The 144,179-nt window shown below is 44.9% G+C and overlaps 1 protein-coding gene and 1 long non-coding RNA gene across 2 annotated transcripts; one reads left to right on the forward strand and one right to left on the reverse strand.

The window, feature by feature from the left end:
• Positions 1–2,680: 2,680 nt before the first annotated feature.
• LUZP1 (leucine zipper protein 1) lies at positions 2,681–115,859 on the reverse strand. The gene is made up of 4 exons (XM_033955193.1): positions 115,694–115,859; positions 21,553–26,057; positions 8,463–8,656; positions 2,681–5,358 (listed from the first exon to the last, which is right to left on the reverse strand). The coding sequence occupies exons 2-3, from the start codon at positions 25,930–25,932 to the stop codon at positions 8,474–8,476; spliced, it is 4,563 nt and encodes a 1,520-aa protein (XP_033811084.1). The 5' UTR covers positions 25,933–26,057; positions 115,694–115,859; the 3' UTR covers positions 2,681–5,358; positions 8,463–8,473.
• Positions 115,860–115,953: 94 nt separating this feature from the next.
• Positions 115,954–117,716, forward strand: LOC117365163. Its single transcript, XR_004540369.1, has 2 exons — positions 115,954–116,102; positions 117,672–117,716. It is a non-coding gene; the product is annotated as an uncharacterized LOC117365163 (long non-coding RNA).
• The last annotated feature ends 26,463 nt before the right edge of the window (positions 117,717–144,179 follow it).

Raw genomic sequence — 144,179 nt, forward strand, 5'->3', positions numbered from 1 at the left:
GTTCTAGTTCTAGAATGTTGACCGAGTTCAAGTTTGGTTGAAGATGCAGCCCAGGCTGCAGGTGGTGGTACCCCTGGTTGCTATGAGGTAAACCTGAGATGTAAGACAGGCAAACCAGGATCTTAAGTTAGTAAGGACTGAAGAGAAAAAGGTTGACCGATAGGGGGATGTGGAAGGTGCTATATGGAATTCTGAGCTGCTGGGAACAGGATGCCGGCTAGCAAGGAGGTAGAGAGGCAAGCTGCTTGGTTGCAAGGAGGTCAAGTACAGAATGGTAGGAGGTAGCAAGTAGGATGCTGGTTTAGTACAAGATGGCGTACAGAGTGGTGAATTGCTACAAAGTGGCAAAAAAAATTGCTGAAGTTGTAGTGTAGGACATAGTGTGACAACATAACAGGATGGTGATCTGGGCGGGAGGGTTGTACAGCACCGCTTCCGATAGCCACAACAAATATGCATCTTATTACAAAGAAGCTATTTAAGAAATATAATCATTCTTTATTATAGCAACATTTCTTTTAAATTTTTGAACAGTCCAGCCCAAGTTCAAAATTTTAAGTCCATGGTTGAAAGTTAAGTTCAAAATTTAAATCAACTATTTGGAGTGAGATCTGTTGAAGCAAGATTGCTAAAAGATTTGGAGAGAAGAAACTTTGGAAACAAGGACAGTAATCTTGGCTTTTCAGCTGATATTTAGAGCAAGCTTGTGCAATGAACTCAGATATCTTTTGAGGAAAGTGGTGAGGGGAAAGGGTTCCACGGGCGTGTGAGATTTTATTGGTTTTCTATGTATGTATGAATAAAATGTTGATTTATATTTGTTAAATAGCTTCTTTCTAATAAGAATGTACTGATTTAATTGAGGCTATATGTGAAATATGCCTGTCCTGTAATTGTGTTATTTGGTCAACAAATATGCATGAGCTGTGCCGATGTTGTGTCCATTTCAAATACCTGTTATGCCCATTCATTGCAGATATTCTGAAAACCTGGCTGACAAGTGTTCCTCACAGATTACCAATATACAGGGATGCTGGGCTGGTAGAAGGTGGGGGAGAAGGATGCTCCATTGGTAGGAAGTAGAAAGCAAGATGCTAGTCTAGTGGGGGAAAAAACTGCAAGCCCAGGTTAGTGTATAATAAATAGAGCCGAGGCACATGATTATTGCTGGATGGTTAGGAGTGTTTATTGGTGAATGAGGATTAAGCACTACCCTTGATCTACATCAGGCCCACTTAAGAGATGAGAAGCTGGGAGGGTTTGCTACCACTAAGAACTCCATTTAACTATAGATTGCACGTTGTAAGTCGCAATTTTTTCTGTGAAGTTGGCACTGCAGGGCAACGCCGGGGTTCATGTTGGCACTTTGTTTAAAATCTGCTTGTAACTTGCTATTTCTGATGACATTTGATGAACAAGAAACCTTTGATTAAAAAATAAATCTCTCTTACATTCACGACAGTCTACTGGCTCTAATATCTATAAAAAGGCATTTGGAGGGGAAAGAAGCCTGAAGAGTTGTAATTCTTCTCCGGGATGGCGCTAAACAAAGTGAGCAGGGACCACAATCCCCTGACACCAAGCCATGGCTGGACATCTGGGGGAGATGGAGAGGGTGCTTCTGCTTCCACTTTGCTGAGATGCAAATATGGGGGTATGGATGGCAGATGATTCTTTCACCGCTCCAGGAAGACTTGGGATCTGGTGCTGCAGACTAGAGAGTGACAAAATTCATCACCATTTCCGTGAATAACTGCGGGAAACCAACCCCCATCTCATTTTTTAAGGAAAGAGGGAAGAATCAGAGTCTGAATGGGAAGAGCCACTGACCCCTCAAGCCTTGGTAGAGATAGACACTAAAGACTGACAGTCTCTGGTAAGCCAGAGCTGATACGGTGATGTCATAATGCTTCATTCTACCAATGAGAGCTAACCTCATCAGTGATGTCACAATAGCTTGATTGTCCTATACTTGGCTCACCTAAGAATCGGAGTATGAAGGGGCTCAGCCACTGACCCTCAAGCCTTGCATTGAAGAATGCTGGTGTAGAAGGACTGAGGTTGAGATAGACACCAAAGAATGACTCGGGATTGTTTCCCACAGTTATCCACAGAGGCAGGAACGGTGATGAATGTTGTATCACCGTGTCATTCGCTATTGCAGACCCTTTGGAACCCCCCCACCCCAGTGCAGACTCTAAAACTCTCCTGAGATCTGTTACTGCAATTGTTGCATGCTGCCACATAAAAGATCGGGGTTTGATTCCCGGCCACCCCCCCACATACACACACAGCTATAGATACGTGGCCTTGTCACAGCCTTTACTGCAAATTATGCCAAGGAAGATAAAGGGGACTTTGCATTTCATTGTTGTGAAGGTCAATTACACCTTAGCCAGGGCACATCCAAAGACTGCCATTATTGGGACATCATCATCAAGTGTTTTTTATGCAGCATGGGCAGGTAAAATACTGTAAGAGTGTCAAGTGTGTCAAGAACAGCAAGAGATTGCATCCAATTAATTATATACTGTACCTACATATGTTTCAAGCAATTGCAAATCAAAGTCACGACTTATTCTTTCATCCAGCATAGTCATTTCAATGGCACTTAAGGAACTTTCCAAATAATCTGCTCCACAACTGGCTCTCAGCATCATCTTGTGGTCTTCTTCCAAGGTTCCCCTTGCTTTTCTGTCACAGAGTTTGGTTCCTAGTTTTTTTTTTTTGGTATTAAACGTATGCAACGCCCTTGGAACAAGCACTGCGTTCTCCCTTTCCTTTTGCTGAACCTCTTTTTTCAGTTTTGCAGGCTGCATTTCTACTTTGCACAGATTATGAGGCCGGGCTGTGAAGGATCACTACAGCAGCATCACAAATGGTTCCCGTTCGTGAACTATGGGGTGCGGCAAACAAGGGGAGGCCTCCAAAATCTTTGAGCAGTGCTTGGAGAGACCCCTCCCCCCTCCTCCAGTCTGATTTTCAGAATGTCCAACAATGACTAATTACTAGGAAGAGCCTGGAAATTCAGCAGGCTGGCTTCGCCCCAGCAATTCAATGAAAGCAGATGAAATGGAGCTTATAGATTCTGTGTTGTTTAAATCACCCTTGTCTCCTCAGACCCCATTGACACTTTTCTACAGGCCTCCCCTCCCCCAACTACTACAGAAGGCATCTCCAAAAGGGTCAGCTGGTTTGTATCGTGACAGAAATGGAATCTCATCTTTTAAGTCAAGGATATGTTTCCAGCTCATGGTAGGAAGCTCCCTGGAGTGATATTACCTCAATTTCTTATTCTGTTTCGGGGCGATCCTGATCCCGTTTTAACATGATTTAAATGTTATACAGTGCAAAATTCTTAGCTCTAGTGCATAAAGAAAAGGCCCTGTTTAGTACATGAAAGAAGAAACTGAAACAGCTTGCTTCACTCTGTGCAATCCACAAAGACAGTACCCCCCTGGCATTATACTATTACTGCATTAGGAAAAATGGCATTCATAGAAAGCACAGCAAGGTTTCTATAGACAGAAAGAAGGAAAAGGGGGAGAGGGGTCTTTATCTAAAATATATCTTAATTTAAAACTGATCAAGACCTATTGTTCTGATTTAAAAAGTCCATTTTAGGAGTGTTCTGCTTTGATACTATGTACAGAAACATGATGGCAGATAAAGGCCCTGCCCTAGAGGTGACTTGCTCACTCAGCGTTTCTTATGGAAGTACCACTCTTATTAGAATCCTTGTAACACATTTTCCACAGCGTCAACCCCACCTCCCACGATATGTTCCTCCTTACTAAAAGGAGGGTCTTTTGTTATGAGACCTTTCTGCTTCATCATTTCAAGGTCCCAGTGCTTGCCCATCCGCGGATGGAGGTACTCAGATGACGACCACCTTCTTAAAATTAAATCAGTGCCAAAGGTCTGGTTTTAGGAGAGGAATACATCGTATGGGAAAAGGGGTCTATAAGTTAAAACATCTGCCTTAAATTCCCCACTTCTTTGAAGAGCGGATGAATCTTCCTGCGAAGAACATACGTAAAAGCACCTGCAATAACTTCACCAATCGTATTCCACTCGGCTTCCCAATCTGCCGCAAAGCCTTTAAGAGCCAAGATGGGCTCCGAGGCTGCTACTTCTTCCTCAAAAACAACTCCGACAGGAGCGACGGGCCATCATGGTTTCAGAGTATGCCTCTAGTATCATCTATTAATCATGTATCAGGTACATAATGGATTTTCCCCAGCCGATTGCACATTTGTCTAATGTAGTCACTGTGGCACTGGGTTGTAAGCAATTGAGACTTGTCCAGAAACACTGGTTTCCTGATCTCCTTTCCATGCTTGCAGAAAAAAAAAAAAGAGCTAAGTTGTAATGTCTTTAGCTGCAAATGACCTTGACGGTTTATAAAGATGACAAAGTGGACTTCAGCCTTGAAAGCTCAGGCCTCAATAAATTGGGTAGTCTCTTAAGGTGTCACCTGCCTCTGTCAAAAATGCACCTGATACATCTGCCCTGTACATAACATAAGCAATTTAAGCATTTGGCCTGTCACATCGTGAAGAATGCTTGCATGAAACTTTAACAGAAGAAAGATCAGGAAGCTTAAAAAGTCTCAGAAACTAAAAATAATTTAAAAATATATATTTATATATATATATATATATATTTATATATATCCCAGTCTTCTTCAGTGGGTTGTCTGAAGTACTGTCCTATGTTATCTTCCTATACTTTCACGTTTGGGGCTGTCTCTTTGCCCCCTTTTTTTTTTTTTTTTTTTAAGACGTGCTGCTGGCAAATGATGCATCTTCATTCTGGAATGACGAAAGTTGGATATGAGCAAGAAGGCGACGCACAAAACCTGAGCATTCGAAAGGTCAAGGCGTCACGTTTTTGAGAGAGACTCGCGGGAAACAAGACTAAGCTTCTCACGCCGACGTCACATCCACGATAAATTAAAATGGTTCGTAAAGTTCTCTCTTTTGCTCTCTGTGGCGTCTGCCAAGGCCAGAAAAAAAATTGCCCCAAATGCTTTTACTACCACGGAACACGATGGTCCTTCCTTTGGAATGAACAGCAGCCAATTCCGTCGCCAGCCACCTGGTAGAACCATGAGAGGTGGGCTCATGTGTCACCCTGAGTATCGCTCATACACTTTCTCTCCTTTACATGTTCAGGCAATGTGCCGGAAAAGCTACCAAAAGGCAAAAAAAGTGTTTAAGAAGATATTTACAACGTATGAAAATGGATTCCTGGAGGTTCTTGTCCTTCTTTCAGGCAAGTGGAATGGAGTGTAGCTTTTACCAGAACACCAGGAGCCCATCTTTTTGGTTCACTCCGTAGCCAGCCATCAGTTCTCTGGAAGAAAAAAAGGGTCAATGAACTGATTTGTGCCGACAACTCAGGCTCTTCCTTTGAATAAACAGATGTCATAAGCAGATCATATAAACCCCAAAAGTGCTCTGAAAATTAACATAAAAAGAAACACATACGAAGGCTGCTATATCAATGCTTTACAAACCAGGTCCTCGAGGAACCGCAGCCAATCGGGTTGTCAGGATGTCCACCATGAAAGCACTCCCTCCACTGTACACAAATCTGTCTCAAGAATAATCATTGATTAAACGTCATACAAAAAAAGCTATTCACATAAATCGTGCAAAAATTTTTATATCATTTTATTTAAATAATTTATCAATAATATTATCACCATTTGACAAACCACATCACGTTTCATATATACTTCACATAAACAGAGTCCCCCCTCCAGTTCAACCAAATCACTAAAATCTTAACTTATAAAAGCCCATGAAATGTTCACCCATATAAATAGGTACAGTCCTCTCCCGAAATTCGCTGAGGTTCCATTCCAGGAACCCCCACGAATTTAAAAGGTAGGGGAGGCTGGAGAGGGCACTTGGAGCGCCGGCGGGTGAAGAAAATCACTCATGGTCTGCTCCGACCGCCTCTTCCTGCAGTAAAGTCGGGCTACACCAATCAGGAGCTGCTTTGACACGCAGCTCCTGATTGGTGTAGCCTGACTTTACTGCAGGAAGAGGCGGTCGGAGCAGATCACCAATGAGTGAGTCCGCGAACCGCGAATTTGCGGGGGGGAACACTGTATAGCAATAACCAGCAAAACTTGTGCTTGAACTACTAAATCTTCATTGTTACATAAATTCTCAGATCACTTCAATTTCTATGTATCCAGTTGTTCTCTATTTAGCAACGAAAAGTGTTCACATCATTGTAAGCTGCTTTTACATATTGTGTATAATGAATAGCAAATATGTTTAGATCAGTGGTCTCAAACTCGCATCCCAGGGGCCACAAGCGGCCCGCCAGGTTCTATTTTGAGGCCCTCAGTATGTTTATCATAATCACAAAAGTAAAATAAAACAGTTTCTTGATCATATGTCTCTTTAGCTATAAATTACAATATTATTATTAAGACTTAGCCATAAGAAAAGATTTATAAACTATAAAGAGTTTTACCACATGCAAAATTGTCATTTCTTCAATAAGACATTAACTATTTTTTTCTGAGGCCCTCCAAGTACCGACAAATCCAAAATGTGGCCCTGCAAAGGGTTTGAGACCACTGAGTTAGATGAAGCGGAGCCGTGACCAGTTGAAGCTCCTGAAGACGCCTACTGGCGAAACACGGAACTGTGTCGGGCTTGACTAATTTGGACGATGTGGACACTTTTTGTTGTTGAGGAACAATAGAGAGCAACTGGATGCATGGAAATTGAAGTGATCTGAGAATTTATACAACAATGGGTGAACATTTCATGGGTTTTTATAAGTTAAGATTTTAGTGATTTGGTTGAATTGGGAGGGGGGCTCTGTTTATGTGAAGTATGTATGAAACGTGATGTGGTTTGTCAAATGGTGATAATATTATTGATAAATTGATTATTTAAATAAAATTATATCAAATTTTTTGTAAGATTTATGTGAATAGCTTTTTTGTATGAAGTTTAATTACTTAATTATTTGGAGCTATTGAATGTCTTTGATAAATCCTGGTGGGGTTTGTTAATTGGTTGTCAAGAATAATCATTGTGGATATCCTGAAAACCTGACTAAGACTAAGGTGCGTTAGGGCCTTAATGCGTGGAATAGCGCGCGCTAGACCTTAACGCCATCATTGAGCTGGCGTTATTCTAGAAGCGTAACACACGGTAATTTTGTGCGTGCGCTAAAAACGCTAGCGCACCTTAGTAAAAGCCCCAGCACTGAACTTTAACTACCTAGAAATTTCAGGTGTGCCCCGCGTGACTCTGGGGAGAAGGAGAGGCACCGGTGCTGACTGCCCACAGGAAGTGGCTCTCGCGGCGAGAGGCACCTCCTGCACAGGCAATCAGCCTGCGCCAGTGCTGCTCCTCTCCCCGCATCTTCCCTGCCAGCACCCTCCACTGGCGACTCGGGGCCCTTCTAGAGGGCCTTCGCGCATGCGGAAACGTTGATGCGATGACATCACGCGTGTGCGTGATGACACTGCATCGGTGTCACGCACTTCCGGGATGCCTCGAGCCGCAGCCCAACAAAGTGTGCAGGACACTGGGATAAGAGGTAGATGCAGTCTCCTACCACACCCTGCCATTTCAATCCTAGCCAATATTTTTGTGTTCTTTCTTTTTGCTCACTTCTTACAGGTCTTACTCTATTTGTTGATCTACTTGCTATCACATCATTTCTAGGAACTCAACTTGCAACCCAAAAGGTCCCTGGAGGGAGCAAGCAATTCCCTTACAAGCAACAACGTGCACATTCAGGAGAATAACCTTAATGTATTTAAATAGGGAATGGTTTCTTTTCAGTGGTTGCAGGGAATGGAAAGACAGAAATTTTTATTAGGCCTTCCTCCTTCTATCAGATCTGCAAGGTTATACAAATTTCACAGTAATAGTTTCTCTTATCGAGTAGCATCTACATGAAATTTTTTTCCCAGTCTCTTTAAGACAAGAATCTTTTTTCCTGTGTTTTGTAAATTGGTAAAAATTTGTGCTAGGATTAGTTAGATAATGGATTTGATGGAATTCCTGATGATTGTTCAGGCTTTCTTTGGTTAACCGCTTTGAACTCTAGCTGGTATTATGCGGGTTACAAATTTCTTATAATAATAATCCGTTTTGGTTTTGGTTTTTACCAGATTAAATAGAATTTATTTTTATTGAACTATACAATTAGCTTGCATGTTTTAATGTTACCTCTTATTTTTTTACTAGCAGAAAGAGCTCGTTGTTGACTAGATTTTTGCATAAGAAACAAGTTTGGTTTTCTGTGTGCCACACCCATTCTAAGGTGTCTGGGCCCTTCCCAAGACACAGAACGCAATGTAAAGTCTGCAGAGCTCTCTGCTTTCGGTTCCCATTCAGAGCCTGTAATCCGCATACTTAAGTGTCAGTAAATTATGGCATACTGAGTCACATGACCACTCCCAGAAAGGCTCTTACCGCACAGCGGTCTATTTCTCCTCCAGATAATGGTTGAGCTGCCGCACCCTCTCCTCCACCTTGGTACCCTTTGGGTAGGAGTCCGACTGGAGTGCAGATCTGGAGGACGATCTCTTCCCTGCAAGGTCCAGCCTCTGAGCCCGGTCTCTGTCGCGTCTCCTTTTGGAGCTGGTGAACAGGTCTGAGCTGCTCTCCTGCACCAGCAAACACAATGATCTCTCAGCATAGCAATGTAACAATCGGCCACATAGTATCTTTTACTGTGGCACGGTCACAAGTACAGCACATTCGCATGGTCAAAGACAGTGAAATAAAGACTGAGCTGGGCTATATTCCGCCCAGGTAAATGGTGAGGGTTTTCACCACGCTCCAAATGGGGGTTCATAGACAACGGCGCGAAAGACAAAAGCGCGCGCCGACAATTGAGCGCAGCGCGCGCTGCCGCGCCGCTCTAAATTACAGTTTTTAGGGGCTCCGACGGGGGGTTTTGTTGGGGAACCCCCCCCAGGTTACTTAATAGACATCGCGCCGGCGTTATGGGGGGTTGTAACCCTCCACAGTTTACTGTAAACTGAACTTTTTCCCTAAAAACAGGGAAAAAGTGAAGTTTTCAGTAAAATGTGGGGGGGTTACAACCCCCCACAACGCGGCGCGATGTCTATTAAGTAAAGTGGGGGTCCCCCCCAATACCCCCCCATACCCCCCCGTGCCCCCCCATCAGAGCGCTAAAAACAGTAATTTAGAGCGGCGCGCGCTACGCTCAATTGTCTGGGCACGCCTTTGTCCCAGCGCGCTTTTGACCTGACACCCCAAATGGGTTACCATATTTTTCTGAACCTACCCTATTCCGCCTCCAATCCCCCCCCCCCACCCCCCAAGCCTCCTCTCTTCTTCTGAACGAGCTCCAGCCGCGTCTGGAGTGCCTGGAGCACGCGCGGATGTGTGTGATGTCACCTGCAAATGCTCAGAGGCCCTCCAGACGCGGCCGGAGCTCGTCCGTGAAGGAGCCCGGACAGTCCTCTAAAAAGAGGATACGTCTGGGTAGCCCTAGGGTACCCCTTCCCTTTGTTCAGGGCTGTAATAACTTCTTACAACTCCCCAAATGACAAACTACTGTATTATAAAGCAATGCTGCAATATATCTAGTCATTACCTAACGTGGATTACTAACAACTGACTTGGTAGAGCATACACTATGCAGAATGGAAGAACTTTTCTAGAAGTGAAGAGGGATCTCAGTCAGTGAGGGCCAGTGTTCTGTCTGTGACATCAGTATGACCTCCTCTCCTAATTCCCCCCCCCCCATCTTCCCCCGGATATTATGCGTGACCTTGTCTCTTTTCCCCTCCCCCCAGAATTTCTAGCTTTCGCTCTCCATTTTAACCCTTTCAGGACCATAAGGATCGTAGGCCAATTTTTGTGGTTTTGACGACATTTTTATGGTAAAAAGGGCTTGCAGATGCCAAAAAATTGATTTTTTTTGTGAAATATCATTATTTAAAAAAAAAAAAAAAAAAATCACACTTCTGGCTTATGGACAGTGTGGCAAGTGAATCTTCTCGTCAATCTGGCAACGACGCTAATGAATGAATGTCGGAACCAGTTTGTTTACATAAAGGCAGTATCCTATGGAATCCGTACATATCAAATTTAGAACTGTAGACTATCCCAATCAAAATTTATAGGATTTTAAAGTTATGGGACAAATAGGTCCCTTGGTCCTGAAAGGGTTAACGTCCTACCAAACGATCCTAGCTTAACGAACAATGCATGCCATGAGGTTTGGTTTTTTGTTTTTTTTTAAAGGACCCAACAGGCGTCAATTGGTAATACATGGATCCTTAAAAACCTTTGTGTTTTTATTTTATTTCGCTTCTTTATCTAATTTTAATAACTTGTGTGCAACTGATTTTTTTAATTATGGGCAAAAATATTTTTTTTTAAATTGTGATTGTAGACTAATTTCGGCTTCACATCACAATAATGTTTGTAGCCTAATGTCTGTAAGTGAGCACAAAGGCCATACAGCAGAACAACAGAAAACCAAAAACTAAGCAGGATTGTGCTCACTTTGCAACAAATGTTGCCCTGAATTCACTGGCAATCTTTCATGTGAAACAAGGTAAACCACTGATGGAGAAAAATCAATAAGCTGCTGAGTGAAAGAAAAAAAAAAAAATGACTTAGCTTTAAAGCTTCAAAAGGCAGCTCAAACGCTTTCATTAAACTCCAAGTTTATTCGGGTTTTTGATTAAACGCTTGTTCAAAATGCAAAGCGACTTACAAAATATTTAAAAAATAACATAAAAGAGCATGGCCAAATCGCTGTAAGGACAACAGATCCTAATCGGCTACTTCAAGGTATTTTGTTCGCCTCTGCATTTCGCTCGGATTGTACGGCATGGCATGCATTGTTTATAAAGCTAGGACTAGCTTACGTTTTCGCTTTTTTGTAATATTGTTTGAGTCTCCAGTTTAACGTCCCCATAAGGTATGGCCAGTCATGAAAGACGGCAACCTTTGGCAGAACACCTGTGCTTTGCTAGATCGCTACCGAGCTGTACACAGCACTGTACACATGCATAGGAGTGAGAGCAGCCGGAAGCCCGAGGTCATAATGCCACTGTACAGAACCATGGTGAGACCTCATCTGGAATACTGTGTGCAATTCTGGAGGCCACACTACCGAAAAGATGTACTGAGAGTCGAGTCGGTTCAGCGTATGGCCACCAGGATGGTCTCAGGGCTCAAGGATCTCTCGTACGAGGAGAGGCTGAATAAATTGCGTCTGTACTCTCTCGAAGAACGTAGGGAGAGGGGAGACATGATTGAGACGTTTAAGTATATCACCGGTCATTATCGAGGAGGAAGAAGATATTTTCTTTCTTAAAGGACCCTCGGCCACAAGAGGGCATCCGCTGAAAATCAGAGGCGGGAAATTTCATGGCGACATCAGGAAGTACTTCTTCACCGAAAGAGTGGTTGATCAATGGAATAGACTTCCTGTGCAGGTGGTCAAGGCCAGCAGCGTGCCAGATTTTAAGAATAAATGGGATGCGCATGTGGGATCTCTAAAGAGGGTAAAAGTGGGGGGGAGGGTCACCAGAATAGGCAGACTTGACGAGATATAGGATATCTGGGAGGATAAATTTAGGGAAAGGGATCTTTAGTGTGGGTAGACTTGATGGGCAATGGCCCTTTTCTGCCGTCATTTTTCTATGTTTCTATGTTTATAATAATAATAATAATAATAACTTTATTCTTATATACCGCCACAATCTTGCGACTTCTAGGCGGTTTACAATGAAGAGAACTGTACAGACAGCGAATTACAGAGTATAGCATTGAACATCTAGTGATAGTAACAGGAGAGTTATAGGGTCTGTGTATTACACGGTTTCACAATGAGTAGCATTATACAGTCGACGATATTCAGAGCATAAGTAGGAGAAGAGAAAGGAGATTGCGCTTTGAGTTACAAGACTGCGAAGGTGAAAAAGATAACATAAGATGTTGATGAGAAGTAAGTTGTTAACTTGGTACATTTGAACGAAGGACGGGCACCAGTGGGGAAAACTGGTAACAATTAAAGATAGAAATTTTGGCAGAAGAGGGTAGACGGACTCCTTGGGATGGGAGGAGGCTCCGATTTTAGGGGAGAAGTCTGGTTAGGTTATAAATTTCTTAAACAAGGTGGTTTTTAGTTCTTTCCTAAAGATACTATACGATTCTCTGGCGGCATCAGTGAAGTAACCTTTATCATGGGTTCCTGTGAGCACCTATTAACCAAGACCCTGTTAGCACTGCCTGCTGATGTTACCCTGCCAAATCCAGCAGCTTTCCTTGCTTCAGAAGCTAAGAGGAACACAGGGTGAATCAAAGGAAGGAGGAAGAAGGCAGTGGGCAGTCAAAGGTGAATGAGGAGTATTTTATGTGTTCATGTGATGAAAGGAGGAAAGGGAAGAACTTCTTGCTATTAAAAATCTCAGTTCCTAGTAGAGAATGACATGGGGAAAAAATTTGTCCCTGTCTCCGCCCCATCAAGCTCCATCCCCATCCTATCCCCACGAGCTTGGACCCTATCCCATCCCCACAAACCATCTGATCCCATCCACACAAGCTTCGAATAGTTTTATACTGAACTTATTTTTATTAAAGTATTCTGTATAATTGTCATTTTATAAATCAAAGTTTTGGCTTCCGAACTAGAGAAAGAGATCTTCAGAAGGCAGGGCTTTATTTATAAATATTTATCAACACAACTGATATACTACTTTATCCTAAAGCAAAAAAAAAAAAAAAAAGAAATAGAATTTTTTTTTCTACATTTTTTGTCTGGTTTCTTCATTCAATTCCTTCATCCACTGTCTGCCTTCTCTCTGCCTCTTCCATATGCTCTGTTACTGTGCCTCTCCCTTCCATCTTACCCCCCTCCCCCATTGGTCTGGCACCCATCTTCTTCCCTCTACTCCATCCGTGTCTTCTTTCCTTCCCTCCCCAGGTGGTTTTTAGCATCTCTCTCCTCCTTTCCTCCCCTCAGATCTGGTATCTGTCTCCTCAATCCAACATGTGCCTTTTTTCTTTATTCCCTCTTTCCATCCAGTTCCTTTCAGTGTCTGTTCCACTCTCTCTTCCCCATTTCCGTCTTCTCCCCACTCTCTCTATCCCATTTCCATCTTCTCCCCATTTCCCTTCAGTGTCTGTTCCTCTCCACCTCCCTTCAGCACCCTTCACACGGTCCATCAGCTCCCTCCCTCCTGCTCGCCGCGGTCCAAGCATCTCTCTCCCTTCCCCTTCCCTTTGCTGCCTTATTTTAATTTTCTCTTAACAAGCAGCCAGAGCCTTGAAGTCACGTGCGGCTGCCAGAAAGTTCTCCTCTGATGCAACTGGAAACAGGAAGTTGCATCAAAGGAGAACTTTCCGGCAGCTGCACACGACTTCAAGGCTCTGGCAGCTTGTTAAGAAAAAATTAAAATATGCCAGTAAGGGGAAGGGAAGGAGGGAAGGAGATGCCCGGACCACGATTGGAAGGAAGGAGGGAGGGGGCTGCTGGACCATGCGATCAGAGATTTTTTGCCCATTTCCTCAGTTAACTGTGAGGACAAGGCTATTCGCCACTCCATGGGGCAGTGAATGGCCTTGTCCCCGTACCCGCAGCGACCAGGTTTTTATGTCCCTGTTTCAGTGGGTAACAATCACCATGTCATTCTCTAGTTCCTAGTCAAATCCTGAGTCAGATGTATATAGAAGCAGCGTTCACAGCCTGGGACAGAGTCAGTTAGTCAGTCACCGCTTAAAAGTGACTCTTAGAGTAAAAGCTTATCCATTTCAAAAGGCATTTAATTGCATAATTGAGGCTTGAAATTTAGGAAGTTATAAGGCTTTATAGTGATTTATGGCGATGACTGTTAGGGTAGTTTTTGGGTTTTAGGGGTGGTTTTATGGGTCGGATCTTTCCTTTAATTTAATAGAGATCCTTTCCTAATTCTTTCATTTTTATTGTAAACCACATCAATTTACTATTTATTGGAACTTTGCAGTAAAGGCAGTCCCCAGGTTAAGAACGAGTTCCCCAGGTTAAGAACGGTTTTTTTAAAACCGTTCTTAAGTTGAATTTGTACGTAGCTCAGATCCCAGTCTATAAAAACATGAAACATTAAAAAAACAGTTCTCAAAACAGAATACTGTAGTTTAAATAGAAAGAAAAGATAGGAGGTCTGCATTTACTTTTGTTCTTCATCTGTCCCACTGTTCCCTCTCTACCAGCACATCCAACATTTCTCCCGCTCATAAGAACATAAGAATTGCCGCTACTGGGTCAGACCAGTGGTCCATCATGCCCAGAAGTCTGCTCAAGCAGCGGCCCTTAGGTCAAAGACCAGTGCCCTAACTGAGACTAGCCTTACCTGCGTACGTTCTGGTTCAGCAGGAACTTGTCTAACTTTGTCTTGAATTTCTGGAGGGTGTTTTCCCCTATAACAGACTCCGGAAGAGCTTTCCAGTTTTCTACCTCTCTCTGGGTGAAGAACTTCCCTACGTTTGTACGGGATCTATCCCCTTTTAACTTTAGAGAGTGCCCTCTCGTTCTCCCTACCTTGGAGAGGGTGAACCACCTGCCTTTATCTACTAAGTCTATTCCCTTCATTATCTTGAATGTTTTGATCATGTCCCCTCTGTCTCCTCTTTTCAAGGGAGAAGAGGCCCAGTTTCTCTAATCTCTCACTGTACGGCAACTCCTTAACCATTTTAGTTGCTCTTCTCTGGACCCTTTCGAGTAGTACCGTGTCCAACTTTATGTACGACGACCAATGCTGGACGCAGTATTCCAGGTGAGGGCGTACCATGGCCCAGTACAGAGGCATGATAACCTTCTCCGATCTATTCGTGATCCCCTTCTTAATCATTCTCAGCATTCTGTTCGCCCTTTTCGCCACCACTGCGCATTGCGCGGATGGCTTCATTGACTTGTCGACCAGTCCTCCCAAGTCTCTTTCCTGGGGGGTCTCTCCAAGTACTGCACCGGACATCCTGTATTCCATCTCTCTGTTCCCCGCAATTTTGGCACGTCACCATACCTCATATCTCTCCCACCATGTCCAATATTTTTTTCTCCCTCCCTATGCCCAACAATTTACCTCTTTCGTCATTTCCCCATGTGCACTGTCTCTCTTTCCCTCTCACTCAGACACTCATGCCCAACAATTCTCCCTTCCTTTTCCCTCCCCCACCTCAGCATCTCTTTCCCTCTATTGTTCTATCCTATCTCCCAAGTTCATGCTCCCTCCCTCCCTTCTTTTTTCCTTCCTTTCATCCAAAGTTTGTGCTCTCTCCCTTCCTTCCTTCTTTCTATGCCCCATCGTGCCCCTTCTTCCTCCCTTCCTGTCAAAATGCAACCCTCCTCTTCCCTTTGCACCCCTCATCATCTTTCTCTCTTTTCGACGTCCCAAATTTGTGCCTCCCGCGTTAGTTTACCTCTTCTGACTGGCTCTATCCCCAGTGGCACTTTCTTTGCAAAGCCGCAGCCGCTGGTTCCTGCATGCGGCTCTCGGCTGACCCGGAAGCCTTTGCCTCTGACATGAAGTGAAGGCTTCCGGGTCAACCGCGAGCCTCGTGCTGGAACCAGCGGCCACAGCTTTGCAAACAGCAGTGCCACTGGGAGGAGAAAGATGGCCAGAGGAAGTAGATGTTTCTGTATATTCAATTACATATGTATTACTTGAATGTTGCCAAGAATTTTTAGATCGTATGGACTACTAATAGACCACGGGAAACTGCTGCAATGCCTAGATGCCATTGGTATCAGGGACGAGGTGCTGAATTGGTTCCGTGGCTTCCTTATGTCCCGCACTTATCAAGTACGTTTTAATTATGAACTTTCAGATACCTGGAGCAATCCATTCAGTATGCCACAAGGATCTCCGCTATCTCCATTGCTCTTCAACGTCTACATGTCCTCACTAGGCACGCAGCTAACCCAGTTAGGGATAAAACTATTTAGTTATGCAGATGATTTTACGATCATCATCCCATTTGTTAATTCTATCTCTCAAACTATTCCTAAAGCTTCAGAAGCCATAAACGTGATGGAGCACTGGATGACAACCTTTAGGCTCAAACTTAATTCAGAAAAGACAACTTTCTTCGTTGCTTCGCCACATCCGCTTGACACCAAATCACCTATCAATCATCTTAATTACCTATCCAACCTACCATAAAGATACTAGGTGTAACTTTGGATCAGTGCCTAACCATGAGAGACCAGGTGGACTCCTTGATGAGAAAGGGATTTTTCACTCTCTGGAAACTCAGATCCATTAAAGCTTATTTCGATACATCGGCATTCAGAACCCTAGTCCAATCCCTCGTACTGAGTCTACTTGACTACTGCAACATCGCCTATTTAGCAATTTCCCAAAAGAATATGCAGCGTTTACAATTGATGCAAAATGCAGCGGTCAAACTGATCTTTGGGCTGAGCAAGTTTGACCACGTGACACCCTACTACCGGCAGCTGCATTGGCTGCCAATGGAGGCGCGCGTAAAGTTTAAATTTGCCTGCTTCTGCTTCAAAGCCCCTAAATATATAACTGACCTTTTCGTCTTCTCAGCCAACAGACACAAGAGAAGCTCACATTCCAACTTCGTTTCCCCCCCCCCCCCAGTGAGAGGTTGTAAACTGAAAAAACACCATGAACATCTTCTCTCGCACCAAGCAGCATCATGGGGTAAAGACCTAGAACAATTGCTTTCGCCCACTACTTATGAGGAATTTAGGAAACGTCTGAAAACACACCTGTTCCTAAAGTATCCAGACAACTGATCCTCTCTTCTCTCTCCCCTCTATAGCGATTAACTTGTTCTATTGATCACTCTCCCCTCAAAAATGGATTTCCTGTCCTATTAACCCTCTTTCTTCCTCCCCTCTTAAAGTCAATCAATTTGTACCTTTGCTTAATCTTTGTAAACCGCATAGAACTTCACGGTATTGCGGTATATAAGCTGTTATTATTATTATTATTATTATTATTATTATTATTAATAGTTTAAATAAATAAACTAGACAAAGAATAAAATTATATTTAATTGTAATATTTTTGAAAAAGCCAAAATTTCAAATAATCTTGCTCTAATCTAAGCTCAATAGGCAACGCATTCCAGAATAAGACCGCTGTAAAAGAAAACAATTTCTTACAAGATAACCATCGCCTCAAAAAGGATGAAAAAGGAACCGGAAGTTTATTTTTATGGATCAACTTACATGAACTTTGACTTCTTCTAAATGAAACTAAAGAAATCAAGTACCGTATATACTCGAATATAAACTGAGATTTGTGGGCCCAAAAATGGGGTTCTCAGATTATATTCGGGTCAGCGCTGACCCACCCCCTCCTAAACCTGTTGCAGGCCTTTGCCGGGCCTGCGGTAGGACCTCATGGTCCAGCGGTGGGTCGGGACAGGAGCGATCCCTCTCGTCTCCTGCCCCAGCCAACTTTAACAATGTTTATCTCCCTCCTGCCACCTCCCCCTCCCCTCCTGCCATGGTTCACTGCTGGACCACCAGGGACTTAACAGGTACGCAAAGGGGGCAGGAGGGAGACAAAAGTTGTTTAAAGTTGGCCGGGGCAGGAGACTGAAGGAATCCCTCCTGCTCTGGACCACTGGGGATTTAAAAGACATGCCCGGGGGGTGGGGGGGGGAGGGGGGGTAAGGGTGGCAAGAATTGTTAAAGTTGGCTAGGGCAGGAGACGGGACAGATCCTTCCTGTCCTGGCCCACCAGGACTTATGGTAGGCCCAGTGGAGCCCTGTAAGGCATCAGGAAGGAAGGGGGACATGGTACAGAACCTGGCAGGGCAGGATGGAGGGGAGCTGGGTACAGAGACTGGCAGGGGAAGGAATGAGGGAGGGGGCTGGAAGCAGAGCCTGTCAAGGCAGGATACTGCACTTGAATATTAACACCCCCCCCCCCCCCCCCGGTTTATATTCAAGTCAAATTTTTTTCCCCTCACCTCGGTTTATATTCGGATCAGTTTATATTCGAGTATATACGGTAACCAGGACATTTATCATTTGAGAGGGGGGATCCATTATATTCCTATGGGTGTCTTTAATACCTAGTACCCTCATTATTTAATAAACTAAACAAGAAGTTTTAAATTCTATCCTGGCTAGTATGGGAAGCCAAGGTGAAGCTTTAAGTAGCGGTGTTACCCTGTCAAATTTGGATTTATAAAGCAACATTGAGGGGGGGAATTTATCAAGGAGCGTTAGGGCCTTAATTTGCATTAACGGAATTAGTGTGCACTAAATGCTAAAAACCCACAGGCGTAGGAATGAGCTCTGGCGGCAGCTAAGAATGCAAATAGAATGTTAAGAAAGGAATGGAAAACAAAGATGAAAGTGTTATATTGCCTTTGGATGGCTCTATGGTGCGACAGCACCTTGAATACAATGTGCAATTCTGATCAACACGTCCCAAAAAAGATATAGTGGAATTAGAAAAGGTACCGAGAAAGGCGATGAAAATGATAAAACGGATGGAGCAACTTCCCTATGAAGAAGGGCTAAAGAAGCTTCGGCCTGGAGAAGAGAAAGCTCAGGGGTGATATGATAGGGGGGTCTATAAAAATACTAAGTGGAGTGAAAAGGGTAGATGCGAATTGTTTGTTTACTCTTTCCAAAAATACTAGGACTAGGAGAGCATGTAGTGAAGCTTTTAAGCAGCAGATTTCAAACATAGAAACATAGAAATAGACGGCAGATAAGGGCCACGGCCCATCCAGTCTGCCCACCCTAATGGCCCACCCCCCCTAACTACCTCCATGAAGAGATCCCACATGCCAAATAGAAACATTAACATAGAAACATAGAAACATAGAAATAGACGGCAGATAAGGGCCCACGGCCCATCCAGTCTGCCCACCTTAATGTCCCTCCCCTACCTTTGCCCTGTGAATAGATCCCATGTGCCGATCCCATTTGGCCTTAAAATCAGGCACGCTGCTGGCCTCAATCACCTGTAGTGGAAGACTATTCCAGCGATCAACCACTCTTTCAGTGAAAAAGAATTTCCTGGTGTCACCTCGTAGTTTCCCGCCCCTGATTTTCAACGGATGCCCTCTTGTTGTCGTGGGACCCTTGAAAAAGAAGATATCTTCCTCCGCCTCGATGCGGCCCGTAAGATACTTGAACGTCTCGATCATGTCCCCCCTCTCTCTGCGCTCCTCGAGCGAGTATAGCTGTAATTTGTCAAGCCGTTTTTCGTATGGTAGATCCTTGAGTTCCGAGACCATCCGGGTGGCCATTCTCTGCACCGACTCCAGTCTCAGCACATCCTTGCGATAATGCGGCCTCCAGAATTGCACACAGTATTCCAGATGGGGCCTCACCATGGATCTATACAATGGCATAATGACTTCCGCCAAACAAACAAGAGAAAATATTTCTTCACTCAATGTGTAACTAAACTTGGAACTCAATGCCAGAGAAAGTGAATGAAAGCAATTAGCTTAGCAAGGTTTTAAAAAGGTTTGGATATCTTCCTAAAAGAGAAGTCCATTAAGTCATTATTAAGATGGATTTGGGGGAAATCCACTGCTTATTCCTAGGATAAGCAACATAAAATATGTTTTTACTGTTTGGGATCTTGCCAGGTACTTGTGATGTGGTTTGGTTAGAAACAGGATATTGAGCTTGATGGACCTGCGGTCTGTTCCAGTATGGCAGCTCTTATGTTCTAAGGCCATAATGTCCCTTGATGAATTCCGCCCTAAGTGTGGAAAATGAACATACTGGCTTCTTGTTCTGAGAAGGAGAGGGCTCCTTGTTAAAATACTGGTGCAGCATAATTAAAATTCCTAACCAACTTCTCTTTTCCAAAGTTTCAAGTTCAAGTTTATTTCAGTTTGAAACGCTGCCTAAATGTACGGTTTACATAACATTTAGCTAAAATATAAAGGGATACTAACACAGACTATTAAAAATAATGAGGAAGACAGTAAGGGTTACATTATATAAAAAAAAAAAAAAAAAAAAAATGGGAGCACAGAAGAGATGATATGATGCTGAAATCAGAGTCTCCAAAATCACAGGCCTCTGGAACGATCTCATTTTCCCGCTGCGGAACCTGGGCTCCCTTCAATTATTCCGCAAACAATTGAAAACCTGGCTCTTTTCTATCGTAAAACCTTTTACTCTCCTGTTTATACTCCCTCTGTTCATATACTCTTGTAAATCTTTCTCCTCTCTTCTTATATTTTTAAGCTTCGTAAACCGTGCCGAGCTCCACTTCCGTGGAGATGATGCGGGATATAAACTTAAGGCTTAGTTTAGTTTAGTCTGGACCTAAACTTCAAAGACGTCTTTAAAAAGAAAGGTTTTAAGGCCTGATTTAAATTTGGAGGCGCAAGTTTCTTGTCTAAGATTCATAGGGAGGGAGTTCCACAGTGACCAAGAAAATTGTTTTAAGAGTCGTGTCATAGACTATCTGCCGAATAGAGGGAATTGAAGAAGGTTTTGCTGAGTTGATCAGAGTAACCTTGGGGTCGTGAATGAAAGCAGAAGTCTATCGAATGGACTACTTTTACTTTAAAGATAAGAAATAATATTTTAAATGCAATCCTATGGGGTAGCCAGTGAGCGTTTTTTTAAGAGGGGGGGGGGGGACATGATCATATTACCATATATGAAACTACATACTTTTGCATGCAGAAGTTTTTTTCAACCTTTTCCAGCACATGTTAACACGCACACAAAAAAAAGCTGCTTACCCATGCAGCCTGACAAAGACTTTGTACTTTGCTTTCACCTAAGTTTAATGGTCACCATTAAACACCCAGATTGCCTGCCAGTGTCTGATTTTCTACCAACATATAGTAGTACGTTGATCTGACTGTGATCTGCGGCCAGGTTGCCAGCTAGGAGATCTGGTTTGATTTCTAAGCCTGTCTCTAAAGGTTGCACATTTGTTCGGTTCTCTAGTATCTGGTTTTCCAAGCTGGGAGGGCTTGGGATTTGAACCCACCCCTTCCCAGCTTCAATTCCAGGATTCCACCATGGAGCTAAAAGAGCAACACCCCTGTACGAACTAAAAGGGATCTGAGACAAGTGAACTGAAGGTTTTTGGGACACTTTAATCGTATTTTCCCCCAAAACTTAAATCTGGGAGAATGTTATAAGAAACGGCAGCATTTTTCTGCCCACCAGATTTAAAAAAAAAATCATTAAGAATAACACAAGATAATAAAAGGTAAGGAGTGTAACATACGCAGTAAAATTGCTCATGTGTAGTCAAAAGATGTGCACCTCTCTGTCCATTTGTTAGGTCTGGATTTAGACTTAATTAGTTGCTTTCCAGATCTAAGCAGATGCAACTAGAATTGGTTTTGCATTTCACTAATTTTACTCAGGTCATCATTCCCCGATGACAGCGTCCGGTCAAGATCTGAAGTGTCAGCTGTAATGGGTTAATAACCCCCCTCCCCCTTTTGTTTCTTTTTTCATAAATTAAATGTTGTGCTCAGAGGTGGCTCACATTATATAATCCCTGCTTAAGCAAATAACCACTACACCAAAACGAGGAGTCTCACTTACCCAGAGTCGAGGCTTATCCCAGGAAAGCAGAGATGAGGAGAATAGAAAGTCAGGGTTATAGCTCCTCCGATTTCCAATCTCTGAAGCACTCAGGCTGCTTTTGCTTCTTCTAGAAACTAATTCTGGAGTGTTACAGGAATTAACTATAGCACTGGTCCTTCTAGAATACGCTTCTCGTGTCTTCCCTGGCTTTGCCTCTAGGTCCAACAGGGATGGGCGATTCCACTTGGCCGAGGCTGACGTGTCGACGGACTCCTTGCTTCTATCGACTTTGTCATCCAGCTCTTCTAAAGAATTTAAGACGCGCCGTGTCCGCCAGGAGCTTCCAGCTTGGGCACTTTTCGCCTCCGCAGGATCCGATTCTACAGAATGGCTTTTCCAGCTAATATTCTCCACAAGGGCTTGGTTGTCGTCGTCCTTTTTCTCAGCAGGGTCCAGGGGCTTTATTGTAATACTGCTTCTGGAGATGACGATGTCAGCCTTGTTCTTAGGGCTCAAGTCCCCCGACTTTTCTAGCTCAGAAACTTTTACGCTAACATCACTTTTATTAATAGAGATCTCAAAAGGTGTGTTAATACTGTTCGTCACCACCGGTAACTCATTTGGGATTATTCTGATATTACTTGTGGAAGTATGTCTCTCTCTGGGACTCTCGCCAGTCCTGGTCCTTGCTGAAGCAGTTTCCATGTTTGTGGGCATGTCTCTTCCTCTGCCACCTTCACGAGTGTTTGTTTTTGCAGTGGCAATCTCTGAGTTTTCAGAGTTATCTCTTCTAGGAGTCTCAGCCACACCGGTTCTTGCAGTAATAATTGTTTCCGAGTACACTGGGTTCCTTCTCTCTCTGAGGTTCTCGGCTGCGCTGGTCCTTATAGATATGTCTGAATCTTCAGAGATGGCTCTTTCTCTGCCTCTCTCTCTAGTGCTGGCTCTTGCCGAGACAGTGTTAGAATTTTCAGAAGTCTCTCTTTCTCTGGCTGTCTCAGCGGTGCTGGTCACAGTATCTGAGTTTTCCACGGTCTCTCTCTCTCTGGCACTTTCAGCTTGGCTGGTCCTCACAGTGGAAGAGGACGAGTATATAGAGGTTTTTCTCCCTTTGGAGCTCTCCCACGTATTGATCCTTGACGTAGTAATAGTCTCTGAGTAAAGAGGGATCTTCTTTCTTCTTCTGGAGTTATCAGCTGAAGTGGTTCTTGCAACAGCAGTCTCTGAGTTTTCAGCTCTCTCTCTTTGCTTAGCTCTCTCACTAATCCTATCAGAGAGACTGTCTAATATTTTGGTGGTCTCTTGATCTCTGGTGCTCCCACCATTGCTGGTCCTTGCAGTAGCAGTGTTTGAGTTTTCAGAGGTCTCTCTCTCTCTATAGTTCTCACCCGTACTGACCTTTCCAGTCACGGAGTCTCTGTTTGAAGAGGTCTTTCTTTCCCGTTTGCTCTCACCTATAGTAGCCCTTGTAGAGCCAATGCCTGAGTTTTCAGAGGTCTGTCTGTCTATGGCTATCTCTTCAGTGCTGGTCCTTGCAGTAACAATGTCTGAGTTTTCAGAAGTCTCTCTGAGGCTATCACTCATGTTGGGCCTTGTCGTGACAGTCTCTGAGTTTTCAGACGTTCTCTTTCCTCCGCTTCTCTCACCAGTGCTGGCCCTCACCGGGAATGAATCTTTGTACACGGAGGTCGTCCTTCCTCTGCCATTCTCAGCCACAGTGATCCTAGCAGTGACAGTCTCTGAGTTTTCAGAGGTGTCCCTTTCTCTGGCTCTCCTATTACAGCTGGTGCTAGCAACGATTGGGTCTGAGTTTTCAGAGGTCTCTTTCTCTCTGGCACTGTTCTCGGTACTCTTGGTCCTTGGAGTAACTACTTCTGATGGATAGATGATAATGCTGCTCGTCATTTTGTTGGACTCGGTTCTGGAGGATCGTTTTACTTTTTCTGACCACCCATCAGATCCAGCCCCACCCATTAATTCTTTTATGTCTCTTTCGATAATAGCGGGCTTAATGATGGCTTTGGTCTGCAAGGATTCTCTGGGACTAAAAGGTCTTTTTGATTTGCTTGTGAGATAATGAGAAGGGTCTTCTTTTTTCATGGTATTCAGATGTGCTTTTAGGGGTCTTTCCACTTCTTCCTCTGCCCCACGTTCTGTTTTATCACTTTGAAAGTCAGCAGTCCTTCCTGTCCCTTTGGCCCTTAAACCTACTCTGGGGCTGGATGGCATCTTGTTCTCCATGCCTGGTTGAGCAAAAGTATTTCCTTTTTCTTCGTTCAAGTTGATAGTGTTGCCCAGGCATCGGTTAGATGCAGCGTCAGTATTAAGTTTTTCACTGTCAACTGGTTTAGTGGCTATTTTTGGCTTCATACCACCCTTCCTGTTGACCTGTGAATTCAGACCTCGTTCCGATTGAGTGATGATGCAGGTGTCATCATTTGCTGAACCTTTGGGCTCCTCGAGTGTTGCTGTGTTGGGCGTTTGCAAGGTCTGCTCTTGAGTCCTTGAATAGCGTGAATAGTTTGTCCCCCGAGCGTCAAAGTCTGACGGCTCCCCGTCTTCGGAATTTTCTGCTGCCCCGAGAGGTTTTTCTTCAAAAGAGCCTCTCCGAGATGAACCCAAGGACTCCACTACTGCCGAAGAACTGCCGGAATCGCTTCCCAAACTCAGATGGGCTACAAGTGATGTTGGACCCGATTCATCAGAGGGATCATCAACATTCCCGACAGAGGTCTTCTCCAAAGAAGGATTAAGACTCTCTAAACGACTTATTTGAGCCTCTTTCTCAGTTGCCTTTGAAGCAGGTATTGCCCCATTCATGTCACCATCATATGCAACAGTATTACTGGATGAAGCATCACCATAGGCCCTTAGTGTTTTTTCCCCTTTATTACCCAGTCTTGTAGTAACCTTCCAGGATTTCTGAGTGTGCTGCTCCTGGGCTGCAGGTGGGTAACGGCTTAGAACTGATGGTTGCTCTCTGGATTTCTTTATCTCAGATGGCATGGAGACTGTCTCTTTAGTGGACAATACCACTTTCTCTCCTGTTCTTTTTACATCATTCTCTGCATCTGTGAGAGAAGATGATTTTGCTGTCCTCCTGTTGGCAACACTGGAGTTCAAGGACTGTCTGGTGCCGAGGGGATTACCATCCGATGTCAGATAGATGTCCTTGTGTTGGGGCCGGTCTCGCCCCTGCTGGGGTGACAGCTCTTGAGACCTATGCTTTGCAGTAGGAGATTCAGCAGTAGTGCCTCTTTTCTTGGCTTGGTCATGTCGAAACTTCTCGTGCGAGAGGATTTCCTCGCATTCGGCCTCACCGTTTTCCATTTCTTTCTGCTTCTTCACGTGCATTGTCAACTCTTGAACCTGGTCATTTAAAATTCTGGCTTTGTTCTGCTCACTCACATACCTCTCTTGTAGCTCATCATTTTTTGTTTGCATTTTCTCCAGCTCCTCTTCCACTGCTTCAAATTGCTTGAGCTGAATTTTGAGTTTCTCAATTTCTTGATTGAGCTCTTTGATTTTATTGTCCTCCTGATTCTTATTCTTCTCATTTTCAGTTTTGTTGGTTTCATTGTCCAGCAGCTTCAGATAATCGAAGCTCCTTTTCCTTCTGCCTTCTCGGGGAATCAAATCACCTTCAATCTTCAGATCATTTCTCTCCGTGAAAGCATCCGATGACCTTTCTAGGCGATTGTGTGCCTTCCTTGTTTGATCATCTGTGTTGCTTTTGTTAATTTGCTCTAACTTCTGTGTCAGCTCCTCAATTAGCTTCTCACTCTGCTTCTCTTTCTCCATCAAGCCTTTCCTCTCACTAGCAAAACTCAAAGTTAGAGATTTTAGCTTCTCTAACTCACTTGCCAGCTGTTGCTCAATTTTATCTAATCTGCTCTCTGACGACTCCAGCTCCTTCACTTTCACTCGAAGCATCTCTAGCTCAGTAGACAGCTTTTTGGTTAAGTTTTTTTCCTCATTCAGGCTAAGACAAAGTTGCATGCAGTCACTCTTGCTCCTGCTGAAGGCCTCTTCCAGTTTCTCCAGGTCAGCTATCTGCTTCTGCAGCTGCTCAACATCAGATCTAAGCTGCCTGGAGATATTTTCCTCCTCTTCTAGTTTCTCTTTCACCTGCCTACAAAGTTCTTCTGCTTTTCTGATCTCCTCATCCTTCCCTTCGATCTTCAGCACCCTCTTCCTCAGGGTCTCTACATCCGCCAGCATGCTAGAATTGCTGCCTTCTGCTTGGATGATCTTGTCCTGCAGATCCAGCACCTCCTCCTCTGCTTTCTGCAGGTTTCTAGTAGCTTCTTCCAGATCATCAAGGCGTCGAGAGAGGCTCTGCAGTTTAAACCGCAGGTGGCGATTCGAAGGCTCTCTGAAACTCGTCACCTCCGTCATCTTAAGCTCTTAAGGTCTGGAGTACAAGGCTCCTGTGAGTTCCACCAGGTCTCCACTTAGTTCTGCTGTTATCCTTTGGCCTTCTGCCGCGCAGAAATCATTCGGACACCACAGACCATCTTAACCTAAAACAAAACATAAGAAGATTATAAGCAAAAGGAATATTTTCACTTCTCCTTTACCCACAATTGCACAACCCATTGGTTTTACAATATTTGCCTACACATATGACATTCAAATTCTTCACCCAATTGATCTTACCAATGCTCAAGAGATACAGGATATCAATATTAAACTCCAAGAGATCTCTTCGTGGATTTATACAAATCACCTATCTTTAAATCCTTAAAAATCTACAGCATTATTATTTACAACAAAAGCAGAACTATCACTTCCAGTTCCATTAATACTTTCAAAAGTTCGTATTCAACTATCATCTACATTAAAGATTCTTGGAGTTATTTCTAACTCAAAACTAACCTTTCAAAAGCAGGTTTCTACAGTATTAACAGAATAGCTCCTTCCGTGACCCCCGCGCCACATTCGTGCCCTCCCTCTCCCCCCCCCCAATACCTTTTTAAATGTTCCCCAGCACCAGCAGCTTCTCCGGCCTGCTTTCATCGGCTTTGGCTTTTCCTCTGATGTCATTTCCTTGGCCCCGCGAGCAAGAAGTGATTTCAGAGGGGAGCCAGGCTGGTGCAAACAGCAGGATGGAGAAGCTGTTTGCTTTGGTGAAGATTTAAAGAGGTACCGGGGGGAGGGGTGGGGGAGGCATGGGTGGGGGCAGAGAGGTGCTGGTGCTCTCCCTAAGAGGGCACCCAGGGCAGTTTGCCCTCCCCCCCCCCCCCCACTACGCCACTGTTCCCAAGGAACATTATCCCTATAAATTAAAAACCAGGACCTGTCCTACAAGAACCCAAAGTGGTATACAAAAAAAAAAAAAAAGCAACGCAGCCTCTATAGGTTCAAACCTTAATTATCTTTCTAATTTCTAAAGCAATTTAAATGACCAGGAGAGGCTCTCTGTCACTTGAATTGCCTGTCAAGGCCTAACCAGGTATATATCTGGTTAGCACCTAAGCTTGAATTGGGAATGTTGGGGGCCGAGTCAACACTTAACCAGATAAATAGATAAGCATTACCTGGCTATGTATAACCAACTATTCCATGCCAGGGCAAGACCCAACACTGAATATCTGGGGATACTGCCAGCAACAACTAAAAAATGCTGACCGCCACCAGCTGAATATTGACCCTATACTTTTTTTGATAAGTATTTATATAGAAATGGAGCCGGTATTCTGTGCTATTTAGCTGACTGGGAATAGCTCCTGGTTGGTTAAATAGCAGAGTGAATGTCCTGTTCCGAGACGTAGCCAGTCACCACCAATATTCAGCATCTCAAGAGGCTTGGCCAAATAGACCCCACCTAAAAAGTGGGTCTAACTTTGGCCTCTAGACCTTAGTCAGCCAGCCAGCCGATGAATATCAACTTAAGACCTCTAGGCCCTAGTCAGCCGGACGATGAAGTTCAACTTAAACTTTTAGGCCCTAGCCAGCCAGAAGATGAATATCAGCTTAGCAAACTATGTCTTGGTTGACCATAAACCTCCCTCCCCCCAAAAATTCAATGCTAAAGCATCAGCACTGCATTTCCAGATTCGTCTCCAACCATGGGAGCCAGCTGTCTCCAGCAGTCTAAATATCAAGCGGAAATATCTTTTACATTGCTCCAATCTGTGCTGATAGAACATTATCAACGGTACCATCAGATTGCTCCAACCACCGACAAGTTGTGGCAGCTCCCTGGAACAGAGCTTTGTACCTGAATTCTAATTATGCAGTAGGCCACCTTGAGCATCATATGCAAAGGTGAGCCAACAATCCAAAAAAATCTATTCTTAGATCAATAAGAAAAGTGTTACTTACATCTTTAATGCCGACCTGTAATTCCAGACATCCAAGCAATATCACATGGCAATTAAACCACTTTATCTACCATCTAAAAAAATTCACAGACTTTAAATATGTTAACAACCCTGAACATGTCTGCAAGGACCTTAGCTTGTCTGGTTTTTGGGTTTGTCTGTTTTTTTTTGGGGGGGGAGAGGAGGGGGATAGGAGGGCTTACAGATATACATTATGAAACAGTATCTGAGTCATAGAGTATGACGGCAGAAAAGGGCCGTCGGCCCAACAAGAGCCCTCCCCTTAAAAGAACCTACCCCATAAAAGAACTCTCCCCCTAAGCATTTCCTCGGAGTGAACCCACATGTTTATCCCATCGTCTCTTGAAGTCGAGCATGTTGCCGGCCTCGACTAGCTGACGTGGAAGACCATTCCAACGATCAACCACCCTTTCGGTGAAGAAGTACTTCCTGATGTCACCATGAAGCCTCCCATCCTTGAGTTTGAGCGGATGCCCTCTTGTTGCTGTGGGACCTGTAAGGAAAAAGATATCTTCCTCCACCTCAGTAAGGCCTGTAAGATATTTGAACATCTCTATCATGTCTCCCCTCTCTCTGCATTCTTCAATAGAATATAACTGCATTCTGCTTAGATGGTCTTCATATGGGAGATCCTTGAGTCCTGATACCATCTTAGTGGCCATTTGCTGAACCGATTCCATTCTCTTCACATCCTTTTGATAATGAGGCCTCCAAAAATGAAAGCAGTATTCCAGATGAGGTCTCATCATGGACCTGTACAACGGCATTATATCTTCAGGCTTTCGGCAGAAGTTTCAGCCTTTTGGCTGAAGTTTGCATTTTGTGCTTAGCTGAAAATATTCGTGACTGCAGCCTAGGGTGTTCTACAAAACCAATTCCAGAGACACAACGTGACTCTGGAGTTTGGAAAGGGGGAGGCTTCAAGCTCGTTCTGGTATTTTTGACCCCTTTACTGGTATGTTCTTGTTGCAAATAAAAGAACAAGAACCATCACAAAGCATCGGGATAAAAATACAGGACTGTTTTGTTTTTTTTAATAAATCTTTATTAATTTTCAAATGTTAACAGTGCCATACAATAAATTTAAACATAAACACTACACAGAACGCACTTTAAATACACAAATAATTCAAAAAACAATAATTTTCTCCCCCCTCCTTCCCATAATTAATAGAAGTACATATTTAATTTCAATAATATAGATAATTAAGTTTAGCAAACAATAATACATTCTCCTCCCCCCACCCAGGATGTGTAAGGAAGTCAAATAAAAGGAAAGGTACACGACAGTTATTGTGACTCAATAAATGCAGTCAATGGGCTCCACACCATTTTGAATAAGTTACTATATCCCAAACATTCCGCTTTCATTCTTTCATACTTGTAACTGGAACATAGGTTTGCCCACCAGAAAGTGTAATTCAGTCGATCATAACTCTTTCAGTTATGTGTAACCATCTGGATGGCTATTCCCATCATTATCAAGAAAAGCCGGCTTTTATGTCAAACCAAAGGTTTAATATGTAATAGAGTACCACAAATTATGGCTTCATAAGTCATTGGTATCGATGACCCAAGTACAACATTGATTTGTCCCCAAATTGACTTCCAAAAATTAAGTATCAATGGACAATAGAACAACAGATGATCCAATGTCCCTGTATTAACATAGGTCTAAAGTTTGGCTTAAAGAAATGGATCATGTTGGAGAGAGTTTTCAGCTCTCCATCACAACCGCCAAGCCCAATCACATCCTCCAGCTCTTCTATACTGTTTTTCCTGCCTCCTGCGGTTGCACACTCCTACGGTGGGTTTGTGTACAATTGCCAGCTGCCTCCAGATTTTCAGGAAAAAGCCTATCCAGTCTTGGTTTTACCTCAAGGCTTGCATCAAGCTGCAGTCTAACTTTTTTTTTTTTTTAAATCAATGACCCAAAACTACATAGAACCATGATGGCAAATACAGGCCAGATGGCCCATCCAGTCTGCCCATCCACTCTCTCCTCCTCTCCCTATAGGCTGAAGCTCTTTACACCTGCATTGTGAGGTCATAGAGTATTATGGTTATAGAAACACGAAGGCAGATGAAGGCCAAATGGTCCATCCAGTCTGTCCATCCGCAGCATCCACTATCTCCTCCTTTCCCTAAGAGATCCCATGTGCCTGTCCCATGCTTTCTTGAATTCCGACACAGTCTTTGTCATCACCACCTCTACCAAGAAACTACTCCATGCATCTACCACCTTTTCTGCCAAAAATATTTCCGTAGATTACTCCTGAGCCTATCACCTCTTAACTTCATCCTATGCCCTCTCATTCCAGAGCTTCCTTTCAAATGAAAGAGATTTGCCTCATGCATATTTATGCCATGCAGGTATTTATATATTTCTATCATATTTATCCTATCTCGCATTTCCTCCAAAATATACCTATTGAGATCTTTAAGTCCACTGACCATTTTAGTAGCCTTCCTCTGGAAAGACTCCATCCTGTTTATATCTTTTTGAAGGATATTCTAAATGAGGTTCCAACAGAGTCTTATTCAGGGCACCAATACCCCCTTTTTTCCTACTGGCCTTACCTCTACCTATGCACCCTAGCATCCCTCTAGCTTTTGCTACTTAACAAGGACATACGCTGGTAGGGCTAGTCTCAGTTAGGGCGCTGGTCTTTGACCAAAAGGGCCACCGCGTGAGCAGACTGCTAGGCATGATGGACCACTGGTCTGACCCAGCAGCAGCATTTCTTATGTTCTTATGCCTTTTCAGCTCCTCACGAACATAATCCTCTGAAAATCGATCAGGGTCTACCACACCTCCAACTTATTTGTGTTTGCCATCTGTGATCTCACTCCCGGCACGTCAGCTGCCCCCCCCCCCCCCCCCATTTTAACGTGTCGGCTGTTTTTCCTTCCATTTGCATCTTTGCTTTCCTAACTAGGTGACCAGCCTCCCTTAACTTTTCCAGATATTTTTGCCCGTCTTCCTCTTTCTGGAATCTTTTGCAGTTTATGAAAGCTAACCTCTTAGTCCTTACTTTCTTTTCCTCTTACTTTTACTTAATTTCCTTGAATTTCCTTACAAAATGGTTTGTTGGCCTTATGGTTTAGTTTTATTTAATATACCGCCCTTCCCTTCGGCAATAACAGCGCAGTTCACAAATTACAATAGAAACATAAAACTAGAAAGGAACCATAAAATTGAATTTAAAAGGAAATTAAAAGCAAAAGCAAAAAAAAAAAAAAATACAATGTAGATTTCACCATTAGTAGACCCTCACAACGCCAAAGGCATTTAGCTGAATAGAAAACGCTTTTTCAAAAAGATATATCTTCAGCAAGGTTCTGAATTTCAAATATATTGATTCAAGGTGAACTATACTAGGGAGTGAATTCCAGAATTCCTTTCAGTTTTGCCCACTGCTTTCCTAATTCTTCCAGATCAAGCCCAGTAGCCCATTCTCACGGTGGCGAATCCAGGTCACTAGTACCTGGCCAAAACCCAAGGAGTAGCAACATTCCAGCATCTCAAAGAATAGCAAGATTCCGGAACCCCAATGAGAGGCAACATTCCAGAGCTGAGATTGTGATGTCATAATGCCTCATTCCACAGTGCCTCAGAGCCAACCTCATCAGTGATGTTACAATGACTTAATTGTCCTATACTTGGCAGAGCCATACTGGGTCAGACCAATGGTCCATCTAGCCCTGTAGCCCCTTCTCACGATGGCCAGTCCAGGTCATTAGTACCTGGCTAAAACCAAAGGAGTAGCAATATTCCATTCAGCAGAAGAACAGCAAGATTCCAGAATTCCAAAGAGTAACAAAAGATTCTGGAATCTGAAGTAGTAAGAACATTCCATGCTATTGATCCAGGGCAAGCAGTGGCTTCCCCCATGTCTTTCTCAATAACACACTATGGACTCTTCCTCCAGGAAATTGTCCAAACCTTTCTTAAAACCAGCTACGCTATCTGAACAAAGTTAAGTTTTTTAAAAAAAAATCTAGAACTTTTACTTTTTAATGAGCCCTCTCTACACCTGTCTTAATATTAAATCACACAAATACAGTGATCACTGGATGCCAGATGATCACCCACTGTAACATCAGAAACACTTTCTCCAATTCTAAGCGCTAAGCCAAGTAGGGCCCCATCCCGGTGGGTTCCATTACCAACTGCTGGAACAGTTCTCCTTGGTGAGAATCCAGGATCTCTCTACTTCTAGAAGACCCCACTGTAGGGATACCCCAATCCACATCTGGCATGTTAAAATCACCTATTAGGAAAACTTCCCCTCTTTTAGATATATTCCGAATGTCTACTATAAAATTTCTGTCCACTTCTTCTGTCATTAGTGGGGGTTGGATGCATTGAAATGGGGGAGGAATGGTAACAGGCTTACGAAGTCCGCTACCCTCATTAAAATCTCAGCTCAGGTGGCTTTTATTTATTTATTTTAATAATTTATATTCCGCCTATCCTACAATTCTATGTGGATTACAAATTATTCAGGTACTCAAGCGTTTTTCCGTAACTGTCCTGGTGGGATCCCACTCTAACTAATGTATCTGGGGCAATGGGGATTAAATTACTTGCCCGGGGTCACAAGGAGCAGTGCGGGATTTGAACCCACAACCTCCGGGTGCCACGGCTGTAGCTCTAACCACTGCACCACAGGCTTATGTGAAATAAGACTGTGGTCTTAATTAAGTTTCAGGAGCTCTAGTACAAGTGGGAGGCATTTTGCATTTACCTCACACCTTTTTCAGTTATAGCTGAAGGTTAAGTTATAATTAGGTACGGTGGGCTTCCCTCCATCTCTGGAGGATACCCACTTACAGTGTAAGTTTCTACCTGGAGGCAAAGGCGGGTTAAGTGAGTGGGTTTTGAACCCAGGCCTCCCTGGTCTCAGCCCACTGCTCTAAACATTGGGCCAGTGCCAACCAATCTCTCTGCAGCCCCAACCCCAATTCGTGAGGTTACAGAAAGCACATGACTCCCCATTGACACCCTCCCAATGAAAACATGGGGATTGCAGGCCTGTTCGGGGTCCTGACTCACCTGTTCTGGAAGCTCCGCATTGGGCTACTCCTACAGTCTGTGAATACTTGCACACCTCCCCACTCGAGTGCGACAAGGACGTGAACAGCTACTGTGTGTGTCATCCCAACAACGAGATCCGCAAGATCGCCATTCAATGCTCCATGAACAAACGGAGAGAACCAGCACGTGCTGATCTTACCAGAGGTGAAGGCAATGACAGAAGTTGTTCTCCGGAATGGGTGGAGCCGTCTAATCCATTCATCTCTGTTCCTACAGACCTCTCATATACTGACAGACTGAAAAGGCTGGGGCTTTTCTCCCTGGAAAAGCGGAGACTTAGAGGGGACATGATAGAAACCTTCAAAATCATGAAGGGTGTAGAAAAAGTAGATAGGGACAGATTTTTCAAATTGTGGGGAACTACAAGTACAAGGGGGCACTCGGAGAAATTGAAAGGGGGAAGGTTTAGAACAAACTCCAGGAAGTTCTTTTTCACACAGAGGGTGGTGGATACATGGAACGCACTACCAGAAGAAGTGATAAGCAGGAGCACGCTACAGGGCTTCAAAGAAGGTTTGGATAGGTACCTAGAGGACCAAGGGATTGAGGGGTACAGATAGGAGTAGAGGTAGGTTATAAGGATAGGATTAGAGGTAAGTTACAAAATTAGTCTGGGACTACTGTTCAGGTGATAGGCCTGATGGGCCGCCGCGTGAGCGGACTGCTGGGCAAGATGGACCTCTGGTCTGTCCCAGCGGAGGCACCTTCTTATGTTCTTATGTACAGCAGTGCAGAGTTTCAAGTTTATTTAGAATTTCTTATACCGCCCAATCAGTCTTCTAGGCGGTGTACAAATTTGTAAAAACAAAGGACAAACTTTAAATAAAATAAAAGTTTGAAGTGACACTACGTCACCAAACTCTAACTATAGAAACTTTTAAAAACTATTAAAAACACAGACAAACAAGAGCATAGGGTAAAAGGCAAGAACTACATGAGGCAAAGTAAAAGAAAACAATTAACATAGAAACATAGAAATAGACGGCAGATAAGGGCCACGGCCCATCAAGTCTGCCCACTCTAATGACCCTCCCTATTTATCTTTGCGGATAGATCCCACATGTCTATCCCATCTGGCCTTAAAATCTGGCACGCTGCTGGCCTCAATAACCTGAAGTGGAAGACTATTCCAGCGATCAGCCACCCTTTCAGTGAAGAAGAACTTCCTGGTGTCACCGTGCAGTTTCCCGCCCCTGATTTTCCACGGATGCCCCCTTGTTGCCGCGGGACCCTTGAAAAAGAAGATGTCTTCCTCCACCTCGATGCGGCCTATGAGATACTTGAATGTCTCGATCATATCTCCCCTCTCTCTACGTTCCTCGAGTGAGTACAGCTGCAACTTCCCTAACCGCTCCTCGTATGGGAGCTCCTTGAGTCCCGAGACCATGCTGGTGGGCTGCTGTATGCTCAGTAGTATATTCACTCAATTGCCCTTAAAAGGACAGTTAGGCCTCAAAGGCATCATGGAAGAGAAATGTTTTTAGCTTCAACTTAAAGTTATTAAGATTTGATTCTTCGCGTAAATAATTTGGAATACTATTCCAAAGAGAGGGGGCAGTGGCAGAGAAGATGGTAGATCTCATTGTGTATATAAACTTCAGTGACGGAATAGAGAAAAGGTTATTAGCTCCTTAACCTCTAAAAACGACTCCACCCCGCTCCCCTCTTCTCCGTCAGCTGATGTTCTAGCAAAATTCTTCTATGAAAAGGTTACTTCTCTAAGATGCTCCTTCCCGCCTACTGTCTCCTACAACTCCCTGGCGCCCACCGATTCCATCCCTACACTACCTATCTCCAACCCCAACCCAGCTGACAGATCTTGGACTGCCTTTGAGCTCGTCTCTGAATCACAGGTCTCTAAACTCTTTCTCAAACTAAAAACTTGCAACTGTACCTTGGACCCATTCCCCTCCTACCTATTCGAGAAAATTCCCACACAGGCCATCGCATCCCTCACCAAACTTATAAACTCTGCCCTTCTATCGGGCCTATTCTCTTTTGAAATGGGAAACATTGCTTTGACCCCACTCCTGAAAAAATCTGATCTAGACCCCTCCACTCCATCCAGCTATCGTCCAATAGCAAATATCCCTCTCCTAACCAAGATGCTAGAGTCTATCATAACTTCCCAACTCTCATCCTACTTAGAAAGATTCTCTATTCTCCTTCCTTACCAATATGGATTCAGACCCAATTTCAGCACCTAATCCCTATTGGCTTCACTCATCTCTAAGGTTCAACAACTTCATTCTCGTAATAAGTTCGCTGTTCTACAATTTGACCTTTCTGCTGCTTTTGACGTAGTCCATCATGATATTCTAGTCTTCCAACTCTCCAAGATAGGTATTAACTCCACAGTACTAGACTGGTTCTCAAAATTCTTAAGTTCCCGTTCTTACACCGTTAGCATGAACGGCACCTCATCCTCCCCCTAGAAACCGACATGTGGAGTCCCGCAAGGTTCATCTCTATCTCCTATTCTTTTCATATCTATATGTCCTCTCTGAAACTCCTCCATCTATTCCCCCTTGAAACACTTTACACTTATGCTGATGACATCCTTGTCCTCCTCAAGACCGACTCGAACCTCACTAACCTCTCCGAGAACATATCCTCATGTATATCGAACCTCCAAAACTGGGCCCTCACTGTTCAGATGAAACTAAACGAGTCCAAAACAAAACTACTTTGGCTCGGTCCAATATAAGACCATTTACCCACCTCCATTCCACTGTCCTCCGGCCCCACACTACAGCTTGAGTTCTCAAGCAAAGTTCTGGGCATCATCGTGGACTCCTCACTATCCTTCAATGACCACCTCCACTCCCTGGTAAAAAAAAAATGCTTCTTTAGCCTTCATATGCTGAGGAAAGTGAGATCCTGTTTCCATCAAAAACACTTTACCGTCCTTATACAATCCATCATCCTTTCCAGATTATACTATTGCAACTCTATCTACTTAAGCCTAACTAAGAAAAGCCTCCTCAGACTCCAACAGATTCAGAATGCTACGGCTAAGCTCATTTTCGCAAAAAGTAAATTTGATCACGTCTCACCACTTCTGTCCAAGCTTCACTGGCTTCCAATAATCTCCAGGGTCCACTTCAAATGTGCCTTCCTAACTTTCAAGATCCTTCAAGGCATTCTTCCTCCCGTTATTCCACTATCTTGGAATTCCTCTAATCCCAATTACACCAGATCCTCCCAAAAATTAAAACTATTCTTCCTGTCTATAAAAGGTATATCCCATGCTGGGAGACTAGGGACATCCCTCCCCTTTAGAATCACCGAGCTCTGGAACAACCTTACATCCCCTCTCCGAAATTTGAGCTCCCTCCAACTCTTCCGAAAACATCTGAAAACTTGGCTTTTCTTAAAAATGTAACACCTCCCCCCTTTCTGGTACCTAAACCCTCTATTCCTCCTTTACTCTTAATCCACAATCATCCTTTGGAGTTCCATTCTATCTTAGTCCTGTAAACCGTGCCGAGCTCTACGATCGTGGAGAAGATGCGGTATACAAGCCTAAGGTTTAGTTTATTAGGGACCTAGAGAGGTGATGATACCCAGTGCAGCATCTTTCCAGTGCCTCCAACGGCAGTTACGTCACATGGCAGGTTCTCTTATTACTCAGAGCTGCTTCGGAGCCAGGACACCTGCCAGGTGATATCTGTATTGGTTTCCACAGCAGCCCAACAAGGAACAGGTGAGTTTCAAGCTGGGACCAGCTGCTGCTTCAGAATTCTTAACAAAGAATGTTTTGCCAGCACTGAACACTAGGTGTCGCTATCTGAGCAGCCAAGATGGCTACTTCTAAATCCCAAAGAACCCATAGGAAGAGGAACTGAGATAGTGCCAGTGCCCTATTCAGCAGTTCAGAGCAGTACTGCTACTATTTAGTATTTATCATTTCTAAAGAGCTGAAAGGTGTATGCAGCATTGTATATTTAACATTTAATAGACGTAGGTTTACCATATGGCTCCAGAAAAAGGAGGCCAGATTGAGACATCCAGGTTTTATTTCCATTGAAAGCAATGGAAGTAAAACCCAGATGTCTCAATCAGTCCTCTTATCCAGTCGGGTTTTCAGGATTTCCCCAATGAATATGAATGAGATCTATTAGCATACAATGAAAGCAGTGCATGCAAATAGATCTCATGCATATTCATTGGGGAAATCCTGAAAACCCAACTGGATTGTGGCCCTCAAGGACCAACATTTGACACCCCTGCGTTTAAAGAGATGCACTCGGTGTCAGTAATGAAGTTGAACCATGACCTTGATCTGTTGGAGGACTCTGGATAGAGTTACCATATGGCTCCAGAAAAAAGGAGGGCGGATCGAGACATCCAGATTTTACTTCCATTGAAAGCAATGGAAGTAAAACCCTGGATGGCTCAATCCGTCCTCCTTTTTCTGGAGCCATATGGTAACCCCTAACCTTTGGAGGAAAAGTCGACAGTGCATTTTCCTACCCACCCCCCTCTAGGTGCCAGCCACAGGAGAGAAGAGCAAATGTGACCGATACCCCATCGAGAGAGCATACAAAACACTCAAGAGAGTGCGTTACTGAGAAGTGGAGAACAGAAAAGGTACGTCATGCGGAGGAGCTGCTGGAACCAGTTGAGGTGGCAGAGTTCTAGGCATGAGAAACAGAGATATATCCTACCTGGAGGAAGGGCTCAGCTCTGCAGGACATAGAAAAAAAAAAAATCCCAAGACAAAGCAGAGACAGCCAGAGTATGCATTCCTACTTGCTTTATACTAGGGGTTCTCAGTCCAGTTTTTTTTTTTTTAATGATACCCACAATGAATGTGCATGAGAGATATTTGCATATAATGGAAACAGGCCATGCAAATTTATTCATGCATATTCATCGTGGCTATCCTGAAAACCAGATCTGGCTTCACATTTCCTGAGGACTGGGTTGACAGCCCCTGGTATATATGAATGCAGAGAGACCAAGTGAACCACAGGGCATACCTGATGTTAGTTTCATGTTTTTGGTGGTGTAGCTCACTGGTATGGGCTGATCCTCTTGATTCAGTATTCTTGTTTGGTATGGTAGTGTTTACCAAATTGCTCCAGAAAATCCAGAAAAAAAAAAAAAAAAAGAGGACGGTTTGAGATAGCTGGGTTTTACTTCCATTGAAAGCAATGGAAATAAAACCCGAATGTCTCAATCCATCCTCCTTTTTCTGGAGCCATATGGTAACTCTTGTATGGTGCAGGCCAGGATTGGCACAAATGCCAGAAGTCTGGTTCAGTGATGAGCTAAATGGGTCATCCAACCCATCAGCCCTCGAGGACCGCAACCCAGATTTCCACAATGAATATGCATGACATATAGTGGCACTAGAAAAGGTTCAAAGAAGAGCGACCAAGATGATAAAGGGGATGGAACTCCTCTCGTATGAGGAAAGACTAAAAAAAGTTAGAGCTCTTCAGCTTGGAGAAGAGACGGCTGAGGGGAAATATGACTGAAGTCTACAAAATCCTGAGTGGAGTAGAACGGGTACAAGTGGATCGATTTTTCACTCCGTCAAAAATTACAAAGACTAGGGGACACTCGGTGAAGTTACAGGGAAATATTTTTTCAGTCAGAGAATAGTTAAGCTCTGGAACGCGTTGCCAGAGGTTGTGGTAAGAGCGGATGGCGGAGCTGGTTTCAAGAAAGGTTTGGACAAGGAGTTGCAACATTCCGTGCTACCGATCCAGGGCAAGCAGAGGCTTCTCCCATGTCTTAATAACAGAGTATGGACTTTTCCTCCAGGAATTTGTACAAATAGGGGACAGTGTGGTACAGTTTTTAAGGCTACATCCTCAGCACCCTGAGGTTGTGGGTTCAAACCCACACTGCTCCTTGTGCCCCAGGTACATTAGATAGATTGTGAGCCCACTGTGACAGACAGGGCCTTTACGAGTACCTGAATAAATTCATGTAAACTGTGTCTGAGCTCCCTTGCGAAAACAGTATAGAAAGTTGAATGAATAAATAAATACACGTGAAGCCATGAAACTTACAAGATATTCCACACTTTTCTTGACATTTTTCATTTCAATGAGGCAAATGCATCTAGTAAATGGACACAAGAATAGAGAAACCAAAACCACTGTGACATCACCAATGAGGCTGGCTCTCAGGCACTGGTGGAATGAAGCATTATGACATCATAATACAAGGAGCTGCTGAAAAGTTCTCAGCCCAACCAAGAAAAGAATGGGGAGGGTGTGGAACAGTAGTTAGAGCTACAGCCCCAGCAGCCTGAGGTTGCGGGTTCAAACCCACACTGCTCCTTGTGACCCTGGGCAGTCACTTAATCCCCTCATTGCCCCAGGTACATTTGATTGTGAGCCTGTTGGGACAGACAGGGAAAAATGCTTAAGTACCTGAATAAATTTATGTAAACTGTCCTGAGTTCACCTAGGAGAACAGTATAGAAAATCCTATATAATAAAACTCTATGCGCCGCCTGCGCACTTAAGAGTTTCGTGTTCCCTGCCGCTGTGGTGTGTGATCAGTGTCCAGTGCAGGCCAATGGGGTTCCTGGGCAGCTGAACGCAGTCTCCAGGCAGCCGCAGCCTCAGCAAACACCGGTCTTCCTCCCAGCTCGGGTCCAGAGCCTTTCCAGTGTGGTCGTCTTCACCCCCCCTCCCCGGAGCATCCGATCGTCGGCTGCACTTCAGCGGTAGTGGCGGGGGGGGGGGGGGAGATGGAAACATGCTGCTTTCAAGGGTTCTTCTGCACAGGGGAATGGGAGGGAGGGTTAGGAAAATGATAGGTTCTACTGTACAGGGGGGTTGGGAGGGAGGCAGGCAGGCTGGCTGGCTTTGGGGGTGGGGGGGCACTGAGGGCACTAAAGACATAGAAGGCACTAAGGACATAGGAAGGTGGCACTGGGGGCACTAAGGACATAGGAGGCACTAAGGGCACTAAGGACATAAGAGGCACTGAGAGCACTAAGGACATAGGAAGGAGGCACTGAAGGCACTAAGGACATAGAATGGGACACTAAGGACATAGGAAGAAGGCACTGAGGACATAGGATGGGACACTAAAGACAGGAAGGAGGCACTGAGAGCACTAAAGACAAGATGGGACACTAAGGACATAGGAAAGGGGTCACAGAGAGTCAGACAGGCATGGCACAACAGAGAAATACAGGCAGACAGGGGCCCAGGGAGACAGAGACAGAAAGAAAGACAGACAGGGGGACAGGGAGAGACACAGACAGAAAGAATGACAGACAGCGTACACGGAGAGAGAGAGAGAGAGAGAGAGAAAAAGAAAAAAAAAAAGATAGACAGACATCTACTCTAGCACCCGTTAATGTAACGGGCTTAAACACTAGTTTAATAAATAAATAGTGTGAAGAGTTTCAGCCTCTGATAACCAGATCTGGTATTGTGACATCATAATGCCTCATTCCACCAATGCCTAAGAGCCAACCTCATCAGTGATGTCACAATGGCTCGACTGTCCTATACTTGGCTCACTTCTGCTACATTTTGATTTCTAGAGTGGCGCAGTGATTAAAGCTACAGCCTCAACATCCTGCAGTTGTGGGTTCAAACCCATGCTGCTCCTTGTGACCCTGGGCAAGTCACTTAATCCCACCATTGCCCCAGTACATTAGATAGATTATGAGCCCACTGAGACAAGACACGGAAAAATGCTCATGTCCTGAATAAATCCATGTAAACCGTTTCGAACTCTCCTGGGAGAACAGTATAGAAAATTGAATAAATAAAAATTAAAAAGAGAATGCATATCTAATGGACACAGAACAAAACAAAGAGAATCAAAGCAAAACCAGAAATGAGTACAGGGAAAATAGCAGGAGATAAAGAGTGTACAAATGTTTACCACTTTCTACCAGTTTTTATGTCTTATCCACCCCACTACTGGTACACTAGAATTTAGCCCTCGCAGCCAGCTCCTCCAGTTTATATAACCGGGTCACTGCAACACATTTGCAAAAGCATGCCGGTCATTCCTGTTCACTCTCCCCAGACAGGCTCCATTTCCACTTCTCCAACTTATGCACTGAACGACTTTCAACTTTTACGTCTAGGCCAATCCTCTTTCATCTTGTTTCTAAGCGCAATCCTGCACCACAGGCACGGTTTCTGCTCACAGATCCAGTGCCAGAAAGGAACTGGGAATGTTCAGTAATTCCCACAGGGTTAGGGACGTCGGTGAGAGAAGACAGCTCCAACACCGTTTCACCGTCGTGCCAATGAACATAAGAACATAAGAAGTTGCCTCCACCGGGATCAGACCAGAGGTCCATCGCACCCAGCGGTCCGCACCCGCGGCGGCCCATCAGGTCCATGACCTGTCAAGTGTTCCCTGCCCTAAAAAAAACCTATCCTTACTTCTATCTGTATCCCTCAATCCCCTTTTCCTTCAAGAATTTATCCAAACCTTCTTTGAATCCCTGTAGTGTCTTCTGCCCCACCACGACCTCCGGGAGTGCGTTCCATGTGTCCACCACTCTCTGGGTGAAGAAGAACTTCCTGGCATTGGTTCTAAACCTATCCCCTTTCAGTTTCTCCGAGTGCCCCCTTGTACTTGTTGTTCCCCACAGTCTGAAGAATCTGTCCCTGTCTACCTTATCTATGCCTTTCACAAACTTTCAAGATCCTGAAAGGCATAGATAAGGTAGACAGGGACAGATTCTTCAGACTGTGGGGAACAACAAGTACAAGGGGGCACTCGGAGAAACTGAAAGGGGATAGGTTTAGAACCAATGCCAGGAAGTTCTTCTTCACCCAGAGAGTGGTGGACACATGGAACGCACTCCCGGAGGTCGTGGTGGGGCAGAAGACACTACAGGGATTCAAAGAAGGTTTGGATAAATTCTTGAAGGAAAAGGGGATTGAGGGATACAGATCCTAGAATGCAAATCCCTGAAAACATAGAGCGGTGGTCTCAAAACTTGCGGCCCACCAGGTACTATTTTGAGGGCCTCGGTATGTTTATCATAATCACAAAAGTAAAATCAAACAGTTTCTCGATCACGTCTCTTTAGCTATAAATGGCAATATTATTATTAAGACTTAGCTAAAAGGAAAGATTTATAAACTAGAAAGAGTTTTACCCCATGCAAAATTGTCATTTCTTTAACAAGACATTAGCTATTTTTTCTGAGGCCCTCCAAGTCCCTACAAATCCAAAATGTGGCCCTGAAAAGTGTTTGAGTTTGAGACCACTGATTTAGAGGGACCTTACTGTACTCAAATGCCCTGGAAAGGGTGCACCTGGGGATTATGATCAACAGTTCAAAATCAGGGAGAGATATGAAGGGGGAGCAGCCAAAATCAAGATCATACATCACCCTCATCCCCGGGCCAGAATACCGTATTTTCACGCAAATAATGCGCACCCGTGTAAAACGCGCACACGGGTATAGCACGCGAAAAACACAAATTTATGTACAGAAATTTTTATATACCACACACACCCGTATACCGCGCATGCTGCCCGACTCTCCTTTCGCCCGCCCCGACTCTCCTCTGGAGACCCCGACTCTCTTTTCGGTCGCCCCGTCTCTCCTTTCCCCCTTGAAGTCCTGTCCCTACCCTGAAAGCCTGATGCCCCCCCCCCCCCCGATGTCCGATTCACCCCCCACCCCGCAGGACCGCTCGCACCCCCACCCCGAAGGACCGCTCGCACGCACCCGCACCCTGAAGGACCACTCGCACCCCCACCCCGAAAGAGCGCTCGCACTCCCATCCCGAAGGACCGCTTGCACCCCCACCCGAAGGACCGCTCGCACCCCCACAGCCTCCCCCCCCCTCCCCCATGGAGAAGCTGTCTACCTTGTTTCCGGATGCCAGCGAGCCCAGGTGTTTCCTCTGCCGGCGGTCCCGCCCCTTCTCTGAGCCCTGTGCTGCGCTGCTTCCTCTTCCGGCGGTCCCGCCCTTTCTCTGATGTCAGAGAAAGGGCGGGACCGCCTGAAGCGGAAGCAGCGCAGCACAGGGCTCTGAGAAGGAGCAGGACCGCCGGCAGAGGAAGCAGCTGGGCTGGCATCCGGAAACAAGGTAGACAGCTTCTCCATGGGGGAGGGGGGGGAGGCTGTGGGGGTGCGAGCGGTCCTTCGGGTGGGGGTGCAAGCGGTCCTTCGGGGTGGGAGTGCGAGCGCTCCTTCCGGGTGATGAATCGGGCGTCGGAGGGGAAACTATGTAAAAAAAATTTTATACAACGCGCTCACGCATATAACATGCAAGGGTATGCGCGGTTTGTAAAAACCACGTATAACGCGCGTGTTATATGCGAGAAAATACGGTACTGCTTATCTCAGGTCACAGGACCGACTATGGAGCTGATACAGTAAGCCCTTTGGCAGAGCTAAGTGTGGATGGCTAAAACACGTGGCCTCTACTGTGAGCTTAAAACTGCACCAAACAGATATTTCTATGCAAATATTATACAAGCAGAACGCATTCACTGATTGGGGAAGCTTGAGTCGCTTGTTTACTCTTTCCAAAAATAACTAGGACTAGGGGCATGTAATGAAGTAGTAGATTTAAAACAGAAGAAAAAGTTTCTTCACTCAATGTGTAACTGGACTCTGCAATTCGTCGTCAGAGAATGTGGTGAAAGCAGTTAGCTTAGCAGGGTTTAAAAAAGGGTTCTGATAACTTCCTAAAAGAGAAGTGCATAAGCCATTACTATGATGGATGTGGGAAATCCACTGCTTATTCCAAGGATAAGCAGCATAAAATATGTTTTACTCTTAGAGATCTTGCCAGGTTGTGGAGGAGTGTGATGTACAGCCTCTGCACCCTGAAGTTGTGGCTTCAAACCCTGTGGCTGCTCCTTGTGACCCTGGGCAAGTCACTTAATCCTCCACTACCCCAGGTATATTATGTAGATTGTGAGCCAACTGGGACAGGTAGGGAAAATGTTTGAAGTACTTGTAAAATTACAAAAAGGTGGTATGCACCCCTACTTGTAACAAGGGTTGATCATTGTTGGAAACACGATAATGGGCTTGATGGACCTTTGGTCTGTCCCAGTATGGCAGCTCTTATGTTCTCATGTGAGCCAAATATAGGATAATCTAGCCATTGTGACATCACTGCTGAGGTTGGCTCTTAGACATTGGTGGAATGAGGCATCATGACATCACAATCTCAGCTCTGGAATGTTGCTACTTTCAGTTTCTGCCATGTACTTGGGACCTGGGTTGGCCACTGTTGGAAACAGGATACTGGGCTTGATGGACCTTCAGCCTATCTCAGTAAGGCAGCTCTTATGTGAGCCAAGTATAGGACAATCAAGCCATTGTGACATCACTGATGAGGTCGGCTCTTAGGCATTGGTGGAATGAGGTATTATGATGTCACAATCTCAGCTCTGGAATGTTGCTACTCTTTCAGTTTCTGCCAGGTACTTGGGACCTGGGTTGGCCACTGTTGGAAACAGGATACTGGGCTTGATGGACCTTCAGCCTGTCTCAGTAAGGCAGCTCTTATGTGAGCCAAGTATAGGACAATCAAGCCATTGTGACATCACTGATGAGGTCGGCTCTTAGGCACTGGTGGAATGAGGCATTATGATGTCACAATCTCAGCTCTGGAATGTTGCTACTCTTTCAGTTTCTGCCAGGTACTTGGGACCTGGGTTGGCCACTGTTGGAAACAGGATACTGGGCTTGATGGACCTTTGGTCTGTCCCAGTATGGCAGCTCTTATGTTCTCATGTGAGCCAAATATAGGATAATCTAGCCATTGTGACATCACTGCTGAGGTTGGCTCTTAGACATTGGTGGAATGAGGCATCATGACATCACAATCTCAGCTCTGGAATGTTGCTACTTTCAGTTTCTGCCATGTACTTGGGACCTGGGTTGGCCACTGTTGGAAACAGGATACTGGGCTTGATGGACCATCAGTCTGTCCCAGTTTAGCAGCTGTTATGTGAGCCAAGTATAGGACAATCAAGCCATTGTGACATCACCGATGAGGATGGCTCTTAGGCATTAGTAGAATGAGACATTATGACATCACAATCTCAGCTCTGGAATGTTGCTTCTATTTGGGTTTCTGCCTGGTACTTGGGACCTGGGTTGTCCACTGTTGGGAACAGGATACTGGGCTTGATGGACCTGCAATCTGTCCCAGTATGGCAGCTCTTAAGTTGAGCTGTAAATGCAGCTTCTTGGTACTCTCATTTTCTTGGACATGCATCTGCAGCCTAGATATTAGTCTTGTAAATATTTCCTGCTTCTGAAATTTTTGCAAAATTACACGTGGGACAACTGCTGCAGAGGGGTGCTGGCACTTTCGTTCACACTTTATTGCTACTATATCTGTGATTTAAAAGTTGCAGATACTGTTCTGGCTGGAGAAAAAAAAAACCGAGGCATTATAAATCACAAAAAGGGCCGTGAAATTTTCTCAATGAACCCTTCAGCGTTGCCCTGGACCTAGTAAAGAAATTCTTGCATTGTGTGCACTGTCAAAAGCCAGTGTTTCCTTCTGTGCATCGCAGAAGGATACTTAATAACCTCATTATCGTTCATTTTAATGCTTCAAGTTGCTTTATATTTGATATACCGTTTATCAAACAGGTATCTAAACGGTTTATAATAAAATGAAATTTTTAAGAATAATTTTTAAAATTAAAAGATATAATATATCTAGAGTTAAAAGTAAGGATAAAAAAATATAATACAAGAGACTTAAATAGTTGGAACCTAAGCACAGTACCGGGCAGAGCTTTGGATTGTTGCCCAGAAATAGCTAAGAAGAAGAAAAAAAAATTAAATTGAATCAGGTTGGGCAGACTGGATGGACCATTCAGCTCTTTATCTGCCGTCATCTACTATGTTACTATGAACGGACTGACGTACACGAAACGAGGAGGAGGATGAAATAGGTAAGTTAATAAATACATCAAGAATGAAAATAAAAATAAAAGTGGAAAGAGGGGAGTTACATTATGGTAGGGCTCGCTTCAAAAGAAGCGTTTTTTTCCAATGAATTATTTGAAAGAGATGAGTTTAGAGATCGTAGGCATCTTTAAAAAGAAAAGTCTTTGAGTTTAGACTTGAATTTTTGCGAACCCATGTTTTCCACAGGAGTTAACACCTGCGCTCGACCCCTCTCCGCATTGCTGAGTGAGTAACGTGTGCGTCTAACAAGCACGCAATTAAGCTCAAGGCAGCATTCTATATGAAACCCTAAGTCCATACCACACATCCAGTGGCACAGTGAGGGTGAATGGCGCCTGGGGCGGTGATTCCCCTCCCCGCCGCACGCGCCCCTTCCCCGGTACCTTTTTATAATTTCAGCACGAGCAGCCACCAGCTGGCTGCCCGCGTCGGCTTTGGTGCAGGCCCCGGAAGCGACGTCAAAGAGAGCGTGCCAAAGCCGATGGGGACGGCAAGTTGGTTGCTGGTCTCATCAGAGTTAAAAACGTACAAGGGAAGGGGACGCGCCTGTGGCAGGGGGGAGGAGTGGGAAGGGGGAGCAGGACCCCCCCCCCTCCACTTTACTATGCTACTGCACACAGCTGCCTATCTCCCTGCAACGATCCTTCTCCAAGGCAAAGAGCCCGAGCAGTACCAGGTCATGCAACTGTCCATTTTCAGTTCAAAGTAACAGACATCGGCCAGCTAGACAGCCAGAAAGCTGCCTCTCTCCATACCACACGGCTCATCTTCCGGCCAAACAACAATCCATAGCACTGACTATGTCAAGACCAGACAACCGCCCATCTCAGCAACACAGATACGGCCACCTCTGGATTTTATACCACATTCAGATCGTTTGGGTACAGGTCTTACCTATTTCGAGGGGGGGGGGGGAGCTAACATCTTATACTGAAAGTTCGCAAATAAAACAAATAATTACTAGTTTGTTGCCTTGAGAATGAATGCAACCGCTGGGCAAACAGGATGGACCACACAGGTCTTTTATCTGCCGTCATCTACTATGTTCCTGATATGCCCAGGCCACCCTACTTTTCCACCGCCAGACAGAAAATCTCGTCCTGCCTAACTTGTAGCAAATGCTGAAACTGATTCTGGAGGTTGATACTGCAGCGAAGCCTGGAGCTTAAATGAATGATGCCGCTTTGTAATTACAGACCTGGGTGGGGGGGGGGGGAGGGCAGCAGAGAAGCATTTTTATCCTACATGTTCATATGATTACATAAGTAGACTAGCACAGACTCGATGGACAGCATTTTAATTATTTGAACCTTATAAGCAACCTGTGCCGTTGTTATTATAATGTAGGTCACAATGGACGCCGTTCTAAGTGAAGCAGGGCAGACTCATTTGTGCTCTCTGCCCTCTGGCACCTACGTATCTCGTACACACAGAGGCATGGCACAAATTTACAAAGCAGCCACATTTATTTGGTTCATTTTATATCCCGTCCTCAGAACGGGTTACAAGGTTGACGTTCATAATGCGTAGACAAACAGGCTATAAATTAACATGTGTACGGTATAGATTGATCTTCTTAGGTTGGCATACACAGAGAGTCAAGTTTAGCATACATAGTGGGGAATGTGTGGCACAGTGGTTAGGAGCTACAGCCTCGGCACCCCAAGGTTGTGGGTTCAAATCCCACGCTGCTCCTTATGACCCTGGGAAAGTCACTTAATTCCCCCCATTGCCCTAGGTAAAGTCTGAGCCCACCAGGACAGACAGGGGAAAATGCTTGAGTACCTGAATGTAAACCACTTAGGCTATAGGTGGTATATAAAAAATAAAATAATAAAAATTAATTTGATCATCTAAGAGATAGGGCAGGATTTTCAAAAACTCACGTTAAAAAGTGACAGTCTGCTACTGCAGCCATTTTCATACTGAATTAAAAAACCCGAGATATTCTTTAAAAAAATCGTGCATGCAAATAAGATTGTTAGACAGTAGCGAAGATTTCCTGCATTTGCACGTGCCCATCGGTGATGGGCACATGCGCAGAAAAATGCCATTAAAAAACAAAACAAAACCCCAAAACACTCTCCTGCTGCACTATTGGATAAATGGAAGGGAGAGGAGGGGAGAAGCAACGCTGACTTTTTTCAATTAAGTTTCAAGTTTATTTCAAAGTTTGATTGCATCGCAAACTCACAATCCAATGCAATTAACAAGTAATAATAAAATCAGGCTTACCCCCCCCCCCCATTGAATGAAAACTGGACAATTAATACAACTGTTGACAAAATAAGACAAAAGTAAGATATGATTAAATACAATTCATAAAGAAAAAAAGGGCAAAGGTGAAAAACAATAGTATGGGAAAGGGTCACCTGCTTAATTTTCAATTAAAAGACGTCAGAGAAAGGGCGGGACCGCCGGAAGAGGAAGCAGTGCAGACGCAGGGCTCAGAGAAGGTGCGGGACTGCCGGCAGAGGAAGCAGCAGGACAACGGTAGGCAGCTTCTCCTTGATGGGGGGGGGGGGAGGCTGTGGGAGTGCGAGCAGTCCTTCGGGGGGGGGGTGCGGGTGCAAGTGCGAGCGGTCCTTCGGGGTGGGGGTGCGAGTGGTCCTGCGGGGGAGTGAATCGGACGTCGGGGTGGGGGGCATCAGGGTTTCAGAGTGGGGATAGGACTTCAAGGGGGGACAGCACTTCAAGGGGGAGAGGAGAGTCGGGGCGGGCGAAAGGAGAGTCGGGGCAGCCAGAGGAGAGTCGGGGCGGGCGAAAGGAGAGTCGGGGCGGCATGCGCGGTATATAAAAATTTATTTACATAAATTACAGTTTCCCGCGCGCTATACCCGTGTGCGCGTTTTACACGGGTGCGCGGTATATGAGTGAAAATACGGTAGTCCACTATAGAAGGTCCTAATTATGTAGAATTCAGACAACTCAGTTAAAAGCAACCTCAAAAAGCCAGCTTTTCAGAAGACTTTTGAACTTACTAAGAGATTTTTCTTCCCTTATGTAAATTGGAAGCAAGTTCCAGATTTGAGGTGCCGTGACAGAGAAGATCGTGTCCCTCCTTGAATAAATGACTCTTAGGGCTATGGGGGTTAGCGCGTCAGACATGTCCAGTTCTTCTTTATTGTAAACCGCCTCGAACTACTTTGGCTTTGGCGGTATATAAACAATAAATTATTATTAAATTATTATTTCATCACGCGCTAACCCCCGCGGCAGCCTCAAATCCTAACGCCTCGTCAATGGAGGCATTAGGTACTAGCGTGGCAGGCGGTTTTGGGCCCAAGGTGCTAATCGCCCAAAGTCGAAGACATCCAAAGTCCATTCTCGAAAAAAATACGTCCAAAATATTATTTTTTCGAGAATCGTCAATATTTCATGTTAACCTCCTGACCTTTATCGCTGCCCTAAATCTGCCCCTGTTGTTACTCGTTTTTTTTATGCTTGTAAATTTAAGTTTGGTGAAATTACAAGGTACGACTCCCCCCCAGTAAATTTTCAAAGAGGCTAATTGATGAGCATAACTCTCAAAGGACTTCTATAACTAAGGTGCACTAACAGATTTAGCACATGCTAAATGCCACTTAGCACATTATATTGCTATGGGCATTTGAGCAATTGGCATGCACTAAATCCATCAGCGCACCTTGGGGCCCAAAGTTGGGAGCATAAATCCTTTGGATATTGGACTCAAAGGAGGAAATTCTGTTCATGGCGTCTAAAAAAAAAAATAGACGCCTATTACAGAATCGCAATTGACCAGTCCGGGTCTCATTCTATCAACAGTGCTTAGAGTAGGTGCCACTAAATTCCACGCGCCACCCAAATTGAATTCAACAAGCTTAATTGGCATGATAATTGATTATGCCATTGATCTGTAATTTAAATTTAAAAAAAAAAAAAAAAAAATCAATCATAGTTGTGCGCGGAATTTCATGCTACACTTGGTGAACCTTGACGGTGATGTCGACCGTCAAGGTGGCTTCCAGCATCTAACAACACCTACCTGAAAAGTAGGCAGAGAGTAGGTATGGGTTGACTTAGGTGTCCCCAGATGTCCAAATTCGGCACTGGTAAATTAAGCCAGGTACAGCGCCTACGGTCTGGGATGCCTAAGAAAGCCTAGGCGCGATTCTAGGGACGCCTAGCAATTCACAACCACGCGGAGCGGCGCCTACAATATATGCGTGCTTAGGCGCCATTTGTAGGATCAGGCCCCGTGTGTCCAAAAGGCCTACTTAGAACCTCCACATGAATTTCATACCACTCTGCACCCTGGGGCTGCCAAAAGTCCTGGTTTTCTTTCAGCCCCATCAACCACTGCAATGATTACCGCCGTGGCTAGCACACAAGCCCCATCTGGGACACGCTGAACCAGTCCTGGTTCTACACCGGTAGCATCTCTTGGGACTTGCTCCAATTTCTCTGACACAGGTAGGGCTATAAGCACAGAACTAGTTCAGCTGTGCCTTACTAAGCATAGCTTACTGGAAAACCCAATTAAAAGCCTTGATCTGGGGAAATTCTGGCATTTTGGGAATTCCATTATTCCTGGTGCTGGGACAAGGAGCAGGCCCTCATTCCCTTTAGCCCTTTCCCAGGTTACTGGAGTGGCTAAAGGAAGGCATGGCACACAGGAAACAGAGAGAGGCCTGGGTTGGAGTGCTGTCTGCATATTTCTTTCTTTACTCAGCCTTGTTCTGTAAGTGATTAATTTCCGGCCGTATCATGTCAGAAACAGAGGGCTGTGCACGGAGACTCCTACAGAAACTGCTAACATTCGGGAAATGCACAAGCCAAGACTCAGAAAGGGAAATATTTTCCCTGTGGCTTCAAAAGGATTTTTTTTTAACCACCGAGGCCCCAAATGCTCTACACTTACCGCGTCTTGAATGTTCTTCGCTAAGCCAGTTCTAACCGGTTTTGGCGCACAAGCATTTTAGCTTCTGATGCATAAAATGGCTCTGCACGGTCTCTTCCGTTCCCCGTCGCTTCCTCCGAAAATAGAATGGAAATGAACTACAGCGAGCTCCTTAATATTAAAATGAGGACTCCGGGCAATTCCCAGACGTTGCCGGGTGATGCAAAAAATGAAGCGCTGACCTTAAATGCGCCAAAATTACCAGCAGGTCTGGAGGTGCCGATAGTGTTGAACCCCGTGTGTTAAAAGCACATCTCAGGCGCGTTTGTTAAAACCGTATACCAGCAGGACGGAGACTGCCGATTGCATGGTGTAAGTGTTAAAAAAATACATTTGCATGCTTTTGCTGGTAGTTCTCTGCGCCCGCGCCCCCCCCCCTTGATGCGTGCCTATAGTGCACTACAATAAGGCACACCTATAATCTGCCTGCCTATGATCTAGCTTTTCCTGGCGTATGCGCACATTTATCTCTCTCTCCGTGAACTGTTCTGAACATGTGTCAGCCGCTTTCTCCGACCGATCAAATGATATTTCCACAGACCTCATTTGCAAAAGTGAAGTTTTTGGAGCATCGCTCGTCGTTTAGAAATTGGAAAATTTACCGCCACTACAACGGCTTGCGGGATTTTAACGGCAACTTAACAGCATCAGGGTCTGAGATTTTAAAAGGGTTGTCAAATACAGCTTGTTTCCGGATACTGTCGGCCCAGGTTTGCATCTTAGAAAATAATTTTTCCACAGTTCTGTGTAGAGCACATTCCACTGACTTCGTGAAATTTTGCAAAGCAAGAGATTCATTATAACATGCATTCCTGCATATGGGGGTTTGTCAAGGTTTCAGTGTACTGGCTATTTCCAACATCATTACAAAGGAAATGGCTTGCTCTGGAACATCACAAGCCATCTGAACACCCCCGGCATCCAACAACTAAAAAAATATATACAGTAAATATTAATATTTATGGTGAGGGAGCACCCTCGGCGTGGGACTTGAAAGCTCTGAAGAGAAGCTAAAAAGAGCCACTCTGATGCTTACTCAAAAGCAGAACTGGCAAACGCTACGTGGGCCAGCCGCACGCAGTCATCTGGGTGCTCCCGTGTGCTAATTAGTGCCAAATTAATTAAGTGACAACAAAATTCACATCGCATCAATGAGTGGAATGCCAGAAGCAAACTGAAAATCAAACAGCAAGTCAAGCCCCACTGACCCGAAGCATGAAATAAATGAAAAAACCAAATCACAAAATCCTCAGAGTACTTAGCTGGGTAAAAATCCGCTTGGTCAAGCGATACCGGAGGGAGGTTGCCATAGTCCTTAATGTTCATAGGCTACATTTCAGTTGGAGTCCTGTGTCCAAACGGTCCCTGGGCTTTCCATCTACAGTGGTGCCTCGCATAACGAACGCCTCGCACAACGAACGCTGCACACAACGAACTTCATGTCTTGATTCACACAACGAACTTCATGTCTTGATTCACACAACGAACTTCGTTTCACACAATGAACTTCGTTTCACACAACGAACTTCACACAACGAACTTCGTTTCACACAACGAACTTCATGTCTTGATTCACACAACGAACTTCGTTTCACACAACGAACTTCACACAACGAACTTCGTTTCACACAACGAACTTCGTTTCACACAACGAAGTCGCCCGAGCTGCCGATGTATTGCATCCTTCCGCGCAGGCACTGCAGGCAGTCGTTAGTCACTGCGCTTAACTGCCCTCTCTCACTGTATACAGTCGTCCTTTTAAGATAAACTCAATATTTTTTATATATCATGGCTTCTAAAAAAAGCAGGAAGGTGATTTCTGTTGAAATGAAACGGGAAATAATTAGAAGGAGTGAATGTGGGGTAAAACAGTGTGACCTCGTCAAAGAGTTTGGCCTCAGCAAGACCACCATTTTCACCATTTTGACAAATTTATCTTTTTTTATGTCATCTTAGCATATTTTATGCTGCAGAACAAATTATTTTTTTTAACATGTATTGTTATGGGAAAACGCGTTTCACATAACGAACTTTTCGCATAACAAACTTGCTCCTGGAACGAATTAAGTTCGTTGTGTGAGGCACCACTGTATCACAGAAGTCTCTCACGTAATAAACAATATCATGCTCTCCTATATAAGGGTAGGAAATGAGTGTGGCCTAAACAGGCCACTCCAGAAAGGAGAGACCCATTTGGCGCTCATGCTTCTACCAGCATGGAACACGCACAAAAGAACCCACAAGCACAGAGGATTCTTCATTTTTTTTCTTGGATCTAGCTCACACCTTTTTCAGCAATTGCTCAGGATGAATTATATTCAGGTCACTGGAGGGTTTTACAATCTAAATTTGTACCCAAGGCTTGCCCCAAGATCACAGACAACGGTAGTGAGATTTGAACTAGAGAATGGCAGGGGGGGCCAAATTTATCTCTGTCCCCGCGGGAACTCATTTTCCCGTCCTGTCCCTGCGAGTTATTTTCCTATTCCTGCAAGCTCTGTCCTCATCTGCACTAGCCTTTAAAATCATAAGCGTTCGAGGCTCGTGTGGTTAAGGCAGAGCTTACAGGAATGGGGCAGAGACAGGGACAGCGACAAAATTCACGGGGTTGGGGATGGGGAACTTGAGTTCCCGTGTCATTCTCTAATTTGAACCGGGCTTTCCTGGTTGTTAGCTCAGTGTTCTAACCATTAGGCTCCTCATCCATAGGCAGCAAACGCTTTCTCATTGGGGGGGGGGGGGCAACGGATCCGCCTAGCCCCAGCAGGATCCTGTGGCACAACCTCTCTCTCCAGCTCCCGACTCCCCCACCTACCTTCCCCAGTCACTGTAATTTTAAATCTTCCGGCAAATGCCGTGCAGCATCAATGAGCAGGTCTGCCCCAAAAGCCTTCATTCTACAGCAACGCTATGTAGCAGCTGCCCGAAGATTTAAAATTATAGAGGCCGAGAGGAGGTGGGTGGGGGGAATAGAGCAATAACTGACTCTAAAGGAATCTCGAGTAGATCGGAGAAAGTTATAATGCCGCTTTATAGGGCAATGGTCAGACCACACTTGGAATACTGCGTCCAACATTGGTCTCCCTACCTAAAGAAGGATATAAAACTGCTGGAGAGGGTGCAGAGACGAGCAACTAAACTAGTGAAGGGTATGGAGAAACTGGAATACGAGGACAGACTTATAACACTAGGATTGTTCTCCCTTGAGAAAAGGAGACTGCGTGGGGATATGATCGAGACCTTCAAAATACTGAAAGGAATCGACAAAATAGAGCAGAGAAGATTATTTACATGGTCCGATTTGACACGGACAAGAGGACATGAAATGAAGCTAAGGGGGGACAAGTTCAGGACTAATATCAGGAAGTTCTGCTTCACACAGAGAGTGGTTGACATCTGGAATACTCTCCCAGGGGAGATTATTGCGGAATCGACAGTCCTAGGCTTCAAAAGCAAACTAGATGCATATCTCCTTGAGAGAGGCATATAAAGATATGGTTGGCTATAAAATAAGCCAGGTGTATACCTGGCAGGGCCTCCGCGTGTGCGGATCGCCGGACTTGATGGACCGAAGGTCTGATCCGGAGATGGCGCTTCTTATGTTCTTATGTTATGTTCTTAACCGTCAATTTTTTGGGAAGGCCATGGCCCCTGTGGCCTTCCCCTTTCCAACGCCTATGTCCTCCACTTCTGTATACACACATAGAAACATAGAAAGATGACGGAAGAAAAGGGCCAAGGCCCATCAAGTCTGCCCACTCTATAGACCCTCCCCTTAAGATTAGCCAATGTTTTGCCCTGACCCACGTAGGGATCCCACATGGGCGTCCCATTTATTCTTAAAATCTGGCACGCTGCTGGCCTCGATTACCTGTACTGGAAGCTTGTTCCATTGATCAATCACTCGCTCCGTGAAGAACTATTTCCTGGTGTCGCCGTGAAATTTCCCGCCCTCGAGTTTGAGCGGGTGCCCCCTTGTGGTTGAGGGGCCTCTGAGAAGGAAAATGTTATCTTCCACTTCTATACGTCCGGTGACGTATTTAAACGTCTCAATCATGTCTCCCCTCTCCCTGCGTTCCTCGAGAGACACTCACAGACCAGTAGGTAGAAGGGTCATGCATGTATTGGCCAACATGTACAAAGGCCATATATGTACTGACCAGCATACAGAAGCATGCACTTCTTCAATGGCCTACACAGTGCCCCATAACCAAGCATAGTTACACTTCTCCCTCTGTATTCGCTGTGATTGGGGATTAACAGAACCGCAAATACAGAAAAACCGCAAATAACTTTTTCATATGTTATTCGCTGTTTTCTATTGAAAACCATTGTGACTATGGTGAAACCGCGAACCGCGAACAACATGGTGTTCCTGAAGGAGAGGCACAACATGGTGAAGAAAGTGCTGGGAATCAGCGATTTTTTTTTTTCTGTACATCCTTGGAATCAGCGATTTCTCTAAGCAAGCTGATGTAATTTGAGGGAGGAGCCAGCAAGCTAAAAGCCGTGAATAATCGAAACCACGAATGCTGAAACCGCGAATACAGAGGGAGAAGTGTACAATCAAAACTAGCAAGACAGAAACTTAAAGAGATACAGGTTGCAAACCAAGAGAGCCCAAGTTCAAATCCAAGGTTGAATTTTGTGATCTTGGGAAGGATACTTAACCCTGTTTTGCCTTAGGTACATTGTAAGCCTTCCGGGGACAGGAACATGCATAATGTACCTGAATGTAATTCACTTTGAACTACTGAGAGAGAGGAGTGAGGACCGTCACAACATTTAACAGGGGACTTTTCAAAAGCCTGGCGCCATCAACGACAGGAGAAACTGTGTGGCTGCTACAGGAACCTACGTCGTCAGGCATGACCTCAAAAAAAGGCAGTGGCAACACCCCGAGACACCCAACGAGTGACTACAGCAGAAACCACCGAAGAGAGACCTTGGGAGGAGCAGAAAGCGGCTCCCTGAGACATCCAGAGTATCACTACCGCAGTAGCAGTCAAAGAAGGATGTAGCACGTACTGTATTTATAACACGGACACACTACATACATTCCAAAGTTCAAATCTGTGTCAGGGTGACATAATCAGTATCCTTACACAGCATGAAACCATGAATGATACATCGATTGCATTTTCTTTGCAATTTAGCTCTATGAAAAATTCTGAGCAGCACAGACGGACCTTATAATCTGTAGCTGATGTCACATTCTATCTTTCCAACAAGATCCTTAAAACCATACCTATTCAGTAGGGGTAGAGGTCGTGCATTTGATATGCTGTCTTTCTGTGGTACAACCAAAGCGGTTACATATTACATACACACACTTTCTCTGTCCCTAAGGGGCCCTTTTACTAAGATGCATTCTGTGCTATTACGCATTTGACACAGCTTAGAATGGTGTACCATGGGACACACTCAGGTGTCCAGCGGTAACGGCCAAATTTGCGCGCGCAGTGTACTAAAAGATATTTTGGAGGAGGCGAAGAGTGGGCATTGCTGTACTAAACAGCGCAGCTATATTACTGCGGGAGTACTGCGTGAGCCCTTATCACCTGCAAAAGAGGTGGTGGTGAAGTGCTCACGGTGGCCATTTTTAAAACGGCCGTTCACTAGTGGCAACATTAGCGCACGGTTATTAATAGAAAAATTAGAAAATGGACATTTCACGGCTGTGGTAAAAATGGCCTCAGCGTGTAGGAAAGACCCTCATATGAGCACGCTAAAGCCAGTTTTTGCTTCAGTTTATTCAAAGGACTCTTAAGTGCTTGTATCTGGGCCAATGGAGGGTTAAGTGACTTGCTCGGGGTCAAGAAAAGATTGGCAAAAGTTGGGCTATACCAGGGGATCTCAACCCAGTACTGAGCCCATACCTTGACAATCTGGCCGGGAATCTCTAATGAATATGCATGAAATAAATTTGCATACAAGGAAGGCTGTGCATGCAGATCTTCTCATGCATATTCACTGAGGATATCCTGGAAACCAGCTGGTTTGGTGCTCCTGTAAGCTTGGTTGCTTCCCTATGGATTTCTGACCAATGCACAAATTTGGCCACCCAAGATATAGAATGGTGCCGGTTGCACACCTAACTTAATTGTTAAATTAGATGCCAAACAAACTTAAGTACTAATAATAGCCCTTAAGAGACATGACTTGGCGGTTATTTGCAGTAATTTGTAATAGCACAGATGCCCGATTTTATATATGGCGTTGGGCATCTTAACTTTAGACAAACCGTATTTAGTCCAAAACAGGTGCCTACATACAAAACCCACTCACAATCCACCCCCTAACCGGGTAAAGGTGGCTAATATCCAATTAAGTACAATTAAGTCTATTAAACAATTAAGTTATTTGTCTACATTGGCTAGGCACGTTGATGTAGGTGTCTAACTTTAGGCATCATCCTCCTAGAAAACAACAAAATACTAACCATAACCAACATTGAAATCAACGCAATCAACTACCCCATACAAACCACCCTAAAACTGCTAGGAATAACTATCGACAGATGCTGCACCATGCAACCGCAAATCAATAAAACAATACAAAAGTCATTCTTAGTCATGAGAAACTTAAGACAAGTTCGGAAATTCTTCGAGAAAACTCAATTCCAGCTCATAGTTCAGTCCTTAATACTAGGCCTACTTGACTACTGTAATATCCTCTACCTCCCATGCCCTACAACCATAACAAAACAACTACAAACTATCCAAAACACAGCACTAAGACTCATCTACTCATTAAAGAAACATGATCACATTACAGAAGCATATCTCCAATCGCACTGGCTTCCGATCCCAGCAAGAATACAATTTAAATTCTGTCTACTATTAAAGACTTTATACGGAGACAGTCCAAACTACCTGAATAACCGCCTCATCCACAACACCGCAACCAGACATAGGAAAACTCACACCCCATTCTCATACCCCCCAATTAAGGAGGTCAAACGGAAAAAACTATATGATGGCCTCCTGGCCACTCAAGCAGCCAAACTAGACAACCAAATTGCCAATCTACTGACAGCATCCCTCGACTACAAGACTTATAGAAAAGAAATAAAGACCATACTCTTCAAGAAAGCCCTGAAAAAAAAAATAATACCGCAAGTCTCAAACTCCACCTCTCACTAAAGCCAACTACCCCAAACAAATAACCTTACCTATTTCTCACTCTTTTTGAAAATGACCAATTTTTTTTTTTTTTTTTTTGCAAGTTCTTCTTGTAATACATCTTGGATAATTCTTTTGTAATCCGCCTTGAACTACAAGGTAATGGCGGAATAGAAATCCCTAATGTAATGTAATGTAATTTATAGAATTTTCCCATTAGGGCCTCATATTCATAATGATTTAAACAGCCAAGAGAGGCCTGTCTGGGGTTAAACAGGCTTATTCAGTGGCACTTAACTGGACTGTACCACTGAAAAACACCCAGTTAGTGCCGAGCCAAAACCAGCTATTTTGTGGGGTTTCCAGGGGTGGAGTTGACACTTAGCTGGTTATGTGCCACATAAAACACAATCCAATCTTTATCTGGCTCATCTTAACTGATTAACACCTCCCCCTCCCCCGCTGCCCCCATTTACAAAAGCACGGAAGAGATTTTTAGTGACAGCCGCCGTGCTGAATGCTCTGCGTTGCTCCAACGGTCATAGAGTTCCTGTGAGCAGTGGAGCAGCGCGGAGCATTTAGCTCACCGGAAGGTGCTAAAAACTAGAGATTGACACGGTGACAAAATTCATCACCGTTCCCGTCCCCGCGGATAACCGCGGGAAACCATCTACATGTCATTCTTTAAGGAGAGAGGGAAGAATCAGAGTATGAATGGCCACAACCACTGACCCACAAGCTTTGCTTTGAAGAATGCTGGTGTAGAAGGACCGAGGTTGAAATAGACACTAGAAAATGACATGGAATTATTTCCCGCGGTTATCCGCGGGGACGGGAACGGTGATGAAATTTGTCACCGTGTCATTCTCTACTAAAAACCTTATCTGCACTTTTGTAAAAAGTGTGTGTGTTGGGGGGGGGGGAGTAAATGCTGACTATCACACTTAACCGGCTGAATTTTGGTTGGCCACATATGCCTGGATATTCCAAGTTTAAGAATGGACTTTCTATTCGAGAATGACACGGTGACAAAATTCATCACCGTTCCCGTCCCCAACGAGAAGTGTAGTGGCCGCGTCTACTCCAACTCAGTTCTGTAACCGGCATCTGTAACGTGGATGTCGGTTACAGAATCAGGGTTAATGTAGGCCCGATTCTGTATAGGACGCCCCTCCCCCGCGGGCGTCCTATACAGAATCCGGGCCTTAGTGCTAAGGGTTGCAACAAAGAACATATTGCGCCCGGATTTAGCCCAGCACTGAATATATGGAGATAAAACTGGCCACAGTTAGCAAAATGATGACTGCTGCCAGCTGAATAATGGGCCCTCAGCTCCTTAATGCTAAAAGTGTGCACATAGGGGGGTCAGGAATGTTTCTTGTCATTTCGCGCATAAGATTTAGAATACTATAAACTTACACACACAACCATTTATACCAGTTTTTAATGTGGCATAAGTGGTGTGGCACACACATCTGTCATTATAGAATTGGTGTTGAAAAGTTCTCGGCCCAACCAACTTCCCAAATTCTGAGAGCTATTTTGCCACTGTAGCTGACAAGACTGTTATTTTATTTTGCCAAGTACAGAACTGTAATGCTATGTTTTGACACTGTTTCAGATCACTGATTGAAGCATGTCAACGAAAAGTGTGGAATTTTCAAGTGTGGAGCTCCGAGTCGTTTTGAAGTTCCTATTCCTGCAGAAGAAAACTCCAAAGGAAATCCATGAATGTATGATGCAAAAATTGAGTGACAAATGCCCACCATACTCCTCAGCGAAGAAGCGGTGGGCAATCTTTCAGTGTGGAGCTTTCGAGACTGAAGATCCAGCAAGGTCTGGGAGGCCTCAAACGGTGTCAACTCCTGAAACTGTTGACCATGTCCACCACCTGATTTTGCCAGATTGGCGAATATCAGCTAAAACAATTGCCGAGACACTACAGATATCCAGGGAATGTATTGGGTGTATAATCCACGAGCAGCTGGGTATACAGAAGGTATCATCCAAGTGGGTGCCCAAATGTTTGAATGCCGACGAGGAACAACAGCGAGTGGACACTTGCAAGTTGAATTTGCAGCATTTTCAGCAAGCTGGTGCCAACATTTTGGAACGACTAGTTACTGTTGATGAAATATGGTTATACCACTATGATCCTATGACAAAACAACAGTCCATGCAATGGCGGCACTCAGGTTCTTCAAAGCCAAGAAAATTCAAGACCCAAAAGTCACCAGGAAAAGTCATGGCCACAGTGTTTTGGGATCAGGAAAATGTTGTAACGACTGACTCAACAGTTAATGCAGAATACTACCGTAACTTGTTGTGACGATTAAAGGAGGCATTGAAAGAAAAAAAGGAGCTCTCTTTTTGCAAGGCAATGCACCTGCTCACAAGGCTGGCAAAACAATGGATGTTTTGGCGCAGTTGGGGTTTCATTGCATAGACCATCCATCCTACTCACCAGCTCTTGCTCCATCTGACTATTTTCTGTTTCCAAACCTTAAAAACCTTAATACAAAAAGGGTGACAATTTTCAAATGAGTCAGAGGCGACTGCAGCAGCGGAGCAGTATTTTAGTGACCAGACATCAGAGTATTTTGGGGAAGGGTTACAGAAACTTGAGACACAATGTGCCAAGTGTGTTGAAAATAGGGCTGAATAAGGGGAATAATTTGTAAGTTTCATAGCTCCATGTCATTCTCTTCTTGGTTGGGCTGAAAACTTTTCAGCTGCCCCTCGTATTGTGATGTCATAATGCCTCATTCCACCAATGCCTAAGAGCCAAACTCATCGGTGATGTCACAATGGCTCGGTTTCCCTATACTTGTGCCCATTTGCTAGATGCGTTTGCCTCATTGAAACAAAAAAAGTGTCAAGAGAAGTGTGGAATAACTTGTATGTTTCATGGCTCCATGTCATTCTCTTCTTAGTTGGTCTAAGAACTTTTCAGCACCCCCTCGTAATTTTCATGCTTAAGTTTTGGCACTCTTCTTTGAATCTATCCCTGGGTGCTTCCAAGTTTATTATTTTCTTGATACACCGTCCGCTCCAAAGCAGAACAAAGACTCAGCGTTCCCACAGGGAGATCCCTCCGAATGAATACAGCCATTTCCTACCTCAGCTATGGAACCGACTACCCACACAGATCAGGTCGCTAGACTCACTAATGACCTTCCGCAGAGCAGTAAAGACCTTCCTCTTCCGCCAGTCGGGCCATTAAAAACTGCCTCCTCAATATACTTCTCCTAGTACTCTTCGCTATGACCAGTCTGGTCTCTAGAATAAGCTCTGTTATTGTCTACTATAACCTATTTGTTGTCATGACTAGTTTGTCTTCAAACGATTGTGAATACTTGTAACCCGTTCTGAGCTTCTGGGAGAACAGGATAGAAATCGAAATAAATAAATAAAATATCTAGACGGTTTACAGTCAATAAAATGCATTTAAAAACAGATATTAAAAAGGGAATTTTTAAAAAAACACAAAAAACCATCACATAATTCAGTGAGGGGGTGAAGTAATATGACATAAATGATCTAGAAACAGGAACGAAGTGTGAGATAATAAAATTTGCGGACGACACCAAACTATTTAATGGAGCTCGGATGAAGGAGGAATGCGAAGAATTGCAAAGGGACTTGGACAAACTAGGGGAATGGGCTGAGAGATGGCAGATGAAGTTCAATGTTGAGAAGTGTAAAGTATTGCATGTGGGAAACAGAAACCCAAGGCACAATTATACGATGGGAGGGATGTTATTGACTGAGAGTACCCAAGAAAGGGACTTGGGGGTAATAGTGGACATGACAATGAAGCCGATGGCACAGTGCGCAGCGGCCGCTAGGAGAGCGAATAGAATGCTAGGTATAATCAAGAAGGGTATTACAATCAGAACGAAAGAAGTTATCCTGCCGCTGTACCGGGCAATGGTACGTCCGCATCTTGAATACTGCGTCCAGTATTGGTCGCCGTACCTTAAGAAGGATATGGCGTTACTCGAGAGAGTTCAGAGGAGAGCGACACGTCTGATTAAGGGGATGGAAAGCCTTTCATACGCTGAGAGATTGGAGAACCTGGGTCTCTTTTCCCTGAAGAAGAGGAGAATTAGAGGGGATATGATAGAGACTTACAAGATCATGAAGGGCATAGAGAGAGTAGAGAGGGACAGATTCTTCAAACTTTCAGAACATAAAAAAACAAGAGGGCATTCGGAAAAGTTGAAAGGGGACAGATTCAAAACGAATGCTAGGAAGTTCTTCTTTACCCAACGTGTGGTGGACACCTGGAATGCGCTTCCAGAGGACGTTATAGGGCAGAGTACAGTTTTGGGGTTTAAGAAAGGATTGGACAATTTCCTGCTGGAAAAGGGGATAGAAGGGTATAGATAGAGGTTTACTACACAGGTCCTGGACCTGTTGGGCCGCCGCGTGAGCGGACTGCTGGGCACGATTGACCTCAGGTCTGACCCAGCAGAGGCATTGCTTATGTTCTTATGTTATGACATAAGACTGACAACATAGGGATGGAAGGTACAAGAGGTGGCAAAAATACATCGAGATTAAAAAAAAAAAACAAACTAAACTAAAGAAGGAAACGGGAGGGTAAACTATTAGGACTTCCTAGCACAGGGTGTTAATGCAGCTCTGGGATGGAGTTCACAGTACTGTATTAGGGCGATATAGGCCGTTCATCACGGTTACACTATTACGTGCAGCTCCACAGCTGAGCCATACCGCACCAGATAGGTAGCACTGTTCATTTCTCACAGACAAAAAAGCACAGTTACTTACCGTAACAGGTGTTATCCAGGGACAGCAGGCAGATATTCTTAACGTATGGGTGACGTCACCGACGGAGCCCCGGTACGGACACTTTTAACTAGAAAGTTCTAGTTGACCGCACCACGCATGCGCGGGTGTCTTCCCGCTCGACGGAGGAGAGCGTGGTCCCCAGTTAAGATAAGCCAGCTAAGAAGCCAACCCGGGGAGGAGGGCGGATCCTAAGAATATCTGCCTGCTGTCCCTGGATAACACCTGTTATGGTAAGTAACTGTGCTTTATCCCAGGACAAGCAGGCAGCATATTCTTAACGTATGGGTGACCTCCAAGCTAATAGAGGGGGAGGAGGGATGGTTGGCCATTAGGAAAATAAATTTTGTAACACAGATTGGCCGAAGAGTCCATCCCGTCTGGAGAAGGCATCCAGACAGTAGTGAGTAGTAAACGTGTGAACTGAGGACCAAGTAGCAGCCTTGCAGATTTCCTCAATGGGCGTGGAACGGAGGAAAGCCACGGAAGCAGCCATAGCTCTGACTCTGTGGGCCGTGACAGCACCTTCCAGTGAGAGACCGGCCCGAGCATAACAGAAGGCAATGCAGGCAGCAAGCCAGTTAGAAAGCGTCCGTTTAGAGACAGGGCGACCTAAACGGTTAGGGTCGAAAGATAGAAAGAGCTGAGGGGATGAGCGGTGAGCCCTGGTGCGATCAAGATAGTAAGCAAGGGCACGCTTACAGTCCAGCGTATGCAGCGCCTGTTCCCCAGGATGAGAGTGGGGTTTGGGAAAAAAGACAGGCAAAACAATGGACTGGTTGAGGTGAAAGTCCGAGACCACCTTGGGAAGGAACTTAGGATGGGTGCGCAGAACCACCTTGTCATGGTGAAAAACAGTGAAAGGTGGGTCGGCAACCAGTGCATGCAGCTCACTAACCCTCCTGGCAGAAGTGATGGCAATGAGGAAAAGCACCTTCCATGTCAGAAATTTGAGTGAAGTAGTGGCAAGAGGTTTCATGAGGGCTGACAAAACCACATTCAGGTCCCAGACGACTGGAGGAGGCTTCAGAGGTGGTTTGACATTGAAGAGGCCTCTCATGAACCGGGAAACCAGGGGATGAGCCGTAAGAGGTTTTCCGAGGATAGGCTCATGGAACGCAGTGATGGCACTGAGGTGGACTCTGATGGAGGTAGACTTGAGGCCAGTGTCTGACAGAGAGAGCAAATAGTTCAGTACAGTTTCCACCGCCAATGAGGTGGGATCGTGGTGATGCAGTAGACACCAAGAGGAGAACCTGGTCCACTTCTGATGGTAACTTTGAAGGGTGGCCGGTTTCCTGGAGGCATCCAAAATGCGACGGACAGGCTGAGACAGATTCTGTGGAGAGGTCAGCCCGAGAGAAACCAAGCTGTCAGGTGGAGCGAGGACAGATTGGGATGTAGTAGAGACTGATGCTGCTGCGTAAGTAGAGTAGGAAACACAGGAAGAGGAATGGGCTCCCTGGAGCTGAGCTGGAGCAGGAGAGAGAACCAGTGTTGGCGAGGCCACCGAGGAGCGATGAGAATCATGGTGGCATTGTCTCTGCGGAGTTTGAACAACGTCCGCAACATCAGAGGAAGTGGAGGGAAGGCATAGAGAAACCGACCCGTCCAGTTGAGCAGGAACGCATCCGGGGCCAGACGATGAGGAGAGTAGAGTCTGGAACAGAAAAGGGGCAGTTGATGGTTGTGAGGAGCTGCAAAGAGGTCCACCTGAGGAGTGCCCCACCGATCGAAGATGGAGTGGAGTGTGGTCGGATCCAGAGTCCACTCGTGAGGTGGAAGGATGCGGCTGAGATTGTCGGTCAGGGAGTTCTGTTCGCCCTGGATGTAGACAGCCTTGAGGAAAAGATTGCGGGCCGTGGCCCAGGTCCAGATGCGGATGGCCTCCTGACAGAGGAGGGGAGAACCGGTGCCGCCTTGCTTGTTTATGTAATACATGGCAACTTGGTTGTCTGTGCACAGGAGAAGAACCTGAGGGTAGAGAAGGTGTTGGAAAGCTTTGAGTGCATAGAACATGGCCCTGAGTTCCAGGAAGTTGATATGATGTTGACGTTCCTGATTGGTCCAGAGACCCTGTGTGCGAAGTTCTCCCAGATGGGCTCCCCATGCGTAGGGGGAGGCATCCGTGGTGATGACCATGGAATGAGGGGATAGATGAAAAAGCAGACCCCTGGAAAGATTGGAGGAGTTCAACCACCATTGAAGAGATCGCTGAAGAGACGATGTCACACAGATGGGATGAGAAAGAAGGTCCGTGGTCTGAGACCATTGGTTGGCTAGAGCCCACTGAGGTATTCTGAGGTGGAGTCGTGCCAGAGGGAGCACATGGACCGTGGAAGCCTTGTGGCCCAGGAGGACCATCATCTGCCGAGCAGGGATGGAGTAGTGAAGGAGCACCTGGCGGCAAAGATGGAGCAGGGTCTGTTGACGGTCGGAGGGGAGAAACGCCCTCATCAGAGTGGTGTCGAGAACTGCTCCAATGAACTGAAGTCGCTGTGTGGGAAGCAGATGCGACTTGGGGTAGTTGATCTCGAACCCCAGAAGATGGAGGAAAGAGATGGTGTGTTGAGTGGCTTGTAGCACAAGCGGAGACGTAGGTGCTTTCACCAACCAATCGTCCAAGTAGGGGGAACACCTGGAGGTTGTGAGACCTGAGAAAGGCCGCCACCACAATAAGGCACTTGGTGAACACCCTGGGCGATGATGCGAGGCCAAAGGGTAGCACTTTGTACTGGTAGTGATGGTGCTGTATCTGAAACCGGAGGTAGCGACGTGAAGTCTGATTGATTGGAATGTGAGTGTAGGCCTTCTTGAGGTCTAGGGAACATAGCCAGTCGTGTTGAGAGAGAAGAGGGTAAAGCGTGGCAAGGGAGAGCATTCTGAACTTTTTCTTGACCAGACACTTGTTGAGGTCCCTGAGATCGAGGATGGGACGTAGGTCTCCTGTCTTCTTGGGTACCAGGAAGTAGCGGGAGTAGAATCCCTGACCCCTTTGGTCTTGGGGGACTTCTTCGATGGCATTGAGAAGAAGGAGGGATTGAACCTCCTTGAGAAGGAGGAGGGTTTGAGAGGAGTGAGAAGCAGACTCTACGGGTGGATTGTCTGGTGGAAGAGTCTGGAAGTTGAGAGAGTAGCCGTGGCGAATGATGGTAAGGACCCACTGGTCTGACGTGATGACCTCCCAACGGCTGAGAAAAAGTTGCAGGCGTCCTCCGATAGGTTGAGGAAGAGGTAACGCTGGTGAGAGGCTGGCTATGCCCTGGAGAAAGGGCTGAGAAGGTTTTGACTGAGGGAGAGGCTTGGCAGGTTGATGAGATTGGGAGCGAGCCTGAGTTTGCTGTTGCTGACGAGGTCGGCGAGGTTGTTGCGGAGGTGGATGAAGAGGTCTGGCTGAGAATCTGCGTTGGTATGAAGACTGCTGTCTATAGGGGCGAGCAGGCAGAGTCTTCTTCTTCGGTTTGATGAGAGTATCCCACCTGGTCTCGTGAGCAGAGAGTTTCTGGGTGGTGGAGTCTAGGGACTCTCCGAAAAGTTCATCACCAAGACAAGGTGCATTAGCCAGGCGGTCTTGGTGGTTAACGTCGAGGTCGGAAACTCTCAGCCAGGCCAGACGTCTCATGGCAAGCGCCATGGCCGAAGCTCGAGAGGTGAGCTCGAAAGAATCATAAATAGAGCGCACCATGAATTTGCGGAGTTGGAGCAGACTGGAAATGTGTTGTTGGAAAAGAGGGACCTTACGTTCAGGAAGAAACTTTTGTAATGAAGAGAGTTGTTGAACCAGATACTTCATGTAGAAGGAGAAGTGAAAGGTGTAATTATTGGATCTGTTTGCAAGCATTGAATTTTGATAAAGGCACTTGCCAAATTTATCCATCGTTTTGCCCTCTCTGCCAGGAGGGGTAGAAGCATAAATACTGGATCCCTGGGTTTTCTTCAAGGTGGATTCGACAAGAAGAGATTCATGGGGTAGTTGGGGTTTGTCAAACCCCAGGATAGGGATGACCCTGTAGAGACTATCCAGTTTTCTAGGGGCCCCTGGTACCGAGAGAGGGTTCTCCCAATTCTTGTAGAAAGTTTCCCGTAAGATGTCGTGGACGGGTAACTTTAGGAATTCTTTGGGGGGATGCTCGAAGTCTAGGGCATCTAAGAAAGCCTGTGACTTCTTAGAGTCAGATTCTAATGGGATAGAGAGAGCCGCTGACATTTCCCGAAGAAATTTGGTGAACGAGGATTGTTCAGGCTTGGAACCGGTATCGATTGTGGAGGGCTCCTCGTCGGTTGAAGAAGCCTCATCGTCAGTACCGGGTTGGGATTCTTCCCAGAGGTCCGGGTCCCTGACGTCGGTGTGTATATGACGGGACGGTGGTGTGGATGGTTCTGCGTGGCGAGTCTTAGAGAGAGATTTGCCAGAACGCATGGAGACGGTACCGGGGGAAGAGGAGCGGTGCCGGTCTCGGTCGGCTTGGCAACGGTCCCGATGACGGAGAGGATCGGCATCAGAGTGCAGTTGCACGAGAGGGTTGATGGGTTCCGCCGCGAGCACCGGCATGGACGTGTTTAATGGTACCGATGGAGTCGACTCCGGTGATATGGTGCGAGGCTCGGGCCGGTCCGGTACCGGAAGGAGTGGGGCCAATATTGTTGGCAACAGGTGCTGTAGTTGTTGCTGTAGCTGCTCCTGTAATTGAGTTTGGAGTATGGTCGCAATGCGGTCGTCCAGAGGAGGCACCGGTACCGCTTTTTTCTTTTTCGGTACCATAGGTGCTGCTCTACGCCCCGGCGATGAGGAGGCCGATGATGAGGCACTCTCCGAAATCGGGGCGGAGCGTTTACGGGGTCGGCTGAATGCCAGGAGGACCGGTGTCGCCGTCGTGGCAGGAGGGCGCTCAAGGGAAGTGGAAGGCTTCTTAGCCGGCTTACCTGACGCCATCGACCCCGAAGAAGGATCAGGCGGTGTGGAGGTAGTCGGTGCCGACTTTAGCGGCACCGTCGATGGTGTGGCAGACTCCATGGCAGATCCGGTGCCAAAAAGGATGTTCTGCTGGATCTGCCTATTCTTTAACGTACGTTTTTTAAGAGTAGCACAGCGGGTGCAGGTGTCAGCCCGATGCTCTGGACCCAGGCACTGTAAGCACCAATTGTGCGGGTCAGTGAGAGAGATCGGGCGTGCACACCGCTGGCACTTCTTAAAACCCAGCTGAGGGGGCATGAATGGAAACACGGCCTCCGCAAAATCAAACCCGGAGGCCTGTATGTTGGCAACAGGCTCCGCCGGGGCCGGCCAGAAAAATAAAGGAAAAGACAAATTAAATAATTTTTTTTTTTAGACGAAAAAGAAACCCGAAGGGAAAAAAGCAAAAAAGAAGAAAATTACGCGAGCGGGAAGGCAAAGTAGAAAATTTCAACAGCCGTTGAAAGCACATGCGTCTTCTTCGCTCCGCGGAAACGAAGAAACTGGGGACCACGCTCTCCTCCGTCGAGCGGGAAGGCACCCGCGCATGCGCAGTGCGGTCAACTAGAACTTTCTAGTTAAAAGTGTCCGTACCGGGGCTCCGTTGGTGACGTCACCCATACGTTAAGAATATGCTGCCTGCTTGTCCTGGGATTAAAATAGTACATTTATCAAAACATGAACATTCCAGACATGTTTCTGTAGAGTCAGTCCTGAGCCACTTCTCATTTATTTTTAGAAATTGTTAAGCCCGCAGGAAGTTTCAAGATAAAATAATGTGTTTTGGAGTCTGCTGCAAAGACTTCACTAAAACACTATTAAATCAAGTTAATTTGTTTTACCAGTTACATAAACATGAGTCACAATTGGTCCTTGTCTGAAGCTAGGGCTGCAGCATTCTACAAAGAAGCAGCAACCGGCCGCTCAGAAAGAAAAAGGACAAACCATCGACACGAGAAAGGCAAGTCTGGGCACGACAACAAGGCAGGAAACACCGGCTTTCAGCTCAGCAGAAAGAGCGAGACCTTCCCATGTAAGACCCACAGCTGCCAGCTGGGAAGTCAGGAAACATGACCTCATGCACATGGGCCAAGCATGCTGGGAACATCAGGAAACAAAACTCCACCTACATCCGCCAGTGTATGTTGAGCATGCTGGGAAATCCAGAAATCTGTCTACACCAGCATCAACTGCCATGAACCTGGCATGCTGGGAAATCCAGAAATCTGTCTACACCAGCATCAACTGCCATGAACCTGGCATGCTGGGAAATCCAGAAATCTGTCTACACCAGCATCAACTGCCATGAACCTGGCATGCTGGGAAATCCAGAAATCTGTCTACACCAGCATCAACTGCCATGAACCTGGCATGCTGGGAAGTCAGGAAATAGGACTCCACCAACACCACTTATCACATGCTACGCAGAAGGGTGGTAAAGACAATGTCTCCTGGATAAAGATTGAAAGCACTTCTGAGGTCACGATGAGTTGCGTTCCCAACTGGTTTCACTTTAGGTGTGCCAAGCATACCCCACAGGATCTACTGGATATGGGGCTCAACCTGTCGCCTTCAAGGTGCCCAAACTAAATGTTATATTGTAGTGCTTACCCAACAACCAGAGTCATGAGGAAAAGATGTCAAGTAATCAGCCATGGGTATACTGTTCTGGTGTCACTTTATTGATAAATTTGCTATAAAAGCTTATAGACTCGACACTGGCAGTGTTTCAGCATCTGTGCCTTTATCATGCATCTTGAAGAGTAGACACGGTGCACATAGACACTCTGGTTGAAGTGCTGGCAAAAAGTCTGAAGGAACAGCAAATGAGCAAGTATCCAAAGCTAAGGGTCACGAGGGCTGCCCAAGTCCGGTCCTTGATATCTACTGGCTGTCCAGGTTTTCAGGATATCCACAATGAATATGCAGGAGAGAGATTTGCCTGCACTGCCTTCTTGGTATGCAAATCTCTCTCTCTCCTGCATATTCATTGTGGATATCCTAAAAACCTGGCCTGCCAGTAGATTTCGAGGACCGCACATGGGAAGCCCTGCTTTGGCCACTTGTTCATTTGCTGTTCCTTCAGATTTTTTGCCAGCGCTTCAACTAGAGTGTCTGTACGCACCGTATTTACTCTTCGAGATGCATGATAAAGGCACAGACGCCAAAACACTGCCAGTGTTGAGTCTATAAGCTTTTATAGCAAATTTATCAATGAAGTGACTCCAGAACAGTATACCCATGGCTGATTACTTGACATCTTATTCTCACGATTCCATTGTTGTGTTGGCTACCCTCGTCGTTGAAGCCTCCCTTTGGCTTCCTCTTCAATATTGTAGTGCTTATCAGGGGTGCCTAAAGTTGCAGTTGATTGTTATACCTCAACAACAACCAACTAAATGATAGGACAGCCTCACATGTCAAGAGAAATACACAAATGTAGTGTGTATTCACCCAAATCATGTAGAAAATGGCATCAAGCAGTTTCTACATCATAGGTGACCAACCTCAGTTATTTAGGGCTGCAAACCAGTCAGCTTTTCAAGATTTCCCCAATGAATATGCATGAGATATATTTGCATGCACTATCTCCATTGTAGATCTCACACATTTTCATTGTGGAAATCCTGAAAACCCAACTGGGTTGTGGCCCTCGAAGGCCGAGGTTGGACACCTCTGCTCTACATGGCCACGATGGAGCTCTCGTCTTCTTTCAACCCGATCAAATATGAAAGGAAATTTTTCACCTTCAACCCACTAAGGATATTCCTTAACCTTTCCTTCCATAACTGAAAAAGACATTCATAACTTTTCAAAAACTGTGTGTAAAATAAGGGACTATCAGGCTTAAAGGGCATAAGTACAACCAATAACCAGCTGAAGTGTGTCAATACAGCAGTGTCAACCATCAGTCCTAGGAACCAGCAAGGCAAACGGTTTGCAAAATCCAATAGGATTAGCAAGAAAGAAAGCCAACCATGTAAAGTTGACGGCTTACATAAGAATTCATACTGGGACAGACCGAAGGTCCATCAAGCCCAGTATAACAGTGGCCAATCCAGGTCTCGAGTACCTTGCAGAAACTCAAACAGAAGCAACATTCCAGAGCTGAGATTGTGGTGTCTTAAAGCCTCATTCAACCAATGCCTAAGAGCCAACCTCATCAGTGATGTCACAATGGCTTGATTATCCTATTCTTGGCTCACATAAGAACATAAGACTTGCTATACTGGGAGAGACAGAAGGTCCATCAAGCCCAATATCATGTTTCCAACAGTGTCTAACCCAGGTCCCAAGTACCTAGCGAGAACTCCCAAGCGGTACAAACAGATTTTATGCTGCTTCTCCTAGGAATAGGCAGTGGATTTTCCCAAGCCACCTCAATAATGGTCTATGGACTTCTCTTTTAGGAAATTATCTTAAAAGAGATTTTATTTACTACTTTGGCTGCCAGGCTTTATACAGACACACCCAATATGGTCATGTATCTATCACCCAAGGGGCTGCTTCAGGGGCAAATGGATATCAGTAAGTGTTAACAGTCCAAACTGGAAAAAAACTCTCTAGTCTCTAGACCTAGTTCAGTCTCAGAAAGAACAGTTTTTACCAGTTTGGATTTTTACACTTACTGGTATCCATTTGCATGTCTTTATAAAAACTGGGAGCCAATCGGCTTTTTTTCTTGCTAATCATCAATGCTAGAGAAAACTATGGCGATACCGTAACTACTACAATTCCATCAAACAAGCAATAAAGAATCAGTCAATTTCTTAATAAAACATACAGTGGTGCCTCACACAACGAACTTAATTCGTTCCAGGAGCAAGTTTGTTATGCGAAAAGTTCGTTATGTGAAACGCGTTTTCCCATAACAATACATGTTAAAAAAAATAATTCGTTCTGCAGCATAAAATATGCTAAGATGACATAAAAAAAGATAAATTTTTTGTTATTATGTTTATTTAGATACATCTAAAAACATAATTGTTTTTTAAAACAACACACATTTTTTAAATTTAAAGACAGACTAAGTAGAGTCTAATTTTACAGTGAGAGAGGGCAGAGTCTCAGCGGCAAAAACTGGGACTTACCTGTTCATTTTTTTTTTCTTGGCTTATTTTTGGTTGGCCCGGTGGTTTTCATGTTCTGTGGTGTTAGTTTTTTCTCTTTTTCGATGCAGTAACATGGCAGCAGAGGTGGTTAAAAGTTGTTTCCGGTGTGGGAAGCGGCAAACACCATCGGGGTTATGCGCTGCAGGGTATGTGGACGCTTCGGGGGAAGATGTAGTCATGGCGCCGGTTGAGTTGGCATTTTCCCGCCCGAATGATGTGCATTCAGTTTCGCTGGCTCTCTCAGTGGATGCAGCCGCATCGGCGGTGCAGGACCCACAGCTGCTTGATACCGTGCTTCTTTCCCTGCCGACATCACTTTCTCTTCTCGGCGGGGTGTCGGCTGTAGCGCCAGGGCTTGTTTCAGCGATAAAGGCCGGTCAGAGGGCAGTTAAGCGCAGTGCCTGCGCGGAAGGATGCAGCTCAGGCGACTTCGTTGTGTGAAACGAAGTTCGTTGTGGGAAGCAAGACCTGAAGTTCGTTGTGCGCAGCGTTCGCTGTGCGAGGCGTCCGTTATGCGAGGCACCACTGTACATGGCCAGTAGCATAAACAAAAACAGAACTCCGTACTGAGTTCATGGGATTACACAATTGACTGATTCTTTATGACTTTTTTTGATGTATTAACTGATTGAGTCGTGTACACAGCTGTGACAATTTTGTCCGCCAGCCGAATTAAACCGGGATATTCAGCGCCAGACCCTATCCAGGTATTGGAACTCAATATCCTGGTACTTAGTGACTAGCAGGGAATTACAGTCAAACCGCGGATAGCGAGTAACGTGGTTTGCGAGTGTTTTTGCAAGACGAGCCAAACATTTTATTAAATTTGAACACGATAAACGAGCGTCGTCTTGCCGTGCGCGTCACGTCATCAGAACCCACAGTTGAAGCGCGCACATCTTACGTTGAAAGCGGCTGAATGTAATAAAAGTGTCATGCCTTTCAGTCAGGAAAAATGAATTTTTGGTTAAGTATTTTGATTCCTCAAGCACAATCATATTATGTCGTTGGGAAGTTACTGAAAACCTAGCAGTTTGACAAATTTGTAGCATGAACTTTTGCACCCCCTCTTACATGTATGTTCACCGATTGTACAGTTCTTCTTTGATGTGAACCACCCAGAACTTTATGGTAGGGCAGTATATAAAAATAAAGTTTATTATTATTATCATTATTATAAAACTTACCCATAGCTCAAGTGCTCACAGCATACAATATTTTGTATTAAAGTTTTGGGGTTGTGGAACAAATCGTCTGAGTTTCCATGATTTCCTATGGGGAAATTCACTTTGATATACGAGTGCTTTGGATTACATGCATGCTTCCGGAACGAATTATGCTCGCAAACCAAGGTTTTACTGTACCTGGGTACTGCCAATCTTTAGTTTGAGTACTTGGATAGCTACTCAGTTAACTTAGAACAGCCTTTACTGCCTACCATTATTATTTATTTATTTATTTACTAGTCTTATAGACCGTTACATTAACGGGTGCTAGAATATGTGTGTGTGTGTCTGTCTTTATTTTTTTTTTTCTCTCTCCTTAGCCGCTTTCTGTATTTCTGTCTGTCTTTTTTTTTTTTTCTCTCTCTCCTTAGCCGCTTTCTGTATTTCTGTCTGTCATTTTTTTTTTTTCTCTCTCTCCTTAGCCGCTTTCTGTATTTCTGTCTGTCATTTTTTTTTTTCTCTCTCTCCTTAGCCACTTTCTGTATTTCTGTCTGTCGTTTTTTTTTTCTCTCTCTCCTTAGCCGCTTTCTGTATTTCTGTCTGTCGTTTTTTTTTTTTCTCTCTCTCCTTAGCCGCTTTCTGTATTTCTGTGTGTCATTTTTTTTTTCTCTCTCTCCTTAGCCGCTTTCTGTATTTCTGTCTGTCGGTTTTTTTTTTCTCTCTCTCCTTAGCCGCTTTCTGTATTTCTGTCTCTTTTTTTTTTTTTTTTCCTTGGCTGTCCACTTCCACCCCTTGCCTGCTCCCCCTGTCCATTCTCCCTTCCTTTTACCTCCCCTGTGTTCTCCACCACCCCATCACTGCTCACCTTATCCAGCAGAAGCCCTTCTCCCTTTGTTTTACCTCCCCCTGTCCATCATCTGTCCAGCAGTAGGCCTGTCTTCATTTTTCTGCCCCCCCTCCCTGTTCATCAACTCCTTTTCTGGCCCTCCATTTCCGTGTGTTGCAGCATTTCCCTCCCACCCCACTTCCCTGTGCAGTATTTTCCTCCCCCCATACCTTCCTTCCTACTTATGTTAAAATGGTTTCCGGGTTTGGCTGCCGCGGCCTGCAGCCGCCGCAGCCGACTCGGGCCGCCGCGGTTGACACCTGCCTCGGGGGGGGGGGGGGGAGGAGGAAGAGAGAGAGCGGAGAGAGTACTGTAGGGGCTTGCGCAGTCCTACCTGCGGGTCCCTACATCGCGGCGACGTCAAGAGCAATAAACGCAGGCGGGGATCGTGAGAGTAGCCACTGCTCCAGACTGTAAGCCGCGCATGCGCACTTCCTATGTGTTGCTACAGCTCATGAAAAACCGGCGCACACATAGGAAGTGCGCATGCGCGGCCTAGCGTTTTATTATATTAGATTTATTCGATTTTTCTATACTGTTCTCCCAGGGGAGTTCAGAACGGTTTACATGAATTTATTCAGGTATTCAAGCATTTTTTCCTGTCTGTCCTGGTGGGCTCACAATCTATCTAATGTGCCTGGGGCAATGGGGGGATTAAGTGACTTGCCCAGGGTCACAAGGAGCAGCATGGATTTGAACCCACAACCCTAGGGTGCTGAGGCTGTAGCTTTAACCACTGCGCCACACACTCCGTCTCAAACTGTGTACCCCGGCACAGTGATGTGCCCCGAAGAGATTCCAGAATTTTACTTTATTTTTAAAAAATTTCCTTCATAACTTTTATACACTAGAATAGATGACATGTACGTCATGTGCGCAAGAGTTTTGTCAATGTTATGAGCGTCTGTGCGCATAAGGATACCACCGCCCAGACAAGCATCATTCTTTGATGTGACTGGTCCTTGAAAACTAACAGCAATTAATTTGGCTTTCATTTTTTATGCATTAGTTATCCTAACTTGACCAACAAAAACAATCAAGGCTCCGTTACCGTTTGTATCTTATCTTTGCGAACTTGAATTTTCAGCTCCGACAGAAATTAAATCGAATAAAAAGAGAACAACTGAAGATGGTGGATGGTGAAATGCTTGTTTGCTTGTCGACTATCGAGCCGCGTTTTGAGTTACCTTGCACTCAAAAAACAAGCACATCCATCGCTTTGATTAGCAAGTCTATTCTGCTTTAGTTTCACCACTGTTACAAATACCTATACATAGCTTAAAGAACTTTAAATAAATAATTCTCAAATTTAACTTTTTTGTTGGTTTTGTAAATTTTATCATTTCAATTATAATGTGCCGTGAAAAACATTTGCTCCGTTTAGTGTTGCGGAGCTAAAAAGATTGGAGATACTAGTCTAGTGCGTGAAAAAAAAAAAAAAAGTTGCCTTCAACTCCAGTCAAGTCCCCTCTTATCGCTGCGTCTCAGTATGACTGTTTCCCTAATATGCTTATTTATTCTCTACAATGTTAGTGTATGCAAACCACTTATTTGTGTCATGTTTGTCTTGCTTCTAACTTTGACTCATAAAGCCTCCACCCCCTTCCATCCATTTCACTACTAATGACCTCCTTGGGAATGGCACATAATTCAGACCTGATACATAAATAGAGCCCTTCCCCCTCCCACCCCAACACACACATTATTAGGCATGCAAAATGCATCCTAAATATGCATATTTCTGTATCGATTGTCTGGTCATAAGCCTATGACCATCCAGTCTCTCAGTGACTCCCGCACTATTTGTTATTAGATTTCAATCGGCGTTCTTTCATAAGATGTAATTTGCCAACTCAGCCCGAGTTCCTTGTTGTTACACAACTATTGCCAACCTAGATTACCGCATTTATTTCTTGATTGTTCCTGTCTCTTTCGGCGCCATTTCCATCAACCTAAGCCATCTGTCCCGCCCTAACTGGACAGCCCGTTCATCCTCGCTTCTAGTTAACCTAGTGCTCCCGACTTATTATTCTTCCCCCCATCTCGTGGGTCTGGTTCCTGTCGCAAAGCAATCCTTCAACCCAATGCAGTCCGGTTATTCCTAAGAAAAATTCTTTTAACGTCGCAAAACTCCAAAGTCCTTTTCTGCACTCGTAATTTTCAACTGGGGACATATCAAGTTTCAAGTTTATTAAATTATTTGATTAAACGCTTTTCAGGATACAAAGCGTTTTACAAAGAAATAAAATTGGATTTCTTAAATCACAAATACATCGTAAATAAAAAAAATTACTTAAAAATTAAAAACAAACTGGGGTAACAAACACATGGAACAGTAGGAAGGTAGGGAAAAGAAAAAATACAATAAAAAATAAAAAAAATGTGTTAATCAGATTAGGTTAGAACATAAGGATGATGTGAGAAAAGGATTTGCAAACTTAAAAATCTAAAAAAAAAAAGGGGATATATAATCAGAGTTTAATACAAAACAATGAGTATAGGAATCAACCGAAAAATAAACTTTTAGTTAAAGGCTTCTTTAAAAAGAAAACACTTTAAACTAGTTTTGAATTTATTCAAATCTTGTTCAAGTCTTAAATAAAGAGGGAGTGAGTTCCAAATAGTAGGGGCTGTAACCGAAAAAATCAGGTCACGGCGAGTACCGATGATTTTTAAAGAGGGAACGTATAGGGACGCTTGTGAGGATGATCTGAGAACTCTTGACGGGCTGTAAGGAATCAAAAGCCTATCTATAAATGCAGGAGTATTATTTCTTATTGTCTTGAAGACTAATAGTGCTATTTTATATGTAATCCTATATGAAATTGGTAGCCAGTGAGCTTTTTGAAGCAGAGGTGTAACATGATCGAATTTTTTTGAACCTGAGATTACCTTTATTGCAGTGTTTTGTATGATTTGGAGGCGCCTTAAATCCTTAAGATATGCCCCCTTTAACAAGGAATTGCAGTAGTCTAGTTTTGAAATCACTAGAGAATGAATTAAAGTATATCCAGCTGGTTGGGCTTTTAAGGGGAAAAAACATAGATGCGGGTTTTAAAGGCCTAAGTAACACGCTGCCCACAGAAATGCCCACTTAGGCATCTGATTCTAGAAAAGATAAGTGCCTACTTCATGGTGCTTAACGGTGCCTAACGCCCAATTAAAATTTTTTCCCCCCAGTTATTTAGGCTATTAAGGGTATTTTGCCAATTAAGTTAGGCGCCCTTTATAGAATCCGGCCCTTTGGGCTAAGTGCCTGGTTTTTTTTTATAGAATCAAGTTTTACGAGTTAAACACTTTGGGCTAGATTCACAAAGCAAACCAATCATGTACCAATCAGTTTGCGACCCGATTTCCCTCCGGCCGACCATCCTCAGATCCGTGCATGCAAATGAGGGCAACAGCATGCAAAGTAGGCAGGGACGCGATTCACTAACCGAAACCCTGCAGCACCGACTGGGCTGGCCGATCACAAACAAGCGACTGCTGCGGACCAGTCGCAAAAGCCCTTTCCGACTTGCCCTGCCTTCTGCAGCCCTGCTCTCTGCCCTGTCAGCCCCGATCTCCTGCATCCCCTGGCTAAGAAGCTGTCTTTTCTCCTGCAGCCCCGACTCTCCCACCCTTCCCTGCAGTGCAAGCCTGTGGTTTTAACCATAGTAACATAGTAGGTGACGGCAGATAAAGACCCGAATGGTCCATCCAGTCTGCCCAACCTGATTCAATTTAAATTTTTTTTTTTTTTCTTCTTAGCTATTTCTGGGCGAGAATCCAAAGCTTTACCCGGTACTGTGCTTGGGTTCCAACTGCCGAAATCTCTGTTAAGACTTACTCCAGCCCATCTACACCCTCCCAGCCATTGAAGCCCTCCCCTGCCCATCCTCCTCCAAACGGCCATACACAGACACAGACCGTGCAAGTCTGCCCAGTAACTGGCCTAGTTCAATCTTTAATATTATTTTCTGATTCTAAATCTTCTGTGTTCATCCCACGCTTCTTTGAACTCAGTCACAGTTTTACTCTCCACCACCTCTCTCGGGAGCGCATTCCAGGCATCCACTACCCTCTCCGTAAAGTAGAATTTCCTAACATTGCCCCTGAATCTACCACCCCTCAACCTCAAATTATGTCCTCTGGTTTTACCATTTTCCTTTCTCTGGAAAAGATTTTGTTCTACGTTAATACCCTTCAAGTATTTGAACGTCTGAATCGTATCTCCCCTGTCTCTCCTTTCCTCTAGGGCAGTGGTCTCAAACTCAAACTCTTTGCAGGGCCACTTTTTGGATTTGTAGGTACTTGGAGGGCCGCAGAAAAAATAGTTAATGTCTTATGAAAGAAATGACAATTCTGCATGAGGTAAATCTCTTTATAGTTTATAAATCTTTCCTTTTGCCTAAGTCTTAATAATAATATTGTCCTTTATAGCTAAAGAGACATATCATCAAGAAACTTTTATTTTACTTTTGTGATTATGATAAACATACTGAGGGCCTCAAAATAGTACCTGACGGGCCGCATGTGGCCCCTGGGCCGCGAGTTTGAGACCACTGCTCTAGGGTATACATATTCAGGGCTTCCAGTCTCTCCTCATACGTCTTCTGGCGCAAACCTCCTACCCACGGGCCTAAACAACTTAAAACCACGGGCTCCAAAAAAGAAAAAAAAAAAAATCTCTGCCGGCCGAGGTCCAGCGCATGCGCACCTGTAGATAGTCTGCGTATGTGCTGGGATCACTATAGAGCGATCCGGGCAGGCAGATGGGGGCATTCCTCCGATCGCCCCCCATCTGCATATTGCAGTTTGGAGAATCCATCGGACCTGCCTGGATCAGACACGGATCAGTCCCCATCGAGCAAGTTCGTGAATCTAGCACTTTATCTTTCCACTGGTTTTTTAGCCCGTTACATTAACGGGTGCTAGAATAGATCTGTAGACTTAGGCATTTCTTTCTCTTTTTCTGTATGTGTGTCTTTCTTTCTTTCTCCCTGCCCCCCTTTCTTTCTATCTTTTCTTTCTGTCTCTCCCCCCTGACCAGCAGTAGCCCTTCTCCCTTCCTTTTACCTTCCCTCTGTCCAGCAGAACCCCTTTCCTGCTCCCCTTGTCCAGCAGTAGCCCTTTTCTCTTCCTTTTACCTCCCCCTGTCCAGCAGTACCCCTTCCCTGCTCCCCCTGTCCATCAGTAGCCCTTCTCCCTTCCTTTTACCTTCCCTCTGTCCAGCAGAACCCCTTTCCTGCTCCCCCTGTCCAGCAGTACCCCTTCCCCCTTCTTTTTACCTACCAATATTCCCATTTCCCCTTTTACCTTTCCTATTTCCACCTTTTTCCACCCCATCCAGCATCATTAGAGTACCTGTTGCATTGTTGGTGTTCCAGTGTCTCCTCTGCCTTGGGTCTGGGCCGACTATTGTGGACCAGGATTGCCAGGGGTGCCCTGTGGGACAGGCAGGGGCAAGGGTCAGCAGAGGTGGGGGAGTTCTGGGTGGCAGCGTGAGTTCACTCTGGTGCAGGGCCTCTGCTGTGTCACGGGGAGCTGGTGCCTGCACTTCTAACCACTTCCTCTAGAGTCCCTTCTGCAGCGCGCAGGCGTCGCGTGGCGGTGACATCCAGGCCTTACACTGCCACGTCTCTCCTGAGCCGCGACGAAAAGGGCAGGGGGTGCTAGCGGCTGGCAGCCGCCGCTCCGCACCGCCTTTCACTTCAAGCCGCCGCGGCCTCCTTCCAGCAGCCGCCGCTCCGCACTGCCTTGCCGCAGCAGCGTCTAAAGACACTTCGGCCGGTAGGGCCATATTGTGAGGTGGAGAGCAGGGAAGCTTGACTGGCGCGCATGCACACTCGTGCCGCCGCGACAGATCAGGGAACACGCGGCGCGAGTGCGCATGCGCGCTTAGCGTTTTATTATATATGATTAAGTCTAATTAAAGCCGATTGTGAGGTGTTGAGTGCATTTATCAGCACCAATTAAGCCTATTAATTTACTGAGGTGCCAATAACTGCGCCTAATTTTAGGCAGACTTTTAGGACCATTCAGACTGCTAATCAGAGAGCTAACCAGATAAAGTTAGACCCATCCTAACTTTGGGCTAGATTCACTAACCTCACCGATCCGATCCGTGGGCGATCCGTGGCCAGACGACTGATTCACGATGCGTCCTCACGCAAATGGGGGCAATCGGAGGCATGCCTCACACCGACACGGATCGCTGCAGAGCGATCCCAACGCTTACGCAGACCATCTTTCTTTGCCTGTAGATGGTCTGCGCTTGCGCTTGCTGTCCGTGAACAAAACTTTGGCTTTTTTTTTTTTTGACTTTTTTTTTTTTTTTTTACTCGCGAGCCCGTGGTTTTAACCCGCGGGGCTGCACTGCGGTGTGTTCTGAAACAGAACAGAACACGCCATAGTGCAGCCCCGCTTTAAATCCGCGGGTTAAAACCACAGGCTCGCACTGCAGGGGAAGGGCGGCAAATGCAGGAGAGTCGGGGCGGCAAAAGGGCAGGAAAGTCGGGGCGGCATAAGCAGGAGAGGCAGAGAGGCAGGCGGGGCGGCAGAGAGCAGGAAAGGGCATGAGCGATTGGTCCTCATCAGTTGCTTCTTTTTTGATCGGCCAGCCCAATCGGTGTTCCTGAATTTGTTTAGTGAATCGAGGCCCTTCCTACTTTGCATGCACGGATCGGATCGGGTGCAGGAGGAAGGTTAGTGAATCGCGTCAGGGCTGCAAAGTGGTCAGGACGCAATCGGTGGGCTTAGTGAATGTAGTCCTTTATGTAGTCAGCAGTCCAAATATCACTGCTAGTCAGCACCGATTCCTAGATATTTGGTGCCAGCTGGAATCCAGATACCAGCACTGACTACACTGTGCAAAAGAGGTTTTGTAGTGGGTGTTCTAGTGATTTGGGGGTCGCTGAATTCAAAGCTGACCTTAATTTTTCCAGTATACCCCTCTGATTTTTTTGGCAAAAGAGCATTATAATGCAAAAAATAACATTTTTGCTATATTTTCTAATGCTTGGAGTAAATGTTATAACAATCTGTGAACTATTAAAACGGTTTGCCTCAAAATTAGATTTTTCTTTTTCCCGATAATCTTGGTAGTGTTGGTGACGAGCACGGGGAAAAGTTTCACCAGGACATTGCTACAATGGAGAAACGATATCAGGGAATTCATGAATGCTGTTGGGCATTAATTAAGAGATGCTCCTAATCTCATTTATAAACGCACTTCAACAGCAAAATGATTCTAGAATGTAATATTTATAGGAACTCTTAAATCAGCGCACTGCGTTACTTTATAACTTCTCATGCTATAAATATTTGCGATTTGCTCAAAAACTAGACGCGACGGGAGAAAACCGAGGGTATTTTCATCCACAGGAGGTCAGATTCTATAAAGTAAACCTCATTTTCTTCTCGCCCCAGAAAAAAAAGTTAAAATCTGTTGCGCAATGCTGAATATCTGATCCTTTTTACCTATGGTAGCCGGGGTTTTAAAAATACCAACCTCTGTGGGCTTTATACTGGCCCTGTCCATTTTTTTCTCTGCATACTCATATGAAGCATGACTGGGCCTCTGCAGTTTGCTCATACCATAATGGACCTGTACCATACCGCAACACAAGTGCGACAGTCCAACGCAACGCCATACCTACATATCAGGCCACCCACCTGGTCTCAACCAGTAACATAAGGCAATCAGGTAATGAACCTTCATAACACAGTGTTACAGCAGACTCAGATCTCTGTAATTAAACAATAAGGAAAAGATAGGGTGTATGTCGTGGGCAGATACCGGCACGCCCCAGGTGCATTTTTTGACCTTGTGCTTTGTACCTAGTGCTGATACACAAATGCACCTGGTGTGTTTTATTACAACGAAAGCATGATTTCATCAAACCATTTCTTCAGGTCTGAAATCTAACGTTATGGGGAAAGGGCAGAACCGTCAGCAGCCAGTGAGAAACCAGAGGCTCCTCTTCCCATTCAACAACCATTTAACAGAGCCAGAAGACACGTATTAACAGTTCAAAGTGGATATTGGCAGAACTATTCCGTAGTCATCATCTGTATGTATTTAAGAGCAGCTGGAAACTTTCATCCCCTTTCTAAGCACTCACCCCAAATCCCTCAGGCCTCAGTGCTCACCATGAATCCTTGAGACCTCTCTTACCTCCACCCTGACTTTAGTCTCTTGCCGACTTCCGGCCTCCCTTCACCGCCATTTATTGCCCCCTGTGCCAGACCACTCCCATCTTTCACCATCACTTGGGACCCTCTAATATGTCAGCCCCTCTGGAGCTCCTTCACTCCTTATATTCCCCCTCCCTTCACCCTCCAACCTTAATCCCGTAATCACTTAAAGCTCACTCCTCCCTTCAGTATTCTCATGACGAGATGCGTGGTCTAACTCGCATCCTTAAGAAGCAGGATGAGAGCAGATTCACTGCAGTTCCACCTATAGGAAAGCAACTGGCAAAAACACAACAGGAATATGTGCATCAACCACTGGATCAGTGACCACAACTAGAGAATGATACGGGGACAAATTTGTTCCCGTCCTAGCAGGAACTCAATTTCCCCATCTTGTCCCCGTGAGTTTTGTCGCTCTCCCTGTACCCGCCCCATTCCTATAGGCTCTGCCTTAACCGTACAAGCCTCACACACTTATGATTTTAGTGTTTGAGGCTTGTGCAGATGAGGACAGAGCTTGCAGGAATGAGGCAGGGACAGGAAAAGAACTCACAGAGATGGGACAGGATGGGACAATGAGTTCTCGTGGGGACGGGAAAGATATGTCCCTGTGTCATATACAAATGGGTGCTTTTTCTTGGAATCTTACATCTCTGGCATTTTTTTTAAATACATCAACTCAAAGAACAAGTTATCAGCAGCCTTGGGCATTCCCTATGAAGTATTTCCAACTTCATCCCAGCCTCTTCCATTCCCTGACACATGTTGTACTTCCCCTAAACCTCTTCTATTTCTGTCGCATATACTCTTGCCACATATTCCTGCCCCCCTCCCCCACACACACTCTTCTATTCCCTATCCTTCGCCACCGGCCTCTTCCACTCCCTGCCATGCATTCCTTTCCCCAACCTCTCCCATTCCCTTATAATACCTGCACTCCCTTACTAAAAAAAAATGTCAAACTCATATTTCACTGCAGACCAAGTGCTTGCATGCCACGCTTTTCGTTCTTTTGGTGGCAGATGCACCGTCTCTCGTACGTTCAGAGCACGCTTCAAGAAGACACATTTATTGGTAAGAAATTACACCAACACCTGAAATGAGATCATGTCGCAGCATGTTCTAAGCCTACATGCAGGAATGTGGCTAAATCCGCTCTTCCTTCCATGCTGAACAGTGGGTTGAAAGAAGACCAATGGTCCACCGAGTTCCCCACCCTCCTACTGACTGCCAGACAATAATCCCTTCGTGCTGAGCTAGAGAAGGATTTAGCACCCAATCCTTCTTGGCCTCTAATAAGGTCATCAACACTAGCCCCTGGATCCGCACCTCTTCCTACAGCGTATTAAAATTATCTTACACACTGATTTCCTTTGCCTTCAACCCGGTCTAATTTTACTGTGGAATGAGCCAGTGCTGGGGGAATGACCATTCCACTGCTATGAGTGAATAATCCAAGGGCTGGTGGTCACCGTATCTCACAAAAGATATAGCAGAATTAGAAAAGGTACAGAGAAGGGCAATGGAAATGATAAAAGGTTTGGGGCGACTTCCCTATGAGGAGAGACTAAAGCGGTTAGGGCTCTTTAGCTCGGAGAAGAGACAGCTCAGGAGTGATATGATAAGAGGTCTATAATATATTGAGGTGCCTACATCCATCATCAGCCCCCTTAACTATGCCTAATTTTTGGTAGGTGCCTTGCACTTAGGGTCTGATTCTCAAAACGCATGTTGTTTTGTTTTTTTTAAGTGTCCAAGACAGGCCGCCTACATTGTAGGTCTCTGTAGTGCGTCTACAGAGACGCGAACCCACACTTAACCACACCCAAGGTGGAGGGTTGGGCGTAGTTTCGTCCAGAGGTGGCCTTGTGCGTCAGTACGTATCTCCCTAGACATGAGACAGACGCCTTCTGCAATGCTAGACAGGTAAAAATGCTCAAGTACCTGAATAAATTCTCCGAGCTCTCATGGGAGAACAGTATAGAAAATTGAAATAAATAAATAGCAAGAAAACTAGAGCTGGTATTGTGACATCATAATGCCTCATTCCACCAATGCCTAAGAGCCAACCTCATCAGTGATGTCACAATGGCTTCACTGTCCTAGACTCAGCTCACTTTTAGTACATTTTGATTTCTGCCTTATGACTCTGGGCAAGACTGTGATAACCAGAGCTGGTATTGTGACATCATAATGCCTCATTCCACCAATGCCTAAGAGCCAACCTCATCAGTGATGTCACAATGGCTTCATTGTCCTAGACTTGGCTCATTTTTACTACGTTAAAGCTACAGCCTTAGCACCCTTAGCACCTATGCTGCTTCTTGTGACCCTGGGCAAGTCACTTAATCCCCCCATTGCCCCAGGTACATTAGATAAGATTATGAGCCCACTGGAACAGATAGGTTAAACTAATTCACAAAGCAAGAAAGTTCGACCATGTTACCCCCTTACTTATTAAATCACATTGGCTCCCCATATCTCATCGAATTACCTTCAAAATTATATTTCTGGTATATAAGACATTGATCTCTAATGAACCCCAATTTATATCAAAAATGATTGTCCCGTGTAATTCTTCTCGCTCACTAAGATCATCCTCATCACAATTGCTATCAGTCCCCTCGTTGAGAATTATAGGCACAAGACGTAATGATACGTTCTCCGTGAAGGCCCCCACACTGTGGAATTCTCTTCCAAATTTTATTAAAAGTGAAAAAGACCTCGTCTCTTTTAAGAAAATTTTAAAAACATATTTATTCCAAGATGCATTTGATTCATGAAATGCAATGTTTTAAGGTTCTTTCATTTTCTCTTATCTTTTACATTTAATATCTTTGTACATTTAAAACATTTTATTTTACCTCACCCCATTATTACCCAATGTGTTTTCCTTTTTATGTAAAAATTTTAACAAACTACAAAATTGTAACTTTCCCCTGCCTTTCCATTTACTCTTGTCTGTCCAATTTGTTTGTCAGTTGTCTAATTTATTCAAATTATATGTATTGCCACATTCTGATGGTTTTTAAATGGTACATCGCTTAGATATTGTTATAAGCGATTCATCAAATGCAAATTAAACTTGAAACTTGATAGGAAAAGTCCTTTGAGGCTGTAAAACTACAAAAAGGCAGTCTACAAGTCCCAATCCCTTTCCCTTTCATTTTCACCCCAGCAAACTCGTACATCCGACCCTGCCTTTGCACATTCATTCCCTTCAGCGATAAGGACTCCGATGAGTCAGGCTTTGAAGTAAGAAATGAAGGTTTAGCATTTTCACAGGAAAGGGATGCCAGGAGGAGTGTGGGGGGGGGGGGGAAAGGAGCTCAGGGGCATTTGAATTGGAAGAGGTACTATGGACTGGCAATCCAATGTCAGGTAAGGCCCGTAAAAGCCAACCCGTCTTCTGGTCTCTGAACTACTATTAGAAGCATAGAAACATGATGGCCGCTAAAGGCCAAATGGCCCGTCTAGTTTGCATTTTCTATATGTCGTGATGATGACTATGGGTGTCTTTATAGTGACCCGCCTTGGGAAAGGCGGGATGGCTCGGAGCTTAGTTTTGAATTCGTTTTAATTTGGTTGGAGTTTTTTTTTTTTCTCTCTCTCTCTCTTCTTCTCTATTGGATTTTTGGTACTCACCCGGGTTCGTTTATTGGTTGGGGTGTGGATATATATAGGGGAAGGTGGGGTTTGGAGAGCAAAGGGGAATTTGGACAGGGTTAGGTGCTTTCTCCTGGGGGGTTTTTTCAGGGGGGGAGGGTGGTATTTGACCGCTGTGTCGGAGAGTATCAGAGTACAACTCTCTGAAGTATGTATTTGCTGTGTTTCTTTCCTACTTTGGGGTTAGGGTTTGTTGGGGAGCTACTTAGTGTTGGGTTCAAAGGGGGTTGTTGCCTGCTGCTACTTTTGGGCTGTTACTATACCTTGAAAGTCCCTACACATTTTTGTTGTCACAGGGAAGGGGGGGGGGGGTACGTTTTATACCTTGTAGGATTCTCCTCCCGTTTGGGGGGTTCGGGAAGGGGAATGGGGGGGGGAGTACATTTCATTTGAAACCTCTTGATGACTGACTCTAAGGGCTCCTTTTACTAGCGTTTTTAGCGCACGCAGATTAGTGCACGCTAACCCCAGGCTACGCGGCTAGAACTAATGCCAGCTCAATGCTGGTGTTAGCGTCTAGCGTGCGCTATTCCACGCACGTTAAAGCCCTAACGCAGCTTAGTAAAAGGAGCCCTAAGTTGTATATTGTGGTTTAAAGTGTTGCACCTGTTCTGTGTGTGTGTGTGTGTGTGCGTTTATTTTTTTTGTAGTGTGGTTTTGGCGGGGTTTTTTTTTTTTTTTTAATTTGTCATCAATAAAAAAAAAATGACTTGAACTAAAACATGAATAAGCTATAAACTTCTGCGGTGCTGAGTGATGATCTCTGGCTATCATTTCAAGTTTCAAGTTTTATTCAATATTTGATTAATCGCTTATCGTAACTACTAAGCGATTTACATTTACAGAAAATACATAATAAAAATTAACAATAATATAATAAAATCTAAAAATCAATTTAAAAACAAACTAAATAAATTTGGACAGGAAACATTGGGAAAGAGGGGAAAGAAATACAATTTGTAATAGGAAAGGAGGGATAAATAAGGGTCAATACACTTTCTCGCAGTTAAACAATTCCCACGCTTAGGCCAGGATTCTTGGAATTCCGCTACTGTCCACTGCTGCTCCCCAGGTGGTTGCTCCATGCACCCGCTATCAACAGTTTATAATATTTCTTCTTTGAGCCTCAAATTGGGAGCTCCGGGTTTAGGGTTTCCTTTGGGTAGCTAGGCTGCAGTCAATTTCCGAGACGGACTTTGAAGTAGAGAGAAGCGTATAAAAACTATTAGTGCTTTGTAGTTGATATCTGTTGTCAAGAGCTACGATTTAATAGGTTTCCATTGTTTGCACCACAAGGATGGTCTTGACCAGGATTTGCCAGCTATAAATCTTTTAAATTAATTTTTTTTTTGTTTTGCATTATTTATTCATCGGAGGTATCTGAATGCTCCTATCCTAGCCTTCACATATATCTAGGTTATTAAATGTTATTTTATGAGGCTTTCATTCTGAAGGAAAGCAGAACGAGGAGGGAGCGAGGGAGAAAGACGAGATGAAAGTAAACTCAAGCATTTTGGCAGTAGAATACGAGATAAAGGAGACAGATATAAGTAATGTTACAGTGAAGCAGTAGGAAAAATGCGCCGGCGGAGGAGTAGGTTCATGGGATCGAGGCGATGAGACTTCAAGGTCAGAAATGGAGAAGCATGGTAGTGGGATGTTATTATTAAAAAGTTAAAACAAAACAAAGAGAAAAAAAGGTTCCACCCTAAACTGCAGTGAAAAACAACCGAGAGCAAACAAAACGACAGCTCATTGCAGTGGCGAATTTTGACGTTGCTTATACTTTGCTGCTACTCTACAATTTTTTGTGACTTTTTTTTGTTATTCCCTCTTTTTACCATGGACCCCTGACGAAGGTTTGTCCGAAACACGGACCGTGTCGGGTCCCTTGATTGGTAAAAGGGTTTGCATATAATTATTTTGTCACAATAAATTTTGCCTATCGATTATTAAAAGTTAAAACTGAAGGAATGAATCAGAATCCCCAAGGCGGGAGCAAAAGACAAGACCAAGGGTAGCACAGCGTCTTTATTGAATCTAGTCAGTAGGACTCATTTATAATCCATGAGGTCTCATCGTAGGACCTACAGGGACCCCTGAGGAAGACAGTATTGTCGAAACACGGACCGTGTTGGGTCCATAGTTCCTAGCGGATTGGGTCCTAGATACTTTAATGTGGATTACCAAGTTGAACTTTTAATAAAGTCTACATCAACTCTCCACAGAGTCTTTCTGTGTGATATAGTCAGGCAAAATCTTCCAGCAGGGTCTGAGCTGTCATAGCTTTACTTTCCGGTCAGTGCCTGAGCGCCGATTGGCTCAGGCACTGACAGGAAAGTAAGGTTTGACAGCTCAGAACCCGCCCCCCCACCCCCTCTGCAAATTAAAAAAAAAAAAGAACCCCGATTCCTCCCTCCCACCAATACCCCCCCCCCCAGGGCTGTTCAATGACCCTGACGATACCCCCCCCCCTCAAGAGGGGAAGAGCAGCTAAGGAGTTGATTGCGACAGTAGGAGGTGAGGATAGAAGCAAAATACAGCCATCCATTTATTAGGGACCGTCCACTGTAATGACCATGTTATGCCATTGTTCTTAAGGTTCTACTTTCTTCCTGTGAAATATGGAATGGAATTTAAAATACTCGCGATAGCTCACAGGGCTCTGTTTGAACTTGTGGCACCTTATTTATCTTCTTTGGCAGTTCCATACCTGCCCAATAGGTCTCTTAAAATCATTAAATGTTAATAAAATGTTAATAATGTTAATAAATGTTAATCGTGCTCGAGATGCATCTTAAGCACGATTAACAACAACTAGGCAAAGTGTGTTTTTCTGGTTGGCTCCAGTACTTTGGAGATTACCTGTGGCTCTACAGAAAGAGGAATTCTTGAAGAATTTTAAGACAATTTAAAGCACATTTCTTTAAGATAGCATTAGATACGTCTAGTTAGAATGGTGTGGTGTTTTTATTTAGTTTTTCTTGGTTGAGTGGCAGATTTTACTATCTGAAATTGGAATTTCTGTTCTAATTTGTGGTTGGTTTTCGTTTTTTAAGTTTCATTGTACACGGCTTTGATCTTCTGATTCGCTAAGCGGTGTATTAAATGTTTTAATAAACATTAACTATGTCAGATTACATTGCCAGGTGTCACAATAAACATAGAAAAGGATCGGTCTTCAAGGATGTGGTAAAAATTGTCTGGAAACATTGCGACGTATAAAAATCTTGCAGAATAGAGGCAGATTAAAGGCTGTTTTATAAAAACAGGAAAACTGTAAATTCCATGAAGAGCCCATCCTTATACTACAGAAGGATCTGTACAGTCCAGAAGGGATGGGGAGTCGGAGTTAAAAGCACTTTTGGGCGGAGTCCGAGTCAGTAATAAAGTACCAACTCTGACTCAAGGTTTCAAGGTTTATTAAATATTTGATGAATCGCTATATCTTTATACAAAGCGATGTACATAAAAATACAATTAGTTAAGATAAAAAACATACAATAAATATATAAACACTAGATATTTAGACAAGACCAACAACAATTGGAAGGGAAGGGAGGTTAAAGTTACATATCTTATAATAAGAAACACATTTAAGGGTAAAACATTGAGGAGGAAGTAAATTCTTGAAACGAAAAATTATTATATTTAAAAAAATTTATGTATTAAAAATCTGTTTAAAAAGAAATGTTTTCAGAGATTTCTTAAAAGAGGGAATGTCTTTTTCAATTTTTATGTATTGGGGCAATGAATTCCACCATTGGGGGCCCCACGACCGAAAACATATCTAATCTACGAGTGCCTATAATTTTTAAAGATGGAATAACTAATAAGTTTTGGGAAGATGATCTAAGTGCGCGTGCGGAACTATAGGGAATTAGCATTTTAGAAATGCACTGAGGTTCTTTGAAAATCAAGTTTTTAAAAATAAGTAATAGAACTTTAAACTGTATACGCTGGCAAATAGGAAGCCAATGTGCATCTTTGAAGAGTGGACTCCAGTTTCAAAATAAAAACCTACTACCTTGTAATATATGGCTGTATTCACAGTTTCAGCATTCGCAATTTCGATTATTTGCGGGTTTTAGCTTGCTAGCTCCTCCCTCCCCCAATTACGTCAGCTTGCACAGCAAAATCGCTGATTCCCGGCACTTTCTTCACCGTGTTTTGCCTCTCCTTCAGGAACAGGCCAGGTCTCCCACCATGTTATCAGTAACGGCTCCCCGAACTTGGAATTCTCTTCCCATTTATTTACGTGAAGAACTTAATCTAGACAAATTTAAAAACAAACTGAAAACTTTTTTATTTAACGATGCATTTGTTATCTGATTTATTGTTTTCTTTTAACATCATCCAACTACATTTGTTTCTATTTCTCTTTTCTTCACATATTCAACTATTTTTATCCCATCCTTTTTGTGTTTTCCTTATTTGGTTCCCCACTTTGCTCAATTACATTGTAACTTCTTCCCCTACCTTCCTTTTGTTTCCAATTTGTTCAGTTATCGTCTAGTCTTGTGAGTTTTTAATTATTTTAAAATTATTTTATTTTGTAACTTTATTAATGTGTAAATCGCCTTGAATATTGAAAAGGCGATTAAACAAATAAATAATAAACTTGAAACTTGAAACTTGATTTCACCATATTCACGATGGTTTTTAATAGAAAATAAAAACCTACTACCTTGTAATATATGGCACACTTCTCCCTCTGTAGTCACAGTTTCAGCATTCGCAGTTTCGATTATTTGCGGGTTTTAGCTTGCTAGCTCCTCCCTCCCCCAATTACGTCAGCTTGCACAGCAAAATCGCTGATTCCCGGCACTTTCTTCACCGTGTTTTGCCTCCCACCATGTTATCATGATTTCACCATATTCACGATGGTTTTGAATAGAAAAGAGCGAATAACCTGAAAAAGTTATTTGCGGGAGAAGTGTACATTTTTCATTTTATAGTCATATCCAGCCAATATTCAATGCGATTTAGGCAGCTGTTGACCAGTTAAATCACTCAAATATGCAAGGGGTTTGCCCCACAGTATTTGATGGGATGCATATCACCCGATGTTTGGATGTTAAAGGGACGGGAATTTAATCAGATAAGAAAAAAACGATTAGTATTTTATTTAAGCACTTTATATTTATTTTCATTTTTCACTGTTATTTCAATAAGTCACCAATGAGAGGCAACATCGTTAATTGCTCCCCAAAATAGATCATAAGTTGGATGCACTCACCAGATAGGCTTTACACAGGCCTTAAGATATAGGGAGGGCTGGGGACTTGTGAAGGCGATGATGGTCCCCTCGAAAACCTCATTGTAGTGACATCACTGTTATATGGGTTTCTTGGTCTGAGCACTTCACAAATAATTTATAAAATTGTTTAATTATAAAAGAAAAAGAAAAATTTCTAATTGGACTATAGCTGTGATTACAAGAATATATAGCAATTAGTGTCACAGATTACTAAGAAATTTATCTCTCTAATTTGTAGTCAGTCTTAGAATCAAGGAAATAGGGCATATATGAGGGTGTTTCAAGATACTGTTCCCAGAAATTTTAACATTTTTCAGTACAAAGAAGCATTTTGGATGTTAAACTTCGCTCGGCAACACAGCAGAACTTGGCTCTACCATCTAGAAAGGAGCTAAGTTTGCAGATGGTGAGAGAAAAGGTTTTTTCATGCAGTGGTCCAAAAGAATGGAATAAGCTTCTATCTAGCAACAAAAGAGTTTGCAGGCCTTCAAAAAATGGTTAAAACGCCATGACTTTATTGGCGCTGCTGTGGCATGTTCATTGAGCTGATCTGTTTGGGGAAAGAAGATTGGAGAGATTAATGTTCTTACGTCAGTTTGTCATGTAATTTGGTGTTGTTTCAATTTTTTGTAAAATGATCGTAGTGTCCATTTGGGTATATTTATAAATGTATTGAGGTACTTCGCCTTCTAAAAGGCAGATTATAAATAAACTAAACCTAAACTCGGTTGGAGCTTTCTGCTAATTTTCAGCAGCATTTAACTGGCTAAGTGTCGCAGAAATTTGTGGTTGACGCCTAACTCAAAACCAGCTATGTTGGGGGGGGGGGAGGGGGGAGGTTCCGGAGGCGGTGTCATCACATGGTCACTTAAGTGCCGATATTCAGCCCTTAGGTGGCCAGGTTTACAACATACATGGAACCACATAATCAGTCCGATTTTTATGCCCTAACCCCAAGGCCACTTAAGTGCTGAATATCAACTTAAGCAGCTATGTGCTAGTTGGCTCAGAAATAACCGGATATTCAAAGCTGAAGTCTGGACATAGCCCGGCTTTGAATATCTGAGAATAATTCCATCAGCTGTGATTAAAAACACTCATTGCCATTGGCTGAATATCAAGTCCATCTATATAGGGCTTCACATCGATTAATCACGATTAAAATTTTTAATTGCATAAAGTGTCCTCCCCCCTCTCCCCTCACATTTCCTTCTATACTCATACAATGGCAAATATAGAAAGCAGAAGTAAATTCTCAGAACCAACATGTTTTAATTACTAAAATGAAAATAAATCGTTTTTCTTACCTTTGTTGCCTGGCGATATTAAAGACGGAACAAAATTAGAAAAATAAAATCACCAAGCAACAAACTAAACTAAACTAAACCTTAAGTTTATATACCGCGTCATCTCCACGGAAGTGGAGCTCGACACGGTTTACAGGAATTAAAAAAGAAAGGAACTCCAATGGGAGGAAGAAGGGCTTGGTAAACAGGAAGGAAAGAGGGGACTTAGAATAATGGAGAGGGGGGGAGTAGTTACATTGTGGAGAAAAGCCAAGTTTTCAGATGTTTTCTGAAGTGTTGGAGGGAGGTCGAACTCCGAAGATGGGCAGTAAAGCTGTTCCATAGCTCGGAGATCCTGAAGAGGAGGGATGTTCCAAGTTTTCCTGTGTGGGATATGCCATTTAGAGAGGGGAAGGATAGCTTGAATTTTTGAGTGGATCTGGTGGAGTGAGTACTCGAGAGCCAAGATAGTGGAAAGAGGGGAGGAAGGATGCCGTGAAGAGATTTGAAGGCAAGACAGGCGCATTTGTAGTGAACCCTGAGGATGACTGGGAGCCAGTGAAGCTTAGACAGAAGCGGGGAGACATGGTCGAATTTGCCTTTTGCGAAGATTAGTTTAGCTGCGGTGTTCTGAATCCGTGGAAGTCTGAGAAGACTTTTCTTTGTTAGGCTTAGGTAGATGGAGTTGCAGTAATCTAGTCTGGATAGAATGATGGATTGTACAAGGACAGCGAAATGTTGTTGGTGGAAGCAGGATCTGACTTTTCTTAGCATATGGAGATTGAAAAAGCATTTTTTTACTAGGAAGTTGATGTGGTCGTTAAAGGACAAAGTAGAGTCAATGATGATTCCCAGAACTTTGCTAGAGTGCTCGAGCTGCAGATTGGTGCCAGAGGATAGTGTGATGAGGGAGGGTAGCTGATCTAATTTCGGGCCGAGCCAAAGTAGTTTTGTTTTGTTCTCGTTAAGTTTCATTTGGACGGCGAGAGCCCAGGATTGGAGATTTGTTATACAAGATGAGATGTTATCAGAGAGGTTGGTGAGGTTAGTCGGTCTCGAGAAGGACAAGGATGTCGTCGGCGTAGGTGTAAAGTATCTCCGAGGTGGATAGTTGGAGGAGTTTCAGGGAGGACATATAAACATTGAAAAGAATCGGGGATAGAGGTGAACCCTGAGGGACTCCGCAGATCGGTTTCCGAGGGGAGGATGAAGTGCCATTCATGTTAACGAAGTAGGAGCGGGAACGTAAGAATTTTGAGAACCAATCTAAGACTGTGGAGTTTATGCCAATTTCAGAAAGTTGGAGGATTAGTATGTCATGGTGGACAATGTCGAAAGCTGCAGAAAGGTCAAATTGAAGAAGGACAGCGAACTTGTTGCAGGAGTGAAGTTGTTGGACCTTTGAAATTAAAGAGGCTAAAAGGGATTCAGTGCTGAAGTTGGGCCTGAATCCATGTTGGTAGGGTAGGAGAATGGAGAATCTCTCAAGATAGGATGAGAGTTGGGTGGCTATGAGGGTAAGAAAAATTATTTATTTTCATTTTAGAAATTAAAACATGTTGGTTCTGAGAATTAACTTCTGCTTTCTATATTTGCCACTGTATGAGTACAGAAGGCGATATGAGGGAGGGGGATGCTTTATGCGATTAAAAATTTTAATTGTGATTAATCGACGTGCAGCCCTAATATATGTACATTTGTCCTGGATCTGAAGTAAACATATAAATTATAGATGTTATATTTACCAGTACTTTAGATCCAGAACAAAGGTTTTACAGCCTAATATCAGTAGGAGTTGGAATCAAAGATTTGGTGTAACAATTCCACAGCCCTGCATTCAAGGACAACAGGCAAACCACTGACAGCAGATGAGGTTAAGTGCAAACAAATGCACGGTGATCAAAGTAGACCACAACAACAAGGCAAGCCTGTCATTCTACTGAATGAGTCACAGCTAGCCAAGACAAATCAGAAAAAGACTTTTTAGTGTCAAAACAAACCACCAGTGCTCCAAACCACACAGTCTACTACAATGGCTGACGCGCATGGAACAGGCATTTGTGGACAGAAATAAAGCTAACGTGCAAGGCCCTTCATCTAGGCCTCACCTGAGGGCTGAGTATAGACTGAATAGAGAATGACACAGGGACAAATTTTTCCCCATCTCTGCAGGAACTCATTTTCCTGTGCCGTCCCCGTGAGTTCTTTTCCTGCCTCATCCCTGCAACCTCCGTCCTCATCTGCCCAAGCCTCAAACACTTTAAAATCATAAGTAGCAACATTCTAGAGCTCAGATTGTGATGTCATAATGCCTCATTCCACCAATGCCTAGGCTCCGTCCTCATCTGCCCAAGCCTCAAACACTTTAAAATCATAAGCAACAACATTCTAAACCTCAGACTGTGATGTCATAATGCCTCATTCCACCAATGCCTAAGCTCCGTCCTCATCTGCGTAAGCCTCAAACACTTTCAAATCCTAAGTAGCAACATTCTAGAGCTCAGATTGTGATGTCATAATGCCTCATTCCACCAATGCGTAAGCTCCGTCCTCATCTGCACAAGCCTCAAACACTTGAAAATCCTAAGTAGCAACATTCTAGAGCTCAGATTGTGATGTCATAATGCCTCATTCCACCAATGCCTAAGCTCCATCCTCATCTGCACAAGCCTCAAACACTTTCAAATCCTAAGTAGCAACATTCTAGAGCTCAGATTGTGATGTCATAATGCCTCATTCCACCAATGCCTCATTCCACCAATGCTCCGTCCTCATCTGCCCAAGCCTCAAACACTTTCAAATCATAAGTGTTTGAGGCTTGTGCTGTTAATGCAGAGCTTACAGGAATGGGGCAGGGACAGTGATAGAGACACGGGGAAATTGAGTTCCTACGGGAACAAATTTGTCCCTGTGTCATTTTCTAACTCTGAAATGCAATAAATGACAGCAGATTAGAGCCACCAGGCCCAGATAATCAGCCAGTCTTCTGCAACACAGCACACTCTACTGAGCCCTCAATGTCACTCTTTACCAATGCTTTGGGTCGTCTCTGCTCATCTGCTAAGCCTTTATCAATTCGGACACAGCTTCTGCCACAGGCCCATTTCCAGCAGGAAGTTCCATTCACCCACCACCTTTTTCTGTGAATAAAGTCCCTGTGTCACACACTTTTAGTCTCACTCTTGCCAGTATTATATTACCAGCTCTTTTCTCAAATTTCTGTTCCACTTAACTGTTACATATCACATACTTTATAAAAAGTAAACCATTTCAATTTCTGAAATTGAAATGGTTAAGCTTTTAAAAATAACCCCTCCCCCCTTAGTTCATTCCACTTAAATGTGCCTTTTTCATACTTAAATTTCATGAGTGGCATAGCCACGAGTGGGCCTTGGAGGCCTGGATCCCTCCTACCTGCAGCACCCCCGGCCAGCCAAAGAAATGCAGTGCCCGAGCCACCCCCCTCCTCCTTGCATTGCCTCAGTAATTCAGAAGTTGGTGACGTACCTTCTGCTGCCAACGCTAAGGCTTCTCGCACATGCTCAGTCCAAGCAAGAACTGAGCATGCTCGGGGAGTCCTGGAGTCAGCAGCTGGAGGCATGCCGCCGACTTCTGCATTACAGAAGCAGTGCAAGCAGGCAGGGAGAGGCAAGGACACTGCATTTCTTTGGCTAGCAGGGTTTCGACATCCCTGCCAGAAAAGGTATGTATATCGCATACGAGGAGGGAGGAGGAATGCGTTGGCTCCTCAGTCCACTCTTGGGGACCCCCCACCCCCCAAAAAAAATAAAAATTGGAGGGTTCACTATGCCCCTGGATTTCACCCAACGAAGACTGACTTATTTATGGCCGATTTAACACTAGATAATAAAAATTGTTGAAGCTGAGTCATTTTTAAAAGTCCTTGGTGTAATTTTGGACCCTTCTTTCTCTTTCGAGCGGCATATCAATTTGCTGACAAATACATTTTTCGGGAAACTTTGGACCCCCTTTTATCAAACCACGGTAGAGCTTTATACCATGGGCTGGCGAGGTATATGCTCCGACACTCATAGGAATTCAATGAGCATTGGAGCATTTACCTCGCCGGCCGATGGAAAAACGCTCTACCGCGGTTTGATAAAAAGGGGCCTTTTGTTCTTTAGCCCTTTATTCGGCATTGTTGCTCAGAAGCAACATGTGTTTCTATGGCTCTTATGGGAGCTCTGCATCTCCAAATGCCTGTTTGCCTGGCACTGTTGCTCTCGTTCAACATCCGAGTTACGTAAAGGAGCCGTTTTCCCCATCTGCCAATTAAAGGGTTTAAGATGCTTAAGAAAATGTTTCAAAAAAGATCATTTTTGAATAGTTAACTCAGGCAATGATCCTTCCTCAGTTGGATTACTGAGATGTGTTTTATCTGGTGATGATTGAAAACTTTACAAAATACCATCCCAAGATGGATATACTCGGACAGAAAATGCAATCATGTCTCTCCAGTATTACAGTACTTGAATTATATTGATTGCCAATTCAGGCACATATCAAATTTAAATGCTGTTTGCTTATCTATAGAATTTGGTTTGGCTCCATCACATGCCACTAGCCACTAACTGTAAAACGATAAAATCTAGACCAGTGTTCTTCAACCTTTTGACACCTATGGACCGGCACCAGTCTGCGGATCGGCAGTTGAAGAACTGGGCTAAGTCGTGGGCCAGACCCCACCCATCTCCACCCCAGACCCCGCCCCCATAATAGTACTAATTGTAATACCATCTTTTCCATTCATTTTTCATATATACACACACACACGATATAATCTTATTAACAACACATAATGGTTAACCACAAAATTAAACTACGCAAAGCACACTATATGCTTCTCAACATTCATTCCTACTAGAACACAGATAACCCCATGCAAATACAGGACCAAAAACTGAAAGTACTAATATATACAAACAAACCCTAAGATGCAAGACTCTGCATGCAGTACAACCCCCAGAGGAAAAAAAACAAATGCATTTCTTCCTGAACAGACAGCAGATGTAAATCAATCACTAAATTAAAAAATAAAATCATTCCCCCTACCGTTGTTGTCTCCCTCCCTCCATGCTGTGCCTTGCCTTCTGGCCTGCCCCCTGGTGTTATCTTCAGGCTGGCTCCCTCTTCCTCAGTGCTGCAGTGCACAAAGCCGTGGGCAGCATCCCACGCCTCATCTGGAAGCCTTCCCTCTGACGTTGCGACATCAGAGAGAAGGCTTCCGGTTCAGGTGCAGGACGCACGTAGGAGCTTCTGCCCACGGATTTGGGCACTGAAGAAGAGGGAGCTGACAACGCCGCATCGATCATACCGTGGACCGGAGGCTGAAGAGCACTGTCTAGAGCCCGATGCATGTGCCGGCCCTGTGGACCGGCAGGAAATTTCTGCGGACCGGTACCGGTCCATGGACCGGCCATTGAAGAACACACAATGGGATCTATTCACAGAGAAAGGTAGGGGAGGGTCATTGGGGTGGGCAGACTAGATGGGCCGTGGCCCTTATCTGCCGTCTATTTCTATGTTTCTATGAACGCTGATCTAGACAACAAAATTGCCTGAATTATTCATCAGTTAAAAATTTAAAATACAAGAGACTTTTTCCATCCACATTTTCCTATCAATCTGTTACATTATGGAACACAGTGCCCTTTTTCCTCCAAATACAAACTAATTATTTGGGGGTGGGGGGGTTCTCATATATTAAAAATGCTTCTTTGTACTGAAAAATGTTAAAATTTCTAGGAACAGTATCTTGAAACACCCTCATATATGCCCTATTTCCTTGATTCTAAGACGCCATCAATTCTAAGATGCACCCCCCCCCCTGCAAAAGTGGAAAAATAAGCCTTTGATTCTAAGATAAGCCGCATCTACTTTCCACGCACATTTAAGTCCCTCTTTTACTAAGCGCAAGGTTTCTACCATGGCCCAGAGTGTTTAAATGCTCCGATGCTCATAGGAATCCTATGAGTATCAAAGCAGCATCGTAGCATTTAAACACTCTGGACCATGGTAGAAACCTCTACTGTGGCTTAGTAAAACGGGGGGTAAAACAAGTAAAAATGTGCATTTCAGAATTGAGGAAATACAGTATCATATTATGTGTGAGCATAAGTGGTAGATGAACACTCTGTTCTATATAAGCAAAGGGGGTGTTCACAGAGAAGAAGCATAGGCAGGGCACTGTTGTCTGTAAGCTGAGCTCCTCCAACTGCACTGCTACCAGTATTTATTCAATTTTCTATACCATTCTCCTAGAGGAGTTCAGAATGGTTTACATGGATTTATTCAGGTACTCAAGCATTTTTCCCTGTCTGTCCTGACGGGCTCACAATCTTTCTAATGTACCTGCGGCAATTGGGGGATTAAGTGACTTGCCCAGGGTCACAAGGAGCAGTGTGGGGTTTGAACCCACAACCTCAGGGTGCTGAGGCTGTAGCTTTAACCACTGCACCACTCTAGAAATCAAAATGTAGCAAAAGTGAGCCAAGTATAGGACAGTGGAGCCATTGTGACATCACTGATGAGGTTGGCTCTTAGGCATTGGTGGAATGAAGCATGATGATGTCACAATACCAGCTCTGGTTATCAGAGGCTGAAATTCTTCACACTATTTATTTACTCGGTTTTCTATACTGTTCTCCCAGAGGAGCTCAGAACGTTTTACATGGATTTATTCATGTAACAAAACATAAATCTCACTTGTATACCGCAAATACCATTAAGTTCTATGCGGCTCACAAAGACTAATAGTACAAATGAATTCGATTTCTAACTTCCGAAGTATTCCCTGAAAAGATACATTGATATGAAGTTGGGAGTGTGAATATATGAGTGAAATCCCTAGTCCATGAGGCTGCCTGGAAAGATAGTAATCGTTCCTGAAATTTCTTGTATTTACATCCTTTCACAGAAGGGAATGAAAACCAGGGCTGTGGAGTCGGATTCGAGGAGTCGGAGGAAATTTCGGGTACCTGGAGTCGGAGTCGGAACATTTATCTACCGACTCCACAGCCCTGATGAAAACAATGAATGAGTTTTTCCCTGTCTGTCCTGGCAGGCTCACAATCTATCTAATACTAGGGCAGTAGGGGACCAAGCAACTTGCCCATGGTCACGAGGAGCAGCGTGGATTTGAACACTCCACCTCAGGGTGCTGAGCCTGTAGCTCTAACAGATAATAAGAGCGCAGCTTCAAGGTGTATAATCACAAAATGTGCAAGAAACAAAACACACTCGTACAATGATTCAAACCACAAACTAAAACTTAGCTTTGTATACCAGGTCATCAAACCAAAGGAAGCTCAACATTGTTAAAATAATTGATTAAAAAATATACCAAAAGTTGTAAGGGAATTAATTTTTAAAGTATTTTGCAAACAGGAAAGTTTTTAAAGATTTGCAAAAGACTTGGAAAGGACTAGGACATCGCAAGGTTAAAGGAAGTTCATCCCATAGTTGAGAAAATTTAAAAACCAAAGAAAGACCAAAATCTTTGGATTTCTTTCCTAGAAGGGAGGGAAAGCTTAAATTGTTGGGTCCCTCTCGCATAGGAAAATCTGTAAATGTTCCATGACAAGAGGAACAAAAGGAGCAAAAATACCATATAAAAATCTTAAAAATAACACTTGCACATTTAAACTGAATTCTAAGATGAACCGGGGGCCAGTGGAGGCTCAAAACCAAAGGAGTCACGCGGTCGAACTTGCTCTTTCCATAGATCCACTTCGCAGCAGTATTCTGAATCAATTGCAACCTTTGAAGGCAGATCTTTGTGATGCCAAGATAGATGGCATTACAGTAATCTAGCCGAGATAGTATAATTGATTGGACCAAAACAGAAAAATGGCGTTGATGGAAGTAGGATCTAACCTTTCACAACATTCGTAAATTTAAAAAAAAACATTTTTTGACCAGAGAGTTTATTTGACTCTTAAAGGGAAGGGAAGAGTCCAAAAGTATTCCCAAGATCTTGGAAGAGAACTCAATTTGCAGAGAAGCCCCAGAATCCAGTGGAAGGGAGACAATCTAGTTTTGAACCTAACTTACTATATATATAAGGGGATGAAAAGACCTCAGAGACCTTTAAAAAGCCACAATGCTGCTTGAGATTTAGCAAATGAAGCAGGTCATGTCTCAATCACTGGTCAAAACCCCATGTGATTACTTTTCGTCTCAAACTTATTTTAGGCAAAAAGATGGCGCTAAAACTTTAAGAGCAGCCATTTTTCTCAATGAAAAACAATACAAAGCACTACAGCACTTTCCCTAAAGAAGCCTGGGTTATCCTGGTGAAACGGAGGCCACGTAGGGCTTGAACAGCAGTGCCTTGAGTTCTTGCGGTCCAGTGTACTAGGCATGAGTGAGCTTTTGCGCTCCTGCCTGGCGGAGGGAGGGGCTCAGTGCAGGGCAAGAGCGCAGAAAGCTCGCTCCTGCTTGGTACACCGCTGGACCACCAGGGATTCAAAAAGGTATGCGGGAGTAGGCAGGAGGGAGGTAAAAAAAACTGGCAGAGTCGGTCAGGACAGGAAGGATCCCTCCTGTTCCGGCCCACCATATCATATGGCAGGCCCAGTGGAGGCCAGCAGGACATTGGGTGAGAGAGGGGACAAGGTACAAGGCAAGGAAAGGGGGGGGGTCTGGGTACAGAGCCTGGCAGGAAGGGAGGGGGGCTGGGTGGAGAATCTGGCAGGCCAGAGAGGGGGGGTCAGGGTGGAGAATCTGGCAGGGCAGAGAGGGAGGGAGGGGGGAACAGGGTGCAGAGCCTGGCAGGGCAGGGAGGGAGGCTGGGTGCATAGCCTGGCAGGAAATGATGGGGCTGAGTGCAGAGCCTGGCAGGGGAGGGAGGGGAGGGAGGGGGGGCAGGGCACAGATCTTGGCAGGCACATGACTATTAACATACACACCCGTCTTATATTCGAGTCAGCCTTTTTGGGGGGGAAAGGGTACCCTGTCTTACACTCAGATCGATTTATATTCAAGTGTATGCAGTAATATTTTCCATCCTGATTAGTACAGACCCAGATGTCATTTTTAGCACAGGCTCTTAAGAAACTCAACAAATCCTTGAGACACCCTTCTACTAATCTTGAAAGACTACCTCAGGTATTGGTAGAATGCCCATGAGCCTGAGTACTGTAAGTTTCACAAGATACCTATTCATAATAGAGGAGGAACAAGAGAATGAGGTAACTTCAAACCCATAAACAAGACTTCTATGATGTAAGTGTTGCTTGCTGAGCACCCAGTGACTGGGGCAGAATGAATATGGCTGCAAAAGCAATAAGGCCTCCCAGCCTAATGGAAGGAAGTGTACCTGATTCTAAAGAATAGCTCTATTGTTAAAACGTAGAAATCTAAATTCTGTTTGGTCCACAGATCCAAAATCAGCTGCTATGCAGGTTGAGGTTCGTGATGGTCAACAGAAAACTATACTAACTTACCAAACGTCTAGTGGTTTAATTCAAAAAGTAGGAGCCAGATCTGCTTCCTAATTTAAACTCTTCATTCACAATCAAGAAAAGGAGACTGAGCAAGCGAAGTGCAAAGATAAGATGGAAGGGCCTGCGTCAAACTTAGGGGACTACGGGATGCTCCACGCAGGAAGGCTTGCCAGCCTAGCTCTTTTTTTTTTCCTTTCAAAATAACATTTAAGAGGAAAGATGTTTATGTGACTGAAATAGAAGGAAAGTTTCAATTGTTATTATCTCCATTGCTTACAGAGCAGGCTCTTGGGTATCTGGCACCCACAAGCCTACAAATACATTTTCAAAGGGAAATTTCCCCTGCTGCGTTTCCCTTCAATATTTTGTTGGGGAGGGGGCAGAAGGGCTAGTTAATGCGGGGATTCTCGTGTTACATCTGTAGGGTACCTACAAAAACACTCCTTGATTTTAAATGGTTAAAAATCAAAACTTATTGGAATATGACAGCAAATACAAGTCCCAAAAAGCACGGTCAGCAAGATCTTACACAATCATTTGCACTTTCATCCTTATAAGCTGCAATTGGTGCAGAAGTTACAACCTTCAGACAATGCAACGTGACAAAAGGACCAGGTGTTCCTAAAGCACGCCCCCCCCCCCCCCCCCAGATCACCAGACATTACTGTTTGTGACTTTTTACTTTGGGGGTACGTGAAAGACAGAGTGTATGTCCCTCCACTACCCGCAACTATGGTGTGGAAAACCTTTCATATGCTGAGAGATTAGAGAAACTGGGGCTCTTTTCCCTGGAAAAGAGGAGACTTAGAGGGGATATGTTAGAGACCTACAAGATCATGAAGGGCATAGAGAAAGCGGAGAGGGACAGATTCTTCAAACTTTCAAAAAATACAAGAACGAGAGGTCATTCGAAAAAGTTGGAAGGGGACAGCTTCAAAACAAATGCTAGGAAGGTTTTCTTCACCCAACGTGTGGTGGACACCTGGAATGCGCTTCCAGAGGACGTAATAGGACAGAGTACGGTATTGGGGGTTCAAGAAGGGATTGGACAAATTTCTGTTGGAAAAAGAGATAGAGGGGTATAGATAGAGGATTACTGCACAGGTCTTGGACCTGTTGGGCCGCCGCGTGAGCGGACTGCTGGGCAAGATGGACCTCAGGTCTGACCCAGCGGAGGCACTTCTTATGTTCTTAAGATCTGCAGGAACGCATCACTGAAGCTATAAACGCGATCGCACCAAATATGCTTCGGAGAGTCTGGTCCGAGCTTGATTATCGCATCGATGTTCACCAAGTAGCAGATGGGTCTTACATCAAGTGTATGTAATCAACAGATACCATATGAAACTTTACGAGTTGAAGAAACTGTAGTCTCAAAAGGTGAAAGAATATTCCAATAAATGTTGGTTTTCTAACCATTTAAAATCAAGGAGTGTTTTTGTGGGCACCATGTATATTTGCAAACTTCAGAAGATCTCAGTTAAATCCCTGTGTGTTGCTTTGCCGGCCCTGTCTCTTGGCAGGCAGAATAAAAGTATCCAATGTTCAGTAGCAATTTTATCCAGAAAATTGATTACTCACATAAATCCATTTGAAAATTATCTTCCAAATGTTGGAGAGGAATCTTGCATAAAAACAAATTTAATCACCCACATAGCCCCTGCAGCTGTCCTGGTAACTCAACCAGTTATATAGGGTGTCAGGTCAAAAGCACGCCGGGACAAAGGCGCGCGCAGACAATTGAGCGCAGCGCGGAGGTGCGCGCCACAGAAAATTACAGTTTTTAGGAGCTCCGACGGGGGGTTTTGTTGGGGAGCCCCCCCACTTTACTTAATAGAGATTGCGCCGCGTTGTGGGGGCGTTGTAGGGGGTTGTAACCCCCCACATTTTACTGAAAACTTCACTTTTTCCCTGTTTTTAGGGAAAAAGTTAAGTTTACAGTAAAATGTGGAGGGTTACAACCCCCCAAACCTCCCACAACGCCCCCACAACGCGGCGCGATCTCTATTAAGTAAAGTGGGGGGGGGCTCCCCAACAAAAACCCCCGTCGGAGCCCCTAAAAACTGTAATTTTCTTCGGCGCGCGCCTCCGTCTTGCGCTCAGTTGTCGGCGCGGGGCTGTCTATGAACCGTTACATAGAAGCCAGCTCTGCGTGTGCTGAGGGTGCTTGAGCAACCCAATATTGAGCAAACTCTTTGACCATGTCCAGGGAGAAGTAATTTCCATTGGGTTTAGCACCCACAATAATTTTGAAAAGTTGGCTCCTATGACAAGCTGCGGGGGTAACAGAGCAGCGTGAGGAACCGATGAGCTTCAGTATTCCTTCCCAAACAAATTGCTAGGAATTAGCAACAATCAAAAAGTCCATGATGGCCAACTTGAAATCAGACGGTAGTTTCAGTTCAATTCCAAAGAGTTTTAAGAAGGCTTTGGACAATTTCCTGGAGGAAAAGACTATAGTCTGTTATTGAGAAAGACATGGGGGGACACCACTGCTTGCCCTGGATCGGTAGCATGGAATGTTGCTACTACTTCAGATTCCGGAATCTTTTGTTACTCTTTGGGATTCTGGAATCTTGCTATTCTTTAGGATTCTGAATGGAATGTTGCTACTCTGGGTTTTGGCCAGAATGAGAACGGGCTACTGGGCTTGATGGACCATTGGCCTGACCCAGTAAGGCTATTCTTATGTTCTTACGTGAGCCAAGTATAGGTCAATCAAGCCATTGTAACATCACTGATGAGGTTGGCTCTGAGGCACTGTGGAATGAGGTATTATGACATCACAACCAGCTCTGGAATGTTGCTCTCATTGGGGTTCCAGAATGTTGCTATTCTTTGAGATGCTGCAATGTTGCTACACCTTGGATTTTGGCCAGGTACTAGTGACCTGGATTGGCCACTGTGAAAACGGGCTACTGGGCTTGATGGACTTTTGGTCCGACCCAGTAAGACTATTCTTATGTCTTATATCAGTATATAATCCTCACAATTTGGTCGTCAGTAGCCTCAGCAGAGAGGTCTAAGAATGTGTGGGAAGAAAGATATCACCATTGTCTGGTCTACGACTATTATTTATAATGTCTAAATACATTGGAACAGTCTCTTGCAAACTTTGTGAATCCACGGCACACCAAATGTGGTTGCCGCGGCTCAAGGCATCCAGATGTGCGCGGACGTCAACGCGACGTGACGCGCATGCATTAATGTCATCGCATCAAAGTCTACACATGCGTGAAGGCCCTCCAGACGGGGCCCCTAAACCGCCAGCGAGGGGCGCTGGAAAGGAAGACACTCAAGAGAGGCGCTGTCGCAGGCTGACTGCCAACAGGATGTGCCTCTCGCCGCAAGACACGTCCTGAAGGCACCTCTCCTCCTCTCCAGCATCTCGTGGCACATCCTGGAATCTCGGGTGGCACATAATTTGCCATGCACTGTAGTAGAACCTCTGTAAGTTGACCACCCAAGGGTGGTCAACATAAAGAAATAGGCCTACTGTACCAATATGTACATGTGCTTTACTTTCTTGTACAGCTTTTATTAGAGAAAATGAGCTCCCAAGGGAGGTGGTGGAGAAGAAAACGGTGATAGAGTTCAAACCAAGCGTGGGATGAACTCAGAGGATCTCTAATCAGAAAATAATGGGTGTACATTGAAGGAACTAAGGCCAGTACTGGGCAGGCTTACATGGCCTGTGTGCCGCATATGGACATTCAGTTGAGGACGGGCTGGGGAGAGCTTCGATAGCTGGGATGGTTTAGATGGGCTGGAGTGAGCTTTGATGGAGACTCCAAGTTTATCCAAGTTTATTAAGTATTTTGATTTATCGCCTTTTCAAAATTCAAGGCGATGTACAGATAAATAAAAATTTTTGGTAAAATACAGTGGTGCCTCGCATAACGGACGCCTCGCACAGCGAACGCTGCGCATAACGAACTTTTTGTCTTGCTCCCTATAACGAACTTCGTTTCACACAACGAAGTCGCCCGAGGGGCCCGGGGGGGGGCGGAACTACTCTCGCCGCTTCCTAATGTGAGCCGGGAACAGCAGCACCCTCCTGTCTGAATGCAGTGTTCCATCATCTCCCTCCACCTTACCTTAGATGCCGAGTTTTCTGGCTTTCTTTTTCGGCCAGCCACACACTTTCAAAGAGCAGCAGATGCGCGCATGCTCTGTTGTTCAATCTTCTCCTCTGACGCAACCGGAAACCGGAAGTTGCAGGAGAGGAGAACATTGATCAACTTCAGCAGCTGCGCGTGCACAGCTTTTTGAAAGCGTGCAGCTGGGTGAAAAAGAAAGCTGGCAAACTCTGCATATAAGGTGAGGTGGAGGGAGGGAAATGTAAGGCTGCAGAACGAATTATTTTGTTTTACATGTATTCTTATGGGAAAACAGGGCTGCAGAACGAATTATTTTGTTTTACATGTATTCTTATGGGAAAACGCGTTTCACACAACGAACGTTTCACATAACAAACTTGCTCCTGGAACGGATTAAGTTCGTTGTGTGAGGCACCACTGTACTTACAATTATTAAATAAAACAAACGATTATCTTAAATACACATATTACAGTACATTTAGAGGGTATTTCTACAGATTATAGTGAGACAAAAGGAAAGTTATTTAATGGTTACATTCCGTATTAAAATCACACTACTGGGCAGGGCTCATATGGTTTCTGGCCCAGAAATATCTAAGATAAAGGACCATTTAAACTAAATAATTAATTTATGGAGCATGTATGGTTGGGCAGACTGGATGAACCACTCGGGTCTTTATCTGCCATCATTTACTATGTTACTATGAGATCATACAAAATCATACATACTGTACAGTATCATAGAATTTCCTAACAATGATTCAAGAGCAATATTAGGGAATTCTACTTTACGGAGAGGGTGGTGGATGCCTGGAATGCGCTCCCGAGAGAGATGGTGGAGAGGAAAACTGTGACCGAGTTCAAAGAAGCGTGGGATGAACACAGAGGATCTAGAATCAGAAAATAATATTAAATATTGAACTAAGGCCAGTCTTGCACGGTCTGTGTCTGTATATGGCCGTTTGGGGGGGAGGATGGGCCGGAGAGGGCTTCAATGGCTGGGAGGGTGTAGATGGGCTGGAGTAGGTTTTGACGGAGGTTTCGGCAGTAGGAACCCAAGCACAGTACCGGGTAGAGCTTTGGATTCTTGCCCAGAAATAGCTAAGAAGAAAAAAATTTTAAAAAAATTTAAATTGAATCCGATTGGGCAGACTGGATGGACCCTTCGGGTCTTTATCTGCCGTCATCTACTATGTTACTAGAAAATCAATACGTTTCTCATGGTTTTCTCATGATTTCATCATTTTTTTTTTTTTAAAAAAAAAGGAGAGTCAATCTTGGTCTGTTTCTTTCCTTTGGGCCATCAAGTCTCAATTAACTGTAAAATTTTAAAGTAATTGTAAGATGTACCTACAATTCAGACCAGTCCTTCACATGAACTGCTGCCGCCTGTGTTCTGTGGTGAGGGTATGTGTGAGAGAAATATGCACAACTTCTATTCCCTACTGCTGCTTATAATTTGCCTGCTCCGTAATGGAGAAGTGTCTATATTTGATGGAAGCTTGCACTGGTGTTGCTTATGCTGTACCTATTCCATAGTGAGCGGAGGGCCGAGGGGGTATGTGGGAAGGAAGCTTGCACTGATAAAAACTGCAAATAAAATATTTAACTCCCCCCCAAAAAAAGAAAAGAAATCAGCGTGCAGGTCCTAGGAACTCACCCAACAATTTCAAAATTGCTCTCTTAAAAGCATAGCTGCATGTATTTAGAAAACTATCGTGCCCCTATCAAGATGCAGAACCCACACAGAGCATTAATAAAGAAGCCAATCTGCCCGGGGAAAGGAAATGCATTCCTTTGGGATGGAAAGGCAGCTGGGGGGGGGGGGGGGGCAGAAGCAGCAGTGCTCACAGCTTGTGACTGAGCCTTTGCAGGTGTCATGGTTCACCTCCCCCCCCCCTCCTCCCAAATGCTGGTGGAGACACAGACTCCACCCTCTGCTGCAGCCCGAAAACAGCTTTCGTCGACTGTATCTGGGCAGAGAGCGGCCAGGGTGGGTGCATCAGGGAGAGCCCCCCCTAAACCCGGAGCTCTAGCTTGCAATACATTTTAGGGAAACCCCGCAACTTTTAGAAAAGGCTGCAGACTTCCCCCCCCCCAAGAATTAGGAGCTCCAGTTTATTCAGTTAAACGTTCCTAGAAAAAACAACGGAAAATAGAAATGGAAGCAAACCCAGAGATATTTTCCCTCTTTGCATCCACCGAAACTTCGGTGGCCCCTTATATCTCCTGAACTTGAGAGGTCTGGCACCAAGAACTCCACCGCCTTAATGCAATTCTTCTCCCCATCGCCCAACAGTTGCCGAGGGACACCCCTGAGAGCAATGCGACACCAAAAAGAGACAGAGCGGGAATGGGGGGGGGGCCTCTCTGCGAGAGCGTGACCGGGACCCCTAAGAATCAGAGACAGTGACAATACCGCAAGGTATCCATTCATGAAGAGATGGAAGGAACACGTTTGGCAGGAAGCCAGGGCTGTGCTCCTGCACCCAAGTAGCTAAAGCACTTTAGAGGACACATGCTCGGAATATCTGATGAGTGGTTATGGCTGTGATGCGACACAGCTTGTGAGAGCATACGAATGTTTTGACCAGGTACTATAGCACAGAGAGAGAGAGAGAGAGAGAGATGGAGGAAGGAGACGATGGGCAGGAGCAGTGAGGAAGAGAGGGCCAGTGAAACACGTACAAACATGGGAAAAGGAAAGATAAGGAGACACAGCCGGAAGAAACAAACTAAGAGACATGCACAACCCGGAGAGAATTAAGAGGAGGCAGGGACACCCCCCTCCCCCTCACACACATAGAACTTGAGACACTTATTTAATAACAACAACAAATATCAACAAGAATTGATCACTGCTGTTTCTGACTGTTTAGCACAGAGCTGGGGAGGCCAGCAGTTTGTCTGGTGGAAAGGATACACAACAGGAAGCAGCTGCAGAATGCCAAAAGGACAGAGGTTGCCAGCAAAGCAAAGTAAGATCAGAGGTGGCAGGGAAAGCATGAGGTAAAAAGCAAAGCCTGTACTGACACCAGGGACAAAGCCCGGAGGCACAGACACCAGGGACCGGGCTTGGAGGTGCAGCAACAGCCACACAGACATCGGGGACCAGGCCCCGAGGTACAACCACAGCCGCACAGACACTGGGGACCGGGCCCCAGGGTACAACCACAGCCGCACAGACACCGGGGACCGGGCCCCAGGGTACAACCACAGCCGCACAGACACCGGGGACCGGGCCCCAGGGTACAACCACAGCCGCACAGACACCGGGGACCGGGCCCCAGGGTACAACCACAGCCGCACAGAAACAAGGCCCAAGGTACAGCCACACAGACACCAGGGACCAGGCCCAAAGTACAACCGCAGCGACACCAGGAACCAGGCCCGGAGGTACAGCCGCAGCCATATAGACAATAGGGATGAAACCCACAGGTAGTCACAGCCACATAGATACCAGGGATCAGGCCCAGAAGTACAACCATAGATTGACAGTCACTGGGGACCAGACCCTGAGGTATAGTCACAGCCACCAGGACCCAGCCCAGAGATACAGTCACACCTATACAGACAAAAACCTGGAACACCAGGGACCAGGCCTTGAGGTACAACCACAGCTGCATAGACACCAGGGACCAGGCCTGGAGGTGCAGCAACAACCACACAGACATAAACCAGAAACAACATGGACCAGTCTTGAGGTGCAGCCACTGCCAATACAGACACCAAGGACCAGGCCTGGAAGTGCAGCACCAACCGCATAGACATAAACCTGAAATACCAGAGTCCAGGCCCAAAAGTACAGCAACAGCCGCATAAGCACTGGAGACCAGGCCCCGACATACAAGCACAGTTGCACAGACACCAGGGACCAGGCCCGGATAATGGGGGCCTAATCTGTGGTATTTGGGGCCTGAGTTGTAGCCTGTTCTATGGAGGGGGGGGGGGGGGGGCAGAACACCAGCCTAATGGATTCCCAGTAGGCTGGGAACCAGAAGGCCCAGGCTCAAATCCCACAGCAGTTCCCTTTGGCCCTGGGCAAAGCTATTCAACCCAAACCACTCATGTATCATGCCAGATAGGGGGGAGGGGGGGTTCCTGCAAAGTGTATGGTCCCTTGGAGTCAGCTATAGCCTAAGGGCACATCTGGATCCATTGGGGGAGGGAGGCCGGGACTGAGCATATGGAACCTAACCCAAAGCAAGGGACACAGAGGTACAACAGGCCTGGGCTGGATCAGCTGGAAAAGATAAGTAATAGACTAGAAGGTGTGAAAATGAGAAGTGTCTACTGGAAAGGTCCCAAACAAACCAGGCTGTAATTAAAAGACCAAGAGCCCGGGTCCCCTCCCCCATGGATCCAGGTTGCAACTCTTGGACACTTGTCACTTTGAAAAGCAGAAGGAAGTAAAAAAAAAAAAAAAGGCTGGCATCTGTACAACTGAGCAATGGGGAAGAGGTTCAGGGATTGGTGAGTTAGAAAGACGGGCTCGGAAAGTGGATTGCCTGTTTGTATTGCTTCTGTGCCAAGTCCTAACCGAGCCTGTGGGATGTGCGCACAGATGCTTCAGCCGGGGCACCCAGCAGAAAGTAATGCTCCAGTACCATCCCTGTGAATTGGGTGAGCCCCTTAGCATACACAGGGTTAACTGTATTTCTCAGGTTTTAGGAATGTGCCAAGGCATCAGTTACAAAGGGGCTTGCGTTAAAAACACGGAAAAATGCGGGATGAAAGCGAGCAGACTTAAAATGAACGTTTTCTTTCCTACATTTTTTTTGAAACAACATCTCCTGTCACTTTGGAGGGAGGTCATTGACGCCGTGAACTCTCCAGTAATTTATCGTTAGAAATTTTTACAAGGGAAGTGTGTGGGTTTGTCTGGTCCGATCTGGACCAAATGATGCAGGGTTCAGAACACACACCCATCGTTTCCTTCATGCCCCTTTCTTAAAATTTCAGATGCTGGGCCTGGAATGTAATTGGTCCGGCCATATTCCTAAGAATGCAAAGTCCTGCCAGTGTAAGGGGCTGGTGTACAGTTTGTACCATGTTATGTGCTGTAGAGACCATCAATCCATCTGATTTCATTCCTAAACAAAGGCAAAAGGCCTCCCAGAAATTCCACTTCACATGAGCTTCAAGTAAAGATAATTCCTGTTAGACCCCCACAGGGATAAGGAGGACAAATCCCTGGATCAATACAATATTTTTCAATCTCTGGAGATCTGCATAGGCAGTTGGTGTCTGTGCAGCTATGGCTGTACTCGGCCTGATCCCTAGTGGCTGTACCTCAGGGTCTCATCCCTGGTGTTTATGCCCTAAACTAAACCTTGGGTTTATATACCGCACCATCTCCACGAATGCGGAGCTCGGCACGGTTTACAGGAAGAAAGATGAGAGAGGAACTACAGTGGAGAGATTAAAGAGTTAGGTGTAAAGGGGGAAGGTGAGAGGCCTAAGAGGGGGGAAGTGTTACAGTTTTGAGAATAGCCAGGTTTTTATGGGGTTTGCGGAAGAGTTGGAGGGAGCTTGAGGTTCGGAGAGGGGAGGTGAGGTTATTCCAGAACTCAGTGATTCTAAAGGGGAGGGACGACCCAAGTTTGCCTACATGGGAAATACCTTTTATGGAAGGGAAGGATAGTTTAAAAATTTGGGAGGATCTGGAGGAAGTAGGGGTTGGGGAGTTCCAGGATAGAGGGATAACGGCAGGAAGGATGCCATGTAGGATCTTGTAGGCCAGACACGCACATTTGAAGTGGATCCTGGGGATTGCTGGGAGCCAATGGAGCTTAGACAGGAGTGGTGAGACGTGATCAAATTTGCTTTTCTCCAATCCATCACTATGCTTTGACCCATACATGCTTCAGTCGCATCCCCCCCTATCGTTTTCAAAGTTCCCATTATTCAGTTATGAGCTAGAGAGGCTTTGCCATGTTCAACTTCAGTTGAAAAACATTTTTTTTTCCCCCCTGCACGATGGCTCTCTCTCCTCAGGAACTGACACTAATATGATTTTACAGACAGGCAAGTTAAAATACCGCACCGGTCTTTGCTTTCTAGTGTCAGCTCATCCCCGGTGCCTGGGGGGAACGGTACATCTGCAGAAACCCAAAGCATTCCTGAGAGTCAACTGGGCGAGAACATATCTGCCCTAGGGGGTATTTCTGATCAAAATAATTATTTGCGATGCAGAAGAATTTTAGCAGAAGGTATTTTGCTTTGACAACGTTTAACCATTAGGAACCACCACCTAGAAACCCAGCAGATTTGTTTTCTCTCACACAAGTTATGGCAGGATCGTACCAGGCACTCGGCACAAAGATAGATCCCCTGCACTCAAGTCACTTATCTATTAGACTCTGGCTTTCCCAACAACCTCGCTTACAAAACAAAATGGGCCACAATTTATAAGAAGGCAACAGAGGAACATAGGCCGTCTTTTACTAAGCGTTAAATGAGCGTCAGAGCAGCACTGAAGCAGCACTCTGGTCCGTGGTAGAAACCTCTACCGCCGTTGAGTGTAAATCGATGGGAAATAAAAACTAGTAATGGTCCTTCTAGTCTGCCCAGAAAGTGGCTAGAGTTGTCATCTGCCAATCCACGCAGGTTATCCCCCCTCCCCCCGATGCCCTCATTTGGGCTTTGGAGTTGCAGCGGCCACTCTGTATAGGGTCCATGCTCTTGTTTTGAGTTGAAACGGCCACTCCAAACAGGTTAACAGCCCTCTGTACCCTTGTTTGGAGTCTGGAACCTGTACGGAGCGGCAGGTACATCCCTCAGCCCAGGGAAGAGAAGACTGCGAGGGGATACGATAGAGACTTTAAAAATAATAAAAGGATTTGACAAAATAGAGCAAGGAACACCGATATTCACGTTGTCAAATGGACATGGACTGAAATTGAGAGGCAACAGGCCCAGGACAAATGTCAGGAAGTTCTGTTTCACACAGCGAGTGGTGGACGCTTGGAACGCTCTCCCGGAGGAGGTTGCGACGGAAACCACCATTCTGGGATCCAAGGGCAAGTTGGATGCACACCTTCTTGCAAATCACGTTGAGGGATACGGGTAAAACAGGGTCTTCGTCAGGGAGCACCTGGCTTGGCCTCCGCTTGTGCGGGTCGCCGGACTAGACGGACCCAAGGTCTGATTCGGTGAAGGCATTTCTTATGTTCTCAGTGCTTTGTTTGGCGTTGTATCCCTCCACGCCAGTGGTCTCCAACTCAAACCCTTTGCAGGGCCACATTTTGGATTTGTAGGTCCTTGGAGGGCAGTGGAAAAATTAATGTCTTATGAAAGAGATGACGGTTTTGTACGAGGTAACACACTTTACAGTTTATAAATCTTTCCTTTTTGGTTAAGTCATAATAATAATATTGTCATTTATAGCTAAAGAGACATGTGATCAAGAAACTGTTTTATCTTACTTTTATGATTATGATAAACGTACCAAGGGCCTCAAAATAGTACCTGGCAGGCTGCGAGTTTGAGACTACTGCTATAGGCTAAGGCTCTTTACACCTGCATTGTGATGTCATAGAACTTTATGGTTATAGAAAATTAGTAACACGATGGCCATCCACAGCATCCACTATCTCCTCCTCTCCCTATTGGCTCAGGCTCTTTACACCTGCATTGTGATGTCATAGAACTTCATGGTTATAGAAACATAGTAACACGATGGACATCCACAGCATCCACTATCTCCTCCTCTCCCTATTGGCTCAGGCTCTTTACACCTGCATTGTGATGTCATAGAACTTTATGGTTATAGAAACATAGTAACACGATGGACATCCACAGCATCCACTATCTCCTCCTCTCCCTATTGGCTCAGGCTCTTTACACCTGCATTGTGATGTCATAGAACTTTATGGTTATAGAAACATAGTAACACGATGGACATCCACAGCATCCACTATCTCCTCCTCTCCCTATTGGCTAAGGCTCTTTACACCTGCATTGTGATGTCATAGAACTTTATGGTTATAGAAAATTAGTAACACGATGGCCATCCAGAGCATCCACTATCTCCTCCTCTCCCTATTGGCTAAGGCTCTTAACATTTGCATCTCCTCTTCCTATAGGCCAGTGGTCTCCAACTCAAACCCTTTGCAGGGCCACATTTTGGATTTGTAGGTACTTGGAGGGCAGTGGAAAAATTAATGTCTTATGAAAGAAATGACGGTTTTGTACGAGGTAACACACTTTACAGTTTATAAATCTTTCCTTTTGGCCAAGTCTCAATTGCCACTTATAGCTACAGACACATCCGATCGAGAAACTGTTTTATTTTTACTTCTGCCATTGCAATAAACATACCGAGGGCCTGAAAACAGGGCTGCGAGTTTGAGGCCACCGCGCTACGCCTCGGCCGACGTTGACCCAACCGCGTACAAACGCCAGCGCACACATTCTGATCTGCTCCAATAGGTTCATAGACAATTTAGCACAATTGTCATTGAGCGCCATTGTCTTAGCGCTGAGTTGTCTGCGCGATTTTGTCCGCGTGCGATTAGCTTGCGCGCTTTTGGCCTGTCACCGCTCCAATAGGCCTAAATTTGCGAATGCATTCTACCCGTGCATTTTCTATAATGCGTGCCCTTGTCACTGCATCCCTTCCAGGCTGCCCAAGTATGCCCCAGAAAAGCCTAGATGCCAATCACATATAACCCAGCACATGCTTTCTGCGCATGTGTGTTTTGCAAGCACACACACACACATATATATATATATATATATATATACAGTAAAAGCCTTTTTTTTCTGCAAGTTAAGAAATGCCTTACCAGGAACAAGAAGCTTTATACAATTATCTGCAATGTATCTGAACTGATCTAGGAGTGCCAAATCCCTGAAGAGACCAATGCAGCTCCAATACATGTACAGACTTGGAAAGAAGAAAAAAAAAATAAAAGAGTGTTCCTATAATCCTGCTAGTATGAAGGATATTTGGGCAACATTCCTAGCAGGGTTTGCAAGCAGAATATCCCAGTAACCCTGTTCAGCACAAAACACACAGCAGTGCAAGAAATATGCAGTCACTTGCTCTTGCCTGAATGCGGTCTTTTCCTATCCCTGCCTGGAGTTCAATTTTTTAGTTTTATAAAACTATCTCTGTCCTGCGTGAAAATGGCATAAAGATACCACCAAAAATGACTTTTTTTTTTGAGGGGGTGCCACATGCACTACAAACCGGACACAAGGAAGGAGCTTGGCTCAATACTGGGGGATGCTTAGCTCCTATGCACCCAGTTATGTCCTCCTGTATAGTCTGCAAATGAGAGGGACACCAGGCTCAGTGTCCCTAACCCTACTAGTGAAAGGGACACATGGCAGCAGCCTTATGACCTGCTGGTGCAAAGGACACCCCAGGGCAAAGGAGACAAAGGCAACGTCCCTGGAAACGCTCAGGAGAGCAGCAGCCCTTAGAACTCCGCCAAGAGCAAAGAGACAAAACGGGCCCGCGCCATAAACGCGATTCTGCTGCTGCGGAAGCCGCACCACTGCAGCGTTTTCCAGCGGGCAGAAATGCAGGAGGCACCGGGGGGGATGCTCGTGCATTCCTGCCGCCGGGGGACACTGGAGACGGTAGCCAGATCCCCGGCAGGGACTCGCACTGAATTGCTGTGCCAGCATGCCTGCACTTAATTCCCCCCCCCGCCCATCCCCCAGCCGCAGCAGAACCGCTTCCCCTCCCCCTCCCCGGAAAGCAGGACAGGAAGCGATCCCCGGGACACCTGATCGCCGCAGGACAGACGCCCGGCAGAGAAGCGAAGAGACCTCGGCGCCTTGTCTCCAAAGCTTCCCCCCCCCCAAAATCGGGGCCGATGAGCAAGACACGAGTGATCCCCCCCCCCGGGCTTCCTTACCTCGCCATGTGAGGATCGGCAGGTCCATAGCCCCCACGGCGTGCAACGAGTCCCGGCTGCCTCGGGGGTGGGGGGGCACTCCGTCCAGCGACGCGTCCCAGGAAACCCCCGGCCCCCCGCCGCCTCCTCCTCCTCCTCTGGCCCGCACTGCAGGGCTCACACCATCGCGTTCCAAGGTGGACTTGCCCCGCTCTGCTCACGTCATTCCCTCGTCCATATTAGGCCGCCTTCAGGAAGGCGGGTCCCAGGGCAGGAAGGGAGCTATTGTTTCGCAGCCTCTTTGCCTAGTGTGTTCCCCCTCCCCCTCCCCTTTGCATTCCTTCCAACTTCCCCACTTTGCTCCTGCAAAAGTCGCAGGGCCACCGGGAGTTTTCATGCTTTCCCCAGGGAGGATTTGCATCGAGACCGGGTATGCCTTACTTTTACCTTTTTTTCCCCTTCGGAGTTTACTGGCCAAAGGAAAAAGTTCACAAAACCAGTTTCTATTTATGTAGATTGGTGATTTTTTTTGGGTTTCTCTAAAGCAGAGGTAGGCAATTCCCGTCCTCGAGAGCCGGAGCCAGGTCAGGTTTTCAGGATATCCACCATGAATATGGATCAGATGGATTTGCATGCATTGGCTTCTTGAGATGCAAATCTATCTCATGCATATTTAAAATATCTATGCACATTTTATGCTCTTGGGAGTTTTCATGCTTTCCCCAGGAAGGATTTGCATCGAGACCATGATGCATCCTAGTCCTTGGAGCTAGCGGCCGGGTATGCCTTACTTTGCCCTTTTTTTCCCCTTCGGAGTTTACTGGCCAAAGGAAAAAGTTCACAAAACCAGTTTCTATTTATGTAGATTGGTGATTTTTTTTGGGTTTCCCTAAAGCAGAGGTAGGCAATTCCCGTCCTCGAGAGCTGGAGCCAGGTCAGGTTTTCAGGATATCCACCATGAATATGTATCAGATGGATTTGCATGCATTGGCTTCTTGAGATGCAAATCTATCTCATGCATATTTAAAATATCTATGCACATTTTATGCTCTTGGGAGTTTTCATGCTTTCCCCAGGGAGGATTTGCATCAAGACCCTGATGCATCCTAGTCCTTGGAGCTAGCGGCCGGGTATGCCCTTTTTTTTTCCTTCGGAGTTTACTGGGCAAAGGAAAAAGTTCACAAAACCAGTTTCTATTTATGTAGATTGGTGATTTTTTTTGGGGGGGGGGGGTTTCCCTAAAGCAGAGGTAGGCATTTCCCGTCCTCGAGAGCCGGAGCCAGGTCAGGTTTTCAGGATATCCAGCATGAATATGGATGAGATGGATTTGCATGCACTGGCTCCTTGAGATGCAAATCTATCTCATGCATATTTATTGTGGCTATCCTGAAAACCTGACCTGGCTCCGGCTCTGGGAATTGCCTACCCCTGCCCTAAAGAAAATGTTACCTTTTGCCTTCTCCCTGGAAAAGCGGAGACTTAGAGGAGACATGATAGAAACCTTCAAGATCATGAAGGGCATAGAAAGAGTAGACAGGGACAGATTTTTCAAATTATGGCGAACCACAAGTACAAGGGGGCACTCGGAGAAATTGAAAGGGGGAAGGTTTAGAACAAACGCCAGGAAGTTCTTTTTCACCCAGAGGGTGGTGGATACATGGAACGCGTTACCGGAGGATGTGATAAGCAGAAGCACGCTACAGGGATTCAAAGAAGGTCTGGACAGGTACCTGGAGGACAAAGGGATTGAGGGGTACAGATAGGAGTAGAGGTAGGTAATAGGGATAGGATTAGAGGATTAGAGGCAGTTACAAAATTAGTCAGGGACACTGTTCAGGCAATTAGGCCTGAAGGGCCGCCACGGGAGCGGAGCGCTGGGCAGGATGGACCTCTGGTCTGACTCAGAGGAGGTAATTTCTTATGTTCATCTTCATTTTCATCCTGTTTTCTGTGAAAATTGTCCAGACAATCACTGACTTGGTTAATTTAAACCCCAAAGGAAACAAATATCTATGCACAGACTATATGCAAGGAAAATCTGGACCAAAAGCTGACCGTGAAAGACCAGGTGGACTCCTTGATCCGAAAAATCTTTCACACCCTCTGGAAACTTCGGTCCATCAGAGCTTACTTCAATGCCTCATCATTTCAAATTCTAGTACAATCCCTTATTCTGAGTCAACTCGATTATTGTAACATCGCCTACTTGGCACTCCCCTAGAAATATATGCGGCGATTGCAACTGGTACAAAATGCAGCGGTTAGACTTCTTTCACGTGACACCTTCCTACCGACTTCTACATTGGCTACTGATGGAGGCATGTGTGAAATTCAAGTTTGGTTGTTTTTGCTTTAAGGTACTCTATGGCTTAGCCCCTAAATACATAACAGACCTTTTCTCTTTCTCAACCAACAGACACAAGCGAAGCTCACACCTGAACTTCGTTTCTCCACGGTTTAGAGGTTGTAAATTTAAAAGTCATCATCAACATCTTCTCGCACATCAAGCAGCATTATGGGGTAAAGACCTTGAACAATGGCTCGTGCCTACTACCTATAGGGAATTCAGGAAACGTCTGAAAACACATCTATTCCTGAAATACTTAGGAAACCAACCTATGCAATCTTAGTCCTTAACAACCGAGCGCAAGAACCACCTGTCGCTAAATCTGTACTTTGTTTGTTCACTCAATCTGTAACATTTCTAATCATTGCAAACCGCATAGAACTTCACGGCCCTGCGGTATATAAACTGTTATTATTATTATTATTACCCACCAGAGCAGATGCATTTTTTTTGGGGGGGGAAGGGGAGGGGGCAGAATTAGGCAGTGGTTAGCACTTACATGTCTAGGCATAGGACTTGACAAATGCAGACAGTCGTGAACTTTAAGCCATAACTTGGACCATGGCATTAGGGGGTTTGTGCCCTTCTCCTTAGACCAGGGGTGTCAAAGTCCCTCCTCGAGGGCCGCAATCCAGTCGGGTTTTCAGGGTTTCCCCAATGAATATGCATTGAAAGCAGTGCACGCACATAGATCTCATGCATATTCATTGAGGAAATCCTGAAAACCCGGCTGGATTGCGGCCCTCAAGGAGGGACTTTGAGACCCTTGACCTAAAGCAAGAAGTTTACGGTAATTATTTTACATTGAAGCTATGGTTAATTAAATAACATTCCAGTTCTTTATTCTTATTATTCTTTATTTTTGTCAACTTTCATCCGGGTTGGGGGGATTTGTTTATGGGTTACTTTATTTCTTTAATAAAATGTTTGAACTTAAATAATGAGGGAAGAGGGGAGGAGGGAATGGGGATTAGAAAAAGGGGAGTGGGATTGGGAACGTTTTGAGGTTTGCCATGGATAATATGGAAATATATTTTGGAGGAATAACAGAAATCTGTATGAAGATTATTTTAGTGAATTTAATTGTTATGAGAATATTATGTATTATATTTCTGTATACTTGTTTAATTAATAAATCAATAAAATGTTACAAACTAACATGTAATGAAAGAAGTAACATCGGGATCTGGATAGTCTCTTCTGTTGTCCTTACCCCCCCCCTCCCCCCCATTTTCTCTGCACCCACCATTAATAAAAACCAAAACACCTTATTGTGGTAAATAGCCGCAGCTCTTTATTGAATCACATTAACCCATAAATTAACTTGCATAAATTAACATCATTAACATATCGAACATCAATTGACAATCAACCTCAGCAAGCTCCTCCTGAGCTACCCTGTGTAAACATTTATAGCTAAAGAGACAGACATATGATCGAGAAACTCTTTTATTTTACTTTTATGATCATGATAAATATGCCGAGGGCCTCAAAATAGTACCTGGCGGGCCGCAGGTTTGCGACCACTGGCTCATAGGGAGCAGCGTGAGCCCAGGAAAGGAACTTTCCCTTCCTGATGCTGTAGAGCAGGGGTGTCAAAGTCCCTCCTCGAGGGCCGGAATCCAGTCGGGTTTTCAGGATTTCCCCAATGAATATGCATTGAAAGCAGTGCATGCAAATAGATCTCATGCAGATTCATTGGGGAAATCCTGAAAACCCGACTGGATTCTGGCCCTCGAGGACCGACTTTGACACCTGTGCTGTAGAGGTAGTTTCTTTTTGAAGACTTTGAGCTCTGGATGATCCTGGACACTCTCCCAGAGACTCAGAACACAGGTTATACATGCAGTTTTCTGGATCTGGTTACTCAGAACATTAGCAGGTTAATAACATTGAGTCTTAGAATTTACCAGCTAGTAGTACGTCATCACCTAAACATTGGAATTGAACATGCATCCGTAAAGTGTGCTTTTCACTAGTGAAGTCTGCCCTCAAATAACAACCACAAGTCTGCCCACTTCCTTTTCCTATTGCAAGACCGCAGATCCCTAGTTAGCCAGTTCCGGGAGTAAGGCCAGTCCTGGATTTCTGACAGCCCCACCCTGTGCATTCTGGGAGGTACCTCGAAAGGGCTAGAATCCTAAACGATAAATCCCACACTAAATTTGGGACTGACCAAAAAAATCATTTTCCTGGTACTGGTTAACTTGGTAGCTCTGTTCCCTTGTCCGTCATTATGGATGCCCTATGCTTAACTTGGGCTTTCTGGAATTCCCCTCCCCCGAGAGGTTGTTCCATGCACTGTATCTGCCATCCCCATGTTAATCCTGAGTCTATCCCAAGCAGCCTCACCCTTGTTCTGCGGCTTGTTTTCCTTACAGGAGACTATGTGACAGCCAAACAGAGATTCAGAAGCAGCAGCTCAATTATTTCTGAGCTATTCAGCATTACCAGAAATAGCTAAGAAGAAGAAGAAAATAGAATACCAAAAGTTATTACGGGATCTGTTTGGAGGGAATGTTCTTATAGAGTTTTACATAGGGCTTATTTTTCTCAAATTCAAGCTTTTCATGCGGGTTTGATAGATTCCCCAATTTGTATCAAATGTGATAAGGATCTTGGCACATTATCTCATGCTTTTGGGTTATGTCCTTTAATCAAGTCATTCTGGTCTGCCATCCTATTATATTTGGGTTCCTTATGGGGTTGTCCTGTTGTGGGTTCTCCAAGGGGAGTAATTTTTGGTAAAGCAGCAGCTTGTGGGGTATTTGGTCAAAGGAAATGTCTTTTATTTCAGAAAGCGTGTACGATTGGGCATAAACGTATGATGCAATTTTGGTTACAGAAAGAATCTCCAAGTTTCTGGCACTGGAGGAACCAGTTGCATCGTTTACTTTTGTTTGAGATTTGGGAGGTTAGGCGATCGCCTAGAAGAACTCATCTTTTTATGGAAGTTTGGGATCCGTATATTCAAAACCTTTCACCCAGAGCAAGAAGTTTTAATTCTCAATGATTTACGTTGAAGCTAAGGTTGTTTAAATTACATTCCAGTTCTTTATTTTTGTCAGCTTTCATCCGGGGAGGGGGGAATTGATTATGGGATGGAAGGGAGGAAATGGGGGGAATATGATTTATTATATATAAAATGTTTGAAGGAATGATTAGAATTTTAACATTTGTGAATTATTTATTATTTGTAAAGAATATCTTTCTGTATATTTCTGTTCCTTTAATAAAATGTTTGAACATGAAGAAGAAGGAAAAAAAAAAAAATCCTAATAAATTTTTAGATTGAATCAGGTTGGGTAGACTAGATGGACCATTCGGATCTTTATCTGTTGTCATCTACTATGTTACTTAAGGCTCTGTATCATTGGGGGTCCTGCGTGGAATTAGTTTCCATTGGTCTGACCTATTTCCCTTAAGAAAACAGAAGTACAGCTTAACACAGTCCTTGAAGTAAAGCCAGGACTGGATCAATCTTTATTATGACATTTTCTAAAAATGTAACTGTTTATTTATTTTTTTAGTATTGATAATACCACTTATAGCCTAAGTGGTTTACATTTTTCCTTATCTGTCCCGGTGGGCTCACACTCTTACCTAATGTACTTGGGCAATAAGTGACTTGTCCAGGGTCAGAAGGAGCAGAATGGGATTTGAACCAACAACCTCAGGGTGCTGAGGTGTATCGTATAAATACAAGATAGCGGCGTTAAGTGCTATAAATTCTTACATTGTTCAACAAAGTTCAAGGTTTTATTAAAATTTGATTTAATCGCTTATCTAATTTCTAAGCGAGTTTACAATATACTTCCCCCCTCCCCATTCGCGGTTTCTGCACTCGCGATTTCACATAATTGCGATTTTTTTCTGGGGAGGGGGAAAATTTTTTTTAAAAACATATTTTTTACCTCCCTGCCGCCTTCCCGGCCTTACCTGATGGTCTAGCGGGCTTTCGGGGCAGGAGCGATATTCCTACGCTCCTGCCCCGTGCAGATCGCCATGAGGAAATGGCTGTAGGGAGTTCCCATCGTAGCCTCGAGAGACTACGGGAACTCACAGCAGCCATTTCCTCATGGCGATCTGCACGGGGCAGGAGCGTAGGAAGATTGCTCCTGCCTCGAAAGCCCTCTAGACCACAGTTCTTCAACCGCCGGTCCGCGAAGGATTCGGGTCCCCGCCGCAGCAAAAGGTGCCGGCGTCAGCTGACGTGCAACTTCCTGTTGCCGTCGCTATGCCGGTACTCCTGCCTTCTACCACTGACTCCTGCCGCGTATGTCTCCGCACCCCCAGACAAGCAGCAGCAGCTCTGTGTGCTTTTAACTTCGGCACACAGCTGTCCCTAAGCAATATTTTAGCCGCGGTTTCATGAGGCAGCCTCGGGGCCTTTGGTAACAAAAAGAAAGCAATTACAAAGAAACATCAACTAATAATTGGCATATTAAAAAGGGATAAATGAGACAGACAGATGGGAGACAAAAGGAAATAGGGTTAGAAATACAATTTGGATAGGAACGAAAGACAAATAAGGAAAAAAAAACAAAAGGAAAGGGCTCGTTGCAGCTTAATTCATAAGAGAGTTAAAAAGGAAATTTTAAAATTTAAATCAAATGTTAAAAAGCTTCTTTAAATAAATGACTCTTGGGTAGGCCTTTGAAACGTTCGAGATTAGCTTCTTCTCTAACAAGAGCTGGTAGGGTATTCCAAAGTTGAGGGGCTACGACTGAGAAAATGTCCTGCCTTTTGGTTCCTATTATATGAAGGGAGGAGACCGTCAGCAATTTACGATTAAACAACCAGACTTCTAGTCAGCTCATGGCAGTAAAAAAATCTTTTAAGGTGGCAGCTGCCATGACCCAGATACTCAATTCCAGGACTCATTCAGGCACCAGCATTCAACATCCAGGTCTTGGCCAGCCCTGGGAAGTTAGGCCAGTGCTGACTTAATATTCAGCCTGATGGCCAGATATTATCAGGTCAGACTTTTGGCAGTCCCTAACTTTATCTGGGCACTTAACCTTTTTAGTGGCTTTAAAATCACTGCTAACCAGGTAAACCACAGCTCCACCTAGACTCCCAGTCACTCTTCACCCAGACATCTGCCATGGTGGTCTCCTTGGATTTTAAGTGTCACTGTCTAGTTATGTGCCTCTGAAATTCTGGGGATTACCTGGCCAGTGCAATTGAGGGGGGGGGGGGGAAGTTATCAATGTGAGTTATTATTAGTAACTAGGTCTCATTGCATAACACAGAACCTGGGTGTCAGGTCAAAAGTGCGCCGGGACAAAGGCGCGCCCAGACAATTGAGCGCAGCGCGGAGGCGCGCGCCGCTCAAAATTACAGTTTTTAGGGCTCCGACAGCGTGCGTGGGGGGGAACCCCCCCACTTTACTTAATAGACATTGCGCCGCGTTGTGGGGGCGTTGTGGGGGGTTTTGGGGGTTGTAACCCCCCACATTTTAATGAAAACTTTACTTTTTCCCTGTTTTTAGGGAAAAAGGGAAGTTTACAGTAAAATGTGGAGGGTTACAAACCCCAAACCCCCCATAACGCCGGCGCGATGTCTATTAAGTAAAGTGGGGGGGTTCCCCAACAAAACCCTCCGTCGGAGCCCCTAAAAACTGTAATTTTCATTAGCGCGCGCCTCCATCTTGCGCTCAGTTGTCGGCGCGCGCCTTTGTCTTTCGCGCCGTTGTCTATGAACCCAGAACCTGTGGTAAAAATAACATGTTGATAATGTCCCTCCTTGATGTGAAGAGTTCATAGTAACCAGAGGTGATACGTGAAGGGTGGAAAGTGTGGCTCACTGGTACTCAGAGGTTGGGAGATCAAATCCCAGCGCTGCTCCTTGTGACCCTGGGCAAGTCACTTAATCCTCCAGTGCCCACCGCTTTGAACGTAAACTTTGAAATGCCAAAGCCACAAAAAAGCAGTATACAAGTCCCCGTTCCCTTTCATCAAGCCCAGTTTCTTGTGGCCAACCCAGGTCCCAAGTACCTGGCAGAAACCCAGAGTAGCAACATTCCAGAGCTGAGACTGTGATGTCATAATGCCTCATTCCACCAATGTCTAAGAGCCAGCCTCATCAGTGATGACACAATGGCTTGATTGTCCTATACTCAGCTGACATAAGAATTACCATACTGGGACAGATTGAAGGTGTGGCTCACTGGTAGAGCTGCTTCCTCTGTACCCAGAGGTTGGGATATCAAATCCCGGTGCTGTGCCTTGTGACCCTGGGCAAGTCACTTAATCCTCCAGTGCCCACTGTTTTGAAATGCCAAAGCCACAAAAAGGCAGTATACAAGTCCCCCATTCCCCCTTCCCTACTGGTGATGTCATGTTTCATTCCACCAATACCTAAGAGCCAACCTCATCAGTGATGTCACAATAGCTTGACTGTCCAATACTTGTCTCACTTTTATTACATAAAGCAGTGATTTCATTTTTTAAAGGCATTTCTTTATTCTTTAAATTAAAGGGGGAAGTTATCAACTTGGGCTGTAGCAGGGAGTCTAAGACAATTCACTGCGGTCATTTATTCACGATGAACTGGCCATGAATAAATTTGTCCTCACAAGCATTTTGGCTCAATAACTTCACAGCTGTTGAGCTGATTGTCCCTCTGTGCTCCCCCCCCCCCCCCCCCCCCCCCCCAAAGTACACCAGTACCTCTCCTGTACGATTCAGCATGTTGGGAGGTGATGTCCCCTCCCCCCAAAAATTATACCCTCGGGGCAATGTCTGCTCCCCCCCCCCCACATCCCCTACAAAATCTCCCACCACACCCTCCTCAAATTCCAGTACCTTCCTCACAGTTTTCGATCCAGCACCTCTCCCTTGCAGCTTTCCTTCTCCAGTCCTGAAAGAACGATTCAGCGTGCCAATTGTGTCGCAGCCACGCTGAAACATCCCGCAATGAAATGGCTGCGAAGAATCATCACATTCCGGTAGCCAGCTTGTCCAACCTTTATCAGGGACCCCATTTTATAACATTCGGAGGGTTAAATCGTGCACTGTCCTATTATGTTTTGTCAAATAGTGGCAAAATATGACAGCGTACTGTCCATTCTCCAGCCTTCATCCAGTCTCTCCCTCTCTCTCTCATGTACCCCCTTCCTCCACCCCCCCCCTCCCCCAGTTTTCATCCAGTCTCCTTCGCCTTACCTGGTGTCAGCTGCAGAAGAACCAGCAGGATTCCTGCTTTTCCATTGCGACATGGCTCTCTGCAAGCTTGAGCCCAACGGGTGCTGGAAAACTTGAAACCACAAGACCCGTCTGAATTCAGTAATCAGCAATTAAATATTAATGCTGAAAAACATTGGCGCTAAGTGCTTTTCCATAAAGGATACTCGGGGGCTTAGCGGCCCTTATAGACCAATGCGTCCCGCCAATTCCTGTCCCCAAATTTGGGCGCGAACACTTTCATCGGCTGAAGCCTGGTATAAATGGCAGCGTAGGTGTTGGAATGGCCTCCCCAAAAACCGGCGATCAGCGTCAGTTATGGCTCTACTCTCCCTACCCACCTCCTCCCGGCCGCTGTAAATTTTTAATCTCTGGGCAGCCACCGCGCGGCGTCACGGCAGAATGAAGACTTCCAGAGCAGGCCTGCTCATTGCCGCTGCACAGTGGCTGCCAGGAGATTTAAAATTACGGTGACCGGGGAAGGACGATGGGGGAGTTGAGAGCTGGAGAGAGCGGTCATGCCACAGGATCCTGCTGGGGCAAGGGCAGAGCCTGTGGATCCCCTCCCCCACACGCACTAAATTAAAAGAGTTAAGAACATAAGAAGTTGCCTCCGCTGAGTCAGACCAGAGGTCCATCCTGCCCAGCGGTCCGCTCCCGTGGCGGCCCTTCAGGCCTAATTGCCTGAACAGTGGTCCCTGACTAATTTTGTAACTGCCTCTAATCCTCTCCCTATAACCTACCTCTACTCCTATCTGTACCCCTCAATTCCTTTGTCCTCCAGGTACCTGTCCAGACCTTCTTTGAATCCCTGTAGCGTGCTTCTGCTTATCACATCCTCCGGTAGCGTGTTCCATGTATCCACCACCCTCTGGGTGAAAAAAAACTTCCTGGCGTTTGTTCTAAACCTTTCCCCTTTCAATTTCTCTGAGTGCCCCCTTGTACTTGTGGTTCCCCGTAATTTGAAAAATCTGTCCCTGTCTACTCTTTCTATGCCCTTCATGATCTTGAAGGTTTCTATCATGTCTCCTCTAAGCCTCCGCTTTTCCAGGGAGAAAAGCCCCAGCTTCTTCAGTCTGTCAGTATATGAGAGGTCTTCCATACCCTTTATTAGCTTAGTTGCTCTTCTCTGGACTCTCTCAAGTACCACAAATAAACAGATAGAGGAACCAGTTCAAAAAATACTTTCCACTTTCAACGGTGCTCAGAATCCAAGATGGAATGTAAGAACTCAGAGTGGGGGATTAACCCCTACCAGAACTCTTGTGGTATCTATCATTGCACCATGACTGCTGTGAAAAGTTGTTTTGAAACATTGAATAAAATAAGTGATACTTTGTAACTTGCACACTTTCAAATTGCTTATAATGTATGAATGATTCAAAGGTTAAGTAACTTAGCTGAAGATTGCTGCTAGCGTTAGTTTGGCTGGGTCCTGACGCGTTTCGCCTTACTGGCTTCCTCAGAGAACCCGCATACAATCTTGCATATTGTTATTTATCCTAAGAAAGACAGAAAAGTATGGTACATGTAAAAATGGGTATAAAAAACTCAAATTCATACCAAACTCTCGGCGCAGGAGGCAATGTACCTGGTTTGAAATCAGTGAAATTTTCTTTTCCTGTGACATGAGCGCTCAGCTGAGCACCCGATATTTATGCTTGAGAAGAGATGTCAATCAACTAGTGGAGAAACGCCCACCACTCCACTTCTTTATTCAGTCCCAAAGGAGTCACTGTCTGCCAGTGAAAGATCCAGCTCTGTTCATGCTTCCAAAGCCAAGTTTGAGAATCACCTCCTCTCCTGCAATGAGCCACCTCTAAAACCAAAAATTGTAATTCCTGTACTTGGTGCGGAACGGCCAACCAATGCTGCACAAGTGGAGCATTAATATCTCCCCTCCTGATTTTACTCATATGTTCGATGATGCGAGTCTTAACACTTCTGGTAGTATGTCCAATATAGAGAAGACCACATGGACACAAAATCATGTAAACAACCCCTTGAGTATCACAATTGAGTATTGTGGAAGAGATCAAACTGGCTATGTCACTCGAAGCCCAAATTATGAAGTTATGATTGTCTTATTTTGGTCGTACTGTCAGAAGAGAAAGATCATTGGAGAAGGACATTATGTTTGGGAAGATCGAAGGAACCAGGCGAAGAGGGCGACCTACAGATGGCTGGACACATTGAAAACAACCATGGAGATGATGCTGGAGAACCTTACCAGACTAGCACAAAACCAATTTCTTTTTAGATCATCAAGTCGCTGGGACTCGAGTATGAGTTGATGGCACTAACTATATATGTGTTAACTCATTCCCCCTTGTGCCCCCTCTGCCTGCTCCCCCTCTCTTCCAGATTATATGCATGGAATTGTCTCTTAGTAGAAGTGGGGAAGACAAAGACTGCATCTGAATTCATGAAAGCATGGGACAGGTACATGGGATTTCATAGGAAGAGGAGGAGATAGTGGATGCTGCAGATGGGCAGACTGGATGGGCCATTTAGCCTTTATCTGCCCTTATGTTTCTGTGTTTCTATAACTATAAAGCTCTATGACCTCACAATGCAGGTGTAAAGAGCCTTAGCCTATAGGAAGAGGAGATGCAAATGTTACGAGCCTTAGCCAATAGGGAGAGGAGGAGATAGTGGATGCTGCAGATGGGAAGACTAGATGGACCATTTGGCCTTTATCTGCCATCATGTTTCTATGTTTTTTTTCACCTTTAACATTCTGCTTCTCCTCTCCTCCCCCCCCCCCCCCCCCATATATCTAGTCTGGTGACAGTCTTGATCCATTCCAGGGGCCACCGGAGGGGCAAAAAGCCCAAGTCAGAAATCAGGCCAAGGACCTTCCGCATGGCAGTGCTCAGCTTTTGCACTGAACTCCCAGCCCGGCCTATGCTCTGTTATTTGTAGTGTAACATACTGGTATAATTTCCAGCTGTTAATTCTTTAAAGTGGAATGTATGTCCCCATAATACAGGAATAATGAAAACGCAGGAACAACAATGTTTAGAGCAAAAAGATGAAACATTGTTTCCATGTGTGAATGAAATCTTGGTTTCTACAGCGCCAGAGAACATCTTTAGAGAATAAAAGTGTCGGTGACAGAATAAGGAAGAACCCACATAGCTTGTTTTCCAGGGACTGGGCTCTAGTTATAATAATGCAGTTTTGACCTCTGAGCAAGCCTGAAACAGTTGGAAGGAAAAGAACGCCTTTAGCGTCAAAAGCAATGCAACAAACAAAAGGGGGGGGGGGGGGGAATTGCCATTTGCTAAACAATGCAACCTGTAAATAAAACTCGCTCAGCAGGTTGGGTGATTTTCTTTGTCTAATGTCTAAGAAAAAAAAAATGTCAAAAGGCAGACGGTAACAGGAAGAGGCGGGTGCTTTTGGTAAGGAAGATGTAATCAACTAGCAAGCTAATTCCTTTCTCTACTTCAGACTTGATTTCAGGTTGATTTGACAGGGGATGGGATGAAATCAGATATATACAATACAATACAATGTCTTATAGACCGCAATTTTCTGCAAGGAATCTATGCAGTTTACTAAACACCCCCCTTTTACAAAACCATGCAAGAGCAACGCAGAACCTTTGGGGCACTGGTCGACGCTAAAAACCTCTTGTGCGGTTTGGTAAAAGGGGGGGTGGGGTAAGATTTGGATCATCTGCATCTCAGGAGGCAAAACCGGGTCACTTCTTAGGAATGAGGGGTCTCACATTTGATACCAGGGTTCAGTCTCTGCCTTATTCTTCCAGATCTTCATTGGAGTGGGGGTAGGGGGAGGAAGATATAGCGGCACTTAGAGAAGGTTCAAAGAAGAGCGGCCAAGATGATAAAGGGGATGGAACTCCTCTCATATGAGGAAAGACTGAAAAGGTTAGGGCACTTCAGCTTGGAAAAGAGACGGCTGGGGGGGGGGGGAGATAGGATTGAAGTCTCCAAAATCCTGAGTAGAGTAGAACGGGAACAAGTGGATCCATTTTTCACTCCGTCAAAAATTACAAAGACTAGGGGACACTCGATGAAGTTACAGGGAAATACTTTTAAAACCAATAGGAGGAATTTTTTTTTTTTTTTTCCACTCAGAGAATAGTGAAGCTCTGGAACGCGTTGCCAGAGGTTGTGGTAAGAGCGGATAGCGTGGCTGGTTTTAAGAAAGGTTTGGACAAGTTCCTGGAGGAAAAGTCCATAGTCTGTTATTGAGAAAGACATGGGGGAAGCCAATGCTTGCCCTGGATCGCTAGCATGGAATGTTGCTACTACTTCAGATTCCGAAATCTTTTGTTACTCTTTGGGATTCCGGAATCTTGATGTTCTTTAGGATTCTGAATGGAATGTTGCTACCGTTTGGGTTTTTGCCAGGTACTAGTGACCTGGATTGGCCACCATGAGGACATGCTACTGGGCTTGATGGACCATTGGTCTGACCCAGTAAAGCTATTCTTATGTTCTTACGTTTGTTCACCAATAGAATTGTTCCAGTGTAAAACCTTTACTAATGGCACCAGGTACATAAGAACATAAGAATTGTCCTAGCAGGTCAGAGCAAGAGTCCATCTAGCCCAGCATCCTGTCTCTAACAGTCACCAACCCAGGTGACAAGTACCTGGCTGGCAGAGTCCCAAAATGTAACAAGATTCCATGATACTTAATCCCAGTCTACTTTAATAAGTTTATGGACTTTTCTTCCAGGAATTTGTCTAAACCTTTCTTATACCCAGTTCTTTATTGTGCCATCTGTAACGCAAACTGAAAGAGTCCATTAGTGAATCCATGTTCTTAGGGCCCCTTCGGCTCTTTTCTGGACTGTAGGGCGAAATGGTTAGGTTCCTTCTATCTGGAAGGAACTCTGGGATTCTCTGCTTCATCTCTGCCGGTTTCCTCACCTCTCCCCTTTAATGTACAGTGTCAGCATTGTCTTTCTTTCTTATCAGGTGAGTAGCTCTGTCTCCATCCCCTCTCAAGTGGCCATGCATGCACTTTTTTCACACTATTTGGCACTGGGATCTCAGGCTGAGCAACTCTGCACAGTGCGCAGCAGCCTCGAAAAAAGCCAACAGGATGCTGGGCATCATAAAGAGGGGCATAACAACCAGGACACGGGAAGTCATCATGCCATTGTATTGAGCGATGGTGCGTCCGCATCTTGAATACTGCGTTCAATATTGGTCGCCGTAACTCAAGAAGGACATGGCGGTACTTGAGAGAGTCCAAAGGAGAGCAACAAAACTGGTAAGAGGGCTGGAACACTGCCCATACGCCGAGAGGTTGGATAGGCTGGGGCTCTTCTCTCTGGAAAAAAGGAGGCTCAGGGGAGATATGATAGAGACCTTCAAGATCATGAGGGGCATAGAGAGGGTGGATAGGGACAGATTCTTCAGGCTGAAGGGGACAACAGGTACGAGGGGGCATTCGGAGAAACTGAAGGGAGATAGGTTCAAAACAAATGCAAGGAAGTTTTTTTTCACCCAAAGGGTCGTGGACACTTGGAATGCGCTACCGGAGGAAGTGATCAAGCAGAGTACGATACAAGGATTCAAACAGGGATTGGACGGATTCCTGAGGGATAAAGGGATCGTGGGATACTGAGAGAGGTGCTGGGATGTATCACAGGTATAGAAAGCTAACCAGGTAATAAGTATAGAAACCCAACCAGGTCGTGCATGCGCAAGACCGGAGGGTTAGGACTTCGATGGGAAGATGGGACTTCAATGGGAAGCCAAGGTGGCAGGGGAGCCCCTTCTGGTGATTCAGACAGGTCGTGACCTGTTTGGGCCGCCGCGGGAGCGGACTGCCGGGCAGGATGGACCTATGGTCTGACCCGGCGGAGGCACTGCTTATGTTCTTATGTTCTTATTCCCAAAACTACTGACCAACCTCCAAAACAAAACTCCGTACCTCAAAAATATACCATGTTCTTCTGTTCTGCAAAGGACAAGAAATAAGAGTTGTGGTATTCACTGATGGTCCTTGAGAACCCAAACAGGTACATATGGTTTTCAGGATGCCTCTAATGAATATGCATAGGACAGATTTGCATACAACAAAGGTAGGATGTATGCAGACCTATCTCACGTATATTCATTAGGTACAGATTGAAACACAAACTGTTTGCTGCCTTCGAGGACCAGATGTGGACCTAGAGGAACAGAGGCTTTCTTCCAGACCTTAAACAACCTCTGTTCTCTTTCTATAGGAAGGAAAGGGTGGGACACAATTCCTTCCAAAACAAAAATACAAACTGGCAAGAGTAAACTCATTAGCTATTAGAATGTGAACTACAAACTAATCTCGAACCAAACACCAAGCATTTAGGTTGTAGATTAGAGAATGACACGGTAACAAAATTCATCACCGTTCCCATCTCCGCGGGAAATAATCCCATGTCATTTTCTAGTGTCTATTTCAACCTCAGTCCTTCTACACCAGCATTCTTCAAAGCAAAGCTTGAGGGTCAGTGGTTGTGGCCATTCTTATGTGAGCCAAGGATAATGAAGCCATTGTGACATCACTGATGTGATTGGCTCTTAGGCACTTTTGGAATGAGGCATTATGACATCACAATATCTGCTCTGGATACCAGAGACTGTCATTCTGTAGTGTCTGTTTCAACCTCGGTCCTTCTACGCCAGCATTCTTCAAAGCAAAACTTGCGGGTCAGTGGTTGTGCCCAATTATACTCTGATTCTTCCCTCTCTCCTTAAAGAATGACATGAATATGGTTCCCCGCGGTTATCCGCGGGGACGGGAACGATGATGAATATTGTCACCGTGTCATTCTCTACTGTAGATCTAATGCCCATGCTCTCTTGGGCCCTGATTCTATAAAGTGTGCCTAAAGGTAGGGTTACCTGATGTCCGGATTTACCCTGATATGTCCTCTTTTTAGCTGTTGAAATCAGGGTCGAGTCTGGAGTGCATCTGCATGGATGCGATGCGGTGACATCATACACACGTGCGCATGCATGCAATGTCACCACATCGCACCTGTGCACGTGCAAATGTACTCCAGACTTGGCCTGAAGAGATGAGGTTTGCATGGGGCTGGGGGGTGGGGGGGGGCAGAATGGAGCGGGGCCATACGTCCTCTTTTTCCAGGTGCAAAATCTGTTAACCCTAGATATTGGCCCCTATCTTAATTGATCAAAAAGCTTAATTCAGTGGTCTCAAACTCGCGGCCCGCCAGGTACTATTTTGAGGGCCTCGGTATATTACCAGGGTTCTGGAACGTTGCCCACCTCATGCAAGCGCTTTCCCGCGTCTGTACGCGACAGCGAGGTGGAGTAGAGAGGACAATCGCGTGCAGACGCAGGAAAGCGCTTGCGTGAGGTTACAGCAGTGAGACGGGCGCCGTTCCAGAACGTAAGGTAACCCTTGGAGGCAGTGCGGCTTGGGCGTGTGTAAGTAATCTCGTGAACTCTCGTGAAATTCGGCACCTCTCCTGGCGGTGACTACTTGGTGTAAGATGGCGGTCGTGTCCGGTGCTGGAGGCGGTGAGAGCTGAAGGCGGTTGCGGACGCGACTACCAGACACTTAAGGCACAAGTCGGATATTGAGTCTCCCCTCTACAAAAAAGCCTAGACCAGTGGTTCCCAACCCTGTCCTGGAGGAACACCAGGCCAATTGGGTTTTCAGGCTAGCCCTAATGAATATGCATGAAGCAAATTTGCATGCCTATCACTTCCATCATATGCAAATCTCTCTCATGCATATTCATTAGGGCTAGCCTGGAAACCCGATTGGCCTGGTGTTCCTCCAGGACAGGGTTGGGAACCACTGGCCTAGAGGACTACCCCAAAATCTTGTCTCTTGCAGCTGATACTTTAGATTAGAATCTAAATCACAATTTTGCATGAGGTAAAACTCTTTATAGTTTTTAAATCTTTCCTTAATTGCTTCTGATCATTTCAGCTATATACAGCTGAAAGCAGTGCAACATGCAGAAAGTGGAAAAACTGTCTAAACTTCACTTTCTCATGTTGGGCTGCTTTCACCTGCGTATAGCCGAAATTGTCAAAAGCAATTAAGGAAAGATTTATAAACTATAACGACGTTTACCTCATGCAAAGTTGTCATTTCTATAATAATCACTTTTATATGGAGAGATACGATTGTTATACTGTGATATTAGTTTAAACCAATATGTACTATAATCACAGTAGCTCTTTATATTATATAATTCTTAATTAAATATTGTGAATATCTCAGAACCAACACCCGTGACTGGTGAAATCACCAAACTGGGGTTCATTGGGGGACCATCATTGAAATTCACTGTCCCCCTCACCATCCTGTTTATTATTATTAAAAGTTTCAAAATGTGGTTACTTATCTGTGAGTCGGATGGTTAGATCTTGTTATTGTTCCCCAGCGGTGAAGAAATTAACTTGTGTTAATAACGTGTTTAAAAACCACTGTTGTGACTCCTCCAAAAATTGTCCATGTCCCCCCTTTCAATGATGGTCCCCCAATGAACCCCAGTTTGGTGATTTCACCAGTCACGGGTGTTGGTTCTGAGATATTCACAATATTTAATTAAGAATTATATAATATAAAGAGCTACTGTGATTATAGTACATATTGATTTCTATAATAAGACATTATTTTTTTGCGGCCCTCCAAGTACCTCCAAATCCAAAATGTGGCCCTGCAAAGGGTTTGAGTTGGAGACCGCTGGCTTAATTGATAGGTGGTGTATTAAATCTCTCTCATTTGAATTTCAGTGCTGTTAAAAAGTATATTTTTGAAACAGTTTCATGGTAGTCCTATTATTAAGTTTCAGTTTACTAATTTTAATTTTACTCCATTCATTGCACTTATATTTGGTCTTTTTACTACTGTTATGCTGTTAATAAAATTGTAAGTTTTATACTGTATAAAAGCTGTTAATAAATCCCAAGAAATAAATAAATAATGAATCTAAGATGGAATAAACCATTTCACTAACTTCCTGTGTGAGCAGATGGTATGTTCTCCTGCTCTATGCATTTTTAGTAAAAATTTCCATTGGGCCTTTACACATAAATCGAAAACATCACCCATTAAGAGTCAATACTTTTCCCACCTATTACAATATCTCCATCGAGCTGTCATCTCACCCCAGACCAACCTGGAAAGATCGATTTCATCCTGGTTTACCCCATTTCAGATACAGCAGTCTAGTTTCTGATTTTCCTTGTGGCGGAAAGAAGAATGGGGAATGGAGGCGGTGAAGATTATTCAGAAGGCAGAGTTCATTAGCAAACTTTATAACGGAGCATGTGGTGCAGTGGTTAGAGCAACAGCCTCAGCGCCCTGAGGTTGTGGGTTCAAATCCCACACTGCTCCTTGTGACCCTGGGCAAGTCAGCTACATTATTAGATAGATTGTGAGCCCAGCAGGACAGATAGGGAAAATGCTGGAGTACCTGATTGTAATTCATTTAGATAACTTTAATAGGCAGTATATAAATACATTAATGGAATGTGTGGATTGACATTTATCATCCTATCTGTTGTTATTATGCAGAAATGAACGTATGTACATAAGAATTTGCCTCCGCTGGGTCAGACCAAGGGTCCATCGAGCCCAGCGGTCCGCTCCCGCAGTGGCCCATCAGGTCCATGACCTGTTGAGTGATCTTTTGTCTAGCCTGTTGATTACTACTCCTTTATGTCCTGAAAAACCCCTCTTTCCCTTTTATCTATGTCAAATTTTGCTCCTGTGTCCTCCTTTATCTGTAGCCTTCAACCCCCCTTATCCTTCAGGAATTTATCTAGTCCCTCTTTGAAATCCCTTCATGTAGTCTGTCCTATTACATCTTCCGGAAGCGCATCCCAGGTATCCACCGCCTTCTGAGTGAAGAAGAACTTCCTAGCATTGGGTTCTAAACCTGTCCCCTTTCAATTTCTCCGAGTGCCCTCTTGTTTTTATAGTTCCTAGTACGCTGAAGAACCTGTCCCTCTCCACCCTCTCTATGCCTTTCATAATCTTGTAAGTCTCTATCATGTCACCTCTGAGTGTCCACTGTGAATTTTAAAATATGGTGAGCTTAATATGTTCTAAGTAAATAAAATAACCATTGCACCATCCTTGTCTGCGTGCTCAGTTCTTACCAGAGCTTAAACAATCTTTACCTGTCTCTCAGGAAGTCAATCTCTGTAACTGTGCTCCGCTCTCCCATCCTACCGGTATAACCAGCCTGTTTATTAAAGGTTCTCTCGCATTTTGTGTCTAGGGAGACAAAATGCTTTGAAGGCTATACCTGTGTGCCTTCGTTGTAGCTGTGTAGTGGTGGGATCAAATCCTAGCGCTGCTCCTGGTGATCTTTGGCAAGTCACTTAATCCTCCGTTACCCCAGATACAAAATAAGTACAGTAAAACCTTGGATTGCAATTAACTTGGTATGCAAGTGTTTTGCAAGACAAGCAAAGCATTTTTAATAAATTTTAACTTGATATACAAGCAAGGTCTTGCAATACGAGTACATACAGTATACACACATCACATCATCACAGCTGAGCCGATGGTTCTTCTCTCTCTGACGCTGCGGGAGTGTAGTGACTGTTCTAAATGAGTGAGGTTTTGCGATACGAATACATACAGTATACACGCGTCACATCATCACAACCGAGCCGATGGTTCTTCTCTCTCTGACGCTGCGGGAGTGTAGTGACTGTTCTAAATGAGTGAGGTTTTGCGATACGAATACATACAGTATACACGCGTCACATCATCACAACCGAGCCGATGGTTCTTCTCTCTCTGACGCTGCGGGAGTGTAGTGACTGTTCTAAAAGAGCGAGGTCTTGCGATACGAGTACATACAGTATACACGCGTCACATCATCACAACCGAGCCGATGGTTCTTCTCTCTTTGACGCTGCGGGAGTGTAGTGACTGTTCTAAATGAGTGAGGTTTTGCGATACGAATACATACAGTATACACACGTCACATCATCACAACCGAGCCGATGGTTCTTCTCTCTGACGCTGCGGGAGTGTAGTGACTGTTCTAAACGAGTGAGGTCTTGCGAGACGAGTACATACAGTATACACGCATCACATCATCACAACCGAGCCGATGGTTCTTCTCTCTCTGACGCTGCGGGAGTGTAGTGACTGTTCTAAAAGAGCGAGGTCTTGCGATACGAGTACATACAGTATACACGCGTCACATCATCACAACCGAGCCGATGGTTCTTCTCTCTTTGACGCTGCGGGAGTGTAGTGACTGTTCTAAACGAGTGAGGTCTTGCGATACGAGTACATACAGTATACACACGTCACATCATCACAACCGAGCCGATGGTTCTTCTCTCTGACGCTGCGGGAGTGTAGTGACTGTTCTAAACGAGTGAGGTCTTGCGAGACGAGTACATACAGTATACACGCATCACATCATCACAACCGAGCCGATGGTTCTTCTCTCTCTGATGCTGCGGGAGTGTAGTGACTGTTCTAAATGAGTGAGGTTTTGCGATACGAATACATACAGTATACACGCATCACATCATCACAACCGAGCCGATGGTTCTTCTCTCTCTGACGCTGCGGGAGTGTAGTGACTGTTCTAAATGAGTGAGGTTTTGCGATACGAATACATACAGTATACACGCATCACATCATCACAACCGAGCCGATGGTTCTTCTCCCTCTGACGCTGCGGGAGTGTAGTGACTGTTCTAAATGAGTGAGGTTTTGCGATACGAATACATACAATATACACGCGTCACATCATCACAACCGAGCCGATGGTTCTTCTCTCTCTGACGCTGCGGGAGTGTAGTGACTGTTCTAAACGAGTGAGGTCTTGCGATACGAGTACATACAGTATACACGCGTCACATCATCACAACCGAGCCGATGGTTCTTCTCTCTGACGCTGCGGGAGTGTAGTGACTGTTCTAAACGAGTGAGGTCTTGCGATACGAGTACATACAGTATACACACATCACGTCATCACAGCTGAGCCGATGGTTCTTCTCTCTCTGACACTGCAGGAGTGTAGTGACTGTTCTAAATGAGTGAGGTCTTGCAATATGAGTGTATGCAGTATTTTGTATTAAAATTTTGGAGTTGTGGGGTTTCCTTTATTTCTTATGGAGAAATTCGCTTTGATATACAAATGTTTTGGATTACAAGCATGTTTTTGGAACGAATTATGCTCGCAAGCCAAGGTTTTACTGTACCTGTATGTAAACTGCTTTGAATGTGTAACCACAATAAAAGTGGTATACAAGTCCAATCCAATCCTTGATCTTATATACCGATTCCTCCCAACAACGGGGCTCGATTCGGTTTACAAAAGATCAAATGGAAAGTAGGATACTAAAGTGCAGGTATCATTATTTATAATCCTTCTTTATGTTGAAGAGTCAGTTAGAAATTTCTGAAACAGATGAGTTTTTAGAGTTTTCCGAAAAGTTGGTAAAGAGGGAAGAAGTCTAACTTCAGCAGGAAGATTATTCCAAATTCTTGCAAAGGAAAAAAAGCAAAAGATCGACAGATCTTACCTAAAGCTTTGACACCCTTGATAGAAGGCTACTTAATATTTATGAATAGCCTGGAATACAGAGGTTGCTGAGAATTAAACGAAAGAGCGATCAATGGGAGGGGGAGGAGAAATCCCATATAGAATTTTTAATATTATGCTGGCACATTTGAATCGGATTCTCCAAGAAACTGGAAGCCAGTGCAAGGCTTTCAACAAAGGAGTAACGTGCTCATACTTACTCTTACCAAATATCAGTTTGGCCGCTGTGTTTTGAATAAGTTGCCGCCTTTTCATACGACTACTGCTACTATTTATCCTTTCTATCCCCCTCTATTACTAAGGCGTGCTAGCCAATGTAGCGCTTGCTAAACGCTAACGCGTCCATAGAATATAATGGACGTGTTAGCATTTAGCGCGTGGTAAATCGGCTAGTGCGCCTTAGTAGAAGGGCCCCTATAGCGCTGAAAGGTGTACACAGAACATAAGAACATAAGCAATGCCTCCACTGGGTCAGACCCGAGGTCAATCGCGCCCAGCAGTCCGCTCACGCGGCGGCCCAACAGGTCCAGGACCTGTGTAGTAATCCTCTAACTATACCCCTCTATCCCTTTTTCCAGCAGGAAATTGTCCAATCCTTTCTTGAACTCCAGTACCGTACTCTGTCCTATTACGTCTTCTGGAAGCGCATTCCAGGTGTCCACCACACGCTGGGTAAAGAAGAACTTCCTAGCATTCGTTCTGAATCTATCTCCTTCCAACTTTTCCGAATGCCCTCTTGTTCTTTTATGTTTTGAAAGTTTGAAGAATCTGTCCCTCTCTACTCTCTCTATGCCCTTCATGATCTTGTAGGTCTCTATCATGTCTCCTCTGAGTCTCCGCTTTTCCAGGGAGAAGAGCCCCAGTCTCTCCAATCTTTCAGTGTATGAAAGGTTTTCCATGCCCTTAATCATTCGTGTCGCTCTCCTCTGGACCCTCTCAAGTATTGCCATATCCTTCTTAAGGTACGGTGACCAATACTGAACACAGTACTCCAGACGCGGGAGCACCATTGCCCGATACAACGGCAGAATGACTTCTCTCATTCTGGTCATAATACCCTTTTTAATAATACCCAACATTCTGTTTGCCTTCTTCGCGGCGGCTGCGCATTGTGCCGTTGACTTCATTGTTGTGTCCACCAGTACACCCAAATCTCTTTCAAGGTTACTTCCCTCTAATACTAATCCCCCCATTTGGTAGCTGAACATCGGGTTCTTTCTCCCTACAGAAATGATAAATAGTAGTACTTTCATATTACACTTGCATTGAATTACTTTCATATTACACTTACTTTCCACACAACCCCACCTCCTTGGGTTTGACCCCACCCACATTCTGTACGTATGTATTTGTAGCTCAGAGCCGCTGCACCCTCTGCTTGAACCCTGTGGTCTGCATTCCAAGCTTCTGACCAACTTCAGATTTCCTCTCCTGCCTGGGCACATTCTTCCCTTGGCTTCTGGCTCTGCCACCTGCAGAGGGAGGGATTTCTCACTCATACAGCCCAGCAACCATGGAGCAGCATGTTGGTGGCTATTGAGCACCTTCAGATTTAAAAAAAAAAAAAAATTGTCCAAGCGGTCAATGGATCTGATTAAACCTTAGACAGACAAAAGTGGTAATTTTAACAAAGCTTTAGTTAGCTCAGGTTTTCTCAACCAGGTTTCCAGACCGAATTACAACCCTAAGAACAATCGCATAACCATGCACTGGCACGATACATTTCCAAGAACAGAAACATTAAATCAATCCATTTTTTAAAAGAGCATATTAATAAGGTAGGGACCCTTTTACAAAGACATGTTAAGGTGAGAAAAAAGCAACCCAAAACACATTAAAACATTTTGTGGTAATTTGCCTGTTTGCGTTATCCATTTTTAGAAAATTTGGGGGTTGGGGGGTGTGATATGGGCAGAGAAAGGGTCAGGAAGCTTTATTCAGTTTAAGTATTTACATTAGTGTGCTCTAACTCAGTGTAAAGCAACTGATTCCAGGTATGCTGTGAGATGCTGGCGAGGAAGAGAGACGCCGGCGCCAGCTGACTGCTTACAGGATGTGCCTCTCGCAGCCTCTGCCCCTCACCAGCGCCTCTGCTCCTTTACTTCACCTCTCCTTCTGCAGCCCCTCCCCCCACCGGCGGTAATAGGAGGCTCAGGGCCGCGGCCGGAGGGCATCCATGCATGAGTGGATGTCGATGTGATGACATCACGCATGCGTGTGATGTCATCACATCGACATGCGCACATTTCTGGGTGCTTTCCAGCCGCGGCCGTGAGGTTAGCGTGCTGCACCTTAAAAAGTTTGCGACGCGCTGCTCTAACTGAATGCAGTGTTCCCCCGGTGGTTCGCGGTCCCGGTCATTCGTTGTATTTTCTGACCGCGAACTGTCAACAAGGAGAGGGCAGCGGTAGAGGCAGGAGAGAGCAGCCGGAGCGCCGGCGAGTGCAGGAAATCACTCGCTGTGTACTCCGACTGCCTCTTCCTGCACTAAGTCGGGCCTTATCCAATCAGGAGCTGCTTTGACACGCAGCTCCTAATTGGATAAGGCCCGACTTAGTGCAGGATGAGGCGGTCGGAGTATTCAGCGAGTGATTTCCTGCACTCGCCGGCGCTCCGGCTGCTCTCTCCTGCCTCTCCCGCTGCCCTCTCCAGTCTCCCCCCATGAAAAACCATATTCGCGGTTTTTCAAGATTTACGGGGGTTCCTGGAACAGAACCCCCGCGAATATCGGGGGAGTACTGTAACTCAGACATAACATGGAGGCACTTACCCCTGGATTGTATAATGGTTGCCCAAATATGAGCATGGATCTCAGATCTGTTTGCAAACTAATTAGTTAATGAGCCATTAACAATCAGTTATTGACATTAATGGGCACAAGATTGCGCATGGATTAAGATGAGGATTTCCGGCCTCTTTTACAAAGCCGTGCTGCGCTCATGGCCCCGAAGCCCATAGAGATTTAAAGGGCTTCGGGGCTGTTGCCGTGCGGCTTTGTAAAAGAGGCCGTTAATATTCTAAATCATTGGCTTCAGGACTCCCCAGTCACCATTTGGTATTGGTGCAATAAATTCCATCTTCTTATGGTCTGGGAATCCCTGTCAGCTCGGTTTTCTCGCCATCGTAGTAAGATCTTCTTGTCTGTTTGGGCATCTTATTTGGATGCTTTACCCCCCTCTGATTAAAAGCCAAGTAATCAATTGATTGTGGAAGCTAGTGGATTAAGGGTGGGGAGAGTGGGGAGGGGGGTGGAGGGGTGGGGGGGATTTTTTTCTGTAGGGTGGGGTTTGGCCGAGTCCAGGTATAAGAACCCAACCTAGACTCTGACTATCGCCGCCTGTTCCGGTGGTTAGTTGTTTCGTGCTCTGTATATTGAAAATGCCGTATCAGCTGCTTTGTTTGTTTGTATTTTGTCATTTCAATAAACAGTTTGGGGGGGGGGGAAAAAAAAGATGAAGATTTACATTAGAGAATGACACGGTGACAAAATTCATCACCGTCCCCGTCCCCGCGGATAACCGCGGGAAACCATCTTCATGTCATTCTTTAAGGAGAGAGGGAAGAATCAGAGTGTGAATGGCCACAACCACTGACCCGCAAGCTTTGCTTTGAAGAATGCTGGTGTAGAAGGACTGAGGTTGAAACAGACACTACAGAATGACAGTCTCTGGTATCCAGAGCAGATATTGTGATGTCATAATGCCTCATTCCACCAGTGCCTAAGAACCAATCACATCAGTGATGTCACAATGGCTTCATTATCCTTGGCTCACATAAGAATTAGAGTATGAATGGCCACAACCACTGACCCGCAAGCTTTGCTCTGAAGAATGCTGGTGTAGAAGGACTGAGGCTGAAATAGACACTACAGAATGACAGTCTCTGGTATCCAGAGCAGATATTGTGATGTCATAATGCCTCATTCCACCAGTGCCTAAGAGCCAATCACATCAGTGATGTCACAATGGCTTCATTATCCTTGGCTCACATAAGAATCAGAGTATGAATGGCCACAACCACTGACCCGCAAGCTTTGCTTTGAAGAATGCTGGTGTAGAAGGACTGAGGATGAAATAGACACTAGAAAATGACATGAGTTTATTTCCCGCGGTTATCCGTGGGGACGGGAACGGTGATGAATTTTGTCACCGTGTCATTCTCTAATTTACATGCAGATCTGTGCGCCTAAATTCTCTCTTCTGCAACTCAAAAGGGGGCATGCCCATGGGAGGGGCGTAGGTGATCAGGGTGGTCATGGTAGGGAAACCCGGACATGTCCACTTTTTAGAGGACTGTCGGGGTGTCCGGAGGGATTTCCAAAACCCAGCAGTTTGTCTGGGTTTTGGAAGTCCTCGAGCACGGGGGCTGCATCTGGAGGCCTTCTGCGCCTGCGCGATGTTGACACGATGACATCATATTCACATGTTCATGCATATGATGCCATCAAGTTGACATCCGCGCATGCGCAGAGGTTCTCCAGACCTCAGGAAAGGAGACAGGAGGTTCAGATTTGGGCGGGATTGTGAGCAGAACAGGGAGGAGCAGGAGGCGGAATGGGGCGGGGCCAAATGTCCTCCTTTTTTTAAAGAGAAAATCTGGCAACCCTAGTCAGAGGCATACCCCAAATTTTGGCTCAGTGTTATGGAACACCAGGGTTATATGCCCAATTTATAAACCAGGATTTACACCAGGTTTCAGCAGGCGTAAGTCCTCGTCCCCAAGGTTGGATGCGGAAATCCACGCTAAGCTCTATTTTACAAAGGGCGTTCATCCCAGAGCGTCCTTTACAGAAAAGCACTTGGCATGGATTTTTCCTGGTGCCTCAGGTTGAGTCCCATTTACAGAATCTGGCTCATGAGTGCTATCTCAAGAACGGGTATCACGGCGTTCTCTGGCATTAGGAATAGTCAACTAAGATAGGAGTAAGATTAAGCGATTAATCAAAAATTTTAATAAACTTGAAACTTGAGCGTTACTTCTACAAACGTTTGGATCTTTTGGTATACCGTATCTATTCTTATGTAATACAGACTTCACACGCTCTTGGCATTTTGACATAAGAACATAAGAATTTTCGCTGCTGGGTCATACCAGTGGTCCATCATGCCCAGTAGTCCGCTCACGCGGCAGCTTTTTGGTCAAAGACCAGTATCCTAACTGAGATTAGCTCTATCAGCGTACGTCCTTGTTCAGCAGGAACTTGTCTAATTTTGTCTTGAATCCCTGGAGGGTGTTTGACCATGTCGAGTCAAACTAATCTGCATTAATAAAGACTCTGTGTTTATCTAATTTGAACTAATAATGACTGTTTTAAAAAAAGAAATCATCAATGACTCTAAAGGTTTCTCAGATCCATGGTTAAAAGACTGTTAGGACTCCACTCTGTGTTTTTTTAAAATTATTATCGTGGAGATTTGGTTCCTTTCGTTCTTTCTTTTGACTGATCTCATATTCACCAGTGGCATAGCCAGACCTGGCATTATGGAAGGGTCCAAAGTTAACTTGGCTGGGCCCTTCCACCCTTCCTGCCCTACCCACGGACCGATAGCTGTCCACCTCTTTAAACTACCCAGTCCCTGGTGTACCTCAGCGGCATCCCTACCAACCACAGCAAACAGGAAGTGATGTCAGTGGGGGGTGGAACACAGAGGAGGGAAAGCCTGCCGGGCTGTGCAGGCAGTGGAAATTAGTTGCCGGGGATGTCTCTGAAGTATACACTGGGGAGGGGCAGGGAACGGACTGGCAGAGTAGAAAGAGGGAGGGAAGTGAGCCTGTGCCCACCCATAGCTACACCACTGATACCCACACCACAGGCACTACATGTAACTACAAGCATCCAGGTTTAGAATGACCCTTTAAACTGTAAAACCTCGTCCTAACCAGCTTCTCATATAAGTACTATCTAATATAATAAAACGCTAGGCCGCGCATGCGCACTCCCATTGCGTGCATCCGTTTTCCGTGAGCTGTAGCGACCCATAGGAAGTGCGCATGCGCGGCTTACGGTCTGGCCTGCTCCCTGCCGTATTGCATTTTTTAGTTGAAAGACGCAGCGGTGGCTACTCTCACGATCCCTGCCCGCGTCGGACAACCCAAACTGGAGATTACAACAGAATTGAAGCACCGTAACGAGCCCACAAAGGTAGAACGTACTTTGAACTTGAGGGAACTCAGATGGATGTTTGAGCTCCAGACCATGGCCCCTAATGGTCTTAATGAAACTTCGGACTGGATGGCTCAAGTTGACAGCTAAGGTAATGCTTAGTTTAGTTGCTTAGTTTAGTTGCTTAGTTTAGGCAGGTTGCTTAGTTTAGTTGATAGTACGGTGCCGTCATGACGCCACTCCGGGGGAGGGTGTTTATTAATGCTGGCCATTTTTGTACACCGCAGGCGGCTGAGAATAGGAGAAGCTGATTTGCAATGTTCAGGTAAAAATGTA

Source organism: Geotrypetes seraphini, chromosome 8 (assembly GCF_902459505.1).
Source record: "Geotrypetes seraphini chromosome 8, aGeoSer1.1, whole genome shotgun sequence".
NCBI lineage: Eukaryota > Metazoa > Chordata > Amphibia > Gymnophiona > Dermophiidae > Geotrypetes > Geotrypetes seraphini.

Bases quoted from the DNA above. Each gene is read 5' to 3' on its own strand.
- LUZP1 (XM_033955193.1), bottom strand. From the start codon at position 25,932: ATGACGGAGGTGACGAGTTTCAGAGAGCCTTCGAATCGCCACCTGCGG. The intron at 8,657-21,552 runs GTAAGTGAGACT...TTGCTGGTGCAG, and splicing joins GGGATAAGCCTCGACTCTGG to GAGAGCAGCTCAGACCTGTT.